This window comes from Pipra filicauda, unplaced genomic scaffold (assembly GCF_003945595.2).
Source record: "Pipra filicauda isolate LSUMZ 115617 unplaced genomic scaffold, ASM394559v2 scaffold98_size3848907_pilon, whole genome shotgun sequence".
In the NCBI taxonomy this organism is placed as follows: Eukaryota; Metazoa; Chordata; class Aves; order Passeriformes; family Pipridae; genus Pipra; species Pipra filicauda.
In genome coordinates, this window is record NW_024105186.1 from 181,616 (window position 1) to 325,794 (window position 144,179).

Genomic DNA, 144,179 nt, shown 5'->3' on the forward strand with positions numbered 1-144,179 from the left:
AAAGGAAGGAGATGGAGTTTGCACTGAGCACTGCTCATTCCTCCTGCTTAAACCTGGGCAGAGCCAAACCGAGCACTCACAGGCGGCGGAACATCTTCCCATTAAAAAACTGTCATTAAAAAAAAAAAAAGAGTTGTTTCCTCCTGTCCACACCCTTGCCCAGCCTGGGGGGAAAAAGAACAAAACAGCTGGCAGTGAGATAAAAATGGGCTAGTCCTGCTTTGGGGAAGAACTATATTAAAAAAGGAAAGAAGTATGTATGTCTTTTGTTTCCACAACTGCTCCTCTGCCCACACCCCGCTATAAGAGCCACCTTTTCCTGTGGGAAATGTTCCTGCTTGTCTATGCATTGGGGTATGGCTCTGGCCAGGTCCCACAACACTGTGCTCTTTGCCAGGTGTGGATGGGCACATATATGTGTGTGCTTCTCCTCCCATCACTCCATTTCCACAGCAGGCACTCAAGTCCTATGTATCAGATGCCTTGATGCCGGCAACAGCACCAGAACCAGTGGAGCGTAGCCATGCACAGGGCCAGATTCCATGTTGTTGTTCACCCCAAGCACAGCCCTGTCTTCACTTTGAGCCTCAGGATCCACATGGACGGGCGCAATAGACGCCATTGAGAGCAACAGGGCTTCCCAGTATCTTCCTGGAGCACAGTGTAGTGTGCGTGGGTCACCTGTCTGTTTTTCCCCAGTGGAAATTGCCATCTCCACAGGTCTAGTGGATACCATGGCCCGCCCAGGATTACTTTTATCTTGTTTTAAACACATGGTGAAAGCTGGCACCGAGTTTGTTTCCTTCTCCTTTAACGAAACTTTGTTATGCACAAAAAAAAAAAAAAAAAAAGTCATAAAGGTCAACATATTCCAACCTCCTGGCCACCATCCAACCCCACCAAAAATAAGTCCAGCACGCTACAGGAACTTGACAAAGCAAAACAGGGTGACTCGGAGAGCTGCCTGGCCACCCTCACCTTGTTTCTGGGTGAGAGCACTGGTGAACTTCAGGGGAAGGGGTTCGGCAGTGGTCAGGTGGGAGGGCGCAGGTGGCTGCAGTGCATACCTTGGCACGAGCAGGCACCGTGGGGGCCCTGTGGGCAAGACGGAGCCAGGATGGCGAGGGGACGCGCTTGGCAAAGGAGCAAGGCAGCTAATGATCGTTTCCAGGGATGGTTTGGATAACGAGACTGGCAATTCTAGTAGGTATTTCCTGAAGCTGAACAGGGCAGGGCACAGGGAATTAATATATGAGCTCAGTTTAGCTTTTACCCCTCCTTTATTTGTAATGAGATTAAGAGCAGAGATGGGCAGCGGCACCGTCAGTGTGCTGCCGCGATGGGCTGAGCCGATAAGCAGCTCCCGCACGGCCTCGCATGCGAGCCCAACAGCTGAGGCACACGGGGAAAAACACTGGGAAAAAAATACCCTTTTATCACACATGGCTTTTTTGAAATGGTCTTGGGGTGGTTTTGGTCCCAAGTTCAGGGGTATCACATTGCATCGGACCGGCCCGTCTGCTCCCAGCAGCGCCGGGAGTGCCGCTGACATCTCGGTGCAGCCCGGCGTCACCATCCCCTCCTTGCAGTGCTTCTGCGCCCCTTGTCGGCTGAAAGCACCAGGTTAAAGGCTGGTCCCTGTTTTTTTTTAGTGAGATATGAGGCCATCACTTTCCACCACTGTGCCTTGGGCGGCCCCAGTGCAAGCAATGAGTGGTTAATTTGACTGGATTGAGGCAGAAGCTGTGAAGAAGTTTGTGAATGCCCTGCAAAGCATCTCCCAATTGCTCACGGTGCTGTAACTGGACCACAGCAAAGGTGAAGAAGCAGCTGTGTTATGATCTTCCTCATAGAGGGGGGAACATGAACCCCCTCACAAATTTTGCAAAAATCTTTATTGCACCAGTGACAAGGTCTGTTCATGGCAAACCCAGAGCCACCTCTGAGTGCACGTAGCTCTAAGTAGGGGAGTTTTGACTGGAAAACCACTGAACAGTCCCTCCCCCCCCCCAATCCCCCCCATCCCATATTCTAAAGACTCATTAGTCACAGTAATCAAACATGCCTGGGCCAAGAGTGCCTATCCAGGGCAGAGGCTCCAGCTGCAGTGGGGCACCTTGGCACCAGGCTTATCCTTGCAAGGCTCTCTGAAACTGCTGGGCATATCTGAGGTGATAGCTGAGCCTGATGTCCCCTTCAGCATGTTGTTAGTCACTGGCTGCATTGTCCCATGCCAGGGTGCCCATAAAAATCTTCTGTGATGACATTCTTTTCTGCATGAAGACCTTCTCATGGAGCCAAATCAACATGTGCCCATGTCCCAGGGGTAGCCAAGTGCTATGGGGGCCACTTATCCGGTGATGGGGTGGTTGTGGGAGTCTGCTCCCACCACCACACAGGAAAAACAACCCACCAGCATCTTAAAACCAGTTTGCAGCCCCCAGGCACCTGGGGGTTGTTTGTTCATGTCCTTTTATTTCGACACCTCATGTGAGAGGCTGGGAGCTGGCATTCACTGCTCCTGTGGTGCCAGCTCCGAGATTGTTTTATTTGATTTACTGGCCAAAATTGGTGGAAGGGTGGAGACTGTATTTTCCCCTTTATTTTTGTTTTCAAAAAACCCTTCTGGCTCTGGGTGAGGCAGAAGGAACTGGGTAGTTTCACGTCTATCTACTCTGTGACAGTTACCTGCCTACAGCATCAGGGCACAGCCCAACTCCACCAAGCAGAAGAACTGGGTGTGGAGGGACAGACTCACTGTCTAAGTGGGGAAAGCCCTCAGCCACCTCACACAGCAGGCTTTTTCCCCCCTCAGTTACGCTGGAAAAACTCTAGTGTGAGCCCCTCCTTCCTTGCTCTGCCCAACAGGTTAAAGGGAAAATGAAGTCTTTTATATGGGCAGCCCGTGGCACTGGGAAAGGATGAGGCAGGCTGTGAACTCCTCATCAGCAGTGTGGTGATCACTGGACTCATTTTGCACAGCTGCAGGGAAGGGGTTTGTCACCAAAGGTCCCCGGGAAAGCCCTGAGCCATGTGTGTTTGACACTTTGAGGTGGTCTGAGCAAATACTTTCAGAATAACCATCCCCACACCAAAATGTGGCCCCGACAGTGACTCTTAGGGGTGGGATGAAGTACACAGGGACTTTCTCTGAACCTGGCTGTGCCCTCTGCTTCTCCAGGTGACTCACACAGCCCTCTCAGCATCTCTGCAGGCAGAGCAGCCGAGGGGGGTTTTGCTCATCTCACTCATAGCTATGAAGAGAATTATGTTCACATGCATCTTCCAAAAGTTCAGCCGTGAGCAAATGATGTGCCGGTCTCCTGTGCCCAGCAAACTGCCAAGTTCACCCTGCCAGCCACAAGCCCACAGTGCTGCCACTGGACTTCCCTGGCAGCCTGGGCTTGCCCACCCTTCTGGAGCCTCCTGAGAGGCTGCAGGGAAAGTAAACGTGCTTGCACCAAACCCAGGCACTGCAGGGAATGAGAAATCCTGGCTGATGAGCACACACCCCGCCCTGCTCAGCTGGCATCACGCATGTTCCTCCCTGTTTGCTTGAACATCTGCACCGGGAACTGTGGTACTGCCCCTGCAGCTATGACCTGCACTCTGCCAGGGCCCTGAACACAGCCTGGCTGCCTGGCCACCTGCCTACCCTCAGCTGGGAGGGCCAATGGCACCGGCTGGAGCTGCCAGCATTGCTGCTGTGGGGGAATCAGGGCAAATCTACTAATTGCGTTTGCTCCGGGAGCATAATGAATCTTCAGCTGTTCCCTTTGAGGTGGAAGATGCTACATCCTTTCTCCCCTTTCAGACCAATTACACTGAAACAAAAGGTGAGATATACCATACCAGGAATGCTACCAAGCCTGCAAGTCCCCCACGCAGTGGGATAAGTTGGGAGCTCTGAATGGCACGAATACAGAAGCCAGCAATCGGCCTCCCACTCCTCTTGCTCAACTGCTGGCGCCACCAGACAGAAGATAACAAACATCTCTCCTGTTCTTGTGCTGGGCCTAGCAGCAAAAGAAAACTTCCAGGTCAGAAGCTCCTGATGGGTAGCCCATGCTCCAGGCTATGGGGAAGAGCTGCTATCCCTCAGCACCAATTTGTTCTCACTGTGAACACTGCATAGTATCAGCATGTAGGGGAGACCAAAGTGCTGCACACCCCAGGCACTACCTTGGGTTCTCCCCTGCTGCCCTCAAACTGCATCTCACTTTCAGCACTTCCACCCTTTCCAAGGAAAGGCATGGCTGCTGCTAATTCCTCCTAAATATCTGACTTTTTGAGAAAACCCAGCAGGACTCTCTGTTTTCTCCTCCTTCAGCTGCTCTGCAAGCCATTCATCATCATGCTAGCAGGCCATGGTAGCCTTAAGGCAACTCCGCCTTGCAGACAAACTTGGTATAAAAAGGGATAAATGCACCAGGGATAAATGCACCAGAGAGAGATCATCCTGTTCTAACCTAGGAAGGGAAAAAGGGCAGAGTGCTGCCTGGAAACATTCCCTGTCATGCCTGCCCACTCCAGTTAGTATTGTTCTGTGTTCTCTCGCTTGCAGTGGGGATGGTCACAACCAGCTAATACAGCATGAATGGGAAGAAAATCAGATTTAGGATTGCCTGGATCAGTATAGATGTCTTTCTTAGGCATCCTTTTCTGCAGACTTGCTGGGTTTGACTTGCCTATCTCAGCTAGCTGAGAACATTGTCAAAGCTACTCCAGATGCCCTGGACTAACCAGGCATGCAAGGGTTAACTTTTGTGAACTTTGGGCCCAGCATGACCTTGAATGGAACAGAAGGAAGGCTCTACTCAATGCTGTTGAAGATGTGAAAGGGCCAAGAGCTACAGTTTGTGCTCCATGTCTTCCCAGCTAGACTCTCTTGCTGGGTTTCATCTCCTGTGAAACATCTCAGCATCTCTGTTCTGTTTCCTGGCCATGGGGACACCACTACAAAACCAACAGAAAAAAACTCAAAACAAAACAAAAAAACCAAACAAACAAACAAACAAACAAACAAACAAAACCAAAAAAGACCACCAAAAATTAAAATTTCAATCAGCTCTCACTCATTCTTGGGTCCTCTTCAGCAGCTGGCCACAGCCTATGTGGGATGCAGGGTGACTTCTTCTCACCTGCCCATCTTCATCTGGCTGCTGGCATCCCTGGCAGGGCTTTCAGTCCTGCTTGATTTCCTCACCTCCAAGGCAAGGCTGAAATAATCTGAGACAGCTGCTGCCTGTGGCCTGACTGCAATGTACTTGCCTTAATATTTTACCCTTGGGTGAAGGTTCTGGGCCAGGTGGAACATGTTCAGCCATCTCTTCTTTGGGGCAAGCTGAGTCACTGCTGTTAGAGTTGTGCAAAATCAAGTTTGTGTGTGGTTTTGGTGCATGTGTTTTTACTGTGAGCCCTTAACCTACAATGCACAGCACAGTCCTGCCTGCTGATAGCTCCTGAACACTGACTTCCTTCTGTTCAAGTCACTAATTAAGCAGCAAGAAAGGCTAGAATATAAACCATAATAGAAGTAAATGTATTGCTACCCAATCACTTAAAGCTGGAATTAAACTTTTCTCTGAGGAGAGCAAACAGTGAGTTCTCCAGCTCTCACCCTCAGTGACAGGCAGGAACCTCCACAGGCTGCTCTCCTAGCTGATGGAAGCCCTGCTCAGGATTTTCAGAGGATGTTGTGGCTTTGAGGATCAGGCCAGAGCCTAAATGCCAGAAGGGAGAAGACTCCCACACACCGATGCTCAGGGCTGGGTGTTTGCTCAGTGTGCAGGAGCTCTGCATCAGCCTTCAGAGGGCCAAACACTGCCCTGGGAGAAGGGTGCTGGGCACTGCTCTGGGGCCAGGCTTCCTGCACACAGCTATTGCAGCACCTTCTGGGCACAGCGCGGTGAGATGACCCATTACCTCCTGTTTCTGTGAAAAACATCTCCATGAAAATACTCTTGTTCACCTTCAGGCCAGCAACTCTCTGCGGGCTCAGCATGGGCTCCTCGACCATGTCCTTGGAATAAGAAATCGATGCCTTTATCTCGCATTTCGCCATGGCGCGTGGATAATTGGATGCAATTGTGTAGCCACCCACGCCTTTAATTAATCAAAGAGTTTTTCACGCGGCACTGTGCAATATTTTATTTCCTAACACCCCTGCTACAGAGTGCTAGGATCTGTTGTAACATTTCTTACCCAATTCCAGCACTGAGGGCTATACAACCAAGAAGAAGATGGATCACATGTGTAGAAATCTTGAGCGTTGTCTCCAGAGGCGATTGCCAAGGAATCAGAAGCTGAATTAATCAGAGGCTCATAAAGAGATCTGGGAGAACAAAACAAAAATAAAAAAGAACCAACCAAGAGACGAAAACATCAGGAAGAAAACAGGGAGAAGTCAGAAAATTTCCTGGGGTTTCATTTAGGAAGCTCAGGAAAATTTGGAGGACATCAGAGGTTCTCCTAGAAAACCAGGAAACACATTGCTAGAGTTTACAGTTCTAGGACAGAGATGAAAATACCTTCCAAAGGGCTACCCCAACGCCTTTCCCTTCAGACCTACTCTTGCCCTGATGGGGGAAGGAAAGTGCAGGTAAAGCCTGGAGATGGTTGAGCTGAATGTTAAATGACTGCACAAAAGTGCCTGACAAGTGCCTGTCCACACCGGAGAGCTCACACCTTTGAGTGCAAATGGGCACTTTGGGCTCTCCTCTCTGGGCTTCTTGCAGACTATGGCAACCCCAGCCAGGAAAACTGGGCTGGGACCTGGAGCCCAAGGCATGGGTGAGCACTGGGGACACCTTGCTGCCAAGCAGAGAGCCTGAGTGGGCAGAGCATGGCCCTGGAGCTCAAATCCCACACAAGCACTGCCTACGCCTGCCAGCACAGCACACCGTTCCCCACCTGCCAGCCAAGGTGGGTGCCATCCTCTCCAGCTCCCCAGCTTCTCCTTGGGAGCTGCAGACTGTTTGCACAGCACAGTTCAGAACTGCAGCGGGCGCCTGCCCAGTGCTGGGGGCTGTTCTCACATTTGGCCTCCCCGGGGCAGGACCCATGTGTGCCAGGGTGAGCTTTTAAAGCAAGCACCAGCAAACTGAGCCAGAGCCAGCACACAGCCTGTGAGCCAGCAGCCCCCAGGGAGCCCCAGGGGGAGCCCCCTCCGCACACAGCACCCTGTGGAGCTGCACAGGTGCACACGGGGTGCCGGGAGCCGCGGGCGGGTCGGCCCTGGCGGGGTGCCGGGCTCCCCACCCAGACTGGCTGAGCTGGCTGCCGTGGTGGCGTGGGAGCCTGTGCCGGCCGCCGGTGCTCCAGCCAGGTGCTGCCGTGGGAGTTTCTGGCTGTGGCGTGTGCTCTCTGCAAAATACCCGGTGGTATTTTCTCAGCTGGAAAAAGTGATGTGTATCGCTTTGGCAGGGAAGAGTTCTGCAGCCAAGGCTCTGTGTGTGTGCGTGAAGGGAAGGTGGAGCACCTCTCATGCCCTTGGGCAGGACACGCGTGGTGCTGGGAGCCTGGGGTGCTGGTGCACGCTGCTTTTGGCTGTGGGGTGTTGCAGCGTGGAGTACCCACTCAGGGCTGCTGCCTTCAGTGTGCCTCCAACCAATCTCCTGGAGTGGGTAGGCTCTGGCTCTGAAGGCATCTCTGGGCAGAGGTTCACCAATGGAAGGCCCAGGTTCAGGCTTTTTGCGCCCAAGAGCTGCCTGAGTTGAGAGCAGTCATTTCTCCTGGTTTGGCAGGTGATGGTGTTTGAATTTCTCATTTGCTCTGGTGTGGGTTGGCATGGGCACAACACTGGAGATCCCCTGGGTGCACAGCAAACGGCAGGACACCAGCAGCTTTCCTAAGAGGCAGCTGCAGTAAGAGTTGTTCTGTAACACCAACAGGTCACTTGGTTATTCCACCCATGCAAAATAAACAAACAAGAGTTGCCGCTGCTGCTCTTGCACGTGGGATGCGAGGGGTGAGAAAAAAGGCGTTTTATAAAACTCGTGCCCACTCTCAGGAGGCGGCTGAGGGGCCGAGGGGGACACGCGGGCTCCCCGGGGCTGCTGCAGAGCCGCACCCGCCGATCTCACGGTGCCGGTGCCGCGATCCCGGGCGGAGCCGCGAGGGGGCGGTGGGTGCCCGGCACCGCCCGGCCCGGAGCGCGGTTTGGGCACTCGGCTCTTTTTTGGGAACCCGGGTTTGCAAATCCCCCTTGACGAGGAACCAATGTGGGTGGGAGATGATGTACTTGGGAGAGTCCTGTTTTCTGTGCAGCCAGATCTCCCGTTGCCTCAATTGCTATTCTTTTTTTAATGCAAGCTTGGATTTGTACTCTTCTCTTCCTCTCTCTCTCTCTTTTTTTTTTTAAGATTGTTTGTAGACACTCATTTTGAGAGTGGTGGCAGTTAAACAGAAGAGGAAAACTACGGTCTCTTCCCCAGTTGTGCTGATTTATTTTGTTTCATTTTTTCCCTTTTTCTCCTCAGACCCTGCACAAGTTTCTTTGCTACAGATAGCTGTGCCAGGACAGTGTCTCTCTCACAGTGCAGCCACAAGCCTTAGGATCTCAGTAAAGCTGATTGTATGGACAGAGCCATCCTGCTTAATGTTAACAAATGAGCTTAGTCTTCCCTTGGCCTTGATGCAGGCAATAATGAGACCACATCTTCCAGGGCATGATTCAGAGTGGGAATCTAATATGCTCTGAATGGTTCCCCAGGGACTTCCTTGCCACTGAGGATGCAAGGAGCCTAATCTCCTACCCTAGGCTGTTGGGAGAGACAATATAAGCATCTCCCTTGCATGCTGTAATGGTTGGTATCAGCCCAGCTGCCTGTGAGTAATTGCTGAGCGTGCCAGAAGGCACCCACCTCCTGTTGGAACATGTATCCCCATCGTCCAGGGAAGTGGCACAGCCAAGAAGCCACTGGCTGCTGATCTTACATTACCACAAAGGCAAAGGGCAGTGCACTGCAATGGCAGTGAGGAAATCAGCTGAGTGGCACATGGAAACCCTCACCAAACAATCTTAGAGCTCTCAAACTGAGATCCAGTTTGAGTCCATGGGCCTGTGTTGGATATTGCTGTGGGAGCAGGGTGAGCCATGGTACTGCAGTGACTGCAGTCACCAAGACAGAAACACACTGGGTACAGTCAATGTCTTCAGGTGTAGCTGAGACTCTTCAGCCCTTGGCTTCAATGCTGCAGTCACTGTATACCACCCCCAGGGATGCCCATGTCCTGGGGCTGTACCTGCAGCCCCCTCATCCTGCCCCATATCTTGCATCTCCTGCCCCTAATCCCACAAAGCCTTTCCTTCACTCACCTGTGGCCCGAGGCACCTCGCTCATTTCAGGAAGGCAGAGCTAATGTTTCCTAAGAAAAAAAACATATGACACTAGGAGTGTTTGCAAGGAAGTCAAAGCATTTTAACAAAGCCAATAGATCCCTCCACCACCCTAAAAAGGACTTTGACCAGTTTGAGCCACGGAAGCCCATAGCCATGCTCACCCAGCAGCAGAGCATGGTTGCAATGGGCAGCCCTGCAACAACCACAGGCAGACAGACGGGGTACAGAGGGGCTCCAACTCCTCACTGAATGAAAGGCACCTACTAATAAAACTCCACACACATAAAAAACTAAAACTACCTGGTTCCACAGTGCTGATGTTAAGACCTTGTGGGAAGGAGTGGCATATACAATTGGTGAGGCCAGGCATATAAGGAAAAGATCAGTCCATGGGGCCCAGATCAGGAGAGCAAAGCTGTAGTAAATGGCAACTGCCATATACCTCTGAGTAAAATTTTGGCTCCTTAATCTTAGGGAAGCAAGCTGGGAGAAAAAGCCACAGCCGGTCCTTGCCAACAGAGCATAAAGATTAGCTTCCTTCCAGTTTATTTGACCTTCATGGCCAGTGTATCCCAATACCAATAAGGCTCCAAAACTCCAGCCTCCACCCTTTGCTACATACTCAAGAGAACAAATCCCTGCTGCCATGGGTCGCAGAGAGGCAAAACAACTCGGGACCCAGAAACCACCAGCTCGAGCCTGGCAGCCAGACGAGGCTGTTTGCCAAACCTTCCTGGCGAAGGCTCAGCACTGGCACAGCCCATAGGGGAGCTCTGCAGGGCCTGCCACAGCTCTTCACTAACCTCCACACAGCAAATGATGTTAGTTATGCATTTTATAGCTCAATAAATCAGAAGGCCAAATAGCCCGAGCTCTGACTTGATGCTAGGGCTGGGCTACCCACATGGTTTTCCCACAGAGAAACAACTTGCAAAGAGGCAGAGCAGGAGGCCAGGTCCCACAATCCTCCCCCACAGCACAGGCAGCCACTTTGCCATCAGAAAGGAAGGGGTTTCTGCTAAGGCATACAGGACAGGAAGAACATGATGAGCAAGACACTCTTCACAGGCTCCACCTGGATATTTGCCAGGTTTTGTTGTGTCCGGGTAAGTTTCATTCCAGAGGACTGCTAGCTTCAGCACACTTAGAACTAACAGCATAGAAGGGCATGCACGTCTTCAGAGGTCCACCCAGGCTTGCAAAACACAGCTGGAAGCTTGTAATGGATCCCTGCTCTAACAACTTCATGCCTGCATATGAAGCATCCCAATATCCAAAGACAAAATTCCAATGAGTATGGGTGGAGGGCAAAAGGGAGAGCACCAGCTTGGGATTCCTCAGCACTGAAACCTTTGCTGTAACCTCAGCAAAGTAGAGGTTCCCTACTTCAGCAGTGGATCACAGCAGACAGAAACTGCAACCATATTTCAAGCCTGCCTGCTTAATGGAAACAGAAATCTTACTTTATCTGGTCCAATTTGCTCATCTAGAGGCAAGGAGTCAATTAGCTGAAACAACAAGTTCTCACAGCTAGTTCTTGTAGCAGTTCTTTGAGAGCAACATACTAGTTAACACCACATACTTTTTAACACCACATTTGGGCAATTTCTACCTGCCAGTGCAACCAGGGTACTGATGCCTCTGGATACTGGTATCTGGAGACAACTACTTCTCTAAACATTTGGCAGAAGGGAAAAGAAACAGTGATCAGAACCAAAGAAATCAGGCAGGCATTCCCTACCCAATCAAAACCATCCCCCAAGGGAAGCTACGGACACCTCTTCTTCTAGGATCTTTGTGGGGTTTTCTTTTGACTCTCCCCATTCCTGAACATCCTCCCCCAACTATAACCCAGGAAACTGCAAGAGACAGACATGGGGTCCCAAACAGAAACCACTGATGAAGCTAGGCTGTTAATGTGGTGGTCCATGGATAGGATGATGCCCCTGGCTGATGGAGGCCACTCCATCACTTTGAGGACAGCCGCTCCACTGGCTCTGAGCTATTCTTATTTCAAATCCTTGGAAGAAGAATTGAGATGGAGAGGGAAATGGTTTTGCTAGGGGAGAGGATGCATAGAGTGATGCACAAAGCCTTTGGTGTAGTTAAATAAAGATGTTAACCCCCCAGCCAAGCTCCAAGGGAGATGATGGAGATGGCCGTGGAAGGCTATTTCCCAAGCACAGAGGAAGAACAGGACAGCACTGACCCTACTTGCTTAAAGCACGTGCTCTCTGCCCCCAGACAGGGCACACAGCAGTCACAGCTCCACTGACTTTGAGCAGGATGTGGAACACAGAGCACTACCTGGTGCATTGCTCAGAAACAGAATAAAGAAACCCGATGAAAGGGTAAAAAAGAGCCATGCAAAAGGCAGAACACAGTTCAGCAAGAGGCTTACAGGGCTGACCCGTTCCATCTGTGTGTGATGGCACCCTATAACACACCCTCATGACATGGATGCTGTGGGGATGAGAAAACTGCACCCATGGGCAAATGTGACACTAAGCCTCAGTTGCTCAGAGGAGGACACAGCAGCAAACGCTCCTGCTCATTTCCAAAAAGGTGCACAGGCAAAAAAAGAAGTCGTTTGGCAATTCAGTGTCATTTTCAGTTTGGCTTTTATTTTCAGTTACTTCAACAACAAGGCGTTCCAAAACACATAGTGATCTTGGTGCAGACAAGACTGTCATTGCTACAAGCATTGGCAGATTCTCAGCTCATAATGCTTCGAGGCATCAAAACAACAACAACAACAAAATCACAGCTCTACAGGGGAGGGTAAAAGCTACAGTAGTTCAAACTCACTTGTATGTTCCAGATATACCCAAGTGGGCTCCATAGTACTATCCCGTGGAAATAAGGTTTTCACAGCATATATTTTTACCGTTCATGATGCATCAGAAAAGCTCCATCTCACTGCTGAGTTGAAAAGCAGACACTGAAGTTCTTGTACCCAGACTCTGGGCACAGCACTAACTGCATTAACCTTTATAGTCAGAAGCTTCCTAGTTCCTAAAAATGATTTGGGTCTTTAGCGTCAATATTAGTACAATACTGTAACAGCTTAGAAAGATGCAAAACCTTGGATGTGAGAAGGGCACAGCCTAATTCACCTCCAAGAATTTGTGAAGTATCCGCACCAACACTTTCCCTGCACTGCCCCACTGAATTAATTATTGTATCAACAGCAGAATGACTTTCTCCCTTTGTACCATATAGAAAAAAAATTAATAGATACAGTAAGTTCTCACACTGAGCATGTTAAATACTTTGAAATCTAGGACACTGCTCTTTGAAGTGTTACAAAATAAAATGATAAAACAGACTTTCAGTACCTGCCCCCTCCCTCCTCAACTGCAAAGTAACAGGAATCTCAGTATGAAAAATACAAATATATTCTTCCAGTCACTAGTTATTTGTCACAAGGTATAGTGTAAGCATTCTGCATAAAAATAATAATTAAAAAAAAAACAAACAGAAAAACAAACAACATTTTATTGTGGTTCTGTGTGACCCAGTAGCCCAAGAAGAAATAAAAATTCCCGTCTTCTGCTGTAGGAAAACAAAAATTACACATACAAAAAACATTTATATACACATTTTACAGTAACCATCTGGCATTACCATTTATAGCTAACCCAGCTTGCACAGTTACCAAAAGGCAGTTTTTGAACGCAACACAGACCCGGCACAGCAGACAGATGGAGGGTGATAACCATACTGGACTTAAATGAAATACATGGCACACAGCAGGGCCCAGGAAACAGCCACTGCATTGAAACGAGATTGTTCGGTTGTAGCAAGGTAGGATGACAAGTCATTTAAGCTGCTTTTTTCATCTTTTCCCAACCAAAAAAGGTCAGACTTACTGTTAAAAAGAGCAAGCCAACTTCAAAGCAGCTGTGCTGAGCCTTGCTCCTCAGCTTAGGTATATTTTGTATTCATGACAGTTCCACGACCTTGGCCTATAAAAATGTGAAAACACACTGCTCAGTTACTTGTCCACAGGACCACTGGCAGTCAGAGGAAATGCCTCAGAGCACATCTGTTGTAGAGCACATAAAGAAAAAAACAGAGATAAATCAAGTTCTCATGTAAACATTACTTATTGTAGTAACAACACCCATATTACCAGGTTCTTGATTTAAGGCAGTTGGCAGTTATTTCTTTTTTTATTATCCACTTCTAGCTGCTTGTCACTTAGCCTATAGTTAATAGCAACAAAACACAACAGGCTCCAGCCTATCACAGACATATCTAAAGACAGTTCTACTTTACACGGGAGGAAACCAATCTAGCCTGGTCTAAATAAAAGATTGTCTGAGTTTAGGATAGCTGAAGCCCTACAGATCAGTGTGCAGCTCTTGGTCCTCCATTCAACTGGAGGTTAGGTGGGCAAATCCCTATGCTAAACTAGCCAGGCTGCATATTTGGCAAAGCCTAATTCTCTAACTTAAATGTCAGTAGTGGTACATCATGGATAAAGGCTGGTTAGGGGCAGAATTCAAGTGATGATAGCTTTATTTACACTCATAGCCTGAAAGAAGCAAACCAGGACATACATAAGAATGTAAATCCAAAACAAGAAGAGACAGCAGGTTTGGTTTTTCCCAGAGAAGGTGAGGGAAGAGGGAAAAGGGAGAAGTAGGATGCAGGTGCCGTAAGTGCTGGCCTGCCCAGCAAAGTGCATGTGCTGTCTCCGCTGGAGAATATCATACATGAACAGAGCACTCAGCTCCATGGGAAGAGGCTGTTTAAGAGCAATGTTTAAGAGCAAGATGGTCAGTTCAGGGTTGGGTTGCTTTAGGTTTTTTGCATTTGCTGTTAGCATGGGTTTGGTTGTTTGGTTTTGGTTTTTTGTTTTGTGGTTTTTTTTTTTTTGCCTTTAAAAAATTTTATTTTAACCTTTCTGCTTTTCAAAGTTGGGATCACTGGCTGACAGAAACAAGTTTGCGTGTCAGGACGCCCACAATGTGTGCGAAGATTCAAAAGTCAAGAAAAGAAGCCCTCTCCCCAAAGGAAAACACGAAACAAGAACAACACCTTCTCAAGAAGGTCAACGGTTTTCAAGGAAACACCACCCGCCTTCCCCCTTCGCTCAGCTCTTCCCCTTGCAAGAGCTGGGGTGGAGGTCGCAGTCCAGGAGTATGACCTAGACAGCATCAAGGGCATAACCGGGCACGAGTGAGCAAGAAGGTTCCCTCTGCCCTTCGTCCAGGGGCGCAGTACCAAGCAGAAGGAAGACAAATGAAGGGCTGAGCAGTTTGTGGCCGAGGCGGGGTGGGGGGAGTCCGGGGGTCTCACTCCCCTTCCTCCTTGATGCGTTGCTGTTTGTTGCGCCGGGCATCCATGTCGAAGTTGAAGTCGTTCCACTCGTCGCGGGGCGGGAAGGAGATGGTCTGCCGGAGCGTGAAGCGCACGGCGTCGATGACGCGCTCCCCCCGCGTCTCACTGGAGCCCACGCTGACGGTGGAGGCGCCGCTGGGGGTGCGCAGGAGGTGGGGAGGGGAGGAGAAGTCATGGAGCTGCCGGTGGTCCAGGATGCCCTTCCAGATGGCATGGCGGAACTGCTCCGGGATCTTGAGGCTCACCAGATCCTGCAAGGCAAGGCGCAGGGCTTAGCAGGGCAATTAATCCCTAGGCAAGATGGGCTCCAGGAGTAAAAGCAGCCACTGGGCCACCCTGCAAATGCCTATGAAGCACCAAAGCTGCTAAAATCCAGGTGGCCACAATACACTGCAGAAGACAAACCACTGATCATGAAAGTGGTTCTGAACTGATCACTTCTGAACAGGCATGTGGGGCCACGAGGCAGTAATGGTCTGGTTTTAAGGCATGAGGTCTGTTTTTAAGTTACACAAAACACATGTTCATGCATAAGACATGGTGATCTAAAGCTAGATGCTTAACTGGACTGTAAGGCCTCCAAGGCAACCTCAGGGATCTGTTGGTTGTCAGTGGTGGGGTATGCTGGGCTGCTGAAGGTCAATGGTTTTGAAAACTTCCATTATTTCAAAGGTTGCAAAAGGATTTTAGAATCCAAGTTAAGCTCCAGTATTCAAAGTTCTGGGTCTGACTCTATAGGAACTGTCTTATTTACTTGAACATAACTAAAACCTAATAACAGACACAAACAATCTTTGAAAACTTGTACTTTGAGGCCCCATCATTTCTGGTGCAAAACCTGAGGGTTGCATTACCTAAACTCTGGGATACGTGGTATCAGCTTCTGAAAATATTAGCAATCAATTTTGGTTAATTTGGGTCAGCTTTTCTAATTAGAGCAGCAACAGAAGGAAGGCAGCCTATGCTAGGGAGCAAAAGCACCACAGCCTTCCGAAGTCTCAGGGGAAAAAAAAATGGGACAGCCAGCTCAGAGGAGAGCAATGGCTCAGGAGAGGAAGCAGCAACCCTGCAGCAAAAGCCATGCAAGAGAAAAAAACAATCAACAGGGCTGAGATGCCAGTGGCAAGGGAAGATGATTAAGGTAAGGCCAGAAAACAGAAGCAGGGAGGGAAAAATGCAGACCACTTCTGGACAGCCTACTTGTCTGCAGGCAAGCGAGGTGTAAACTGAAACCAAGCCTTGCAGAATTAACAGGCGTGTGGGCTGGGGCCACTCTGGGGGCTAAAACAGAGAGTGGTGGGGAAGGGGAGACACACTTTCTCTGTGCCAGGCAAGGCAGTTACAATGCTGGCCCTGACTCCAGCCTCTCTTCACCTCACAACATGTCTTCTCTGTGTGCTACAGCCTTAAATCAAACTAATCATGTAAAAATAAAAGTATACTGAGTCTAGATTTCTGACCTCTTTCTAAAGCGGGGCCAAGAATGCAAACAAAGGAAATGGTGAGGAGTTACTTACATCCATGGAGTAATGCTCAATCTGATAGATGGTGGTCAGCCCCTGGGTCGTGAAATAATCCACACAGGATGAGCAGCCCAACCTCGCTAAGAAGCTGCAGAGGAGGAAGGAAGGAAGGAGAGAGAAAATAGGATCACCCTGGCTGCAACAGCCCAAACCACAGAAAAACCAAACACTCAGCCAATCTGCAGCAATAGGAAACAAAGCTTTCACCCTTGGCTTGACCTCCTCCAAGACATCCCAGGTCAGCAAGCCACATCACTGCCACATCAAACAAGGGAGTCCTTCAGCTCAGCGCCTACCAGACAGCCCTCATGGCAGCACCTTGCCTTAGTCAAGAGCTAGTGCTGCACAGTCTGGGTCTTGGGGCAGGAAGGCTCACACAGACCCTCCTGCCAGGTCCTGTCACCCAGAAGGTGGCTGAGCCCATGGCAGCCTGCTGCATGCACAGAGGGCTTCAGCAAGGCACGAGGTCTGAGGCTCAGACACACCATGCCCTTCTAATCAGCATATTCCTCTCTAAGTGTAAGGGATTCCTCCTTTATGGGCAGCATCTTTCAACTTTTCTGACCTCATGAAGGACAGAGGGGCTTCTGACCCCAGCCATAGCTTGTCAAGTGTCCAAAGGGGAAAAAAGAAAAATAAGAAACGTTTCCAAGACTGCCTGGCACCCTCAAGCTCCACCAGTCCAACAGATGCTGCATCCCTCAGCTTTCCTGCAGTCCTAACATCCCTGTTTCTCTCAGCTGCTCAGAGGTGGGAATTTGAGGCTCGGTACCCAGAGGGTGCCAGCCTCACGACTGCCAAGGGCCCAGGGGGATCCAGTGCTCCAGTAGAATGGGACAAGTAACCTGTCAGGACCCTTCAGGCTCCTGAGACAAGGCCTGTGCTCACTGCGGGTGGGAAACGTGCGCCGGGCAGCCTGCTCCCGCTCACCTGACGATGCTGCAGTCTGAGGGGTATGGAGGAGGGGGGGTGCAGTGGGACGTTGAAGGCATGGAGAGGGGAGGAGGCAGCGCCTGCGTGGGGCTGAGGCCATTCATGTCACCGGTCATGGCCATGTGGGTGCCCATCATGGGAACTGGAGGAGAGAAGAAGGAGGAGTACATTGTTACCCAGGCATCCCCAGACCCCTGCTTCGCCCCCAGCACGGCACAGAAGGACAGCACCCACAGCCCAAGCAGCCTTAATTCCCCTGCAATGCCCTGCACAGGGCGAGCTCACGAGAAGCTTCAGGCAGGGACAAGGACCAGATGACAGACAGTTCTTCAGGAGCCCTCTCCTCACAGGAGCAACTGTCAGCAGTGCCTCTGTCGTGTCACCTTCCCTCACAGACAGACTTGGTAGAAACCTAAGCAAGAAACCTCGTCTTGGCTTGCCCTGCCATGGGAGAGGAGCAGGACAGAGCCAGCAGAGTAACCCAATACAGAAGCCAAACAGCTTTGTTTTCAGAGACAGCAAGAGCACCCGAAGGGGATCAGCAACAGGTGTGGGCAAGAGTCCAGTGCTTTCGAAATAAATAAATAAATAAATAAATGAAAAACGACCAAAAAAAACCCCAACAAAACTCAGCCCCCAGAACCATGTCTGTCATCCTGGATTTACAGGCCTGCTGGGCACTCTTCAGCAGCCAGGAGGAACAGAGCTGTGAGATGCAGATATTTCCTTTGAAATTAAGAAGTGTCTTAATTGAACTGAGGGAAAAAAGTCTTGCTAACATTTGCATCTCCTGTGCTGGGAAAAGATGAAGAAACGAATCTTGAAAGCCAGAGGACAGTGCAGCCAGCTAGAACTGCAGCAAGAAGCAGCTCTGTTCACCCCTGTGAGTCTTTGAGCAGGATGCTGAAGCCTTGCCCCATGGCACATCAGTGAGCAATATTTATTTGGCTCTGCAGGTTCACAGCAAATGACTCCAGGCTCTCCAGCTTAACACTAGCCACTTGGAGATGCCAAGTCTCCTTGCCCAGACTAGCAGGGAGCGCACAGTGAACAAGAGAAGAAAGAATAAGTGTTTCTTACTGTTGGTTCCCATGCTGTCGGGGATGGTGGTTGGGGTCAGGGCATTGCGCTGCTGGGGGTTGATGAGCTGGCTGACTGAGGGCAGCTTGTTCATGCTGTTCATTTTGCTGAGTGGTGGAGAGTTAGAGCCGTAGGATGACTGCGACTGCATGGAGGTCCTGCAAACCAAGGAGAAGTTAGGACAGGAATCACAACCGTTGGTTGTTAAGAACGTGCATCCAAGGGGCTACGTGACCTACTATAGTGAAATCACTGACACCATGGGATCATCGCAGACAAAGATCACTGGAGAGTGAGTCAACAGGACAAAAAGTTTCCCAGGTATTCTTGTCACTTATTTAAAAAAGAAAAAAGTGAGTACCAAAAAGGTAAAGTTTTTACTTAAATAAAAAGTTTGAACTAAAAGTAGAGTGTCTATGAAAGTTTTTCAGTTGAAAAGAATATATGCAAAGCCAGCAACCAGCTACCAAAATTCAAAGTGTATTTTTAAGTTAAGCTCTCTTTGTGTTCAAAAACTTTTTTCATAAGAAAAAGAACCGAGGAAGCCCTCTCAAACCATTCGAACTACCCCTGACACCTGACTGCAGAAGTGATTCTCAGATCAGGTGGCACTTATCACCTTGGTTTCTCCAAAATTCATAGTTATTCATATGATCAGGTTGTTATCAGGTGCGTATTTAACAGCCAGAAGCTCTTTGCTCAAGACAGATTCCATACACCTTAGGGCCCACTGCTGAGATGGACAGAGCTGCCTGGGATGCCAACAAACAGCTTTTGCTGGTGTTAAGGAAAACTTGGTATCCAAACCCTGCAGGCTGCTTACAAAGAGTATCAGGTTCCTACTACCACTCAACAACAGCATTACCCTCCCTCAAGTCCATCCAGCCCCAAACTCCATCCACCATACTCGTGAACTGGGCCAGAGAGGCTTGCTGGCAAGCTCCCAGTGCCCAGCCCTGAGGGTCCCAGCTGCAATCCTGCTGTGTAAGTGATCCAGACTGTGAAGACCAGACTGCTTCTGAACAGCAGCCCAGTTCCCAGATCGAGTTACGGCTGTGGCATCCCATTTGGAGTGGGGTCTTATGTGGGATATGCAGAAAATTATCATTAAAGCTGGTCCAACAGCAGAATTGGCAGAACACTGCCATGCCACAAGGGAGCAGGTTTTTCTCTCTCTCACCAGGGGCATTTGCAGGACTGGGCAAACGCTCGGGAAATGTTCCTGCTTCCCAAGCACAAACACCCTCACGAGCTGTGGTGTTCCTGCAGAGCAGAGGTTGCCCAGCTCGCCACAGAGCCTGGCACTCATATCACAGTGACCCCATGGTGAATGGGGAAGGGCACATTCCCATCTTATTTCCCATTGGGAAACTTGTTCATCTGGATATAACTGGTTACACCAATTCTTGGGAACTGGCTTTTCTTCTATGCAAATAGAATAGTTATTACTTCAAATAAGCAAAGTGTAAAAGGAAAGAAAAGGCTTATTCCTAGATAATTTATTAAAACCTTCAGCACTCAAGGTCAAGTTCCATACAATTACATTGTCTCCAGCTTCTGTACTTTCAAGACTTGGAGTGCTGGGTGGAGAAAACATCTATGCTAACAGGCTAGAGTATCTAAGGCCCTGAAGAAATGTTACCTAATTACACAATTACAGGAGGTACAGAAGGGTGTGAACTGTCCTTTGGCAGTGAAGATGCAGGACAAGATCCAGCAAACTTCATAGACTCAAGGAAGTGGAAAGCACAAGAAGCTTCACAAATTAATATTAACAATGGCAGCAACTCCCAAGGGGAAGTGAAACTGAGCCATGAAGTTCAGACCCAACTTTTCAGAGTGAAGGGAATGATTCAGATCTGAGGTTTCAATTCCCTAATTATGAAGTTGAGACCAGCCATGAAATTCAAGTCAGGCTGACACCACCCTTAGCCTAAAAGGCTTCTGGATTTAGGACCAGTGAGTATTTCCACTTTACAGGTTCAGGCACCCATCTTAACTGAGCTTCAGCTGAAATTAATACACATCTGAAAAGTCTCCTACGGCAAAATCTGCATGATATGCAAGTGAGGAGGTCACCATGTACACAGTGAAATTCCAAAGCAAATCAACAAAGAATTTCACACAGAGATTGGGTTGCATTGTTTGAGGTCAGTAGTGGCCCTATATCTGCCCTCTCCACTACCAACATAGTAATCTCAGCAAAGCTAGTTAGGAGGCTACAAAATACTCTGGGGATAAAAGAAAAAAGAAAAGTAAACCAACCCAAAGCTTTAGTAAACAATTTAGAAAACAAATGCATACTTCAACATATAGCTTAGGGACTCCATTCTTATCTCATTCATACTCATAAGAGTCAAGTTGAAGACAATCAAGCTCAAGTGAATAAAATACAGGAAACAAAAGCATTTATCTTTGTACCCATACTAGTTTCAACTAAGCTATTCCATCACATAAGCAGATGTTTAAAAGGCCTAGAGAAAGCCATCTAGCCAAAGAAAAGTTGCAAGATAAACCAAGATGCAAAATTTTATTGAAAATTAATGTCACACATCAATATAGCAACAGCCTTAGAAACACAAGAAAATGTTTTTGGTATTAAGCACAAGGACTACATGGTGTTTGAGGATTCATTTAAAATATATTGCTTTTTTTCTCATTTTCTTTTTGAAACAGATATAAGAATGTCATGCACAGTGATTTTCATTAAAATTGTACTTACTACGTCTCAAGAAAGATTAGAAGTAGAAGCATTAACATATCTTTGATATCAATGCCAACGAAATGCATTTTAATATCAAGGTATAAAGACTTCAATTAAGAGGCTATTATACTTCTTGGAACAGTCTGATACAAAAGGCACTGAGTCACATTCTGCAACTGATTTTTCTCTCTTCAAGAGGCTATGTAATTATTTAGCAAATAACATCTGTAGTTATGCAAGCTCATATGAGGGCAATTGTCTCTCATGCTTCAAGGCATATACTGATCATCTCAAAAGGTCAGGAAGGAACTTCCTTCTTCTCCCATATATGAACTAAGTTCAGTTCACAGGTTACCTTGTATAACTCTACACTTTCCCAACTCACTGGATACCAGCCCTTCACCAGAGGTAGTTAACTGTTTGGGTAGACCAATTACCTGACTGAGTAGGTGAGTCCCAGAGTCCTTACTGACTAGAGAAGCACACTGCCCTGTAAGCAGCCTTAATGCAAATGACATCAAAGGTTCATTAGCTACAAGAATAGGGCAGTTCAGGCTTAGAGTTTAAGATTTCACCCAATCCCCTGTGCCTACAGTTTGCTGCCCCTGAAGACCCAGAGCCAGCCACGATGCAGAAACACACAAGTAGAATCAAATCTGTCCAGGTCTGTGTCTGCCTTCCCTTACAGGAGCCACTGCAAGGTCACATCCCAAGTTTACATAAGGTCAACGTGCCCATTGGCAATGTTCTTTAAAAGCAAGTTTTCCCACTGGGCTGCATAACACGGGGGTGTCACTGATGTAGTCTAGTAACAGCACACAAGTGACACAGAGGATGCTCAGTTGCACTCATCTGCTTTGAAAGCCCATGAAGCAGGACACTAAAAAGCAGAGAGATGCCCTTGCTCCCCACATCCCAAAGAGTAATGAACAGTGCATCTTTTTAACCACACCAGTGGTTTGTAGGCTTGGTAACTAACTGGAAGTATGGAAAGGAGGAGCTCCTGCAGGCAGACAGCACCTAAAGGGACAGGGGTGGTGATAATAACTCCCCTTGGATTTCAGGTATGGGAATTTCCCAAGGCAGGCAGTGGATGCAATCTGCTCTCCAGGGAACGGAGCTGTAATACAGGGAGTGGATATACATCAACTAGTTGACACAGACTGATATGACCTGACTGACTGATAAGGCCCATTTAGTCCATTTAGTTATTCCTTGAAAGGAAAAAGCTTACTTTCCTGAAGCCTCAGAGATGGTAAAGAAGCAATGAAAAGACAACTGGGAAAAAGTTTTCATTTTATCTGCAGAGGACAGACTACAAAGCAACTAAAATTGCTTTCAGTTCCAGGTATTTCATTAAAAAAAAAATAGCACCTTCTAAGCACCTTGTAGCTGGAGAGCAAATCAAGTCACCATTAAGATTAGTTTCACAATCATCATCCTCTTATAGCTAAAGTAGGACAAATTGGAAAGCCTTTACAGAGAACAACAGGATCGAAATAATTTATATTCTTGTTTACTGGAAGTCCAAGATGCTGTATTGCCCATCACGGTACAAGAGATTTCCTAGAGGTCAGATCAAATGATGAACTGGAGCCCAAACTGGAATTTCCCAGGGCAGGCTGTGGATGCCTTGTATCTTCTGGTGGGTTGCCTCCTCAAACTTGCTGGTAGACAGGCCCTGGAGCAGAGCTCTAGATACAGATTAGTGTTTCCCTGTCACAGTGTTTTCATATTGCCATCCACAAGCAGACAAGAGCAAGATCCAGGAATAAACCTTCATTGGAAGGACAGACAACAGTGCCAAGCGTGACTGTACAACTGGGCCGCATTTAGAGTTGAGATCCCATCTCTCATAGGGAAAGGAATTACTGCCCTTCTTCTCCCATATAAAAAGGCACAAAACAATAGTTACCTGCTTTGTGATCTTAAAGAATTTCCTGGAATTTACAGGCAAAGTAAAGAGGCACTTGATTTTGATTATCTTTACACAAGGAATGATGGTAGAGCTGCAATTATATGAAATAGTCACTGTTGGGGTTTAATTAGTTATTATTTATATATTAATCACAATTTTGGGGGCTTTTTTCCATCAGCCCTCCTCCACACTCCTATGGTAGAACAAGTCTTGCTAAGACAATGAAGGAGATATCCAGAGATAGGATATGGCTCTCAAAGGAGATGTTAGTACAAGTCATCACCTGCTCAGATCACAGCTCTGCTGCCTGGAAGCAGATGATATGATGTTCAGAGATAAGAGTCTTCTCCCAGTGTTATCAGGCTTTCTTTCGTTAGTGGGTGGGCCAGGAGGCCCGCTCTGCATTTGGGAGGCACCTTCTCTTCAGGCTGTGCTGACAAGTTTGTCAGTGCTGGGTATGCACCTGCCCCAAATAAATCCAGCACAGACAGCACTGCAGGGCACACAGGTCCCCACCAGTATTGATACAACCTCCTGTGTTTCTCAGGAGCTGTTCATCACTGGCATTTGCAACTGAGCTCTGCTCCCCAGCCACTGCTGATCTGGTGAGACAGCACCCTCAGGAACTTCTTCACATTTCTGTTTCTTGCTGCTGTGAACATTGGAGGGTTCCTCAGAAGCAATGCCACTGCCTGAAAGTGTGGTTTGATGGACACTTCCTTACCAGCATTAGGGGCTGTTCTTCATGTAAAGATATCTGAGCACCTCTCAGAGGGAAGAGCCATAGCAGGCAAAATGCTCACTCTCAACTAGCTCCTCCCTCATTGCCAGTATCCACACCTGGTGCCATGCTCAGCATTGACAGGTTAATTCCATGACACATTACTTGCCTGTTGATTGTTCCTCTATTGTGATAGTCGGGGCTTGATACTTAGAAAAGAAATTTCCAAATGACTCGAAACCCTCCTTGTCGAGCCCCGTACAACTGGCTTTCAGAGATAAGAGTTTGACAGAAGCAGTGAGAATTTACAAGTCCTTGCTGAGAAACAGTCCTCTGTGCAGGAATTGCTAAACCCAGATGCACTTCATGGACACAATTTGCAAAATCCTCTGGCTGCAGGATTAATGGACAAGGTGGGCATGACCTGAGGCCACTTGGCTGAGTCAAACTGCAACATATGCTGGCACTGCTTTCCTTTGAACTATGAGATTTGGAGAGAAAGGATAAAAGATAGCAGAGTTGATGAAAACACTATGGCGACATCTAATAACTGCTGAACATCTGTAAGGAAAGGGGCTAAACTCTGACCCCTTTTCACAGGTAGGGTAGTGAGCAGTTTTGGACACTGCCCTTTACACCCTCAGTTGCAAAGAGACAGGGGACATTGAGCATACATGGATGTCATTACACTTCAACCTCACATTCAACTTGTGCAGCTCAGTCCACCACTTGGACCGAGCCCACAGACTCGGAAGGGACCTTCCTAAGTTCAGTAAAGCTGGATCAATGCCAGCAGGGCTGGTGCAAAGTCAAAGTCACCCAGTCCTCCTTACAATTTCGATGTATTTTAGATCAGACCCTTCTTAAGGCTGAAAATAAGGGGAAAAATTCATGATGCTAAATCAGTGGAAAAAAAGTGATTTCTTAGCAGTGTCAATTCATATAATTATTACCTCTCCCTGTCCAGCAGTACAAATACGTCAGCTGCTTGCACCACTAGTGCATGACCAGCATTAAACAGGCCAAATTGACTATCACAGACCATTTAAACACACATCCCCCGCTTCTGTCCCCCCAGCCCATGAACACGTTTTTTAACTTAAACAAGACAAAAGGCGTTTTAAAATTGAGACCTGCTCAGAGAAACCCTGCTGAGTTTCACAAATACAGAAGTAAGAAGAAAGAGTATCGACACATTACAAAAACAGGAAAAAAGTTACACCAAGACAGACAACATGGTTCCTGACCTCCCAGTGCTATGGGCTACAGCTAAGAGGTCTGTAGATGTGTCTGTTGTTTTTGCAAAGTTTGAGTCCCTTCAGAAGATTACTCTCACTATTCACTCTGCTGCTATCAGGCTGTGTATTTGCCCCACTGTTCCTAGTCCCACCAGCTGGGCAAAGTGACTCTGCCAGCTTGGTTTATGGATATACTGATGGGTTTGGGGGGCTGGAATGTTTTAGGATGGCATCAGTCTGTTTGGGAGGGTCTCTCCTTGAGTCCGTGAGTTCATTCCTGAAGCAGGCCGAAAGGAGACTGTAAAGAAGGAATCAGAGAAAAGGAAAAGATGAATGTACAGGACCCTTCACCAGCCACCAAGAGAGAAACAGTCACTTTCCACCTTCATGATCACAGTATGGGCTTTGAAGGAGGGGAAAAGCAGATGTCTTAGCACCTACAGTGAGGGTATGTGATAGGGAGATTTAGGAAGCTGGAAAGCCACAGGCACAAGCGAGTGCTTGGCAAGGAAGGGAAAACAACTAGTTGATATGGAAATCCGATTCTGTGTCCTAGTCTCATGGATACAAATAATGCCCTGATAATGTTCCCACCGACAAAGAGGAACAAAAGCATTCAACCAAAGGGGAAAAGGAGCAGCAGCTTCCATTGAGTCCGCATCTAACTACAAATCACTTCAAAACCGGAGGCTGGTGCTAGGGAGAGAGGATGGTGCCTACTGCCCATACTTATTACAGCTCAACTACCCCCCTGGGGCCATGAGCTGATGCAGAGGGCGCTGTATCTTTGGAGCCCACAAAGCACTTTTACTTGGCTACTTTCATCTTGGCAATTCTCTAGTTAGAACACTATCCAAGTGCCTGGAGTTCACATGCAAGCACAGCACTACAAAACCAAAACAAAACATGCAAAAATCCATTATTAGGTTTCACTCCAAAAATGAGATTAACCAGGTGGAGGTATGAAGAACACCTTCCCCATCAGCCCCCTCCCCGAGACAGCAAGCACCGGGATCCTTGTAGCTCCCAGCTCAGCTGGAGCACTCCAGGCACTGGATAACTAAAGCTCTGTCCCACCTCACTTATGAGGTTAATTCCTCCTCATTTGCATAATGAGCTGTGCTGCTCACTAAGGCAGCCAGTGGGCTGGTAGCTGCAGCCCTGCTGATATGAAAGAAATGCTTGCTGGGACACAAGATCCCACTTGGACATAAGAGCCCTCTTCTCAGTAGCCATTGGAAGACTTTGTGAAAACCCTTCAATCACAGGAGTTGGACTCAGGGATCCTTATGGACCTTATGGGTCCCTTCCAACTTGAGACATTTTATGATTCTATGCTGCAGTAAATGGAAATACAGACTGTTCTGAAAACAGCACTCAGAGTGAAATCTAGCACAGGAAATTTTGCTGAATATGGAAAAGTGTTTTCCAGTGAAACTCTTAAAGACTGTGCAGATAACTCCCTGGGAATATTGATCGTAAATGTATTTCACATCAGGGTATCAAAGAAACGTTCTCTCTCCAACAAAGCACTCGCCACCTCTGATATCTCTTGCAGCAGTGATTATTTGGCAAATCTGTGTTTTACACAAATGGTGGTAGACCATGAAAAGGACATCTTCTAAACAAGTATGTGTGCTGTGGCTGAAACATGGGCCCCAGGATTAGACAGTGAAAAAGGAAGAATAGAAACTGCAGGAAAAAAAGCCCAACAACTTCCCACCGATGATCATGAAGGTATTTGGCATAACAGTAAATAAGAGAAAACCATGCACAAAGAAGCAAGCAGAGAGAGGAGATGAGACAGAGAAATATTGTAGCCCGGCACAACGCGGAACATCGCAGTATTTTGGTCATCTTGTGGGACACGAGATTTCTGATTGTCACCAGATTTGTCCTTTTTATTCCAGAACATTCCAGCTACATCTGCTAGCCTGTCAAATGCAATACTGGTCTGTATGTGTATGAGGGCAATTATACAATTGTTTTCCAAAATGACAGATTTATCATTTTAAAACTACCTTTCACCATTATAACCTCACCCTTGCTTTTCCTACTCGTCAAAAAAGATGACGTTTTCCACGTTGTAGGAATGAAAGGGACAACTCTTCCCACACACCTCGATAGCTTCTCTATGTTAATCATTGCCCTGAAAAATAAACTGAAAAAAAAATCAAGCAATTCCTCCATCAAGGCTTGACTGTAGAGCAGTCAAGGCAACTTGCAAACATTCCAGTCCCACAGAGCCCTGCTGGGACCTACAGCTTCCAAAACACTCAAACTTGGTCATGGCATATGCACTTTCCTAGCTTCCGCTTTTCACACAGGCATTGAACTAAGGTGAACCAAGCCTGAATTTTGGAAGTACATCCCTACTTACAAAATGAAAGGTCAGAACAGACTCACCAAGGAGTCTCTGTACTGCTGAGTTTGGCCAGCCTGACAAGGAAGCAGTGGCAAGACATCTCCCAGCAACCTGCTCACTTGCCAGGCTGCTCTTATCCAAACCATTCCCTACAAAGTGTCTGCTCTCCCCATTTTCACATCAGGACCTGAAGCTCCTTTATGATTCTTTTTTGGGGTGTAATTGCATCTAGGAGTCTTTTTAGCCTAAAAATCCCTTTGCCCTGAACAAATTCCTTCAGATATTAAGCCACACCCTGGATTATTGAGGAAAAAGCATCAAAACCCAACTGCACCTAAGAAACTATTGCCTGAATATGCATTTCAGCACAGAAGATTCTGCTTGATGGCAGGCTATTGGCAGAGACAACTGCAGCAGCTCTGGACAAGCACTGAAAAGTTATTTTTCTCCCCACTCCTGGCATCCTTAAAAGCTCTTAATCTTTCTCCCTTGTATTTGAGCACACTCAGCAACTGAGAAAAATGAGTTTATAACGGGACAAGTGCCAGGAGACACGCTGAAAGATATCTCATTAAATTAAATGACTGGACTTCTACATGCTGGTCTTAAAGGTAGCACAAATACCAACCTCCGTTGCCAGAAACCCATCCTCCTGATACAGGAAGAATGAAAACAGTAATTATGGCAAATTACTGTCAGCACCAAGCGAAAGCTGTCATCTGCTGCTGTCCATTTCTGCTTACAAAACCATTTCTCATTTGAAATGGCTGTGGTTCAGGTGGAGTTTTGAAAACGAGCAGCAGAACACACAAAGGCCGCAATGCCTAGAAGCTAGTAAATACAAGCTATAGTATATACAAACAGTGTAGATGACTGATAAAAGTAACTAATAATAATGAGATTTTTAAGTGCCCCCCCAAAAAAGAGTCCAGAGGCCCTGGATGTTCCAGCCATTTTGGCACAAGGCTTTTTTCACACCTCCACGAGACTCCAGCTGACACTAAAAACACACAGGCCGAAATGCGAACACACGCGGAGATCTGGCTGAAAGCTGCGGTATTGCAGAAGTCCTGAGACAAGGCCAAGGCACCGAAATAAATCCCTACAGGTTCAAGTGGGACTTATGTGGTGCCTTGGCCTCGTGCTAACCTCTGCAGGGGAATGAGTTATACCCACAGCCTCTTGACGCGAGAGCTCTCCAGCAGGAACGCGTGAGTTCCGAAGCACTACCGCTGGCAGCCACCTACAGTCTGGGCAGCTATTTTGTGTCACCCGAGACAGCAGGTGAAGCAATGCTCATGAACAACACTACTGGGAAGTCTGGGAAGTCATTCTCTGACCTGGACTCTGTAACTGCAAAGCTCTGGGAACTGAGAGGAATATGGAAACCAGACACTTATTTGGCCCTTCTTCTCCCCGACCTCCTGGCACTTACACCACCCAAAGCAATGCCAGTGCAGCCCCGTCAGCTGAGTTCAGAAAGGGCCTATACCTGCCCAGATGGGAAATTTCTCATGAGCAACATGGAGAGCCAGTTGGCAAAGTATAGTTTTTGACAACACTTTAAAAGTGCACGTGTAGAGTCTTTCTTTGAAGTGCCCACAGGTCACAAAGGAAATCTTACACATTTCAACCTCGTTCTCGACTTTCAGCTTCCTGTTTTATAGCTGAGCAACCTAAAGTATTGTTGTCCCACCGAGACATCAGCCCTCCAACACACCAGAGATGCACAGCAGTGGGGTCCAAGCACTCAGCTGAGCCAGTGCTCACAGTCCCAGCTCTACACACTGTGGCAAGATGCTCAGTGGAGATGCTGGAAGTGGATCAGTGGATGCTTCTCTGGAGAAAAAAGGGAGATGGTTCCATGTTTGTTGCCATTCCCCTGGAGCAGACGAGAGAGCAGTGCACCCAACCTGTGCTCCCCAGCTGGGGCAGGCACATGCAGCAGGTTTCTCACCCCAGGCTGTCAATGGCTCTGCCTTTCTGTGTTGCCCCTCGGGCTCTGGCTGGAAGTCAGAAACAAGGAACTAAGTCTGTCCTCTTTCACCCTGTGAGGCCAAAAGGTGAAATGTGTGGGACAAGAGATCAAAGAGGGACCTTTCAAGCAGTCAGGACATGTGCTTGGGGAAGGAGGACTGCTTTGCCCCATTGCTTGGCCCTCATTTGAGCACCAACTCCTTATGAACAGCTGTGCAGAAGCCTTCTGTGTCTCTCTCCTCTCTCCCCTTTCCTCACTGTCCCCACTGCACTGACCACTGCAAGCACTCTCATACTCACTGCTTCTGGAGCAAGTGCTGGTGCTGCTGTTGCTGCTGCTGCCGGTAGGTCTCAATCGTGTGCTGGGGAAGGTACTGCATCAGCTCCAGGGACTCTTTGATCTTTAGTAGCATTTCATATGTCTCCCGTCCCCTCACCTGCATCATGGGAAAAGGAAAGGTGGTGGGGGAAGAAAAGCTTTAAAGGACTGCATCTATATTCCTTAGTGACAGCCCTTGGGATATTCTCATATGTCTCACACAAGCCACTCTTAGTCATCAGCTAAAGAGATTTTTAATATTTTTTTATTTGCAATATGTACTTAAAATAGGTAGCTCTTGGGATTAAAAAAACCCAGAAACTATTCTTCCACATCCCAGCCCCATCATCAGTTCTCTCTGAAGTCTAGCTGAGCCTCAAGTCACCAAGAAAGATATTAAACATAAGGTAAATGCAAAGATAGAGAGAACTCACTGGCAAGTATAAGAGCTCATCATCTGGGGAACGTCTCTTTTTGATAGATGTCATCTGTATGCCGTGAGTTCCTTGTCGAAATGCTGGAAGAGAAACCCCAAAATCATCCCATTAAAAAAAAAAAAAAAAAGAGGAGGGGAAGGAGGGTATGACCAAGAAGGCAAAAAGAGATACAAAAGAGACATGGAGTGCATGGTCAGCTTAGATCTGTAGTGCTCTGAAAGGATCTCTGCCTGAGCCAGTCCAGAACTGTGCTTGCAAGCTCTCCTGGATCCATAAGGCAGATGTTGGTTGACCATACCATTTGGAGAAACACATCAGCCAAAGAGTGCTGGACATATGACAAAACCCCAGCAAGCCATGTTTAGAACTTTCCTTTAAAGGCTGTGAGTTTTGGTATTACAGTGCTCACGAGTTCTTGGTGAATCACTGATCCACAAAAGCAAGATAACAGACAGGGAACATTCAATATTCACTGAGAAAAGGAAGCCATACTCCAATATGCCTCCTATTAAAACATGCTGCCTTGCTGTTCAGCCTTGTGCCATCACCGAGTGTACATGGGAAACCAAAGCTGGATTTCCACATCCTGCATGTCCGATGAGTACTTTGCACTCTTTAGAGCACGGAGAGAGGCTGCTCGCCCGAGCACCTCTGATGCACAGCAAGGTTTATGTGCAGCCTTAATCTAGATCCCTGTGGCTGGAAGGCATGCCACAGCACAAGCCTCTGGCTGGATGAAGCAGAGAATAACAGCACAGCCTCAAACAAGAAGTAAAGGTTCAAAAAGCTGTTTGAGTTCCAGGCATGTAATTGGAAAGTGGCAAATAAACAGCCCCACAGCCACCACCGGCAGTGCTGTAAGAGAGCCCACAAACCCAGCTTGTCAAACACTGTATTGCGAACACCAGCTCCTATTTTAGGCTGATTCACCCCGAGAGAACAGACATTTGCCGTCCTCCTGCCCCCAAGCCCATGCACAGCACCACCCTGTCCCTGCAGCACAAGCACTGGGGACGCACCGCACCCAGTGACAGCACAATTTGCAATCTGCCCAGCTCTGCCAGCTACTTACGGCGCTTCGTACCATCACCATTCTTTGTGCTGTCAGAGACTTGCTGCTTGCGGATGCTGTCCTCGTCTGCTTTGCGGTCTCTGCCTGGGCAAGCGCAAATACGGGCTTCAAAACACCGGCGGCCCAAGACTTGCCCGCTGGGAAGAGAGGTAAGAAGAAACATCAGCTGGCATCTTGGATGCAGGCCAGCAGCACCCCTCAGCTTCATACCAGACTACGCAGACGGACCCAAACCTCCCATTTCCCAGTCAGGATTTCCGAGGAGTTGGGCAACTCCCACCTGCAAAAATCTAAAGAAAAAATCCCACAGCCCCTTGAATCAAACTGTTCCTAAGGATATGGAATGTTGCCCTGAGTGGAAGAGGAGCCAGAAGGCCACCTTTCCAGCAAAGGTTTATACACAGGATACACTACTTACTCTCTTGTTTCCAGAGTCACAATGATAAGGATCGGGCGACGGTTCATCCCTCCAACGCAGCTACTGTTACACATGAAGTTGTACAAGACTGTGGTGAACTCAGTACCAACCTGGATGAGACAAAGGGGATGAGCACAAGAGATGGTGGATGGAAAGCTCTGCTTTTTCCAAGCTGTCCTCTTTTATTTCCCAAGTTGCAATCGGACTAGCATGAAAAAGGCCCCCACTACCAGGTTTCCTTAAAGGAAATGAAGAACTCCTGCCCTCAAGGGATAAAGAGGGTGTTTAATAGCTCATTTCTGACAAAGAGGAAGAAGGGATTCATTGTAATGAGGATGGAGAAAGCACAAGATCCCAACTCCTCTGACTAGGGTTACAATCCCCACCCCTTCGTGTACCAGGACACCATCACCCTGAGCTCACAACATACCTGGGGCGGCTCGTAGGGGACCAGCACGCTCTGCCTGCCGGTGATGGGGTCTTCTACATACTGGGCATGGCTGTTCCCTTCCACCCTGATCAGGTGGCTGGGAGGTGCAATCTGCCCTGCAAGGGTAAGGAGGAAAAAAAACAAGAGACACTGTTCAGTGAAGCAAGGTCATGTGCCGGAAGTTCCATAAAGGGAACTCCTGGCCCCAGAGGTCTATCGGAGCATGCACGTGCCTCCCAGCCCTTAAAGCATCCCTTCCCAAGATCACTTATGCCAGACATCAGAGGCAACATGGACTTTCTCAAGCTTACTCTGGGCACCTGTGACTAAACTTGAACAAGTGCCTCCCAAGATCCCAGACTAAGTAAGCCCAAATGTCAACAGCAGCTCTTCCAGCACAGAATTTGTATGGATTTTCACATCAGCTGAAAGCCTTTCTCTTCCTCCCTCTAATGCATACACAAAGCAAAATCTTTCAAGTTTCAATTTCTACTCTTTTCCCCATCAATTGCTAGCCCTCTTCTGCTCCCTCTCATCAGTCATGATCCTAAGGAACTAAACAGGATTCAAGCAGCAAGAGAAATATGCATTTAATTAACAGTCAGCTTGAAAAATCTTGCTTGCCTACAGCAGCAGAAGGCAACATGATCTTCTTGGTTCCCAGGCCACTTTCCAATAATTAAAAGTTTCCTTTCTAGAAGTTTTCTTCAGTGTTTCTACAACAGACAACTAAATTCTGAGGAAAGAAGCCTACTATGGGTTCATCTCAAGAATTTGTTTTGTGTATTAACTATTTGTTTCTTACTCAAAATACAGTCTATTTCTAGACAATAACTATTTCAGAATAAGAATTTATAGTTTTAATATTTTCTTTCTTAAAACTCCATTATTGAAAGGTATCAACACTCAAAAAATCCAGTTCTGTTAGAAAAGCACTTTCTAATATGAAAAATTGTCTTGAAGAACTGTCTCATTGATTTTACACTCACAAGTCCTTGCTTATTTTTGGGGCTCGTCTAGCTGGCTGCTCTGTAACCAGCAACGGGATCCAGGCTCCTAAGACATCCTGATAACTGACACCAACTGGGTTTTTTTACAGTAGGAGATAAATTATGCACGTAGAATAAAACAGATGCTCATCTGAACTTATGTGAACTTAAGTGGCCAAGGCAAAATGGAACCCAGCCCATGAGTTTGCAGAAAACCCCAGGGCATTTTAAAAGCAGCTGCTACTTCACTAACATGAGGAGAAGCAACTAAAAGATTATAACATTAATACTGACCCAATAGTGGTGAGTGTACAGGAAGGTTACCTACAGTTGATGCTGGCACTTTGTGGTGTCCTGCTAGAGATAAACAGCCCCTCTGTCTTTGAGGCATGGATTAAGGACTGGAGATGATATTGCATCCTGTTACTAGATCCCTGTCCCAGCGACATGGAAGCTCATTCCTGAGCACAAGAACAGCTGCTTCTCATTGCAGGGGCAAAAGCAGAGCAGGGAAAGGCTGCCAGAGGGACACTGCCTGCCATGGGGACAGACATCCATCCAACCTGGGCAGGCGCGGGGTTTATTTCAGTACTTTCTTCCCAAGGACATGCTTGCACAGGGACAGCTAAAGTATTGTATGACGCTTCCTGCTAAGCATGGGAAATAAAAAGCTGCACAAGAGGGACAGAGGTCTGCTTCCAGAAGGTTTGCTCTGAAGCTGCTGTCAAATCCCTGCCCTGGCCAGTCAGCAGCCAGCAAAGCACTGCCCTCCTTACCCTCGTTGAACTCCCGGCTCAGCTCGTGGTTCGGGCAGCGTTTGACCACTTCAGTGACATGTTCAGCTTTCTTGTAGACTGGCATAGCCCTGATGACAGCTCCCTGAGGTGGTGGGGTCATCACTTTGATCTGGATGGGACATGTCTTGGCAATCTGGCAGTACAGCTTTTTCAGTTCGGTGGAGTACTGAAAGGTGAAAAGACCAAGAGAGTCAGGAAGGTCAGCTAGAGAAGGAGGCACACCAGAAGGATGGAGATGGGTTTGCACGTGTAACTGAAAGCACCAATGCATTGCATTGTACTTGTTTGCACAACAGCCACACTTCCAGACAAGTGACAAAACCCCTAAACCTTTACCTGTTTTAAAGCAGCAGAGCATAAATCTACATCCTAGTTTTCCCAAAGGCAAAAACTTCAGATAAAGAGCACTTCCTTTACACAAACACATACAGTCTTTATTTCTCTTGGGCACACCTCTTCTCTTCCAAGGGACATCCATTACCTACCTAACAAAACAGATGCTACTCTTTTCACAGGACCCTGTAATCCTGGAAGCACTGGAAACCACATATGTAAAGTGTTTCACCCTGCTTTCTAAGAAACGCTTCTACTTTTGCAGAGAGATGAAATAAAAACATGAACCTTGGGACTGAAGAGTACTTGAAAGCAAGACTGACCGATTTGAGAGTTGTATCAAATCTGACATTTCAGTTATCTTTTAAAAGCATTTCATACATCTACTGAGCACCTCTGTAGCAATCTCCTCACTTCTAAACTCAAAGCATTACACTCACAAAAGAGGTTAATTTTTTTTTTTTTTCAAATATTCAAAGACCAGAAGAGTTGAACAACCCAGAAACCAGGTCAATAGTGAGACCTAGAGCAAAACTCTGCATCTGGCTCCAAAACGGAGGCTGTGTCCATGCAATGAACACCTGAAACACTGTTCACTGTGCTCTTTTGGATCATATTAGGTTTCTCTTAAGATGTTCTCCACTAAAACAGTAACACCGATGCAGCATTTTCCTGAAGTGTGTTCACATCTGGAAACCTTTACTCAGCAACACATCAAGGCTGAGGTTGTTGGTTTCTTTTCAAAACCCCTCAATGAAATAAAGGCACATGCTTTACCAGGGAGGATTGCAAGGGAACTCTTAATTGGTTCAGTACTGCATAACCTGAACCTATTTTCCTGGATGTCTCCCATGAAGGAGACACTCCGGTCTTCCCTGCTGTACAAGGTTGTTCCAAAGTATGGCATTTTTTTTCAGTACCCCACTCCAGAGGTATTCCGTTTTCTCCTGGTGCTCAGACACTGAGGATTGCAGAGCTCTCCCAGTAACTCTAACAATGTAACTCACAGGAATTGCTGGCATTTCCCCATTTCCATGTCTTCAATTCTTGCAGAGAAAGAAAAGTGAAAGCCCCAGGGTGGTTTTGGGTTTTTTTTCCACAAAAAAACGTGTCTAGCAGCCATGGGCCAATACAGCCCCTTTCCCAACTGTCCAAACAGAGCAGCAACAGGTTCATACTGGTCAAGAGCACGACTGGGTCATCCACCCCACTGGGACGGGAAGAGCCAGCGTGTGCACGGGTGGGTGGCGGATGACGTGGCAGCAAAAGGATTAGTTAGCTATATTCAGGGATTATTTGCATTTCAAAGTGGTGTACACATGGCTAATACAGGAAAAACCAAACTTGGGAGAGACACTGGGTAGGAGAGGGGGATTAAATATAAGCCAGTCTCTTCCCTCCTCACTCAACACCATCCTGCCATGTGGCAGAGAAGATGCTACATGTATTTAAGCTACAAAAAAAGATTTCTTTAAAATGCAAAGGCCAAATTGTGCAATGTATTATATGTGCCTGCAGGCTAGAGATTAAACCCACAAAGGATTTACCCAGCCCGCGGAAACAGGGAACATGCCAAACAATTACAAAAAAAAGTTGCGAAACAGATCTAGATGGTGATTTATATCATACATCTTTTAAACCTGAAATTCCTTATTGTTTTTTAATTAAAAAGCAATTCCTTACTGAAGGTAAGAGTGAGCTCACCATCTTGTCTTTTCATCTCAAGAGGTAGAAGAAGAATCACTTATATGTGAAAGAGGAAGAAAATATGTAGAGAATTGTTTCCTTCAATACATCAGTTTGCTCATAGCATTGTGAAGGCTTCAAGGACAGAAAGCCTCAAAAATCTCAAAAAGGCAACTAATCACTTGGATGCCTTAACATCACTGAAGTGTAAAGAAATTGGGCACCCAAAGGTGATGGGCTGAAATGAAAGCACAAATATGGAACAGTAGTGGTGCACGGAGGGCACAGCACACGCCAGGAGCCAACGTGTCCAGTGTCTGCAGGCATCCAGAGAATTGAACAAATGGAAGGAGATACACACCCCTCAGTCACCGGGCAGGACTAGTGGTGTTGACTGTAATTTTATGTATAATATCTTCAAAGACAGAAAGCTGGGGTTACAAGAAAGAGGGGGGGGGGGGAAATCACTGCTTTCAGAAGGACAGTGAGATACCCCACACCAGCATGAATACTGAAGCTCCTGATCAAACAGCATGGCCCCTCTGTCAGCAGAGAAAGGGATCTGCTCCTCATCTACCCCTTGGCACCCCTACTTGTCAGGTCCCTTTGGCTACAAACACCAAGGGAGGCATTAGACTTGCAGTTTAATTTCACAGAAAGCAAACAGCCAAGAGCTAATGAAGAAGCCTGTCGAACAAAGAAATATATATACATATATATGTGCTCCCAAAACACAGGGTAAACTAAAGAGTTGCAGGTTCTGGCCAACACCTTGAATTTGGCATGTCAAAAAAGGAGGCTAAGCAGGAGCCTCACCTCTGCTTCAGGACACGGTCAGGGCATGGGGATGCAAGCAGCAGTGCCCAGCAGAGGCAAACAAGGCAGTAGGAGGGCTGAGCCACCTCTGTCACCCGACTGCAAGGAGTTCAAGCCTCACAGGCGCTGCACAGGGCTTGAAGACATGGCATAGAGCCATGATTTCACAACCACCCCAGGCACAGCCACCTGCAGGCGTGTAATCACTGAACGGACGGTCATTTAACACTGGTGTAAATCTGTCCACGAGGTACCTGCTGTCAGACAGTAAGGGGCTCGAGTTTCCCACCCTGCCAACTTTGCTGCAACCATGGGTAACCTGATGCACACAGCCACTTACTGGCACAAATAGATGCAAACAACTAGGTCATGATGACTTCGTACTGGATCAGTGATAATCGCTATATCCACAGAGCAAGACAGGATATTGTAGATAGATTTCAAAGCAAATGCGCTTCAGAAAAAAATCCCAAGGCAGAAGCTGTCTGTGCATTCAGATAGTGCCTGCAAGCAAGGATCAGCCCCTCTTGCTGCTCCTCAGTGGTCCCAAACCACCCCACCTTGCAGGAGGTGTCCCCCTGCCACTGTTTTCATGTGTGAGGGGTAAGATCATGAGACAAATAATTCCCAGAAATCCAAAGCATGATTATTAATCAACACACTTAAGTAGGAAAACTAAATTAATTCGGAGCGCAAATATAAAAAATGAGCTCGATCCAACAAACAAGCCTATCAGTTAACAAGACAACAATAGTCATTATCTAGCAGCAGGAACAGAAGTTGTGCCAACAGCCTGAGGAGTGCAAACACCACTTCCACCAGACAGAGACCTGAAAGTCCTTTAAAACAAAAGAGTTGACTCTGGCAACGTGTCCTCTGTTCAAGAGGGAGAGGAAAGAGCTTTTAGCTCAGACTTTTCTTTGGGGTTCAAGTGCTGCCTGTTGTGAATTTAGCTTTTTGCTTAATAATACGTTTTAAAAGGAAAGATGAAAACATTCCAGCGCCTGCAGCTCTGCTCTCCCCACCTGCCTGTGCAGACATACTGTATTACCCACTTTTGGCACCCTGGCTGGTAATTCAGTATCACAATATACACAAGCCAGCTACCATCAGGCAACACCTGTCTGATTTCTCAGTAAACCCCTTCTCCGGAAGGTGTGTCAACAGAGGGTTTAAAGGAGAAAACAAAACACTTTTCGACTCTCAAATGGAGAATATTTGCTAGAAAGGACTGAATGCTCAGTGCAATACAAGCAATGGCTTTTCACTGAGCATTCAACTCCCCTGCAAAACTCTGATGCAGTGAAATCCCCCAAACACTCATTTTAAAATCTACCTCTAATATCTGCTTTACCATCTGATCTAGCCGGGGGATTATGGCTCCTAAATCTTTAAAAGGAGCAGGGTTCAGTCAGCACTACAAATGCTGATGGATGTCAACTTGAAGGTGATCCCAGAGGTTGGCTTACGGCATTACAGCTCCCTGAGTCCCTTCTGCTCAGATCAACAGGTCTTTAAAATCTTTTTCAAACTTCTTTCAAGCAGTCAAGTTCAACTCAGTTAACTAGATTTGTTTTACTTGATGTTTGCAAAGCTATATCAGTCAGCTATGCTTTCTCCCCTATCAAACTAACTCCAAGAAGGGAAAAATAAATGAAAAGAACAGACTGGAAGAATGGGAAAGCAACAGTTACCTCCACCAAAGTATTCACCAGTGAAAACAAGAAGAGTCAGAAAAAATAGAAAATAATCTGCATATGTTTTAATCATTTAGGAGAAAAGAGGTAATGGAAAGAAAGGAAGCCATCTACTAAGAATAAAATTTGAGATTTACTCAAGCACCTTAAACATTTTTGTTTTGATAAATAATGATTTATCTTTTCATTTACAAAAAACTGTTCGGAGCATGTGTGGGCACATTAGAAATACATGTGTGCGCACATTAGAAATACATGTGTGCACACACAGACACACACACTTAAGAACCAACTTGTATCCAGAGAACACTCAGCAAAGAAGAGCTCTAACAGGAGCACTGCAGACATGGATGTCTCCTTCCAGATTTAACCTTCAACTCAGCATAACCTTAACCCCACCACTTGCTAGTTGACTTGTAGCTTCAGTTTAAAGTCGTCTATCTCACTAGGCTTCAGAGAAAAGTGGACAGCTTGTTGCTACTGGATGTAGCAGATATTCAAACCATGGGCACAGTTGACAGGTCCGGCAATCATCAGCCCCTCGGGTGCCTACTGATCCACCATGTGTGGCAACAACCCCCAGCCTCACGGTCCATTGTACCAGTGAGCATCCCCCATCTGCAAGGGAAGCCATCCTGCGATGACCGGGAGGATGGCAGCCGGAGAGGATGCTGATGCAGCCCTGCTAGTGCTTTGCAGACATTTACCAAATTTCTCCACCCCGGGGCAAAGGAAGAACTCTTGTCACACTCTCTTCCCTCTTGAGGAAGGGTAGTGAATCACCCAAGGGCGTCCGCCTTTGCAAAGACTTAAACTTCATTTCCCCCTCAGGCTCCTCTGCCCCCTCCCCGCCGCCTTTGCCAGGCGCGCACGAACGGTGCTGACGAGCTATTAAAATCCTCCCTCCGAGCGCTTTTCCCCGGGAGCCGCAGCCAAAGGCCGCCTGTTGCCACCTGTCAGTCGCGGGGATTAATTACCTGCGCCGGGCGGGGAGCGGCACATTCCTGCCGGCCTCGCCCGCCGGGATGTTGACATCAGGCAGGTGGGCCCCGCGTCCCCCCGGCCGCCCGCCCGCGCCCAGGGGGGACGCGACCCACGGGTGCGTGGGGACCGGCAGCGCCGCGGAAACCGCAAGAGGAGCGGGAGACGCGGGGAGGGAGGAGCGTGTCGGGGCTGCCCCGGGGCTGGCGGCACTCCCAGTGCCGGCAGCTGCTGCTGCGCCTTGGAAACCCTAGCGCAAAAAAATAAATATATATGTGCGTGTGTGTGTGTGTGTGTGTGTTGACCTGCTTAGGTAAACGGGGAAGGGGAGGGGTGGCAGGGAGGAGAGCGGAGAAACATAGCCTGCGGACAGGGATTCAGGGGCCGCTGCCCGCTGCGCCCCGCCCGCTCCCCTGGGGACCGCGGGCCACTGGGGCTCCACTGTGCCATCGCAGGGTGCAAAAAGGGGGAGAAAAGCAGCTCTTCCCCTCCGACACAGGCACTACCACCCCCTTGCCTTGGCAGACGGAGACAGCTCTGCGTTCCCCCTCCACGCACGATGCGATTCCCTCTGCGCCACGCTCCCGCCCAGTCCCCTTCCACCGCCCCGCAAACACCTCGACTCAGAAGGCAGGCTGAGATGGGGATATTCACAAGTGGTCATGCTACCCCCTGAAATTACCCAAAATATCAAATTCAGAGCATCTGCTAGTGTCTCCCATCTTTAGGATAATGAGATCACTCCTTCATATGACAATACTTAGCGTCTCGCTTGAGGCTTCCCAGGGGTTTTAATTCAAAACTACCTTGATCAGGATGTATCATCTGCTTTAGGAATATCTCTACAGAACACTGTCAGCAAAGCCACAATGATAGCAGAAATGATACTGATAATTTCCCATATTGCTTTTGCACAGTGCACAGTTGTAAATTTGAAAACTTCACATTTCAGTTTCATATCTACAGACTTGCTTCATCAACAATTGAAGACCTCTTCAAGTTCAGCTTGAAAACACTTTAAAAATTAACAACAACAAAAAATAATTAACTGAAAAGTATCCTGTTTCAAGAGGAAAAAGTCTCCGATGGAAAACTTCAGAGGCAAGCTTTACACATATTTTTGATACAAAGTGATGGGTGTAAAGGAAGGCTTTATGATTTGATTTTGTGAGTTTACTAGTCTATTATTTGAAACCTTTTTGAAATTAATTTCTTTAAAAACCAAAATCATACGACTCTTGCAGTCAAATGGCCTTAGCTTGTGTAGCCAGCTCACATGCTGCTTGTGTATTGTGTCCAGTTTCTCTGCTATTTTCTAAACTGAAACTGCAGCAGTACCGGACAAGTTTCAGATGCTAACAATGTCTAGTAATTTGCATTTCTGATAGATTACTTTGACCAGAAATGTCGTGAGGTCAAGGTATGAAATGAGAACGAACCTGCTGAAAGGCAAAGCTGACCCAATGCTGAACATCATCTTCCCTGATATCTCGGTCTCCCAGTGGCTTCTGTATTACAGTTGCACAACAAACAAGCAACCTGTTTGCCTGCCTGCCACAGGAGATATAACATTAAGAAACATATACTGTAGGAAGTCCACTCTCATGCTACCCAAACTCACCTAAAGGCTATGACGTGTTAAATTTCAGCAGAATAATGAGGAGTGATTAAAGTTAGGCTTAAAGTCACTTAAAATTGGATTTCAAAAACATCCACTTCAATAATTGAGCATTAATTAGTAAACCAGCAAAGTTCAAGGGCAAAATTTTTAACCATTAAAGTGAATGCAGAAGCAGCTCTGTGAATAACTCCACTGAATTTCTTCTCTCCATGATTCTCAATGACACGTGGCTACTTCACATCTTCCTAGCAAGAGTGTAACCCACTGCAAACAAAGGGCTATACTGAAGCTACAAGTATTTGCATCTATATATAAATACACACACCTGCTTGCAGGTAATGTGAGTGGACAGTACACATATGACTACATGTGTTTGCTTACATGAAACTAATTTGACTGTGCAACCTCAAGCATCACACCAACTAGACACTGCGACAATGACATAACCAGCAACAGTTCTTCCAGCCAATTCTACTCATTACACCAGACTGTGTACACCAAAGCTGCAGGTAAAAACCTCCGGGACTTGATTTAGCAAAAAAATCTTTAGCATAAGCTTTGGCAACACTGTTGGCAACAACTTTTGGCAGCACTGTAAATCACACCTGCTTAAGTCAGTATGCCTCTGCAGAAGGGCTTTTGTGAAGCCAACCCTGAACTTAAGAAAGATCTGATTCAACTTGTATTTTAAAGGGAATCAGATTTTTGTTACAAAGGACTCCAGAAATGAACTAAAAAGAACACATTCAGGCTCCCAACAGCAAACCCTCCCCACCACATACTGCTGCTGACTCACGTGCCTCGGCCTCTGATACTGAGCACCAGAACCTGTTCCGCTCATGGACTGCTTTAAGTAAAGCCCAGGCTGGCCATTTCAAACCTCCTCCTAGATTAGCATGGGGGATTAAACTTTCTTACAGTCATCTGTCTCAGGTTCAGCCTAAGAGGAAAGCTGCTGTGTGTTTCCTATTAGCTTCCTTTAGATCTCACTTGTTTCAAAGTCCACGTGTTATGGCATGCTCCATCCTACCAGCCAAACTCCAAACACTCTAATCAGCTAGAGGAAACATTGTCTGGAGTAATCACACACTAATTTTCAGTGCATCTCCCTGTCACTTTTGTCCCCTGCTGAAAGTCAAAGGGTGATGAACTCACCTGTAAGGAGGGAAGCAGCACAGCAGTACATGAAGGTTACTCTATTAAGATAAACTAAACAGTGAAGCAAAAATCCTAAAGCTCTCCAAAATATGTCTGCTCCCACCAAATCTAACATGGTTTCAAAAATGTGAGTCAGCTGTAAAAGTCCCAGAGAAGCAGGTCAAGATCTTGCAGCCCCCTCCCAGAGTAGACAGAGGCTTTGGGTCCTCAGAAATTTGGAATATAGCCACAGGTTCAGATAGCTCCACACCAGCTAACAATCAAGGGGAAAGAGCAGGGTACAAGAAAATCCCAATTAAAGGCTTAAGTCCAAAATTCTTTTTAGTTCCCGCATCTGCAAATAAGGGGATTTCATTAATAACTCAGAGGAAAGTGAATGAGTCACTAGTACAGTATCTGTTACAGCAGAGGGAAGCCAAGCTGGATGATAGAACGCATTAAAAAAAAAAAAAAAAAAAAAAAGAAATAGAACACAACAAGGTTGGTCTGGCAACATAGTCTTTTCAATCAGAAACATCCCAAGCCTGCAACTCAGAGGCAGAGTCAGACTCAGAGGTATCAGGCACTCTGCCACAGACTGGACAAGCCACTCAACACCCTGGAAAGAGGACACTTTGCTAGATGGTGACAGATTTCCACCCAAATTCTGGCTCATGCCAAAGGACTGTCCTACTTGGAAAATGCCACAGGGTCAGCACGTTGCAAGGGTAAGAGTATGTGTGTCAAATACTGGCCCATCTTCCTAGCTGGGTCACTGATAGGAGATGCAAACCAGTTGTCTTTGCATGCTCATTCTGATACAGAAGAGAAAATTAAAGCGATTCAAAACTAAAACCAGATTTAATGTCTTCTGACCTCTCATGCTAAATACCTTTGCCCAGATAAATTTTCTATCCCATTCGTTCTTTCTTGACTTAGGGTTTAGATCCAATGGACTCTACAAAAAGGCCAAATAATCCCTGAAGAAGTTCACATACAGATCATTTGTATTTTTTTCCTTGCCTTCCTACAGTGCTACATCTCTTATGTTGTCACCAAGTGCAGGGCTGCTTCCCTGACTGTTTCTGGAGTGGGGAACTGGTCAATGCACCCCATGGAGCAGGGCCAGCAGCTAACTGTGAGGCCAGTAGGCTCAGCTGTGAACTGGAATGCTCTGATAAAACGAGGGGCCACCGGCCAAGTCAGTCAGTGAGCGCTACTCTGTATGGGCGCTCTCGACAAAGACCAAATGGCTCAGATGGAAAAAGGTGATCCCCTTTCTCTCCTACTCACTTTGCTTTCCCCCATTTATTCCCCCTGAAGGAAAGTACAGATACCTCTCCACTTCATCCTTGTAATAAAATATTAATCACACCTATGGGAGGTGATGGAAGGAAAGACAGAAAGCATTAAATCTGACAGTCTCTCAAAGTGGCAGTGCCAGTGAAATGCATCATTAAGGTGAGTAATTTTCCTGTTTACTTCATGAGCTCCAAGCCCCCCCCTTCCTCCCTGCCTAGATGTGGGCAGGGCCCATCAAGGCAAAGCTTTGGAAGCAAGCAGCAGCGTCCCCAATTTCTACATAAATGCTGCAGGCCAAAGAGCAAAGGCAAGTTCCAACTGAGCCCTTGACAGTAATCAAGCACTGCGGCGCCTCTGGTCTTGTCTTGTGCATACCTTGCAAGTAGCATCATGTCTTCCCGGTGAGATTTCACTGGCAGCGCACACAAGCGCCTTGTTCCTTGGCTTCTGTCTCAGAAAAAGAAAGTCCTGAAAGCAGACACACACACACGCCCCTGCTTTTCTGCTCCAAGGGAGACCATTTCCCTCTAAATCTTAAGTGTACTGTTAGCAGCCCTTTCAGAACAGATTTATGAATTTGCCAGAAATCTCTTTTGTTCCTGTGCAGAAAAGTTTGCACCAGTCCCTTGCCAAAATGGCACTGAGTCTTCTCTGTTAACATCCAGGAAACTATAACTGAGTCAGATCTTATTACATTTGAAACAAGGTGCAGGTACCAGCAAGTCTCTTCCATGATAACAGCCAGGGCCTGTCCCATTTCCTGATCACATTACACTCAATTTCCAGAATTACATCTATGCAAATATTGTTCTCCTGCTTGCAGAGCATTTCATTGACAATTAAAGTGAAAAGCCAACAAAGCTTTTCTGGCCAGGATGGTGAGCGAGGCAACAAACTAACGTGCAGACACCAACCAGGGACAGATGTTCTTCCTCTGTATGAAGACCATCAGATAAGGGCTCTCTCCTCCTTCTAGAAGACAGAGGATCCGAACTGAACCAAATCATTTCTGCAAACATCCCTGTTTTCTGCAATTACTGACCCAACGAGGCCATACTCTAGTTCTGAGTCACAGAGAAAACTTAAGGATTAGTAAGGCAAGACAAAAATTACACCTAACTGAGCAAGTCATAGTTTTACTGAGAACATAAAGATGCAGTAACTCAGATCTAAGCTAGATCAATAAAGCATGACAGCAGCTCCAGCATACTTAGGATGAATGGTGACTAAGTCAAACCTTTAAACTTTTTATTCATACAATTAAGCTTTGGGGATGAATGTCGAGAAAGTCAAACGAGAGCACAGTCACTAGGTATTACCAGCATTTGCAGGGTTCTGGGATCTGTATTTTACCCAGATCCTCCCCCTTCTCAGCCCTCTCCTTCCATCCTCAATGACCTAGCTAAGCACAGTCCTCAAGTCAACTCATGTGGTTTCTCCTGAGCCTACTTTAAAAGTCAAGACATGATTCAGCAAGGTGTTTAAGCAGATGCCTACCTTCAAGGTTGGGAGCAGCCTTGCTGACTCCAACAGAACCCAAGAGATTTCACTGGGAATATTCACGTGCTAGAGGTTATGCACTCACTCGAGTGCCTTACTGAACTGAGACCTTGATTTTCCTACACACCGTGGGAAACAATTCATACAGTTCCATGCCGGGGAGCGTAGCAGTGTGGCTACTGCAGCCATCAGGCCATGGAGACATCCCCTCCAAAACACAGCACCTCATCCCCAGGCAGCTAGTGAGGTCAATGCTGTGGCATCTTCTTGCCTAGGAAGAGCAACAAGCCTATCCCAGGCTTGGGGTATTCTCCCCTTTTCTGATGCTCTCCAGCAGCCCTGAAGCTACGCAACTGCAACAGCTAAGGGAAGAAAGCTGTTCTGTAGAGCAGCATTGAGAAAGGGATTGCAATGAGTTTGGAAAATGTTAGCAGCAGTCCTTCCTATCCCTCATAGAAATAACAATCTTCAGCTTTGCATTTCCTGCCCTCTAAGACTAAAAGAAAAACCACACCCCAGTGGACATGCAAGTCAAAAGGAAATTGTGCAGTAAAATATCACATAAGAAATGGAAGGCTTGAACACAGCACAGTCCATATCTCTGATTTTTAGTTTGCTTTGAAAGTTCAGCAAGAAAGCACAAGTGCATAAAGCAAGCTTGCATGGACCTGGATGCACTTTACAGGCCTGATAGGTAAACTCATCAGGAATGATTGCCAAAATACTTCATGACATGCTAACAGATCTATAAATTATTGTAAATAGATTACATCAAGTCTCTCAATACTTAGTAATTGATTTATTTGACTTGGTAACAAAGATAATTAGGTCCTCTGGATGATCTAACTGGAAACATAACAGGAATGAATGTGGATTTAGATGCAAATCCTTGCAACCACAACCTGAAGACGGCTTTCCAAGGAAAACACCAAATAGCTCTTTGTCCCTGCAGACCTTACAACCTGTACACTGCTTCATTTGCAAACTGCAAGCTCTGAAGACCCCAAGCAACAGATGCTTTGTGAGAAGACCTAGCCCATTCAAAGTAAGACTGCTTTCCCAAACAAAAAGCAGTCTTTGTTACTGGATAACAATGAGAACAGGAATAGTTCCCTGGGAAACATAATTTTAAAGTCAGATTTCCCAACTAACCACACCCAATTAGTAAGTAATGCCATATTTTTGAGTGATTATGGAATCCCAGCAGATTTTTCACCAGTTTCAATTTTGTGATTTTCTCCATCTTCCCAACAACAAAAAAAAAGAAACAAAACTCCCTCGTGATCTTATATGGGTGGCAGGTAATGAAAGGCAAGCCCCTTCCTCCCTAAAAAAAAAAAATAAAACAAAGTGGAACAAAACAAGACAGTTGCAACATCAGAAGTTATTGGCCCACACTGTCTGGCACTCCCATTTTCCTTACAGCTCATACGTGATGCATTAGAGAAAGGTGCAAAGTCTCCATGGACAGAACATGCTGTTGCCTTGCATGATGCTGTACAGATGCCCTTGCAGAAAGCGAGGTTTGTTCTGAGACAGCTACCATGAAACTCATGAGACTCAGCACTGCAAGAGCTATCAAGGGTAACACTTAAAAACATCCCCTTAGCAGCTCTGAATTTAATGCTACCCAAATGAAAAGGCAGGAGAAGGGCTGGGACTAACACTGGCAAGCCATTGGCAAGTGTAGACCACTGAAGACAATCAATTGACATCAAAGAAAGCAAGGACTTTGAACCTACAGAAGCCAACTACATCTCCAGACTTTTAATCCGCCACCACTAAGAGGAAGACACCAGTAAACAACTGACATAACCCAAAAGACTCTTTCCATCCACCAGCTTCACAACCGAACAACAGAAAAGAGTCCACAGAGAAATATTTAGCTCTCCAGTTGCAGATAACAACGCACCAGGATGCAGAAAAACCCTAAATAGGATCAGAGATATTACAAAAAACACCACAAGGATGTGACCATGCTACTACTATGATGGGCAGCAGATCATTATTGTGTAAGGTAGAGTGCAAGGCTCCTCTGCACAAAGCACTGGGTTAGAAAAAAAAAAAAAAGCCCATTTTACAAAGCATGGAGGCAGCAGATTGAAGCAATCCAGGGGGAGACACCTGGGAAGAAGCAAGCTGGTAAGGGAAAAGAAGCCCTAGCCACAGCACACCAGCTACCTGACCCTGGAGGACAGCAAACAATAGAGGCCCAGCTAGACTGTAACTGTTGCCACATATTTCTTATTTAAATGCAATTTGTTTAATCTCAAGTCGGATTCAACCATCAAAGGCTCTCTTCTGTAGCACTCTGACAGTTCGCTCTAAATCTCTGCACCTTTAATCCTTTAATTAGCCAAGAAAAATGTGATCTCAACTCTTCCACCAACATAAGCTAATTTTCTGCATGGAGCTTCCAACTCCTGTAGGTTACAGGTTTTAGCTGCTTGTGTAGCCAAGGGGAAATAAACAAAACAAAACACACACACCCCCCACCCCATTCCCACACAGGCTGATGTGTGCTTCTTCATGTGCTGACTTTCCAAAGAGCAAGATCCTTGAAAAGTCCTTGCAAAAGCAAGAGGAACCCATTTTCACATGGCAGTAGTGGGCTGGGAGGCATAATTATATCACCCAACTCAGAGAAAGAGCAAAGAGAGGTTTTGGGGGACAAGACAATGTTTGCACAGATGAGGGACAAAACTGGAGCATTAAGCCAATGCTTGAGTAAGAAGGTATCATTAGTGGCTTCAGCCACCTTCCTCAGTGATTTTGGGATGGAAGCTCCTAAGCAAGGAAACAAAACCTCAGTCAGTCAACCATTCTGGAAACTCTCCCCGAAAGAAAAGTTCTCCAGAGATGAGCTCTGCTATTTCTCAGAAGTGTCACGGCAACCCTGATCTGAAGGAAGAAGACTGCATGAGACACCAGTGCATCAGGACCAAGACCCATTTCGGCAGCTTGAAATACACATTAGGCTCTTCATGCAGTCCAGCAAAACAAACTTAAGGAAGGACAAGAGAGCCACCTAAATTCCTTGTCTGAAGCCCTAAGCATGGGGGAGTGAGGTATAATCTGCACCTGAACACAGCCCTGACTGCCTCTCCGGGTCAGGATACTTCTTGCAGAGCAAGGCAAAAGCCAACAGTGCTCCTGCTCAAGGCATGGCCATAGTGCAGCTGCAGGGAGTGCTGGCTGGCCACATGCTAACCCAGTGTCTGACATGCAGGAAAAAGGAGTTCAGGCATGGCCAAGCCATTTCTGCACAGCTCCAAAACCATCACATTCCGGCCGCAATATGCCAGAGACAATGAACCCTGCCCATTGCTGCAGCACCACACAGACACAGCAGATCTCTTTCTAGGCACAGTCTGCAAGTCCACACAACATTGCACAGAGCCTAAGGCCATCCCTAGCATGTGTGTCTACCTGCCAAGTGTGGACAAGCCGTAGGAGGCCTTCCTGGTAGCCAGCCAGGGAACACAGGTGAACAGCAGCACCAGGAGTCACCAGGGACTTGACAAAGGCATGAAGACACAGCAGGAAGATGAACATCCCTCTGATGAGCAAATGTAGAGTGGAAGAGCCCTGTCTACATCAAAGGCAGAGGACAGGCATTTGTGCATCTTGCAGTTCTTTAATTTGCTTCCCTGTTGAGGACTTGATGAAGATCAGCACATGACCAGGACTGCCTCGCTTGCACAAGCACTTTTGGCGAAGTCACAGCAGGATTTGGTTTGAGAAAAGGGGAGGAACAAAAAAAGCAGTCTGCTGGTTTTAAGCACTACCCAGGTAGTATTACTACCCCATCTCTACACAGGACAGAGCATTTGGAATACATGCCCCTTTCCTCTGGTAGGATTTTAGAGCTACTGTGTTCACACTGTCCACCTTACTCAACCCAAATCAGTTCCCCTCAGCTCCCCAGGAAGGAATCCAGCCCACAAGACAATGAAAAAGATCCAAGTAACAGTTGCTACACTCCAATGACAACAGATCCCAGTCATACACAGTCTGCACCTTCAAAATTCACATTAGTTACACATGCAAACCAATATGTGCATCTCAGGGGTCGTCTTACAAAAAAACTAAAGCCACAGAGGTCAGTATAAGAAACATCAGTGGGATAATATGACAACCTCAGCAGGAGAACCTCTATTGCCAACCTCACCACTTCAGCTGCTCCTGAGTCATGTAACTGTTCTGTGCTGCCACAGGCCTTGAGAAAGAGGCATTTCAAGTGCGCAATTAAAGGCAGGCGAAGGAGCTCTGCAAGCTGCAGTTGCAAGATGTTCATGCTACCTTCAGTTCCTACAGAAAAACGAGGATGGGAGTAGCTGGCAAGGGGCATTTGACTGGGAAGCTGCATTCTGGGGTCCAGGTAGCCAGCCTGGTAACTGAGTCTCTGCACTGTCTTTGATCAATGAATTACAGAACATCCTTCTACCGGCAGTCCTCAGGGAGGGTACAAAGAAGTAGCAAACAGCAGATTTGCTCCAGGCCAGAAAGCAAGCTCATCTCACAGCACCAAGATGAGTAGAGTTTTTTCTGTTTTAAGAAAGAAAAAAAAAATGTAATAAAAAAAATAAATCTACAGTGCTCTGAAAGCAGCTAATCAAATTATTAAAGTGCTTAAAAGTTTAATGAAGAAATCAAAGCTATTAAGCAAACATTCAGCTTGATGTCTCTTTCCCTTCTTACCCACCCTTCCTCAATGCATTCAAAACCTCTTTTTTGCTGTGCTATAACATGTTTGAACAGGTACTGAGATACAAACAAGTCTTGGCCCCATCTCATACAGAATGGATTGGTTGCAGATGTTCTCCTGCAAGCTACATCTTGCCTCCTGCAAGAGCATTCATCTCCAAAACACATCATTTCACCTACTTTGCCTGAAGCCAAAACTCAAAGGTTATTTAATTTTTAATATTTTTTCTTTATTAACTCTAACATACCTACAGCTGTGCAAGCAAAACCCCGTCTGGTTTTTCAAGGCACAAAGAGGCAAGCGACTAAGTTTAGATAAAAGTAACCAAGCTAGGGCAGTCATCTTTCTGTTCACCTCTGCAGGAGCCAACAGCAATGTCAGGGATGCAATAAAACAAAAAACTGCTATATTTCAGAGAAGCCTGACATATTTCACTATCTTCCTAGGACAAGTCAGACATGAGCTCATACAGTGGCAGGTGAGTCAGTGACGAGTCAGACAAGAGTTCCTTAATTAAGCTTTAGGGGCAGATGATCCCTCGAAGGTGTAATCAGATTGGTATGGCCAGTGGAAAAAGGAAAAAAAAAAAAGCAACAAAACAACAAACCAACATTAAAAAAAGCCGAGTGAACTGCTACACTGTTGCTCGGCCATGCCAGGCAGGCTGGAGGCAGCAAGCTGCCCAGAGCCAGAGAGCCCCCAGCACACAGAAATGCCTGGCCATCCTGCACCATCTACTCTCTGGCAGTCAGCACCTGCCTGCATGCTCAGCTCTGCTCCTCCCGGGAGCGGAGAAATGCTGACTTCCCCAGCGAGCAGGTTACACTGGGGTCACACTGCAGACACAGTGCGACCCAGGGGGGTCCAGGGTAAGGTGCACCCCAGGAGATGGACTTTCAGAGGCAAGGGGGTGGTTGGCAACAGCTCAGACCTGTGTGGTGAAGAGGGAAGCGGTCGCAAGTGAGTCATTCCCAATCACTAACCAACAGAGTCGATCCTGGACAGGTGATTTATCAACAGTTAAAATGCTACCAAGCCATCTCACTTCAGAGGAAGACCTCATAAGTTTATGTTTCGGAAGCTTCCCCGAAATAAGCTGCAAAACACGCATCAGGATATCAGTGCATTGAAACAAAATAGCCTCATTAAACAGATTGGGATCAGCGGAGTGACTAACAGCATCAGAGAGGTTTTGTGCTCTCGACATCAAGACATGCAGCATGGAAATGGTTTTCTTCCAGCACGTGTCAAAATCATCCTGGAACTCGTCTTGCCCATGTAGCTGTTCTTCCTGTCGGCCAGGGACCATGCTGCAGTGCTCCCTCTGAACGCCAGCAGCAACAGAGAACCCAGTTCTCCCCATCTTTATCTCGCACAGATCAGTCTGTTGAAAAACAAGCCCAGAAAGACAGACTCCAACCTCTGCAGCCCTTTTGAGAGGCATGGTAAAGGAAATGGGCAAAAATGACTCATCAGAGAAGTCAGCACACAAAGGGAATGCCAAATAAAGGTCAAATTTATGAATTCCCTACAGAAACTGATTGCAAAGCAATCAGTCCACATGCTTTGTCTTTGTCAAACCTTACAGAACTAATGGTAACTCTTCTGAAGATTTTCCTAGGGGCCTCACCACTTCCTTTTGAGTGCCAATACTGTAAGAGGTTTTAGTACGATATTTAAAAATGCACGGGCTCTTTTCTGTTAAAGTCCACTTTGCTCATACATCTACAAGAACTCACCAAGGATGGGTCAAAAAAAAAAAAATGACTAAGAATGAGTTGTACGAGAGGTTTGCAGGAGAAGAGATGGGAGACAAGGAACTCATTGCAAAACCAGCCACCACCCTGCTGATTAATGAAGAGGGATCATTCAGTGCTCAGACACTGGACAAACATCTCATGGGAAGACTTTTTCTCTCCCACCCATGGCAGTGCTGATGCTCAAATGCAGACAGAGCGGGTGCTCTGCCTGCCCCGCTGCCGGCTCTGCAAACACCCTTCAGGCTGGGCACCAAGCCCAGTGGCACCGTTCCCATCCCTTCCCCATGGGAACCTCTTCTAGCCCTGCATTTTAAGGGGGGGTCCAAGGAGCTCTGGGTGCAGGTTTAATAGCAAGCCTGGGCTCACTCTGCTCCCATTGCAAGGTCAGGAGCCAGTCAGGTCCCTGCCACAGCTCACACACTTGAGCTAATAAGACCCGACAAGTGGCAGGGTGAGTTCATCAAGGCTTGGCACCACAGCTAATACAGCAGCTGGTACAGCACTGTGCTCTGTCTATGTAACAGGAAGAGGTTTTCCTTATTCCCATAGCCCCCAAATGGCTGCTGGGTCAGTAATTTTCACACCTGGTAGGACCAATGCTAGCAAAGCTCGAGATCTCCAACGGGGAAGCAGTAACCCACGAGGCACTTAGGCTTCAAGTTTTAGCCTGGAGATACATTTTGGTTGCTTCAAAAGTTAGTTTGTAGAAAGACTCTAATGTCCTGTAACTAAGTCAAAATAAGAGGCCTGAAAGCTAAGGCTACTGATAGGGTACACACAGCAAACAGCAGTGTCCAGCTGTCCCCCTCAGGCATTTCACATCAGGGGTCCAAGCATTTTACAACACAGGATCATCCTGACACAGTCCCAGATTTGAGGGTAAGTATGTAGAAAGGGGGAAGAGAGGGAGCAGAGGCAGAGGGAATAACTTGCACAATGTTACCCAGATTACATCTAAATCACAGTGCAGGAGCAGCTCCGAGGCTGGGCTGGGAGCCAAATCTGCTGCTCCCGAGCAGGGCATCTCCTTGCAGGGTGGCTTCTCTCCCCAGGAGGAGAGTGTGGTGCACCCCACGGCACAAGACATGCAGGGAGGAAAGCCCCAAGGCAGCATAGCCATCTTGGCTAATGGGGAAAACAATAGAGCCAGAAAATTTAGACCCAAGTCCTGTCTCATGCATTTAGGAAAGCCAGGTCAGCCTCTGAGTGCTGTTTTCCTGTGTTTCCTGTAGCACATTTTTCAACTTTTCATAAAGCTGAATTTAGATGAATTTCAGCAGCTAATGTGTATCAGCAGATCATAAAACACTCCTTATCAAACAAGTAATATTTTGCTCTCCTCAAAAAACCCTCACTCTCATAGAATACATCTAAAAAAACCCCCCAAAAATGAGGAAGAAGTAGTACTCTCCTTCGCGGCTCCACCAACTTTTGTTCCAATGTCTAAGTGTTATCTTTATCAACTGGAAACGGTAAAGTTTGTATCAATACTCAGGTCTATTTGCAAGAGGATCTAAGCTCTTACTAGGGTAGCTATCCTGCTGTGTTTACAATAACAAATCTGACACACCTGCACACAGCAAAACCTCATGAAAAGACTTCCATTGCATAATAAAGTTCATGCTCTTTCTATACAGAAGGCATCCCTACCCAGGACACTTCTTTTTAAAACAAAGTAGGAATTTCTTCACAGTACATGGTCTGCCAAGCACTGGAGCTAAGCCCTCAGCACACGGAGCACCACCAATGCAACACACAGAACTATGCTGCCTCAGCACACTGCCAAAGCACTGTGTGCTCTGTATCGAGTTGGCAGGGACATAATATCTATGACAAATGTGATATTTCAGCTGACCTAAAGAAAGGAACGATCATCTCCAAGGGCAGACTTTGTCTACAAAGTGAGCAATAGCTCTTGCACCAGCCCACCTGAAATACTTTACCCAAAAATAACATACTAAAACAGCCACTTGAATAGTTTTTGCACGACCTTTTTTTGTTGTAGGGTTGAAATAGCTTGTAACAGTGCTCAGTTGATGCATTTTAACTTAAACAGATCAATGCTACGGGGGAAATTGGCAGCTATTAGGAAACCCTTCTTGCCCTGGAGCCGCTGCCTCCCTTCTGGGATAGTGTGCCGTGACCTTTGGAAAGGTAAGGAGGCAACTCTGCTGATGCCTCTTTGAGCTCTGAGGGTTGCTTTACATGCTTTAGTACTTGTGAAATCCAGGAGAGCTCAGCAGCTTTTACAAGCCAGCCCAGAGGCAGTCCCCATGCTGAATGCTACAAAAATCCTGAAGCATCGAAAAAGAAAAAAAAAAAAAAAAAAAAAGAAATATAAAGGGGGGAAAAAAAATCCACTCCAAAAAACTACTGTTTCAGAAACTTTGGCACTTCGGGCGCCTTGGTTTCCCTTCTCTAAAATGGCGACTCCACTCCTGATTTGCCTACCAAGCAAAGGTGTTTGCTGATTAGGGAAGTAATGTTTGTGCAGCACTTTGAAGATTTAAAGTACTACATTAATCCTACATGCTGTTCTTAGTAGAAGCCAATTTTTAGCTAAGAGGAGGGGAAAAAAAAAAAGAAAAGCTGATTTAAATAGTGACCCTCCCCTACTTAAAGATGTTCACTCATCTCCCAGCATCAGCTATTCTTATCTGTAAATGTTTTTTTAACCCTTCCTTCTCATAGTTCTCAGAAACCACAAGTCTCATTCAGCTTTTATTTGAAAAATGGCTTCTTTCCAGGCTGTGGCTGTTTCTTGTAAAGTTAATTCCTTTGGTAATACTGCTGGAGGCACATTGGTATGTTTGGTGTGTGTATGTACACATATATATTTTCCCCCTTTTCACACGGTGTTGTTTTTATATATGTGTAGTGAAAGATACCTAATCCAGGATTATGATTCTCTTTATTCCTTTCTCATGAAAGTAGGTGGGGCTTTTTTTGTGCAAGTTGCATTGATGAAAATTATGTTTAATTAACACTTTTCCCTCTCCATATAGGCAAAAAAAAAAAAAATCTCTTTAAGACCCAAAAAAATTTTTTTGCACTTACTTTTTTCCCTCTGAATTTTCCTTTAAAATTAGCTGAAACCTTATAATAAATTTTCTGGGAAAAATATTGTGATGCCAATACACCTAGAAACTGCTTGTACAAATCAGCAGAGGGATTTTCTGCCCCTGTGGGGGACTCAACCCCTCCTCATCGTTTCTCCATTCTCCTATGTTCTAATGTCTCATGGTTTTTCGCTTCCAGATCCAGGGACACTTGTAATGAGCTCTAACTCATCTCCTGTTACAGTGGGAAAGAATCAGCCACAAATATTGCAACTAAGAGGCTAAATCCTAGCTGAGAGAAAAGGACATTCATGACATCTGATGCCTCCTTTCTCTCAGCAGGTCAGGCATGCTGGGTGCCCCACACTGACTGTGCTGTTTGAGAGAACATACTCAAAGTAGGAAACCCAAATTTTCAGTTCCCAGTGCTGCTCCCAGATACCAATTCATAGAGTAATTAAATAACTTCCCTTCTCATCCTTCCTGGGCATCACCAGATGTGTGGGGTACAGACTGCCCCTCACAGAGCAGTCTTGCACCACAGTGCAGCTCTGTCATCACGGAGGACACTGGTGTATTAGAGAGCATATTGCAAAACTCCAGTTCATACAGGGAGGCAATACTGCCTTGGTAGGACTTACAAAACAATCAGGGCCACAAAAATGAAAAAGAAGAAAAGCAAGACAGCTCACATCACAAGACATTTTCCAGAAACTACTACACAGATCTGTACAGCTGCTTGTAAGGAATAACAGAAGAAGGCAACTAGTAATAACACCAAAATATACATGACAAAGATATTATGGGGAAAAAGCACAATTACATTCTAAAGGGAACCTAATGCACTCAGATCTCATTTCACTCAAGCATAAAAACCCAAACAGAAGCCAGCAGGCCCCTCCTGGCTGGTTCTCACAGCTGAACTGGTTCTTCTCAGCTTTGTGAGCTTGAAAACACCTCCCTGCCGTGAGAAAGACACCTCCTTCAAAGACAACAAGCCCGGCTCCTCTCTTTCCAGGTAGATGACCTAGGACAAGTTACATATGCCTCAACAGCCTTGCTGTAAGGCCCTGTAATGTCACACTGAGGGAGACACACCTCAGAAGTTCTCCAAGGAGGAAAACAGGATCACCACCTCTTCCTGCACAAGAGTGACGGTGGCAATTGAGATCTGCCCTGCCTCCCCACCTGCCCTGTGCCAAGAGCCCACACACGCTGGAAACAGCCTCTTCAGACAGGCACAGCTGCTGAGAGCTAAAGGAAGCCAAATCTGAACCACTTCTCACCTGAGACAAATGCCCAAATACAGCAGTGCTCCTGCTCTTGATTCGCCAGGATGGGTGAGGAGCCAAGCCCTCAGCTCACACCATTGCATCAGTGCCTGTGTCTAAAGGCTGCAACCCCATCTCCTCCTCCACTGCCTTCTCCTTGAAGATTGCTTCTCTCCCTTTGGATTACAGCATCTTTTCCCTTCCTCACTCCTGCTGTAACAAGTGGGGGTTTATCACCAGTGAAATTAACTTTGCTGGACAACCAGCTGGGCTGAAGAGAAAGCCTACATTTCTTATCAGAGTGGCCAGCAGGTGACCAATATGAGGATCATGGAGGTCTCTAAACCCACTGCACAAATGAGTTTTTTACAAAGACCCTTCTCACCTGCCCTGTACAAACAGCCAAATCCTATATTTTTGCTGACTAAGAGCCTCTGAGGACAAGAAAATCCAAAAGCCTATATAATAAGGCCACTTCCACTCCCTTTCTCCTGACAGCTTTAAATGCAATGTTAAAGGGTGAAACTGAAAAGCTCAAATTGCACTGACCAACACACCACCGAGGAATCACAAGGCTAAGATTTCACAGGAACACTTGGCACAGCCCCACCTGTATGTTCATCAGGAGAGTCACCAGCCTTTAGAAGAAGTCTTCATGGTGAGATACTGAGAGATTATCAGTAGTCAGGACATATTGGACATTACCAGTGTTACTGAAATGATGCACTATTTGAACAGATTATTTAAGAGAACACTCAACACATAATTAGGAACTGCTGAGTCAAGGCAATGTACACATCTAATTGCCCCTTCACCGCTTCACTGTGCTTGTGCACAGTCCTCTAATTCATTTTATAGAGACTGGCAAAAAAATTTCCCAATTTTACTAGGTGGATAAGGACACAGAATGTATTTAAAGTAAAAATGGAATGAACCAACCTGAAATAAAAATACTGAGATAGACCAGCCAAGGAATCTGTTCTCTCAACCACAGAAACCTGTTATTGCTCGTGTGGACTAATTTAAGTGCATTCCTTTCAGCTTCCTTAAAATGCAGCTTTTCCAAATCCACCAAGCCCAATTGGCACAATCCATTTACTCGCTTTCATGCATGCTGCAGAGATTATTATCCAGCTTTGCTAGCAAAGAAGAGTCTGGAATCTGAGCATTTTCTGATGGTTGTAGGTACAGCTGAGTTTACAGAGAACAGGAAAACCAGTGAGCCTGCCTGGAACGCAGATTGCAGCTTTGGAGAGCTCCGTGTTTCATAATAAACCCTGCAAGGACCAACCCAGCTCAGCTCCAACCTACTGCAGGCCATGAGAATAAACTGCTAAACTCAGGTATTGCCAACACCTGAATTATGCAAGTCTTGCAGGGTTGGGTGTCTTTCTTCAGCTGAATCAAAAATTTGCAAATAAATTTCAGTTTTCATTTAAAAACTTAAAGCAATTTCTGCCTTCTCGTGACTACCAAGAAAAGTTTTAAAATATTTAGTAGATGCACCCTAAAGGCTCAGAAACCTGGGGAAGAGTAAGAAGAACCTGTTTGTCTTTTAAAAAGTCTCATGACTTATAAGGTGGTATCTTGCTTTTGGGGATGGGCGGATCAGATTCATTTTTTGATAGCTTGCATTTGGCAGTAATGTTAACTTTTACTTACCCTGACATACAATTTTAATTTTTACTTTCCTACTGCAATCATGTTTTTCCCTGTGTAGCAGGTTCTGCTAGTGACAGGTGATTGCCAAATATTTTTTTTAGAGGGAAAAGGGAGTGCGGTTGTTTATTTATTTATTTGTGCTCAGAGTGGGTGGGGAAGGTCTGCACACGACTTCCACAAACAAAAAAATATGAGGTGGCAAACTCTGAAATGCCTTGCTTTCTTCTGCTGCAGAAACAGGAGGAGACACTGCAATGCATGGGCATATGGGAATTCTCCCACAAAAAATGACATACTATTCTGCTTAAGTTCTTACTTAACCCAGTTCAGAGGGCTTCTCACTCAGTCTCAACAACCTACTCTTCATCTCAGCATTACAAACAATAACTGCTTTTTCCTTTGCAGCATGGTTTTCCAAAAGGTTTTATTGTATGAGTATGCACAAGAGAAACTTTGTCCAATTTAGACTATAAAGGCTTTTGTTTTTAAACACTTCAGTAGAGTTTCAATTGTTAAAGATTTTCCTTCTGAAAAGACTGATTAACTTGCTTATATTCTTACTTGCGTTCTGAGGTCATTAATTAAAAAAAATAATCAAGGATGCTTATAAAGTCCTCTGCAATCCAATCTCAATTTGTCATCATTAATTAGATCAACATTGCATACAAATGAAGAGCTAACCTGATTAGACAGCACGTTTTACTGGAATTCCTACTTAAGGTCATGAAGGGCTTCAGAGAGAAAATTTGTAATATTTTCAAAGTGAACTGCTCATACGTACGGAATCACCTTCTCACCTAGCATCAGCAAGTGCTTCTCTTTGTAATTTTGGTCTCTTTTTTTTTCCCCCTTTAATTAGGAACCCATCACAAACCTGAGCAGAGAAGCTGTTACACTCATCTCCCTTCCAGCCTACACTGTACAAATACTACTGATTTTGTAACCAGTGTCCACTGTCTAGGGACAATAAACCTCCCCCACAGAAAGAGTTCGCAGAATTTGGAGGGGAAAAAACAAAACAAAAAAGTTTTAGGAGAAAAAGTTATTCCAGGCCAGGGATATTTTAAGACACATGGCATTTAGGTACTCAGCAAGTACCCTCTCTCCTTTCCCCCACCTCCAACAAAAGTAACCTTGGGATCCACACGTGATTCCAGATATTGCATCCAAAGCACACAGACTGGGATCTAAATGCACCAAGTGGCTTAGAAATCTGAAGCATCTTCACAGGTCTCTAATCATTCCATGAAAGCAGCTCTTGCTTTTTGGAGAACTAACCCATTCCTCTTACTAAGCCTACAACCTTCGTTCCCATGACCTGATCTGACATGACTCAGCCCAGAAGCTCGGAGGAGCCCTGGTGAGGTGAAGTGAGCTGTCCCACAGGACAGCAGATCCCCTGCCAGTCACCACTGAGCCTTCCCAGCAGGGCAAGGTGGGTCAGTCTGGCTCATCCACTCCCAAACAGGGGAAAGTGTGGTACGATGGATTTCCTTACAATACTGTTACCCTGGGGAACTGCAAGAGGGGAGTAAAAAACAAAAAAGAACTCAGAAACGAGGCTTTCAAGTTTTGGACTCTTAGTAAGGGTGGGGCCATCAAGTAATTAAACTTTTAATAGGTCACTTCAGTGGAAGAAACTCTTCCAGTTGGGTAAGTTCCTAATCCATCATTAAAAAAAAAGATGACAGGCATTAATCAAAGTGTATGAAGTCACATAAGGGGGGGGATGAGCAACTCCAAGAACTTGCTCCTGCTGGGAGGATGGGGCAATCACTCCTCCTTTCATCAACATTTCATGCATGTTTCCACACTTCTCAGGACGACAGTGGGAAGGAGAGCCTTCACATCCTTCCCCACCCACCCCACTGATAAAGCTGTCGAACACATATTACCAACTGCTCAAGAGCTCATGTGAAACGAGTTGGTGGATTAATTAGCAGAAGGGCAGAGCTCTGAAGATGGAAAGATGCTCTGCTGTGAAAGGCATATTGATTGAAGGTCCCCAGCCACCACCACAGGACTGTCATAATTCACTGCCAACACACAGCACAGTGCCAGCTCCTGCACGAGCAGCTAAATCTGGGTCACTTGGCTCAGAGCAGGGACACCTGGACCACACTCACTCCTTCCTGATCAGAGAGCTGTTCAGGAGTCCATTCCTTTAGTAAAATACATAGATTTATACCCAGACAGACTGCAACATATATAGGAAACACACCTTCATCTGTTGGGAGTGTGGTCCACATCAAGGCAAAGGTAAAGGAGGGGAGGCTAAATGTGCCTTGCCTCAGGCTGCACACATTTGATGACTGTAGTCACCAAATACTAATTTTATTTATTTTTAAAGTCAGCATGTACTCTGATCTTTGACCACTACCCACATCCACACTAAAACTCAGCCTTCACTTCTATCCCAGAAATCCACTACCACTAAGGTGAAATATCTCAAGTGCTTGCTTTAACTTTAAGCTTCCTAGTAGCTCTCTCTCCTTCATCTCTGCTGGAACAGCCTACTACATACGTTCAAGTCTCATTTCAGAAGACTGCTTTTCGTAGTTGAAAGGGCAGCATCAAACACTCTGGTTCCTTGTAGCTGCATTAGATAATTCTTTGTACCATATGTATCAAAAGAGAATGTCTTTTCATAGCTCCTTCAAAGGACCCTCTCCAGAGCACCTTGCAAAAATCCAAGCCAGAACTTTTTTGCCCTGAGAAATGCAAAATAGAACTGACCCACAGTTTCCTCACCTAAAGGGAAGTGAAAATAAATATTGTGTGTAGTGCCATAGGAGAAACATGGATGCAGCAGGGTATCACTCCTCATGCAGATGAGTAAAAAATGCCACAACCTCAACCTTAAAAATACCTCACCATTTATACATAAACAAATGAAAAATTCATTTGTGACTAGACCTATCACATTTTAACCTAATTTAACACAATTTTCTGAACTAAGTTCTTAGTATCAGTTCTAGACAAATTTTACCAGAAAAGGCTTTTAAAACATATAGGATGCAAACTTAGTGATCTATTGTTATGTGGCATCTTTTTCCCAAGTGGAGTGCAAGGGCTCTGCAGCTTTGCTGGCAGCAGTGGCTGGGAGTTTCTTTTTTAGTTGCATTTGCAGCTAGACTGTATTTAAATCTGAGATCAAAGTAGTTCCTCCAATTAAAAAGGAAAATAGAAAAAAAAAAAAAGCACATGCTATTTTAACGCTCTTAGCTTTTGGTAAAAAGTTGATCTTTTTGCTTAAAAAAAAAATAAAATAAAATAAAGTCCTTGCTTTTATTTGGGTAGCATGGGGTAGGACATTATTTGCTGCACCTACTCCAAGTGCCTGCAGGAGACAAAGGCAAATATTGAACATCTTGAAGGCAGCGATACTCTCCACTGTAAACATCTCTGCTCTTAGAGCCCTAAACCACAACAGCTGGACTTACAGCTCCTGCAGTGCTGTGTCCTGGGCTATTAGGTCTCTACAACTTGAACAATAAGCAGCACCACCAAAAATCAAGAGCTGGGCTTCAGGTTTCAAGCTTCCACATTTTTTTTATAAGAAAGGTAGTATTCTGACAGCAAGAGTGAAGTGTTGAATAAAACAAACCAAAACAACAAACCAACAACAAAACCCCCACAATAAAACAACCCCTCCCTCTTAAACGAAACCCAACACAGGGCTGACCCAAACTGGTGACAGTGGGGTTCCCACACCAGCTGCAAGAGGAAGACACAGAAAAAGAGAAAGCCTCACACTGCATGGGTCTGAGCAAGGAGCACCACCTCCATCCTGCTGGCATGGCCCCACATGCTAAACCTCACACAAACCCATGGATGCTGAAGAAAGCCAAGGGAAGTACTGAAGCAATGCTAATGCCCATCCCAGGTTTTACTCCAGCATACCTGCTAGACCCAAAAGGTCTTTAGGTAACCAGGTTTTTTGCAAGGCATTTTATTCACCTGGGATTTAATGATATTATTGAGGGTTAAATTCCCACCACACCCTCCCAGAGCAACCAAGATAAATCTCTCCCTTTTGTGTGACACATCATACTCTGTAGGGGACTTGGGTCACTTTGTTCTTGCATAAGCCTTGATATGTATCATATGAATAGTGTCACTAAGGGCATGGGGACTGAAGTCAGTGAGGAGCAAAGTGCTGCTGTGTCCTTACCGTCCATGTTGCTGACTTTGCTGTGCTGGACTGTTGAAATGATACATCAAAGCTGTGAGGTCCTGGGTAGTCTGTGTTGGAAGGGATGGCTGGGGAGGGCGAGAGAGCGTCAAAAGTCGAGCTGGGCTGGGCATAAGGCGAGGGGGCCGTGACGCTGTTCTGTGCGTGCTCCGTGTTGTAAGGGCTGGTGGAGGAAGAGCCATTCTGGATCTGCTGGTCCATGCTGTTCAGGAGCCCCAGGTTCGTGTACTGCGGCTGGAGGCGAAGAGATGCACAGGAGTGTTAGAGAAGCAGCATTAGGACAGGCTGGCTAGGCAAGGCATTGCCTTCACAAGACAGGGTACACAGCATAATCTCAGCACCACCGTACATGTGTCACACTAGGAAAAGGACTTGCAAGGGATATCCCCCTCTTTACATCGGTGACTGAAACAGAAAGAAGTAAAGCTGCTCACAGTCACACAGTGGATCAACAGCAGAGCTGGGAAAAGAGCCTGCACACAACCAGAAGGTGATTCGCACGGCAGCAAGCCATCACAAGGAGACAGGCTTGCTATGTCTAGCAACACCCAGACAGACCTTTTCGGACGTACTGCTATAACCTGATAAAAATCAGCAGCTTCATTACAGAGTAACTGGCTCTAACTTGTACAAGGCTATATCGTCTCCAACAGTCTCGTGTTCTACATAAAGACTGTTCCTCTTCCTGTGGATCTGATTCCGCTACACACAGTGACAATGAGGAGAAAGGTAGAACTCGGTATGACAGATGGGGATAAATTCCTAGGCGACGTGGAAAAAAGCAAATGCAAAATTTTCACATTCATTTAGTAGAGGAGTTGGGAAACATGCAAACTGGAGCAAAACTTTGGTTTAAACACACAGAGAGTGATTCTTCACAAAGTCCACAAATAAACATGGAATTTTTTGCCACAAAATGTCACAATACTAAAAGACTACTGATATTCAAAAAAGCAGGAGACAAGTTCTGCTAGAGAAAAATCCATCAATACAAGTGTATCTACACTACAGAATTCTAAAATTCTGAACTACAAACAGTTGGAAGCTGGAAAAGTATCACGGAGAAAGTTACACAACTACCACGCATTTTTAAACCTCCAGAGGACATGGCACTGGCCACAGCGACAGGGCACCAGGCAAGCGGTACATGGGGTTCAGTCAGGTACACAATCTCATCCTTGTTGTGTCCAAAGGGCACTAACTGCACCCAGCTTAGGGCAAGCAGCATCCGAAAGGTTTGTGGTACCCATTCCCAACAGCTCTGGGCTCAACCAGGAACACACATCAATAAAAGGCACCTGGTTCTGTTAGCTGCTGACACAAGGGACTCAGGCTCCTCCACTTGTCCAGGGGTCCAAGCAGCTCATGTCCCTCAACATCTTATAGCTTCAATCCCACCCAGAACCATCAAGCTCACCTATTTTCGAGTATTTCAGCCAGTCTGCTCATAACTTCCCTATCTTTCCAACAGTTGCTCCTTTTCCAGACAACTTATCAGCCAAAAAGCAAAGGTTCGCTGAATCAGCACCAACCACAAGGCCCATAACGAAAAGCTTTCCCAATACTAGGAATCCCAGTAGCCCTACTGAAGCTTTGAGCAGCACACCACTCCTCTGAGGACCTGAAGGGGAATGGCACAAGCTATATGCCGAGCTCTCCTAGGACTTTAGACAAGCCATTTAACATCCAGATTTACCAGTCATTTCAGCCACAGAGGAAAACAGGGTGGTCCCTTTGCAGGGATGAAGGGTCCTCCCTGTGCCCAAAGACTCTACACTCTCAGCTGTTCTTCAGAAGGGGAGGAATTACAGAAATTTAAACCTCCTATTGCAGCTCTTCCTTAGGTTTCTGTTTCACTGGAAGAGGCTGGTATTTTCTGGGGTTTTCATTAAACACTGAAGGTGAGGCTAATGGTCTGGGATCTTCAGTGAGGCACTTGGGACCTTCCAGAGATGGATCAGCTTGCAACTAAGAGCTGGGCTGTGAAGGGGAAGGTCCGGTGGGGAACAGCACAGGGGACTTCATTTTGGAAGCTGGGATGGGCTGCAGAGGGAAGGGAGGGCTGGCTCCCTCCCTTGCTCTGTCAGCAACGCACTGTGTCCTTGGGCAAGGCACCTCACCTCCCCCTCCACCCTCAGCCTACTGCAGGCAGCAAGGTCTGCAGGGCAGGGATTGCTCCTCACCATGTAAAAGCACTGCACTTAATGGGCCTCTGCTTTGTCTGAGGCCTGTAGGCAGCAGAGTAATAAAAGCAATTACACATTGAGTCCTAATCCTGGGTGAACCAGTGACTCTCCATGTTGCCTCAGGTTACTCATTTGCCCTCCCTGCCTCAGTTTCTCCCTCTGTGTCAGTGTGGATGTTATAGATGCACAGCACCCCTGTCAGATAGGAAAGCTAATATCTGCAATTGGACTCATTGCATGCTAGAGAGCTGACAAGGGAACGAGTGATCCAGACTTGTTCTCCTCCTCCAAAAGGAGATTGCAGCTTTGGCAACGCAGATGACAGTTATGTCTCATCTCCTGCAGGCTATTCAGTCAACCAAGACCTATTTAACGGACTTTTGGTACATGTTTTCCCTTGAGGCTAGTTCTGTACAGAAAGAGCCAAAATGCTGATGTACTGTACCAGGAACAGTTTTTTTACCTGCTCAGTAATTCTGCATTTAATCAAAAAACAACCCTCTCTGCCCTCCTACCCCAGAATACCTTAGTAAGACCTGAAGACTTCTCAAAAATGTAGAAGCATCACTCAGTTGTTTCATTTCTCATGGAGATTACCATCAGACACACTCCCTAACCAGCAAATGATGAAAAGACAGCTGTGATGAAAACAGTCTCCTAAACCAGCTCAGACATACAGACAGCAAAACAATAGTGTTTCAGCTTTTGCTTAAAAACTATTCCCTCTAATCCGGGCAACTTAAGCTGATGGAGAAAGATGACCAAACAGGCAGTCAGCATTAACAAGACAGCACAGTCTGGAAATGCTGAAGGTGCTGCCTGGACATCAATTAAACAAAAATAATAAAATAAGTGCTCTATTAAAATGTAAGATATCCTTACGAGAATCAAAGATCCTTTTCATTCCTTTCAGTCCAGAGACCATCTGTCTAAATGTTATCAGCAGAGCAGCCATTCCACTGCATTTATACACTGACATACCACAGTCAAATGCCGTGTCCCCATTTGCTCTTTAAATAACTATTAATCTCCTTGCACTTATCCTCACGCTGACACAAGCAGCTGTTGGACTCCCCTTCTCTTGCTTCGTGTCCTACCAGCCTTTCACCTTCTCTAGCCCCTTGTTCCCCTCCCCAGGCAGGTGCTCCACCCCGGTGACAAAGCCAGCCGCTGGTCTGCACACACACAGCACTAAACCCCGTCTCGCAGCTATGCCCCAAGGCAGGTGGGAGAGTTGTTTGTGCTCAAGGGGTCAACATCTGAATTGCTTGCAAGGTTTTGCAGGAATCAGATAAGACTTTGGGAGGCACACGCCTTCTGACAACAGGACAATTAGAGGGGCAAAAGGCCCGGGAAAGGCACACGCAGGAATTCACCCACCAACACAAGGAGGCCCCATGGCCCCAGCGATGCTGGGGATGGCAAGAACAAAAAGAGGCTGAAAATTCAGTCTGAAAGGTATTGCCCCTCCAAGAGGGGTCTGCAGAGCGTGTGTTTGCACACACATAGCTTCCTTTCACCATTTACAGAAAGAAACACAACAGCATTTAATCCAGAAATTAATTCATGGCAAGTTTGTAGCCCAGAATTTAACACAAGTTCATGTTTTGCTGTGGGGTTGTTTTAAACAACTGCAGAATGTAGCCCCACCACCAAATCCCGATAGAAAGAGAAAGCTATTTGGTGGAAAGAATTGCACGCAAAGATGAAAGAACAGATTATCTAATTTTCAGTGCCTTTTTCACTATTTTGTTCCCTCCATTCAAGTTTCTGAAACTATTAATATCACTAAAGCATTACAAAAACCTTCAGGCAAGTTTAACTGCAAATAGACCATGCACTTCTGAACATCATTTCAATAATGTATCTTGAACTATCAGTTTCGCTTCCTATATCCCATCAGCTTCACTTTTAGGTTTTTGTGCTAACTCATGCTTCTAGATTAGGAGAAATGCGGTTGCACTGGAGAGGCTGCTGAATGAAAACCCAGACTGAAAACTGCAGAGCTGTTTAAGCACAGTTCTGCTGCTGGGAGGCTGGGTCTCCCCAGGGAACACGGTGGTCAAGGTAAAGCAGAGCCTCTCCTCTGACCCCAGCAGCTCCGGGGCACTTGCCACCAGAGGGCAATGCAAATGCTCCATCACACGGCAGAGCTGGTGTGTGCGAGGGAAGATGCCCCGACCCACCCAAACTGGGGCTCTTCTCATACTACCTTGCAGCAAGAATCCACCTCCAGCGGCCACAGCCCGCTTTAAGCCCATTGTGTTAATTAATAAGGTTATGAGACAGACGTGCAAAGAGACCTCCGTATGAAGGCATGAGGGAAGCAACTAATGCAAGTTAAGTTCTCAAGGGGACTTCCACAGCAAAAATCCCCTAAAATATACAGCACCAGCTATTAGCTACCCAGTTACCAACATTTCAGAGAGAGTTCTGAAATTTCCTTCGCTTGAGAAAATAAAGGAAAAGTTCTCATCTTCAGGTGTAGAACACCTGGATGCCTCCACCCCTACCAAAACCCTTCTCCCTAACACCAAAAGAACAAGCATCTATATCGTGCACACCTACCGATTGCATTTTAAATTTTCACCACTGGATCTGTGCAGCTCAAGAAAGATATGAGATGATGAAACTAATAAACTACCACGGTTATTAGCAACAAAAAGATTTGCACAGGACTTTGCAAATTTGGTGATTTGTCCTTAACTGCACCACAGTGACACACTAGGGCTAACAATTGCAGGACTTAGTAGGAAGCAACTTACAGCAACATTTCAGTGCTGGACCAGGGAAATATTCAGAATTCTGTTGAAGAACAGTTATCTTAAAAGCGGCAGAATAAATGTTTTCCACAGTGCTTGATGCCTATCCAAATCAGATGACACACACCTCAAATATACCCAGAAAGAGAAATCCTTTCAAACCTTCCTGGCAAAGTATTTTAGTAGGTGGAAATAAGTCACTTAAGCTAAACAGAAAGCTAAACAGAAGTGCTTCTGTCACAGTTATTAACCAAGGTACTGCTGACTCTCAGTTGCTCAGAAGGCAGCTGATACAATACCCAATGTAGGTGCTCTGCTTGTGCCACTATACAGCAGTGCCAAGAAATAAAGGGCTCCACCCATGGCCCTCAGCTAAGATCAGGGCTGAAGCCAAGACAGCTCACTCATCACAATGAAAGCTGTGATTTCGTTTTCCTTGCTACCCTGTTTTCTCAAAAAAAAAAAAAAAAAAAAAAAAAAAAAAAAAAAAAAAAAAAAGAGAGAGAGAGAGAGAGAGAAGGACTAAAATATTTCTTTATGAGGAACAAACTCAGTTTGGACGCTGCTCTGGTCCCCTACAAGCCACGAGGGGAAGATGTGTACAGTCATTTCAACACCAGCTTGGCAGCACTCCCTCCAGCTCCACTTCTAAAATGAACACAAATCCTGTGGGTCTATTTTGAAGAGGTTTTTCCCCAGAGCTACTGTTCATCTGAATACACTAAGGACATGGAAACCCTCAGATAAAATGATAATGTGCATCATATACTGAATGTGAAGAGCAAGGGAGCAGATAATTTTGGTTGAATCGAAGATATCAACAGTTACCAAGATAGGTTCCCAGGCACTATAACAGAACAGAATCTGATTTGAATAATCCTACTGTTGGGACACTACATTTTCCAGGAAGAGAGAAGGCTATTTCCCATCCTAGTGGTGTAACAGGTTCCCAGTGTTATGGAGTGCATGGAAAGCCCTGGAGTCAGTCACTCCCATCATGGCTATGAGACCTGCTGCAGCATAACCAAACAGCATCTCCTTAGCTCAGTCCCACCCTTAAGCAGGGAGAATAAATATTTCTGCATACTCCTGTATTATTTAGAAGGAAATCTATTTGAGATTTACAGAGCTGTGCAATATGTACAACCACAGTAACTTTAAGAAACTAAATTCAAGACTAATAAAGAAAAAAACATACTTCTTCCAAGAGGAATAAAAACCAAAACCCTATGAGTGACACACACAGTTTTCCTGCACAGGTATTTCATGTTAAGTAGTAAGATAACCCCAGCAGTTGCCTGGACAGCTTCCAACACCACCCAAACACATAAGGAAAGCCTAAGGAAAACAGTCCTTCATTTCAACCATCTGGGGAGGAGAAAAAAAACAAAACAAAACCAACCCAAACAACTACCCTCTCCCCACCAAAAAGCCCTCAACATTAAGTGACCAACTGAAATCACACCACTATGTTTAAAGTTCAGATACACGAGCTTAAACTTCACTGCTCTGCCCACTTAAAGAGCACCCCTTCCCTCCCAGCAGTCACCAAACAGCCCTATGGCCCTACGGACAACACTCTACATACATCAAACAGGAGAGATCAGTGCACATCAGTAATTTGCAAACACTGTGGCTTGTATACTGGGAGGAGGAAGGAAAGCCTGCGTGCTTTTCACTGGGATGAGCCATTCCAGTATGCACGTCATGCCGCATCTACACCCTTTAGGTTTACAAAAGCAGCACAGTTTTAGGAGTCATACCCAGTAAGGCTGTAGACCATGTGTCTCACTACGACACAGTTCTGCTGAACTCAGCTAAACTTCATGTTCAAGTTTAAGCCTACAAATACCTACCTGCATACGTGGAGTTTGAGAATGAGACAAATTAATGAAAAGCAATGCAAGGGGCAAGTTTCTGTCCACCCATAAGGGCTGTAAGCTTTGGAGTCATTTTGTTCCCCCCAGCTGTAATTTGTTTTCCTTTTTAGCTAAACTCTGAGTTTTGCCCCTTGGTTAATTCATTTAACTCAGTAAGAAGTGTTTTTCAGCCAGAAGCAGGGTGCCTTTTAAAACAAGCACAGCCCAAAGCAGGAATGCCTGTAATTCCTGACTTCTACCACCTGCCACAGGTTCAAGTAAAAGACCTTGTCTAATTCAAGGATTATCAGAATGACAGTGCATCCCACTTTACACAAATATTAAGGCTGGACATCCTACATTGTGTACATACTTCTAAATATTTTCCAATGTATGTGAAAACAATATCACTGACTTCCCTAGAGCAGCATTTTCGGCTCTTAAAAAAACCCCACCAGATTCTGAATTAGGCTTTCAAAAAAAGTTCTACTTGCATAGAAAACAACTTGGTTTCTGAAAGTCAGATCATTTTACGGTATTTAGACCATAAGGTCTTCCTAAAACATAAAAACCCCCTCTTTCACGAACATAAACCACTTTCATTAGAGTATCTAGGCTATGCTTAGTTATTTTGAAAATTCAGACAGTTTAGAACAGGAAAAGTCCAAGATCCACCCCCCCTGCAACAGTCATTTCTTGATCCTGAGCTTGTGCTCAGCAATTTAATATGAAAACATATAAACAAGAAAGAGAGGAGGAAAGAAAACCAAGGAAATCATATTATATCATCTCTACGAAATGTATGAAATCATGAGACATTAGAACTCCATGATCTTAAAGGAAATTGATAACCCAAACAACTCAGTTTCCTAAAAAAGTGAAAGAGAGGCCAAGAGTTTCCTACATTCTCCTATGACCAGCTGGACAACACAATGCCAACAAAGATCTGAAGAACCATAAACTACAGACGAACTGCAAAAGCACCCCATCATGCTCCCAAGAGATGCAAACATAATGAAGACAAAGACCAGCATCAGAAAAACCAGAAAAAGACTGCAAGATCTCAGCAAGGCTTTTTTTGCCTAATTTCAGTGGCTGAGAACAACTGTAGGGACACAGCTCGGCCAGGTGCCCAGAAATCCTGTGTTCTGAGTTTGTACAACAATGTTGAAAAGTTGGATTAAAAAAATAAAACTTTAAACATAAGAGGAACCAATTAAAATACAAATGGGGAAGTGGGGAGGAGAAGCAGGGGCTGGAGAGGAAAACTCCAGTAGTTGATTAAGGTTGCCTTGTTTCTTGAACTCTTTACTGGACGGTAACCATTGATGTTATCAGTCATTTCAGACATGCAGCATTTTATTGTGTTGAGAGGGCAGTGTTAGGCTGGACAGGATATCTGTGTGTCATCCACAGTGAAAGGCTGCAGACACGGTAACCACCAAAGTATGGCCAAAGGGCACAAGGACAATGAATAAGCAGGGTCAGAATAACACCAGGAGTTGAAGTTAGCTCCCAAATTCATCCCTATGCTCAATAAAATCAGAATGCATCATCTTTCAGACACCAAGTTAAAATACTCCAGCTAGGCAGCATTTTAGTCAGAACAAGAAATTAAGATCATCTGCAATTTAAATAAGTCAAGCAGTTAAACACATACCAAAAAGAAAAAAAAAAAAGAAAAGAAGAAGCCACACACATAAACCCCCCACGCCCACTCTTTGAAGCGTGGTGCAACTACGGAATATAAGAATTCATAAGAAGAGTTATAGGAGGGCAAAGGGCAAATTAAAACATGTTAGAGCAAGCAAAGGAAAAGGGTTACACAGCACCATCAGTCCTTATAGACTAAAAGAAAGATCTACTGGATTTTCTATTGTATTTGGCCATTTCAACGGTCCAAATCAGGCAAGAAAACTTCTGGATGATACTCTCAAAAGCCTGGGACACCAAATAGCAGACTGAAAAGCTTTCAAGATTGAGTGGGGGAGTCAAGAGGACTGGATGCCAAATTCTGATTATATCCCAATCGCAGAGAACAAAAGAAGGCAAGGCTTTGCCTTCCAACACTACTTTTTATATTAAAGCAGCTCCTGACCCGCACCAAGCTGGTATTGCCTGCACCCAAGGGATCTGCTGGGGTTCAGTACAGCAGCACACACACACACAGGCAGGAGACTCCCCTAACCACCCAGCCTCTGTGGTATATGTCAGAAAGAGCTTCATATCGCTGCTGCAACCCACTCAGAGGTGAGCAGGAGTTTTATATGGTGTTTTCCAAAGATGCCAGTCTGTGCATACAACAAACCCAAAAGCTGCTCTTTCAGAGGGGGGTTGTGTGAGAGTATACAGACACAACGTGCATGCAAAGGCAGGGCTTCTTCCACAGCAACTTTACTGCATCAGCTTTACAAACTTCAAGAATATTTTCCCCAATTTAAATATTGAGGAATATTTAATATTTATTTTTACATTTTTATTTAAATAGAAATGAAATATTTTTAATTTTAATATTTAATATCCAATATTTTCAACATTTAAATCACTTCACCACGTATTCTGCACACACAGGATTTCCAATAGGCTCTCTGGTATGGGACCTAACATCTTAACAGCACAACTAAACCCAGTTTTCAGTACTTCCCTCCTGTCCAATACTACTGATTTCAGCAAACACCAGGACACATGGTGCTACGGTCACTTATACAAGGCACAGCTTCAGAGATTAACATCTGAGGTACTCAGCTGGACAGACCTTCCCCTATGCAAAGTGAGAAGTTGACAGGTTCATTGTTCATTATGGAATCACTCACATTAACAGAAAGACGGAAACATACTCTGCTAAAACAGACCTGCCATAATTTTATTGGTTGCCTCTTGCAATAAGCAAGTTAGCTAAGCTAACTGCAAGGAATTTCTCATTATTCCCCTCCCCCAGTTACCCTGATTCATGCGATTTCAGTGGCCAAAAGACAGAAAGGGGTTCTTCCAGATTTTTTGAGTAGCAACATACCTACTCATTTCCATTCAATACCACATTAAACTCCCTACCCCTCCAACTTGAACATTCACGGTTCCTTTCAGACACACAACACAGCAGACTGACCAAGGCTCCTCTCAACAGCTTTCCCACCCTACTATTCAAGTAGTAGTTTCCTGTTTGCGAAGTATTAGATCACACCTAGCCAATGTATGTTCTAGTTTCCTTTTTAAGAACTTCTTGCACACTTTTCTGCTGCTAAAAGAGGGTGGAGGGAAATTTACTCATCTATTTCTCCTTAGAGTCACCACTAGTGCTCCTGATGTAACCGATTCCTAGGATATGGATGAAATGCACAGTAAAACTGCAGCAGTGAGAAATTACAGTAGAGGCTTGCAGAGGTTACTGAGTCTCCAAGACAAACCTGCAGAACCCAAGTTATACAGAGTAACCAGTCAGAATTTTATTATGTTCTTTGAGTAATCACACCCCAAAAAGAGACTTTTGTGACGCCCGAACACATCATGACATTACCTAAAACATCCAAAACAACTAAGCAAAACGATTAAACACTTTGAAGCCATTTCCCATACAGCAAAGACCCACTTGCTGACTCAACACTTTTTTTGGCATCCACCTATTCCTATTGTTCTGTTCACCTCCGCTCCTGAGGCACTGTGCTCCAGCTCTGTGCATCATCCCCTTATGCAGCTGGACTGCAGCTCTGCAGCACAGGGATTTCTGCCTCAGCAGCACAGCTGAAAAGCCCAGCACTGCACCTCCTCCCTCTCCCCATTCCCAGAAGTCAGCAAGATTCTTTGTATTTACTTCCTAGATGTGGATTAAAACTGAAAGATTCATATCTGCCGAGACACAATCCATCTCTTTCATTCCCAGACACTACCCCACCATAAAATATTTCCCCTTCCCTCCCTAAACTGGGCGTTTCCTCCCACTCTCTTGCCCTTGGTAAAAACACTCATCTTCTTGCCATCTTGAGGAAGTTGGACTCATCTCAAATTTCACCTGGTCCCCTCGTATACCACTTCCCAAAGTCCTTGGGGGGAAGTTTAATCCGGATCCAAACTCTGGAATCGATCCCAAGAGGCTGCTGGGCTCCAATCAATGCATTAATTTTCAAACATGCTCAGCCTTGCCACTTGGGTCCACTTCCAAACAGAGCGGACAACTGAGCACAAGCCCAGAAATATATCACACCTCGAGCCATCTATTCTAGATACCGACGCGCACATCCTGGCTAAAACACTACTCCTTTAGCTGTACCATTAAGACTCCAGGTGAAACAGCAGTGACAGGGGATTTGCAGAAATACAAGATATCATTGCGCGTTCTTGGATCAACTCCACAATCGCTCAAACCTAGTACAAATCAAAAAATAAAATTCAAAAGGAACAACAACAAAAAAGAAACCACCAAACCCCCTCCCATCTCCCACATTTTGCTGATAACAATGGTCAGTAATGCTAAATACAATCAAGTTTAGATTAAAGTTCCCAAAGAGGATACAAGTTTACTTTGCCAAGGCCAAGGAACTGAAGCTTTCATGTGTCTTATGTACAACTTCCTGAAAAGTAATTTCTCACTGAGTTTGCTCCTTATATTAGAAGCCTTACAGAAGTAAAAGCTCAATCACCTTAAATGTCATCCTGCTCTATTTGCTCCTTGCTCAAGGTAGCTGCAAGCAGCTAAGTTAACCCTGGAAAGCCTCTGATAGGCTCTTCTTCAGAAGAGACCTGGGATTCGCCCCTAGGAGCCAGTGTGTTTATAACAAATAGTGCAGAGAAATGTAGGGGTGAGCCTTTCTTCTCAGCAGCTCACAGCTAAATCATCACTTGCAAAGTCTTGTTCTGGGCTGCTCTGCCGAGGCTTTATGCCATGGTCTGCTCCTACTGGGAAGCAGCTCTTTAATCCATGTGAAAGTTACAGGTTCTCCTCCCAGCACAGCAAAGCTCTGATGGGAAGCTCTGTTTGGGAGACTAAAGACTGGAGTATTTTCCTCAGAAATCATTTACTACTATAAGTGAAGAAATCAAAACAAAACAGGAAGTTTTTGAAGAACAGCAAGTTTATTCACCTGGAGAGACCCACCCACGTGCCTAACCATGGCTGGGCTCACGTAACACTCTAAAGATCAGGGCCTTGGACAGTTGACAAGGGACTGCAAGGCGATCGTGGCACTGAGATACAAAGAATCTAGAAAACGCATCCAGGGGAAAAAAAGTTGAACCTTAACACCCTTGGAGAGAAATTGTTTTCCTCTTAATTCCACTTGATACCAAAAGTGACTTAACACTAATCCAGGCCAAGTGGCACAAAGAGCTTGAGCTCATTTCCCTGCTGGAGAGGATGGAGTGAGTGTTGCTGTTAGTGTATGAGAAGCTCTTTTCCTTTCTGATGATTTATGCAACCTTGCTTTAAAAGAGTTGCATTCATTTTATTGCCTACTCTGCACATTCTCAAGACGCGTTGGAGGCAGTGCCAGAAAAATAACAGGGTTTAACAATGTCTAGCACAAATCCATCGGTGCAAGAGCTCCTTTCTGAAGCGTTTCCAGATTTTTTTTTCAGTGGGAACATTTTGTAAATAGAATTTAAAATTTGCCTTGAGCCAGGCAACACCCACTTTTATCCAGCCCTTCACGATAATGAAATAAGTAGTTTCTCCACTAGTTATAACCGTCTTTCAGAGGAAAGAAAGTGCAAAGCAAATGGTTTACACCCTCTCACAGCCCACATCCACAGCTTTCCTGTTGCAGAAGCCATGTCTTCTTCATAGAACTAGTGATGCTTCTGTCTCACAGTAAAGAGAGCCACAACCCTTCCACTAAGCATAACTGGACAAACACAAGTCAAAAGGCTGCCACCAGATGGGCTGAAACACACAAGGCAGAAAAAGTTCCTTTCTGTTGTTTCTCTGTGCCCGGGGGGGGGGGGGAAAGGCAAAATTTCACTCCACTTTAGCCCATTAGTCCATTATTAAAAAAGACATGGAAAAAGAAAAGAAAAACAGCTCCTGAAAAGGTAGGCAATGACATAACTCGGCTCATGTTGGAAGAAATCAGAAATTCAGTGTTGGCGACATTGTCAAAGAGTCAAACCATCAGACTGATAAAAATAATCAGTCAAAACAACAGTTCTATTCCCCAAGGAAAAATCATGAACAAAATATGGGGAGATATATATGGGTACTTTCATCCTGTCTCAACCAAGGCCAACTTACAGAAAACAAGTTGGATCATCAGTTGCAACCAGTTCAAGATGTAAAACGTCCTGACCGTGCTACAATGGCAGCTCTTTTTCATCTCTCACACTGAAAAACTTTTCATTCTAGAAAATACCTAGTATTAGTTTCTTGCCAAATGAAGCAAGTAACTGAGATCAGCTGTTCCTAATTTCATACTGCTTACTAATGCTTCTTTTGAGCATGGAAAATTGTAAAACGGAGATGCAATTTCCAATCTGATGTCTAGCATAATTGCACGACGGTGCAAATCCCAAAGCATGACTGTTACTGAGCAGTACCAACACTTGACACACAGCAAAACTATCCTGATTTCTGCATAGGTACTCCATGTCATACACAGTTAAAGCTGTGCAGATGGTCGAATGTCATCAGGTTTCATTTTTGTGTAATAAAGCACACATTTCATTCTTTCCACCCACATGCAGGTTACAATCACTTACTTCTGGGCAACACCCACAGCCTTAGACTGCTGAGGTCCCATCCCTCCACCTTAAAAGCAAGGAGAGGATTTCTCCAGGTAAAATCCTCAATTCACTGCTCAATATGGAGGTCACATTATCTCTACTATCACAAAAAATTTTTGGTACCCTGTGATAAAACAAAAAGCCATCTATTGCATGACAAACCTGCTCCAATGAGGAGTCGGACCTTTATTGGAAACACACCCAACTCTTACCCTTCCCTGTGCTTCTCCCCCAGTGTGATCCCCTTGTTCCAGCTGAGAGGGAGATGGGAGCACATGGGAAGAGGCAGGTCAGGTCTTGGCTTCCTATTACCCATCTCTCTAGACTACTTCACCTTCTTCATTGGCAAACACGGCATTAGCATCCACTTACTCTCTCCAAACAAAAGATACATGCATATCTGACCTTAGCCTTTTCTACCTCAGGTCAAACCTTTGCAACGGGAATAAAGTTTTAAAACCTCTCAAAGGAAAAGGAACCTGGTTATACAGTTCCTGGCCTGTACATCCTTGCAGAAGATCCTTTGTAGCCCAAGGATAAGACACATGCCTCACAAGCCTGCACAGATGTCATCACATGACAAAAACTTGAATCCCATAAGCGCAATTACAGCAAAACCAAAGGATGAACACAAAAGAAGCGTAGCTGGAATTCCAGCTGGACACCATCAGGGAACACAATCTCCAATACATCTCCCTATTCCTTGCTCCTAATGAAAGACTGCGCCCAAACATGTGGGGTATTGATAATATTTAAATAATGAGAGGCCACTGGAAGTCACGGCACTCGTACCTGAATCCTGCACAGCTGAGGGAGAGGTTTTCTCTCACAGGAACCGAGAGTTGTCTGCCTGCTCAGAGCCAGCAGAACTCAGAGGCATCATCACAAATAGGAGGAGGAAGGACCAAGAGAGAAGGTCGGGTTTAGCCAAGACCTTCTTCCTTGAGAAACACATTAGGTTTTATATAGCATCTATCCAAGCGCTTTCACCAAGATGTGGGGTACAGAGGGTACTGCACAGATAAGCCTTTCCTTCTGGTATCTCCAGACTGCAGGAAGGGAGCAGGTGGGCTGCTCTCCTGGGCAGTGACCAGGCAACATCCCTCAGAGATTGCTTCCTTTACCCAGGTCTGGCTGAGGGCCAAGAGAAGGGGCAGTGGGAGAGGAAGAGCCTTTGCCAAATGCAGTTGGGGTGACTAGTGCCATGTGGCAAAAAACAGCCAAGGAAAGCCATAGCTTTATCCTCTGGTAGTTCTGAGCCAAATCCAGGCTGACAGCAAGGATAAGCCCCAGTCATACTTCTACTGCGCACCAATGAAGCTGATGCTCAAAAAACCCCCCCTACATCTCAATTCCCAGATTCCTTAACCTTAAGTTAACGTTTGCTAAACCAATATCCCAGGACAGGTGCAAGAAACATTTTTCTCACTGAGGAGGTCCAGTTCCCTCTGGACATCCGTCCAGGCTACCAAGGAGTCCCACATGCCTGCTTCTGCTAAAAGAAAGGACTCACACCCAGGGCACTACAGCCCAAACACAGGCATCTGAATTAGTATTTTAAAAGCTAAGATGGAAAGGAAGAACAAAACCAAAAATGCACCCTTCTGAACACGCCATCCTAACCCTTAAACTTACTTGCAGCCATCTATATTTAGTTTTTCTTAATTTCCACTGTGAAGGAATGCTGCCAAAAAGCCATAAAGCAGTGCACAAGTTCTCTTAGTATAAAAGTAGTTTCCTCCCTCGTCTCCCAAAACTACGATAAAAATCTTAACGGAAAGAGATTCTTTAATTTGTCTCCCACAAAGAGCAGGAAGATCTTTGGGAAGGATGACGAATATAATCAAAAGTCATGGCACATATTTCTTATCAGTGTTTGAACAAGATGTGTTTATTCTTTTGGCAGTGATTTAATTTGATTTTAGCAAACACTCCAAACTCTGCGTCATCATCTCAGTCAAACTGCAGAAGAATCCAGAATTCCTAAAGGGAATCTCTCTTGCTCTCATCCTCCCCTCCCAGCACCCAGGAAACCTGGACAAGACCGGACAAACTTGCAGACACTCTCCTTCACACCCAATTCTGTGCATGCTTCCCCACAAACGTTTGAATACAACACAAAATTCCAGATGTGGAGATGAGGCAGGAAGACACAATGAGATTCAAAGGGTTCCTGTTCATCAGCACCTCATCACCCTATTATAAACACCCCAGTGTCTCTCTTCTTTTCACATCTACTCATAAACACACAAGAAGAGATCTCCAGGGTCATCGAGTCCAGTGCTCTGCCAGCAAAGAGCTTCATCGTTCTTATAGCTGACCCAGATCAAATGCTGAGTTAGATTAAGCTGGAAAAGTGGTTGAGGCAGGTTCCACCTCCAGCCTCTCAGGGCTGTGATTCACTTCAGCACCCTTGTTCCCTCTCTCAGCTTTTCTCAGGGAGATTTTACCCATTTGGGAGGAACACCTCATCTCACCATGGCATTCAGCACCACGCTTGCGGGCACGGGCGCCGAAGGGCTGTGGGCGATGGTGTGAGCTCACCACCCTGACCACGCAGCCCGACCTGGGGCTTGTGCAAGGGTCGGTTCCCAGGCTGCAGGGCGGAATGCACCGCACAGCCCGCGGGTGAGGAGGGCACAGCTCAGCATCTGCAAGCAAGCAGCGAGCAACCTGGGGCAGCTGGGCAGAGCACCCCAAAAAAAGGGGGTTTTGGGTGAGAAGAGACTCCCTGCTCTCCATTTTAAAACTTATTTTTAGTAGGGGAAAAAAGAAAAAAAATTAGATAAGTTTTTGTCCGTTTTTAAACCCAAAATATAGTCTATACTAAGTTTTTCATAAGTTGGTATGGCTGCCTTGTGACCAACCCAGCAACAGCTCTGAAATCTGAACTACAGCAAGCACCAACGACAACAAAGTGCTGCTTCTATTTGCACAGTGAGAGCTTTTTATTTTTACTTTTTTAAGGAAACCATGCCAAAGCCTACTTCTTGTTTGCAAGCTTAGGATGGGCGAGGTTCATCATCACCAATATATTTTTAATTGAGCATTAACAAGTCTCCCTCTCTTTTGAGACGAGTCATTAGCAAGGTTGCTCTTCTTCAGAAATGAAGCCAAGTCAATGCTAATCGAGTTTTCCCTCCCCAGCGTACAACGCTTCGCTGGATGAGCAAAGTCGGTGCACCTTGCTCAAATACAAGGAGGGAAAAGCGAGGGTGGGAGGAAAAAAAGAAAAAAAAAAATCCAGAGCTAAAGCCTTTTAAAAACTTCCCCTGACAGCAACAGTGATGAGCGGCATTTAAGCGGAGCGAGAACGCTCCTGAGCGCATCGCTTCTGACAGATGAGCCCAGCAAGTCAACCATAGGGACTCCACAGCCCCACCGCTGCTATTCAGCGAAAGTTGATCAGATAGCAGCAGACAAATAACACCAAGCAAACACTCCAAGAAGTGCTCTCTCCACATTTAAGAGTTTATAATTAACCTAGGAAGAGAGAAAAAAAAAGAGTCGCCCGTTTGGGTCTCCTGCACGACGGCAGCAGCAGCACCCACACGCACTCCCTGCGGAGGGGGACAGGGAGAGCACACTGGTTTTAGTTTACCCCTTGCTCTCCCCGAGTCGCAAACCCGCCACCCCAGGCGTGCAAGCCCCAAGTGTGTACTTTTAACACGCTTTCCCTCGCTAGCTATCGCATCTCCTAGCCATGCTCTTGGCCTTTCAATTTCTATTTTGTTTCCTCTTCCAAGAGGCTGAGCTCCTGTCTGCTTCGGGGCTCGTACCCCACGCCCTGCACTTGAAGCCTTTTCACCAGGAATACGCGGGCGCACACTCGCGCACACACAGAGGAGCTGTGGCTGCTTTGCCATTCTGGCAAGTGTCAACACAGCTGCTGTCTCCGCTGGAATGTAAACCAATATTGTCGTTAGATCTCCCTCAACCCCTGGTAACTTCCTGAAAGATTTGCACAGCGTGTGGCAGTTCTCCCCACTGCCACCTTTACAAAGCATCGACCCAGCTGGTTAAAAGCCATTAAATAAATAATTAAAAAAAAATTAAATCAAAGCTGCATCTGAAGTTTGCGTTCCACTCACACCCATGAGGTGGAAAGGGCTGTAGAAAGCAAAATGCATCCACTCTACACACATTCACCCTCATATAATATGCTTATACAAACACCCTGTAGAAAATACCTTGCTGCTGCAAGTTACAAGGCAAGGTATTAACAGCACTCAGTAAAAGAGTTACTGGTGTGGACGCTAACGCAGCATTTGCAGCACAAAACCTTTCTCTGCATATTATTTTACTTAAAAAGTAATCTAAGAAGGGATTTATAACACATTTTTGTTATTTCCTAGATACCATCCACTTTTAACCACAAGCAGCAATTTTGGCAATAAAAGACTCGTAAAAGAGTTATAATGCAGTCAACATAGATAGTGTTCAGACTGCTACAGGAATGCAACCTGTGTGCATTACCCACCATAAACGACTGCCTTGCCTTGCTTCTCCAACAAAAGAAAATTATGTTTGGTTCATCAAGGTTCCCAAAACAAATTTGCTGTCCCAAATATAAAGACTTGAAGTTCACTCTCATTCAAATATTTAGCCCAAACTCTTCCCATTGTAAAATGCAAAAGTTTCAAAAAACAAGTGTATATTCTACACCTAACTTCAGGGGTGAAGAAATTGCACACATTCACTAAAAATAAAAATAATTAGTGATATCATAGCTCAAACCTAGAATCCTTACCTCGCTATACTGGGACTGGGCATTGTTTTCCAGGTACAACATGTTAGCAGTCAAATTGATCAGTGCTGCTGTTCTTTCTTCTGGCTCCAGGATTTTGACAAACACCTCCCACCCCCTAGAAGACCCTAAAAATATGTGATGCTACTTGGAAGATAACAGGACTCAGAGTGTGCCTCTCTGCATAATTGAAGTTTCCCTTATATACCTAACCATAGGCAAGGAGGAGGAGGTGGGGCTCTCCTGCCTTACCTGTCCAATCTGTCAAAGTGCCACCTGGAGTCCTCCACTCCAATGGAGAGAGGCCTCTCCCAGCTCATTAAGTAGTTAGAATTCCTTATCACCAATCTCTAAAAAGCAAAGGGAAGGGAAGGGGGGGAAATGGACAAAAAAAAAGAGAAAAAGAAAAAAAGATAAAGACAGACAAGGAAAAGAAAGGAAACAATAACTTTCCCCTGTCACTTTTCTACAAGTTTGGGAACTCAAAAAATAGCCATGAAGTTGCTCCAAAGGAGCCCCTCTGAGAAACTTCCCCTATTTATTTATTTTCTGAGAAGACTCCAAGATTGTTTTTTTCAGGTGCAGGCTTTGCTGCTACCAAAGCCCAAAACGTTAGGGAAGGGATTGAGATGCAATGCTCGACACCGGCGGTGCAGTAACGCAGCCAAGTACCTGGCTGCTGCAGTGTGTAGGTTTGGGATAAAAATCCCAAGGAGCTGAGAATCAATCACTGGCTTCATGCACCATAATCCAGCTACATTCTCCATCATCTGTGTGCTCTCATACACGCTTACAGCCAACAGGTCCTGTGTTCACAGGGCATCACTCCAGCTACGTTTTTTCCCCTCCTTTGCAGTTGCTTCTAACTCACGCCAAGGAAATGTTAAAAAAAAGTAAAAAAAGCAATTCATCCAAAGGGACTCACGATTTTGAATTAATATATGGGAAAAGTTTTTAGGTACTGCTCAGTAAAAACCAGCTGGATACTGTGCCCACAGCAAACTTTTCAAAAGTAAGAGCACTTAGCTGAGACTCAATCTGTGCGAGAGCAGAGCGCGCAGACGGGCAGATCGCAACGGCCCCGTTGTGATTTTACTCTGAACAAGCAGACAAAATCCCCCCATCCTGTCCTAGTGTCCCAAGCGGAGACATCCGGAGCGTGCCGGCAGCTCCGGCCGCCCACCCGGAGCGGGGCTGGATCACCCCGATCCACTCCAAAACACCCCCGTGCGAGGGTTCGCCGAGCGAGCGGGATGCACGGCGAGAACAAAAGGCAGCTGCTCCCAAAGAGCAGGGTAAGCAAGGAGAAACAAAACACCTTTTTAAAGAGGTGGGGAGGGGGGGAAGAGAGGAAACCAAACATCCAGATCAGAGCGCGGCCGCCTGCCCGCCCAGCCTAATGACAGCGCTCCCTGGTTTTATTTGAGGACCTGTCGTCAAGCAGACCCGTGCCGGACTGCCGAGCACGGACTGCGAGCGCTCGCAGAAAACACCAAACCTCCCACCGCGAGTGCTGAGCGACCGACCCACAGATGCTTTGTAGGGAGGGAGAGGGGACCCTGGCAGGGCTGAAACCCACACACGGCCTCAACACCTCCCTGAAGCTCAGCTTCTGCCCAGGAGCTGCTGCTGCTCCCAGCCACGCCTCGCCTCTGGGCATCACTTAACCCCAGCTCTCTGAGCACACAGGGAGGGGACTCGGGCTCACAGGGAGATGGAAGCAAGCGGGCTGTGCTTCTCACAGGACCAACAGCTTTATGGGCTGCCTTCTTCACCACACGGCAGCCTCTGTGAATTAAAGGACATTGCAAGCTCACACGAGCCTTTCTCCAGGCTAGAGACAGGCAGCACAATCGTAAGACTGCCACTAATAAAATGGAGCAAAACCATCTTCAGGCAGGAAGCAAAACAAGAACAAACACAGGGCAGAGGATCGCAGTACCCTCCTTCCCCCATAGCAGCTTCTTACCAACAAGAAGCACGACAGGGGTCCGATTTAGCTCCCACCCTGTGAGCACAGTTCAACAGGGGGCTACTGGGCACAAGAGCAAAAAGTTTCAAGTGTTTCCAGTGCACTTTACCAATTCCTCCTCACCAAGCACAACGCAAGGAGGCACTTCCAAGAACAGGCTGCAGAGAGGAGCACTGAGCCCTCTCCAGAGAAGGCAGAGCCCTGCCTATCACCACCAGCAACATCCCAGCTCAGGCTGGGGCCATGCACAGCATCAGTGTTCCTGAGCTACCAGGCAGCAAGAGCCTGCTGAGCACACAGATTTTCTACATCACAGGAAGAACTCAACAGAGCACTGCCATAGCCCCTTCCCCTCCTCTCCACCTTCCCCAGCACCATTTAACACCAGGGGCTATGCTTGATGTACTTACCTGACCTCATCCGAGATGGGCACAAGCCAAAAAGCCACACAAGTGCTAATCTGGAGATATAGGCAAGGTTTCCAGGGAGCAGCCACAGCACCCTTACCAACTAGATCTTTGTAGCAGCACTGCAAAGCTTACACAGAGCTGGACATCAAACCAGAAGTCACCTCTGGATATCTGTTGTCCAATAGTGAGGAAAAGTTATGCTGTGCTCAGAGGACTATGATCTCTAAATACTGTCAAGTTTTTGATATTGCCCCACGAGTTCAAAATCTATGAACAGGATGGAGTGAGGATGAGAAGATACACAGATAAATCTCCCAACCTCAGCAAGTCATTGCAAAAACCTCTTTCATAGCTATGCTATCAGAAGATCCTCCTTTTCCAGGTCATTAATGCAGCATTGTTGTGCTATGTATCTGCCATCTTCTGTCCCACAGGTGGCTGGAGGTGGCTGTGGGTGAAGCAACACCCAGATAGAAAGAGATATGTGGAAGTTTATCCAAAGAGATCTGCATGTCAAACACGAGGAGAAGTGTATATAGCATGAATAAATTGACATGTCAGCACAAATCCCTTCCCTCTGTACACACTGCCCTGACCTGGCTCAGTATTTCAGAGGCATTAGCCTGTGTGGTCACCTTGAAGTGGATGCTGGACAAGTGGCTTTTTGCAAATCAGTCATCCACAAGGGACACCAGGACACCAGGAAGGCCACCACCACTCCAACAGGGGTGGCAGGAAGTAACAGAGCATACAGCAGACACTGCACCCACCAGCGCTGCTGCAGCCCAGGCACAAGCATACTTCTCTCATCAGTCCAGGGATCCAAACTTTGTTTCACTGGCTCCAGACCTAAAGATGTTCATAAGATGCTTTCCCTTGTCCCATGGGCTGGTGTCATGCCTTGAATATTCGTACCGGCACTAATGGACAAGGGAAAAGCAAAGGCTTGAGCTTTTCTACCTTACCACCAGAAAGAAAAGTTTCCAGGCTCTCATTCTCTCCTTTTGTAGATGCAAAAAATTTCACATAGATGAGCCTCCAACAACCTAACAGCAGCCAGGTAGCCTATCTTAGAGGTTCTCAGAGGAAAACTTGACTCCCTGAAATACCGTATGTTTAAGTGGCTGAGTCATAAAAGCAGAATGACATCCCCCACCTCCTCAGACTGAACACTCACTTTTCAGCCATGGGGCAGTGATAGTTACAATTTGTTTGAGCCTTCTGGACAGGTCTCCAAGGGAAACACCAACTGTAATGGTCTGAAGTCATGGCAAGACAGTCTTTGTAAATAGGTATGTATGCCTCATCACACCAATCAGAAAAAGCAAACAGATTCAGGCAAAGGCCCTCCTTTCACATGTTAAAAAGAATTACTTCATATTGAGGCCAGATGAACAAGGTTTAACTCTATTTTTCTAGTCCAATAAACTCTCTTCCACCCTGAACAGAAAAAGAACAAAGTAGAAAACAAAGAAATCAAGCCAAAGCAGCAAGAGAAAAGCCTGGCACTTCATGCTTTGGATACTTAGTTGGATTGAATTTTTTAAAAAAAAAAGTAGCTTAGCCTCAGGAAAGGAAGTCTCCTTAAAGCAATTTACCTCCAATACTGTAGGAAACTAAAAATAATAATTGCTAGTTAGATTTGAAAGTTTCAGCTGCAACTCTCCCAGGTCTGACTCAGATATTCTAGAAAGCTTCTGGCAATGCTTTGTGGCTCCTGCTGGTATGTTGAAGAACAAAGTAATACGCAAACAAGACCCCTAAGTTTCCAAAATGAGCTGTCGGCCAAGCCAAATTGCTGATTCAGGTTCTTTGTTTGAATGCTCTTTCTCTGTGCTGTTATATGGTTCATCCCAGTCTCTCGCACCAGTACCAAGTTCTCAAGTTCTCAACCTTCCTGGTCGCAAGGTAAGTGCGCAAAATCGTGACGATTAAAAATGTCATGACCACAACTGCAGTGTTAATTGGAGATTGCGTAATTTCTCGTAGAAGGGGGAGTGCGTGCACGCACACCTGCCTGCATGTTAGATGGTTCATGCAGAATTTTCTGCAGATCAAAGAAAAAAAAAAATCTGCTCAGACCTCTCTGCTCCTACAAAAATAGCATCTGGATCAACCGCGTCACCACGGACTGTGACATTCACTGAACTCAGAAATGTTTACAAATTAGGACTGAGATAACAGAAGGAGGAGGGGAAAAATAGAACAGTTTTTTGGTGCTGTTTTGTTGTGGGTTTTTTTTGTTACATCTGAATAACTGCTGAATCCTCAAAAAGCAAGCCTCCACCAATTGGCTTTGAGAGTCTTTCCAGTGAAGACTTCACAGGGACAGACATGATACTCTGCGACAGCAGACAGCCAGGTTAAAGAGCTAAAGGAAAATACTTTCAAGAAAATGTAAAAGTCAACCTGCCCTCTCAAAAAATCATGCAGAGTAAACTTCACTGCTAAAACCACAGGGAAGGGAGGGAAAAACATCCCTGAAACAGGGACTTTCCTTTTTGTGTGTGTGTTTTTAATCCAACCATCTATGGCAAGATAGAACAAATAAAAAAAGAGAGATGATGCATAAAAGGCATCATCCTGCTGACTGGCTGCTGCTGACTGGCTACAGCCCTGTGTGCATCCTGGGCAGGCTGCTCAGGAGCATTGCGTGGAGCTGCAGCTCATCCCTGTGCAAGAGAGAGACCAGGCAGCCCCTGCTCTCAGAGCTAACCTGTCTGCTGCACCCGGGAGTACAAATTCAATTCCCTCCTGGCTTCCTTACCACTGACCCAGGGACAGGTCGGAAGCCCAGAAATTCCTTTGGAACGCGCTCAAATGTATGAGCCTTCAACCTACAAACATGCCCAGTCTGCAAGTGTTTAGTACTGAGGATCAATCCTTTCTTCCAAGGACTCCAATTTGCATTTTCCCCCCCCATTTTGAAAGTGTAGGGTAAATAGGTGGACTCGCCAAAGACAGGAGTAGAGCCCAGCTCCAGCTTTGCCCACGGTGCAGGACCCTTTCTCCTTCCCCAAGGAACAGGCCCTCCCTCAGGCAATCGCCTGTCACAACAGCCCTGCCCTCCGACCCTGGGTAAACATCTGCGCACGCTGCTTATTTGAGCTCCTACAGTCTCGTTATCTCCCCCAGAACACCCCTAGGGCTAATTAGAGAGTTAATGGCATCATGTCAGGAGATAACACTACATGGAGGGGAGCAGGGAGAGGGAAGGTGGAAAGGAATTGTGAAACAAAACCAGTTCCCTTCACAACCACTGTGCAATATTGGTTTAGGAAGGGCGCACACAGCCCTCGGGCACTCTGCCCTCTGGCTGCTGAGCTCCATTTAATGAGAGAGCAAAACAACTTCTCCAGAGAGATTCAGCTCTCCAGCCAAGGTGATGCAAGGCCCCCACACCTGCCCTACGTCTGCACAACCAAAAACCCTCCAATACCATCAAGGGTCATTCCCATCAAAGTGCCAGCAAGGACTCACAGTTGGTGTATGACATAGGTTGGTCACAGAGCATACAGATGATTTATTAAAAAGTGTTTCTGCTTATTCCTGGTGCTCCTTTTATCTAATTTTCTAACTTTTTCTGTACCCTACTGATTCTCTTTAAAGAACAGTTGCTTTCACTAAAAAAGCTGAGAGATAACACTGTATGAACACAGAGCTCTTGACAAGGCAACACATAAGCCCACAAAACCACTGGCCAGCAGACACTTGAGCAGACACTTTTGCACTGATGAACACAAAATGCGGGTCAGCAGACACTCACACATGGAAATATGACCGGGGATTTCAGGGGTTCAAGCCTCTGCAGCTCTTTTGTTGGAGTAACAAGCCTCAACACTCAAACAGCATTTTTGCCTCATGAGGATCTCTGGATGCTCAAAACAGCATGATTGACCCTCTCCTTCCCCGCCCCCTCCCATATCTGTGAAATATTTTTTGAAATTTAATAGAGGGTTACGCAAGAAAATTCATGAAAATTGCTCCTGATTGGCATAAACAGTCCCATCCCTCCAGCTGGAGGTGGGACAGGGTCATGGCACAAACCTGCATCCCAGAGACCAAGCGCTCTGGCCAGGGAAAGGGAAAAGGAGATAGCGACAGATTACAGAGCCTTTGTTTTCAATTAGAGAGAGGAGCAAGTGTTGATAGACCAGGGTTGCTCTTGCACAAGCAGCAGAGGGGAAAGCGTTGTTCTTCCCTTATCTTGTATAAACTACAGATTGCTCTCATGAAGTGCACAACTGTTTATAAACGCACAATCATAGCAGCTCTTTCCAACTAGACTCCGCTACACTGCCAACTCCCTCCCACCCAAACCCTTTCAAAATAATCCAGTATTGAAAAGAAAGTTACCACTTTGCAATAATTCGAGAACAGTCTTCCAAACCTCTGGTTAAACCCTGACCCTTCAACCAATGGCCATTCCCGCTTCTCATGTTAACACGTCACTGTTATCCTACCTTGTGCCAGAGTGCTGGGGTGCCACACACCTCCTGAGGCAGCCAGGAAGCTGGGTTATGCCTTGTTTCCTATGCAGAAATGTTGTACTTTGCAGTGCTGATCTGTGGGTGACCCTTGCCTGTTCTCACATGCCATGTCCAACACCAGTATGGCAGTGGCCATGGGGTTCAGTTGTTGGGTTAGAGATCTTTCCCAGAAGACTGATCACTTTTGTTTCAAACTTGTTTAATTTTAACCCAGTCTGGACATCCCCATGAGGTTCACCACACCCATCCATGTTCTCAAAGAGAAATAAGAGTACTTCAGGGTACCTTTTCCTTCTGTTTAAGCAAGCTGGAGATAAAAATCCATTCTTTTAGAGTGGCAGTTACATTCATTACTGAAAATTCCTTTGATCTTTTATTAATCTCTGCAAATTCAGATGCTGATTAGTGAAGAGTTCAGTTACCAGTGAGTAAACGAACTCAGGCCACAAACCACTCCTTAATCTATGCTTCACAGAGACTGATTTAATTTTTGACTGCCTGACAATTCACTCCCTCATTAATTTTAATGCTATCAAATCAATGACAGTGAGGTGGAAAGCAGATGGTACAGACATTCAGAAGAAAATATTATCTAGTCCAAAAGTCTCCCCATGAAATACTGGAGGAAAAAATAATAGTCATTAACAGGACTGTGGGCAGGATGTACAGAACCACAAAGCAACATATACAGTGAGACTTTGGATGCATAAGACTCTCTTCAAAGCAAGAATCCCAATTAATGCAAGAAATGACTTTTAAAACAAAAGCTACACCCCACAGCTCTCTGCAGCACAGACACTTTGGCTGTGTTGGACCAGGAAGGCGAGCAGGACACTCCCAGGGCTGTGCTCCAGGTCTGTCTTAGCCTGAAAGGAGCAACCTCTCCCTGGCACGGTCAGCTCTGCAGCTTGCAACAGCACTGAGAGGTGCTCTCCATCTTCCATCCATCTCAGCCTACAAAGAGGGACACCACAAAGCTCCATGAAGTTTTCACTTGGCTGGATATAGACAGCTCAATTCATCACCCTACTTCCAGCTAACAAGAGAAAAGGATCTTACATTCCTTCTTCCAGCAGTTTGGTTTAAAAACAACCAAAAATAACAATGCAAAACAAACACAAAAAGTCTAAAGGAAGGCAAACTCTGGGGATGGCCACTCCACTTCTACTGGTGTTCATGCTGCACTTCATGGCTTGCTGAAACGCCAGCCACCCAAGGGGTTTACCACTTACAGGCTCTAACCCAATCAAAGTGCTCCCAACAAATATGGAAATTATGTCTATAATTGGGGGGGGGGGGGGGGGGGAGGAAAGAGGATCCTAAGAGGATCCTATCAACTAGGTAGAAACAGAGCAAAGTTCCCATCAAGACAGCATAAACCTTAAAACTTGCTCCAGAGGCAAAAGTTCCTACAATCTATTGCTTCAAGATTAATTCAGTGTTTGTGCAGACCTTTTAAAGATGTAAAATAAGCACTATGCATTATTGCTCCATACTTGCTCAAGGAGCACGTGCAGCACCATGGAAACCTTTGGAGGCAGGCCTAGCTGCTTGGGGAAGATGTTTTCTGAAGTGACTGCTTCGCTTGTTCTGAGGTATTTGTATGTGGGCAGATGACAGGACTCCAATTGCTACACTCTTCCACTTCAGGTGCTCATAGCAATACGAATCGTGGAGTTAAAGCCACCCCTCCAGAGGGGAACAAACACCTCATCTCACATGTGACTACCTTCCAGTAGTTTTGTGCTTTTCAGTTTAAAATTAGTTTATTCCTTCCCAAGATGGATGCAAAGCAAGATGCTCAAAGGGAAGAAATATTTAAAGGAATCTTAAATATGCTTCCAAAATGATCTATAGCACAGCAGACATATCACCCATTAGTTTTCTTCAATACCTTTGAGAATCCTGGGAATTTACATCAAAATAAAACACTTGGTGTAAGGATATTCATCAACTGGCTGCATTCCTACAGGAAGAAATGAAGCCAGCCCTGGTCTGCAGCCAGAACCAGGGCCAAGTAGCAGAGGAAAGGGAGCTAGGGAAAAATTATTTTAAAGAAACATAAATACGTCTTTAGACTCCTGATACACACAAGATGAGAGAAGTCTTCAAGCTGACCAAACTGAATGTACAAATGCATTCTTTACATTCATTCTTATCTGAAAGAACTGACCATTTCTAGATTTGGATCTGCAGCTCTAAATGTGATGATTAGATCATTTGGAGGGACCTACACTGCAGAAGATTAAACATTGAGCAAGATTACATAGCCAAGCCTAAATTAGGAGAGCTTCTGAGTTTAACTGCAAACAAGAGAGGTGCTGGAGGGAAGCTTCCAACAGAGTAATGGATTTGTTCATTATGGAAATGCCTTTGCATAATCTCAACTTTCTTTGCACAGCTATGGAACGAATAAATACCCACAAAGAAGAGAAACTTGGCAAGCCTCAAACTCTCTCAAGCACAAACCAGACAGTAATAAAAGCTTTGATCACATCCCTGTGCTGTACAAAGTCCTTCCTTCCTTTCTATGGTCAATCCAGGAATACTTATGCGTGGAAACAGATGGCCACACAACCCACTTTGCTGCATCTATTTATCAAATCAGCCTTATCCTCCAGGTGCAAAACCATTTCCCAACAAAATGCAGGGCTGCAACACCTGCTAGAGCCCGTGGAAATACACACCATGTGTTAGTCAGTCCCTGCACCAAGGCACTCTCCCTGCCCTGCTGTGGATACACAGGGATGTCCAGCCTGTCCCACAGTCTCGCCGCCCCTTAACCAGCATTCATCTGCTTCTTCAGCCATTACCTTGCAGCAAGTGGAGTCCTCCTGAACCACACAAACACTTTTAAGGAAGCAATTAAAAGCTAACACAGTTTAGAGCCTGTTCTTTAATATTAAAGTCTTGGATAGGACACCACAGACATCCTTCTGGACAGTAAGTTGGATTTTTTTGTGTCTGCCTGTCGTAGTGTTGCACATCTGATCCTGACCACAGCTCCCAGGTGATGGGGACCCAGGAATTCAGTGCATAGCTGCCAAGTATGAATTACTGAACTGATTTACACAGTACCAAGGCTGAGAGCATGTAGAAGAGAGCCAGCAGCTACCTTGGGCCAGAGTAGCTCCTCTACAGCCCACTGGGCTGCAGCAGGGGAGGGTGTCTTGTACAAAGTGGCTTGGGTGGCTCCTTCACGCGCCTACAGCAAGCTAAATATGGGAAAGGCTTCTTGTTTCCATTGGGAATCATCAAACACCAGCTCTGAGATGTGTCATTGGTAAGAGGGCTGAGGCTGAGAGCCTCGACACCTCCATGTCCTCTATGGGATGCATCCTGTCTATCCTAGAGCCAGCAGTTATCTTCACCTCTATGTATAGAGGAGAACAGCAGTCACAGAGCTTCAGCTCTCACTTATAAAACTGTGAAATGCATGTTGCACCTCAAAAATTTCTGTAGCTACCAGGCTTGGGACACCCACAGTCCATGAAGCTGAGTACCCAAACTCAAAAGGACAACCTCCTGTACTACACCACCATCTCCAAGGCAAAAACTCACCCCACAGGGAGCTCAGCGGTGCCTAATCAAGCCACACACAGCAAATCCCCACAGTTATTTGCAGAAGACGAGGAAGAACAAATAAATATCGAAAAGTAAAAAAAAAAAAGGACAAGGAATTCTCTCTGCCTTTTACGGGGAGGGATGGATCCAGGTTAAGAAAACTCTGACCACGGCGACTGTCTGGGCAAAAGGCATTCCACTGAACTGGTTAGGCAAGGGGCTGCGGGAGGACGGCTCGCTCAGGGGCATGAAAGGAAGGTATGTACAGGGGGAGGGGGACAAGCTGCTCCATCACTGGGGACAGCACTGCAGCTCCTGCCAGCAAGCTCCCTGGAACCCTGGACATACTGCTGGGATGGTGGTGGCAGACGACTTACAGACTCTGCAAACCCCACTAATAACACTTTTATCAGGATGCTGCTCGTTGAAGTCCTTAGCCCAAAGCAGCTTTGTTTGGGTCCAGACTAGCATCTCTAAGCATTGCTGAACAGTTTACAGGACTTCTGAGGGATTGTGAAGGAAAGCAATTCTGCACCCGGTAGGTCAGACTGACAGCACTAAGAGGGCTCCAGGGCAATGCAGGGTTATTGCACTGCCACACACTCATTCCTAGAGAGAGGTCTCCAGACCTCTCCTCCCTGTTGCTCCAGGGCATTTAGTCAGTCAGACAAAAATATAAAATTGCTATAACATTGCCTAATTTCTAGCACTGCAGGTTATAGGTTTTGTAAGCAGTGTTCCTCCTGAACGCAGGGAGCTAGACACCACCCCACCACAGACCCTATGGTTGCTGGCTGCATCCTTGATCAGAGTAGAGGCTGGGGACCCCCTCTTTGGTGGGTTTAATGAATGGCAGGAGGCCCACAAGGACATTCAACTTACCTCCCTGGACATCCGCAGCTCCTTCCCACACTAGGGCCATGGCAGAAGCTAAACGTTCTCCACACCCACAGGGACCACCAGCCTTTCACTCCGGTCACGCAAAAAGGCAGATCTTTGCTGGGATTTTCCAGTCTGCCCGTGGTTCACACCAGAGGAAAGGAAGGGGCACAGCCGACAGCCTCACGGAGGGGCCACCCAGGACATTGTGAAAGAGCTGGTCACAAGGCACAGAGCCAGGGAAGGCTGCTGACTGTCTGGTGTTACACCAGACCCACAAACCCTCTTCCTGGCCCCTCCAGCTCTTTTCATCCCAAGACAGTGCAGACCACCAGTTTCTCTTACCCCTTTCTTATATGGACACAGGAAGAATGTTTCTTCCTTAAAAAGAAGTGTGTGAGAACTGCAAGGGCTCAGATGAGAGGGATCTCTGTGTCACACAACCCTCTTCTCCAGCTCTCTCTCCAAACAGTTGGATTTTCAAGGCAATGAACACAACTAATGGGTGTTCAGGAGGGCAGAACTTATGCTCAGTTTCCAGCCCACTGGTAAGACAGTTTCTTCAGGCACTGTTCTGAACACTATAGCTCCTTCCCCACTGCCAACTCTATTGTGAACAAACAACTGTACCCCAAAAGTTAAATAATAAAAATAAAATTCAAAAAAAAAAAATCACAGGTCTTACCAGTACAACTGTTGGGATCAAAGGTGGACATCTTTTAAGACTGAAAGTTTCATTTTTCAGAAGTAAATTGAAAGAAGGTGCAGAACTTATTTTAAAGGCTGATTGGGATTGCCTCAAAGTCTACACAAGGACAACTGCTTCAAAAACACCAGTCTTAATTGCTTTGCACCCATTTAAATCTCACACGGTGATACATTTTGGAGAAAAGCTGGCCTTGCTCTTTTCTTAAGACAAATGTAATACTATAAAGCCCTGTGCCTTGATCTCAGTGCTCATCTCCCAGGGCCCCTCTGTTTCTGCTGCATTCCTTTGTGTTTATCTGCCCTCTTCAACCCTTTGCTGCAATCAGCTGCGTGCAGCACCTCGTGTCTAGAAGTGACATGGCTGAGGTTACAGGAGAGACAGGTGCAAGGAAAGCTCGTGCCCTGAAGCTATCCAAAGGAAAAGAGAAGCTGGAGGGGAAGAGGGTTGTAAGGTATTTCAGATTAAAGCAAACACCTTGCCTCGGGCTACACATTCTCTGCTAACGCAAGCTGCAGCCGCTTTGAGCCCCAGAAACAGCAAAGCAAACACAGACTTCTCTGCAAGGGGAGTTGTCACCTGTCAGGGATGTTTGCAAATTTATAGGGAGGTGGTGGTGGTGGTAAGGGGAGTAAAAAGAGCTTTCCTCATTTTAAAAGACAGGCTGTTTGCACAGGTTTGCGATGCATATTTTGCTTTGTGAAGGCTTTTGTCCAGCATTCAACTGAGCAAAGGTGCTGTCTTCCACTGGAGACAAACTGGAACATTTGTTAATGTACATACATTAATGTACTCTAAGCTGGTGCCTTACAGTAAGGGTGAGGATAGGATGGAATTTCCCTGCTCCCCCTTCAGCTTGTCACGTCAGTGAAAAACACTTCTTAAAAAGAAGTCACCGTACAGCTTGGCCTCTCCAGAAATGCCTCCTACAAGGCTGGGATCAAGCCCATCATAAGCAAGAGGTTATTGCATAGAGAAAGCTGCTTGTGCCCTTCCCTAGCACCAGTGCTCACTTCAGCAAGGCTCAGAGAGGACAGGGGAAAGGGTCTTTCCATTCATGTTTCTCTGCTCCACAGACGGGAGAGGGAGACTCTGAACAGGCCTTCTGTGAGCCCGTCAGCCACCACTGTGCTCTGCAGACAGCTCAGAGGAGCTGGAGATGGGGAGGCTTTACTAGTGCTCAGTGCCACAAGTCCAGATTTGAGCGTGGAAGGCGCAAAGTTTCTGCTGATGACCTTTAAACTGGTGGGGATTGTTTTTTAAGAGGACATAGTTCAAGCAGACTATTACTATGCACTTTGAAAATCAGAAGTCCCTGTAAATGTGGAGAATCTTTGGCCCATTGAAGAGATAACATTTAACTGGAGCTTTGCTATAGTGGTGGAAAAAGCTGAGATCCACATGCTGATGGAAGGCTTGTACCCCACCCCTCTGTGCCCCCAAAAATGCAGAATCAAAAGATAACCAGACTTAATTTCAGTCACCTCTCCTTGTGCACTTGGATTAGCTTCACCACATTAGCTGAGCACATACCCAACCTCAAATTGTCCTTTTAACCCTTTGTAACCTCCATGGAAAAAGAAGAGCACTGCAGTCTCCCCAGAAGTCACACCAAAGTAGCACTAACAGATCAAACTGTCTGTCATTGGGGACTGCAATCAGCATGACCAGGAGTTCTTTGCTTGCAGACACAATCCACCAGGTTACAAACACTGCTAGGATTCAAATTGCCAACATACCATTTTTGGGCACATTAAAAATTGTGGTTGATTAGCCAGGAAATCAAATGGCACCACTTTCTCAGGATGGAAACAGCGGAACAAGAAAATTTACAGACACCAAAACAAATTTCAAACTACACATTATTTTTATCCTAAAGTATACAAAACCCAGGAAGAACAGAAACAGGACATGAACAACTCAGACTTCAAAATAGCTCCTGCTCCAGCCTGCAAGAACAGCACCTGGCTTCTTCAGTAGGGCTATTGCTAAGAAAGAGCCAGTCTGTTTGTGCCAAAGGCAATGAACCAACAACCACCAGTGCCTCATCTGCATTCCAGTCTTGAGCCATACTGATGAGACACCCATGGCCAAGACTCAATATAAACACTCTCTAGTCTGGAGAAACAGGAGGAAAAAAAACCCAACTGTGCTCTGAAAAAAAGTTTTCACTCCTATATGACCCTCAAGAGAACAAAAACCAGTGAAGAACCTCTGGCCTTGGTCAGCAAAATTGCGACTGTGCCCAGAACCCAAACAAGGTCACATAAAACTACCTCTAAGCAGGGAGAGCGCAGGGATGGTTGAGTAGTGTGTGAAAGAGACTCCCCAGCTCTCCTGCCAAGTTTAGCTGCCTCATCCCTCTCTCCTGCCATTGCTGTGGCAGGAGAAGGAGAGCAGGTCAGGAGTCAGCCAAGGGAGGAAGATGGACCTGGGGCAACACAGTTGGAATAGCTCCTGCAAAGACTCTCCATGTTTCCCCAAAGGTCAAGGAAGCTCTCACTACTCACCCACATTGGGTCATTGAGCTCCGTGTCCTGCACCCGGACGCAGTCCATGCTAATCTCAATTTTGTTTGTAGAGCCATTTTCAGATGGGCCATCGATGAAGTTTAAATCAATTGGCTGAACTGAGCATATTGGCCTGGAAAGAACACAGTACTAAACTTAAAACTGGCCAAATTCCATTTTCCACCACCCCACCTTCCCTTCCCATGCCTCCTGCTAGGGTGTCATCCAGAACTTCGGCATAACCACGAACCAGTCTCATGACAAAGTAAGTTATTACTAACGAACAACTATCTCCTCACCCGCTGTACTACAGCGGCCCCAAACCAGGACAGGGCCTGGAGGGACATTTCACTTGCCTGACCAGAAAGATGAGATAAGAATGCAAGAGTTAAATCACTGAAAGACAGAACTCATGGAGGATTTATAGCAGTAACTGTTTTAGCATTAGTCATGGCAAGTCAGGAATGGGAACAGAGTCAGTTTTATTTCCTTCATTGGACCTGGGAGGGTGAACTCTGCACCATCTTCACCTCCTTCCATTTCCTTAGGGGAAAATGTCAACCATGTGCCTTAGGTGATCACTTCCTAGAAAGCAGTCAGCTCAGCCAGAGGTCTTGAAGACAGTCAGTGTCACTGCTGATCACTGCATTTGGTCCCCATAGCCTGGATGTGGAACCTCGAGAGCTCAAGAGCTGTAAGTCACCAGAGACTGACACATCTAATCATCACATCCATATCTAATCAACAGGTACATAAGGCTCCAAAACCCCCAGCATCAATCCCTGGAGCATCCTGTCCTAAAACACCTTTCACAAATTCCACATAAGGGCTACTTACTGTTCCAGGAAGTCCCAGAGATGCTGGATTACCTCTGGGCTGAGGAATTCCCTCGGCTGTGAGCCCTGGGACATGGCTGATCGGTAGTAACTCTCCTTCCACGAGAAGGGGCTCGGAGTTTCTACAAACCTTAAAAAACAAAAGCAAAAAAAAAAAAAAAAAAAAAGGAGAAAGAAAAAAAAAGAAAAACACACACACAAAGACATGTTGAATGCATGAGTACAACTTGATGAAAACCCATAAATAGAAGCTATTGTGTGAAAAAGGAGACATGCTGAATGCCTGGAACATTCACAGCTGTACAACACACATTCCACACTGCTGCAGATGCTGTATTTAGATGGGAGAGAATTTGGCCAACCTTCCCAATAAGTTAAATATCCCTCAGAATCCACTGGGATGCTGCATCATAAGAATCCCAGAGAGAAAAAAAAAAAAATCCACTTTCCATTTTACCCCAAAATAATCAACTTCCCATATAAAGCAGGTAGTCTTTGCAGCAGGTGAAGCAACTAAGCAGGGTGTGATTTCACTGTCCCTGGCTGGTTACCTCTCTAAATGGCATGCCCTTGGATGATTAGGCAACTTCTCCTACACCCAGCCACTGCAGCTGAGGTCTCAAACCAAGTATTTTTTTTAATTTAAATAATAATAAATAATAGTTTTGTTCTATTTTCTATGGAAATAAGTTCCATCACATAAAAAATTTTCTACTTGTCTACTGCCTTCTCCCCTCCAACGATTTCAGAGCCTGACCCACTGATTTTCATCAGATCTGCTAATTACCTTGGCCATTTTTATCCCCTTAACCTCCCACAAGCCTCACAGAAATAGGTGGACCCAAGAGAAGCAGTGACAGAGCTGGAGCACTCATGCCTTCCACAGCTGCACATTCTCATCCCACTGGCCAATTTCTAAATTCAAACACAGCAGCTTTTACACCCATGTCAAAATACTTGACGGCTGCAGGAATATAAGGGGAGCGGGAGGAATTTCTCGAGTATATTTGCAGTTGACAAAAACTCTCAGTTCAACTTTAATTAGAGTATGAGGCAGGTGACCACCTTTCCTGCTACAGAGTTGGGGGCATCCTGCAAAATTTTCATATTAAAGAGTTATTTCAGCACAATGCAAGCAAATGGCCATGTTCCTTGCCAGGGAAACAGCAGTGGCAAGAGCCACGGTTATAACTGGATTCCAAAGACAACTGGACTGATATTTTATTTGGCACATATTTGTCCTGTTTAACACAATGGTCTAAACAAATTGCCTGGAAGACCCTAATTTATTAAACTGCCAAAATTAAGAAAGAGTGTTTCAGAGGGAAGATCACACTACAGTTCTTTTCCTGAAGTATCTACTTCTGGCTGCTGTTAGAGAGGGATCTAGCTCTCTTTACTTAATTTGTGTGACCTCTTATGTTTTGAGGATGACTCCGGTCTGCAAAAAGTGGGGCTTTCCTCACCTCTGCTGTCCACAGAACTTCCTGCTCTTAGAAAAGAGAAGACCATTGTTCTAAGCTAATGGAAATAAAAGTGTCTTAAGCTCCCAGAGCCAAAGCTGGGCATGCCTTGAAATAGGTGAAAGTATCATTTCAGTTGCTTATCCTTTTTGTAATAAAAAAAACCAAAACCAACATAATTTAAAATCTCATGAACAGCTAGAGACAAATAAAATGCAGAAGTGTCACAGCTAATAGCTCTGCCTCACAGATGTGAGCACAAATCCACACTACATGTGAATAATCACAAATCCTCTGAGAACAGCAGTTATCCCACAAAGTACCAGAAATTACTCCTTTCAGGCTTTCAGTCTGGTAAGACACTTTCAAGAATGCCACACTGAAACCCAGAAGAACACATCTAGCCTAAAACCTTCCACAAAAGCTGCAACTCAATGCCACCACAAGCTTTGAAGGATCACAGCGGGGGAGCATGTGCTCTGCAACCTGCTCTGCCGCTAAACCCACAGACCTCAGGCATTGCTCAATACCCTGCACTCAGTCCTGACCTCGTAGGAATGGGCAGAGAAACCCCACAGTAGGTTCTCCCAAGCCACCAAAGTGGTCACTTTTAACAATTATTTGCCACTTATCATAACTGCTCATGACTTGTACACTTCTTGTTACTGCATAAACAGGAACTAACTTCAACAGATAAAGAGTTATAGCAAAACAGACCTTCCTCAGAGACCTTTCCTTTGAAAAGTCTCAGTGCAACTAGAATCCTGCATGCCATAGCATGCCCCAGCTTTGGTTCACTCCTGGACAAAGTTCTTGGTCTCAAAAAGGCAAAGCAACCCAGTTCACCCTGCCTGCTCTGGCCCTGGTGGTCCCATTCAGCAGCGATACCATAAACCTCCCCCAAAACAAGCAGTGCCCACAGCCTGCAGTGCAGGAGAGGCAGGAGGTATTAGCTGCACACACTGATAACACCAGTTAAGGACACAGCTGGTACTTCCCTCTACCAAACACAACTCCAAATTTCTCCAGAGAAATATTTTCCAGCTGTTTCACTTTTATCCCTGCACTCAGCCAAGCTCCTAGCTTACTGTTTCTAAGAAAAGCATTATCAGATTCTACCTGATAGCCAAAAAGGCATGCTTCCCTATACCATGCACAAGAAGTCTCCTGGTTAATGCTTTCACAGAAGCAAAATTTGAGAGACTCCTTCAACACTCTCTGCAACCTTTACTACCTGTACAAGTCTATTTCCAAAGGAGGCAGCAGGATTAGGCAGCCAGCTTTGGCAAGGCAGCTGTGATAATACTGTGGGCATTAGACAGGTAGGGAGCATTGCTTTTTACTCAGTTTGGAGCATCCTGCTCTCAGGTGGGAAAGGGCTGTCAAGCTGCATGAAAACCAACTTCTACACAAAGCTGCATACAAGATAAACTGTCTTCTTTCCTGTGATTTTAATAAAACCTAAACCTAGTGCCATTTTCCTTCTATCAGCCTTCAACACAAAGGAGCAGCCTCTGTCTACTAAACATATACCTAAGGGCCTGAATTTCCACAGGAAAATAACAGCTAAAGCCTAAGCAAAATCTATCCGTAAATGTCACTACTCTAGTTAATTGTCCTTTCCCACATCAGCAAATGCTCTACTTACAGTAAAATAATCAGTGTGCCTAAAGTTAAACACAAGATTTCAAGCATTTGCATTGCTCAAATTGGTTCTACCAACCAGCTACTTTTTTATCAACAGACATTTAAGCAACATCCCTTTTAGCCACATCCACTCGTCCCAAAGGGCATCACAGGAAATGGCACTACTGAACACTGGCTCTTACACCAAACTGCTGATTACAATAGAACAATGCATAGTAGTAAGTCTTGTCTAGTGTGTCTCTGTTTAAGGTAAGGCCCTGCATCAACTAGCTAGCAGGCTGCTTTTCACAAGCAGAGAACACTGGCTACACCAGACTGGAACTACAGGGGGATTTACAGCCCCCATCAAACTGCAAGCTGAATAGGACATTGCATCCACAAGTCCCTCCTTCAAAAACCACTAGGAGATTATTAATAGCAAGTTAAATCTTTTCCGAGAAGCAGGACCTCACCAAGAGCACAGTGTTTCCTCATGCAGGGCTGGGACACTGCTCCTGAGCCACCGAATCCCAGGTCTAAGGCAGCAAGGCACTCCCACTAAGATCTAGCTCAGCTCTGTCCTATTTATTTTGATGGAGCAAGAGCAGCCCAGACTCCAGGTGAAAGCAGTTTTCCAGATTAACTCGGTGGGCTGAAGCCTCAAGACACACTGATTATTCTGCTGCCTCCTGACCACTCCCCCAGAAGAGCTGCGTTACAGCCCCCTCACTGGGGATGTGTCCCAGCTGATCCCCTTTGCCATCTCACTGATGAGCGAGATCTCTGCAAAATACAGCAATGAGAGACACATGCCCCTGTAGCCGTGTCCACACAGCACTCACTTTCAGAGTCTTCCAGAAGGCTGTGAATATTAAACTGAACCAAAAAAAAAAACTCCAAACCAACAAAAAACCAATCAACCAAACAAAAGAAAGCAACCCACCCTTCCAAAAACCAACAGCCAAACCAAATAATCCTGGCAAGCACAGAATTTGATTCTCATAAGCTTTAACCTATCTGCACTACAATTGACTTTCTCTGGAAGTGAAGGTCCCAACACTGGAGGAAATGAAGCCCCGACTGCTTGGCCCAGCATGACCACAAACTGGTGGCAAACTAGAGAGAAAACAAGACATTTCTGCTCCCACTACTCAGTCTAAGCACATGCTTCCAGTCTTCACCACATGTACCCCCTTTCCACCTTCACATCAAAGACATTAAAGGAAAAAAACAAAACAAAACACTTTCCACAGCAGGAAAAAAATGACAGAAAACTATTAAACTCAACTATTGCATTACAGCAACACTTCTCACCCAAAATGCCACCTTTTAGTGCAAATAATCTTTCTTAGAAAGGGCTAAAGCCAAAACACCCAGGTTTGACTTACCACTGGGGAAAAAACGGGAGCTCCTGAGGAAAACAAGACCTAGGTTTGATACTGAGCATGCACAGCCCCTCCCCTATAGCTTTAACCTTAAAGGCGGATGCCACCTGCTTTTGCTGATAGAGGGTCAAATCTGACACAGGGTGCAGCTCAAGCACCACTGGGGCGCATGTGTGAGTCCAGCAGCCTCCTTCCAAAAATAAAGACTGTCGCAACCAAGAGATAGCTGGTTTCCTTTGTTTTTTCATCCAAAATGGGCTTGGTGCTTCAACACTCTGAGCCACTCCTGGGTTAATAGTACAGTTTATGAGGAAACCAGAAATGAATATGGTATCTCAGTGAAGCTGCTGTGTTGGGTTTCAAGAGATCCAAGCACTTTCTGTTCTCCTTAGCTTCCCTTGAAAGCTGGAGCTCTGGGGTCGTTTGCGTTCCTCCTGCATTGGGCAAATTCTCAGAAATTATCATATAGTTTGAAGATGCAGAACTTCATGGCTTGATATTGGTGTATAACCACAGTGTAAAATTTTGTGACATGAAAACTTTCACAATAGGGACGAGCAAAATGATCTGGAGATTTTTTTTCTTCTTCTTGCCAAAATTACAGAATGTTGTTTTCTGCTTGTCCCCACGAGATGTCTTATCAATGGTGTACAGTTTTCTATCACTGAGTCTGTAGTTCTCAGCCAGTGGACATGCAGATGGGGCCAGAGAAGTCTTTCTCTGTAGGCTACAGATTTTGCTCTTTTTTCACAAGATATATTCCCCTAAAGGACCTGCTAGTGGAGTACTCAGGAAACCCTGATTCAGAGAGAAGAACATCTGGTCTTATGAAGAAAGCACTTCCACATTATGCAAATGTACCAAAAAATAATTAATAATGTCTAAATAATGATATCTAATATGGCTCATTTTATTCATAATTCTCAAAGTGCTCTACAAAGGAAGACAGGGTAATTACTCCCATTTTACCTGTGGGAAAACTAAGACACTGGGAGGTCATAGGATTACTCACTGTTACTCAGCAAGCCAGAAATACAACCTCGGTCACCCGAGTCCCAGTCTGGTGCTTGCTTTAAAAGGAACTAATGATTTTGGGTGTTTAGATAGCGAAATTAAAAAGGCCTTAATTTCCCAAATTTCACTTATCTATCTTCAGGCACCAAAATGCTGATGCCCAGGAATGAAAATCAAAGCTGCAGAAATGCTGTGACTAGATTTAAACCATACTCACATTTCAGAGTGGAAGTGTAATTCCAATTTATATGCCCAGACTAAACCCTAATCTTTCTTCCTGAATGCTTAAAGCAGTTAACCCCTTAAAAACCCTTAATTCATGCACAGATTAATAGATTAGTGCTCAACCATCACAGGGCGTGAGCTGGGTAGAGAATTAAGTCACAGAGAAGTCGGCAATCAGCAATCCAAATCCACATGCTCATCCCTGTCTTCTGCAGTTACACCTTGAAGTGTATCAAAAGCAATGGTAAACAAACAATTTAAAGTTCACAAGCATTACGCCTAAATGCCTAAATCTTGGTGTCAGTTGTATTTTTAGGTTTTGAGTGGGGAGGGGGCTCCTTTTCAGATCACACCATTAAAACTCGAGGAACTTGGCAGCCCTCGTCCTGCTGGAATTCCCCCTGCTCTGCGTTGTAACACTGCAGTGATTTGTAGACATCGGTACCTAATGAGGCTCACAGCTGTGCAAGAGGAGAAGGATGCGGGGTCTGGCAGCACGGGACAAGCGTGCGCCTGGCAGGCAGTGTCATCTGGAATTCCCCGAAGTGCAGAGCGCTCTTGTCCCCCATGACCGCAGTGGCCACCCTCGACCAGCAGAGCATACCCTGGAAGCACCCCTTAGAGACCTTTGGAAATCAGCCTAGCTCATTGCTGCAAACAGGGGTGCCAAAATGAAAGCCAAATGGTAGACGGGCAGGCTCTCAACTGCCTCGGAGAAGATTGTGGCTGAATTTCATTGAACTCTAATGCACTTTTTCTGTGTCTACTTCATCAACAAGCAACCTCCCTTCCCAGCATGAATTGCACTGTAAAATGCATTTTCTTCTTTTTTTTCTCTGCCTGATGCCATATTCCAAGGTCTTGGCTCACATGATTCCAAAAGAGGCTGACTCCCATCGTGGCAGAGGCAGATCCTGCTGAACTGTGCTCACAGGTATTTATTCTCCTTTCAATTTTGAGCCCAGCTTTCAGATTTAGCATTTTAAAATCTAGACTTCCAGCAACTTCTTTAAACCCTTCAGATTGTCTTTCCATATAACACTGCTTCTACATGTCAGTCCAAAAGAAAACTGATGGTTGCATGGATTAGAAAGGACAAATGTAAGGAATAACAAACACCAACTCAGGATTCCTTTGAGACAGAATAGAACTTTCACCTATGGTTCAATTGTCTGTTCTTTTTTCCCCCTTCTCACTTTTTTCAGATGTTTCCCAGATCTGATATCTCATTAAAAAATCATGTGGACAGCAGCATGGGTTATGGGGAGGGGCAGCTGAGAGAAAAGTGGTCAAGTGGCACAGAGATGTGCATTAGAAAATGTGAAAGAAGCTGACTGCCAAAAGGGTGAACCCTGATCTCAGAAGTAGCCGACAGGCAAGGAGATACGGGGAACACAAGAAGGAACTGGGAGTGACAGTGGCGAAGGGCTCTGTGACACTGACAATGTCCTACAGCATCCAAGGACAGACTAGGGAGGGAAAGCTGAATATGAGCCAGCAGTGCCCTGGCTGCCAGGAGGGCCAACCATGTCCCGGGAGGCATCAGGCAAACCATCACCAGCTGGTCGAGGGAGGTGATTGTCCCACTCTGCTCTGCACTGATATGGCCTCATCTGTAATACTGGGGCAGTTTTAGACTCCACAATATAAGAAAGACCACTAGGCTATTAAAAAGTGTCCTAAGGAGGGCTGTGAAGATGGTGAGGGGCCTTGAGGGGAAGCCGTATGAGGAGAGCCTGAGGTCACTTGGTCTGTGCAACCTGGAGAAGAGAAAACTGAGGGGAGACTTCATTGCAGTTACAACTTCCTTGTGAAGAGATGAGGAGGGGCAGACACTGATCTCCTCTCTGTGGTGACCAGTGACAGGACCCGAGGGAATGGCCTGAAGTTGTGTCAGGGGAGGTTTAGGTGGGATATTAGAAAAAGGTTCTTCACCCACAGGGTGGTTGAGCACTGGAACAGGCTCCCCAGGGAATTGGTCACAGCACCAAGGCTGCCAGAGCTCAAGGAGCGTTTGGATGATACTCTCAGGCACATGGTGTGAGTCAGCCTGTGCAAGGCTAAGAGTTGGATTCAATGATCCTTGTGGGTCGCTTCCAGCTCAGCATTTTCTGTGATTCTGTGACTGTTACCTTTCACAGTCACTAGGCAAATGGCACTTGTATTGCACACAACCTGTTTCAACTGTGAACTATATATTTAGAGGAAATAAAGCAATTCTGTCTCAGAGGAATGCTCAGTGTTCTGCTAGGGTCTACTGTAATAGTGCATCCTGATCTCCCTGTGACTTAGATTTGTCTTTTGGAAGCATATGTGTGAGAGCTGAATGGAAAGGGGTAGGAAGGGATTGTTCTGCTTCCTAATTGCTCTTTGCTTCAGTCTTCAGTGCGCAGAAAAGACTGACCTATATCAGAGAAAGTGAAACTGGCTGCACAGTGATCCTCCTAATTCACCATGCTGCAAAACACAAGGGGGATTTTTTTCCATTCATCATCTCCTTTCAGTTAGAGTCATTTTGAGTAAGACTGCCTGCAGTGAATGCTACATTTGCAGCTTTGTGGCCACCCCTCAAAGCACATTATATCACTGCAGCCATGTGCCCCATGCCAGCACCCTGCTCCAGCACAGACTGCAGAGCTCCTCTGGGAGAAAAAGACTCCCTCTGCATTCCCATTACTACCATGACGAGGGTTTCCAGCATGAGCACTGCATGGCCTGCTCCCTGCAAACTGCTGGGAATGGCTTCTGGAAACAGAACGATTTCAGTGTGCTATCAGTAACCCCTGCAGCCTAGGAACCCACTGCATCTCCTATCAATGTCTCATCACATCAGCTATCTACATGTCATCATTATCAGCCTGACAACAGTCACCACTTCCATATAATAGAGGTATTTCTTTGTCCTCAGGGCTTCAGGCAGCCCATCGCTCCACCAGCACTACTGTCCCATAATTGTTAGAGAAAGCCCTAATTTTTTTTTCCTTCAAGATTTCCTTCAGCATCTTGTGAACTTTCCGAGACCTCTCATATCTCCCACTCAATTTTGGACACCCCCTTCTCACCCATCCTTGGAAACTCAGCCATGGACATCCCCTCCCCTTCAGCTCAGCCCTGACACCCACTCCCTTTCTCAGCAGGGGCTGAAGGGTGGAGCTCTGGCCAAGGTGAAGCACTGCCACAGCAATTCCACTGCAATTGGTGCATGTTAGTCTGGAGTACAGAGTCCTCATAATGTCCAGAAGACCACCTAGGAACCTGAGCAATCTCTGTGGAAAAGCTCAGAATTAGAGTGCAAGCCTGGAGCTCGGGACACCCAGCCCAACCCCCAGCCCATGGGTGTCCTGTCCATCTTTGTCCTTCCATTCCTGAGGTATAGGAGTATCCCCAGATTTGTAAAGCACATAGTGACCTGTTGACAATCAGTACCTCTGCAGCATAAGGTGGTCTCAAGACTTTTCAATTTAAATAATAAAAGGAAATGTAAATAATCAATTTTAAGGAAGCACTGAACCCAAAACCAATTAAAAAGCAGTTGCATTATTTTGTAACTCATTTTTCCAGTCAATCCCTTCCCCAAACCTATTGCAGTGGTCGTTAAAAGCAGTCCCCACCTGCAGAGGGAAGAGTCAGAGCGGCTGGGCAGAGGTGAAAGCTTTTACACAGTGAGATAGTCTTCTTAAAGCAGCACAAGCAGAAAAATCCAGGTCCAGTCCTTAAAATTCTGAGGTATTTTTGAGCCAAGTCCAAAAATAAGTGCTAGAGAAACTTTTCAGGCAAACTGTTCAAAACCCACAAAACATTTTCAAATCCATAAAAAAAAATCCCTTTGGTCTAAGTAAAAGACATAATTTGCTCAGTTTCACATACACAGCTGAGAACACATATTTGGGTCTACCTTTCGGAGTTTGCTCAACACGATTTGCAGCCAGCCAGCCCCTGATGGTTTTACAGCAGGACAAAGAGAGTGATGCTTTCTCTGCTCGGTGAAGGAGAGGACAAGCACAGGTTTCTGCTGAGGTCTCCTGCTGGGTCAGTGCCGCCTCCAGCCCTGCTGTCACATGCCAACCTCTGCTGCCCAGCTGCAGCTACAATTAAAGACAACAGAGACCATCTTTTGTCTCTCTGGGGGCAATGCCTAACCCAAAATCACTCCATGTTCCCCTCATCCACCATCAGTAGTGGTTTGCAGCCTGGGAGCATCTAGGGAAGTAGGAGACTCAGACACCTCTGCTGTTGCATTCTGCTGCGCAGTATGGGGAGACTCCTCATTTTTCTGGAGGAGGAGTGGGAGAAAGGCAGTTGTTAAATGCCCAAAGCAGCCTAAACCAGTTAACCACATCCTTTCCAGTTACCCAGGTCTCCACAGCATTAGGGAATATTAAAAGAAAAGAAAGCAACAGCTCCAGGAATGAAATTGGGCAAGGTTATTTTCAAGAGATGGCAGTCATGAGAAAAATACAGATATTACAGGCCTTCATCAGTACTCTTCTGTAGTGATTTTAGGTATTTAATAGGAAAATTGAAGTTCTGTAGAGGCAATGGTCAGAAATCTGACCTTCCTGAGGCTTGCCCGATCAATTTCCCCTCTTTTGAGATTTGGTCATCAGTATTTTTCCTGCATTTACCCAAAACCAGTGTCTACCTCAACTTGTTGCTGTCTCTTTTTTACAAGGAGCTTGCTTTCAGTATTTCCCACAGGAAATGTGACTCTTAACTATTGTCTATTGAATTTTTGCAGTGTTGAGTGCAACCAACATCTCTCAAATTTCACTGGTCTATCTTCATCACACCAATACAGAGACCACAACACAGAATGAAAAATTACTTTATTTATTACAGATAGTAAAATAATTCATCCAAGCACATCAGAGCTTCAGAAAGGCAATCAGGGTGTGAGGAACTGGTTCTTATTAGATACTGCAAGGCTCTGAAAGAAGCCAGAGCCAAGGGAAAAAATACCCAAACTAACAGAAAAGTTTAACTTGAAGCCAGGGTAGAGCAGCAAGGAAAGGCCTCAGCTACATCCACACTGCTGATCTGGCCGGAATTCAAGGTCTGATTTGTGTATTATTCCTTATCTGCATGCAAGCACGTTTTTGAGACATGGCCCTAACCTGAGCACAGGGCTATCTGGAAAGGAAATGACCGTGAGCACTGTTGAGCCCAACCTCTCATTTTATATAGCAGGGAAAAGTTAGGTCTGGTCTCAGATGAGCTTTCTCTGGGCCAGTATACCACCAAATGTCCTGAGCTCATCCCTTCCTAAGAACTGTTCACTATCAGAGCAAGTGCCAGCTGCAGGCAGTGTATCACCAAGAGAATCTGAGAGAAACCCTCAGATCAAGGGTTCATCATGGGGGCCATCCCCCAAAACAGGGACCTACACTGTGCTGGGTAGCTCTGTGCCAGGGAGATCTCTTTGGGTTCCTGACTGTTTTTTTGTTAACACAATAAATGGAGATTATGTGGTGCAAAGAGTAACAGCTTAGGGACTACAACTAGGGCAGTAATTCTCCCGAAGTGCAACAGGGTTAAACCAGAAAAACAAACAAACCCACATCAATTTGACATCTTAAGGAGCCAGATTCTCTCTCTGCCAGGATTGCCCCAACAGCTCCTAGGATTTGTTTGCCCAGGTGCTTGGTGTGCTGCAGCTACACCCTCAAGGAAGGCACCGGACATCCCTGCCCACCCAACAGCAGGTGCGGAGCTGCTGTTGTCCCGGTCCATATAGGACAGGCGTTCCTCAAATTTGGCCACTGTGAGGAGGTGGCAGTGAGAGGCTGGGGAGAAGACATCCCACATAGGCCTCAACATGGCCCCCCCACCAAGAAGAAGCAAAGCAAGAGAAATCATGCAGCCTACGCTGATTTTCAGCCTTGTAAAACTATGCATAGCAGGGCATTTAGTCATATAAATATAGTCATAGAGCAGAGGGACAGCTATGCCAGACAGGGAACATGAAATACATGATTCCTTTTTAGAACAGGAGGGTTCTGAGACTGTCTTCTGCAAAAGACTCATGACATTTTGTAAGCCAGGTAAGACACTTGGCTGCCTAAATTACCTACTCTTACAAAAGTCGCTTCTGTCTTTAGTTACACAAACTCTTTACTCTATGAACTGCTCAGAGGACTTACAAAGTCCCTCTCTCAAACTTTCTCTCAAAGGCCGAATTCTACAAAAATATAAAAACGATAATACAGAAAGTCCCCAGAACTCTTTAGAAGCAGGAAACTGTAAACAGCAACATCCTGTGTTTCAGTAAATAATTAAAATGCAAAACAGAAACGCCAGCAAAGCAGATGTTAGGTGCAGATTCTTGTAATATGAATTCGGTTGAAGCTCTCACTTTTTACCCCCACAGCCAACTTGTGAAATCTGATGTGTTTTGGATATTAAACAATAACTCCCATTCCTCACCCCTGCCACCAGTGATAGTCTTCTGCTAAATACCGTGCAAGCTGCATTTTTCAGTACGTAGCAACTCTGTGGCAGGGCAGCTATTGCTAAGCCCAAGGGCAGAGAATCCTTCTCTCAAAAGTTAGAGCACTTGCAGAAACCTTTCTCTGTGTCACAAAATAGCTCCAAGACAGGGCAGATGAAGAACAAAGAATTAAGAGCAGATTATAGTCCTGGAAGACAAGAACAAATGAACTGTTTATCTGGAACACTGCTGGTGTGTAAGGGAACGCTACCTGGAGCACTCACAGGATCTTTGCTTTTGTAACTACGATGGGTGCTAAGAAATTACAGGGTTGGCTCCCTATAATTTTATCAATACATTGCCACACCTAATGTGATTTATGATTTTTGCTTGTAATCATTTTAAAGCTGTAGCTCCTGGAGTGCTATGAAGACATAGAGTCTCCCATCAAAACCAGTAATGACATTTCCAATCTGTTTATTTTAAGAGGAAAATTCACAAATATGAACAACAAAACTTGGAAGACAGTGTAAAGAAATTTTGTTGTCTAATATTGAGATTTTTAATCCTGTTATATTTGATCATCTAATGCCCACGTTAACTCTCAGAGCCAACTGAACTTCTATTTCACACCTGCCACAGCCACCTCACAGACCCCACTGACAGCGAGCACAGCAATCCCACTGTTGTGCCTCACCAGCTCCTGCTCCAAGGTGTAGAGGCAGACACTGCTGGTGATACACAGCTGAGCCACTGCTGTTTGCAGCATCCAGCTCACCAGCACACTTCAAGCTTCTTTCCATGCATTTGTTCAGCATACAGTGACTTTGGTGCATATCAGCATCGCTAAACCAGACAGGCATTGAACCTCCCAGGGCAAGGTTTTGTAAGCAGACTTATTTTTATGTTGCAAAGAACCTACTGAACCCCCGATCACTTACTGCAGGGTTTCCCCCTTCTCAGTCTTGGAGGTGGCTGTTCTCTTTATAGCTCCGTGCACTAACCGAATTCCCCTGGCTTATGTGCATCGGTATTTGTCACATCAGGCCACCTGTGGCATTCAAACACCTGACTGGAAATGACTCAGCAGCAAAATCCTGTGGGGAGATGATCTGCTACACAGTAGTAAGTGATTGTAAACAGGCACCAAAAACTCCCAAGTAAGCCCTATGAACAGATACAGATATTTCCATGAAGCTATCTAAGCAGATGTTATCTATTATCAGCAGAGCTAGACAAACAAACCCCAGAAATCTACTACAGCAAAACATTTTCCTTCTGGTTATTTCAGTGTTGATCATGGCTACAAAATTTTGAGGTAAACAGAAGTCAAAATTTGTATGGCATTGTAAGCATTGGCTCCCACCACAATGTCCATGTTCCCATGAAGGTTTTCACATAAGTGTAAAACTAACACAGAGCCAGGCACCAAATTGAAAGCTAAGTTTCCTTGATTTCTTCCTCATCCAAGACCCTCCTTCCTCCCCCATACCTTATGACCCCTATTGACATTTTTTTGTAAAGGTTCATTACTCATTTGGACTCTTGTTGAATGTCAGAAGGTTTTATTTTTCCCAAAATCAAAGCTGAACCCTTTTGCTTTTTATCAGACCAGAAGTCCTTGTGTTTGTTGACGGGAGCTACTGCAAATTAGTATGTAGCAGGAGGTGCAATGTAAATCAGCATAGAATTATAACTTTTAACATGTACCATGAACACCCTAAACACCTCTGAACAGATGAACTATTAAGAACTTGCTTCTTTAATTCCTTCAGAATTTTTGGAAGTTGAGCAAGGCACTATGAACTAGGTGTTCTCTCCTTGCAGTAAAAAGGACCACATGAAAGACTTCACATATTCTCCTTACAGTCCTTTGAGATCTGAGAAAACACAGAAAATGGTTGATTTGGTTCCACTTTAATCCTTTAAGCAGCTTTAAAAGCATCTCCAAGCAGATTTTTTTTTTTTTTTTGAGAAGCCTATACTGTTTTGAAGAGGAAAAAGTGCTGTCCTTGACACTGACTGTGGAGGGGTTGCAACATCCTCAGCTCAATGAAGTCTCTGTGACATAGAGCAGGGACAGACTGGAGGAGGGCAGCAGGGATCAGCAGACTGCAGAAGCTCTGCCAGGAAGAACGAACTGAAGAGGGTTTAATGTGCATCTCTTGAGCACCGTTTTGCAATGATTCTATCTTCTAGACCAATCTTCTGATGAGATTGCAGGGCAAGAACAGGACAGTGACCTAAGAACAGATCTCAAGGAAGAAATAACTACCCTCCCCTCCTCACCACCAACAGTGCACCTCCCTGGCAAGGTGCTGAAGGCAGCTATGCCCATGTTGGCAGCATGTCCACTGCAGAGGAGTCTGCTAAGCTCTCCTGCCAAGGAGGCCACCCTATGAGAGTTGTTTTGGCACATGGCATGCTGTCCCCTCGTGTGCATCTGGCTCCAGCTGGTGTCCTTCCCCCATGGAATTTCTACCAGGGGTGGCAGCACAGCCATGAAGGTGACCACCACCTCAGAGGAGAGCTCACCAAGGCCGATAGCAAAAGGAGCTCCCCAGCTCCCCTCCACCTTTCCTTCCCGCACGGAGCCAATTCTGCTCCTCCAGAAGGCACCAGCTGCTCTGAGCACACCACAAGCTGCTCAGAAAAATTTCTGGCCCCTCTCTGAGTCTTCGGAAAGTACCTGCTCTATCACTGGCTGTTTCTGCAAATAGATCTATGCCAAGTCATGTGTCTTTTCTTACTTGACTTCAAGTCCTTCTGCCAACACAGCAAATTTGGGCTCCCATCTCAAAGGTGAAGGCAGCAGAGATTTGTCCACCCTGTCAGAGCAGCAGTTCAGTTATCCCTCAGCAAAGCATAGCATGAGGAAAGAGAAAAAGCATGCAAGCTGCCCAAATGCAAGGATTCTGCAGAGCCTGCAGGTGGGATGAGATGCTCCTGTAGAATATGACCCTATGACAATTTAAGCAAATCTTTGTCACAATACTAACACCCAAGAGAAAGGAGAGCTGCTGGATTCACAACCATGAAGGGACACAGCACACTGCTGCCTGTAGCCAGGAGGGGTAGCCAGCCCCAAAGAGGAGAAGCCTGATGTTTCATTAGTGCTTATTAGCAAAGATGAGCATTGAGTACAGTGAGCTTTCACCTTTGTGCTGCATTGCAAGCATTAACCTTGGAGAGACTCCTATCTGATAAACGCAGTCCGTTTACCAGCCCTGTTTGATACGTGTGGGAACCAATGAAGGAAGGTGAAGTGACACATGCAATGCTCCTGATGAAAGATCTCTTTGAATCCAGGAGCTCTGGCTGGCTGGAACTAGACCCTGCTCACCAAAATCTATCTGGATACAGCACCCAATATGTGATGCTTCCGTGGCCCATACCCTCCCCTCCTTTCCATGCCCCAACTAATTTCTGACAGTTTCCCTCATTCTCTTCTAAAAATAGATTTTTTTTCTACATACTTGGTTGGAGGGGAGGCAGGGAGAGGTTGTGTGATTTTTTGGTTTTGGCAACCCACCCGAAACCCAGGACCATGTCTGAAAAATCAGCTTTTGAGCATAGATGCTGCAGAGACCAGAGGATTTCAGAGTTTTCCTCTGTTATTAGTGAGAATTGGGAGGCTGGACCATATCATATTGTGCTGAGAAAACAAAGCCAGAAATGAAAGAAGAAGGAGCAGCTTGTGTAAGAGGCCTTTCATCCAAAAGGGAGGAGTGAGCCACAGTGAACACCTTCAACACACCAAGGATGCCAGATCCCGAGGCCACCAATTAGCCTGGTCATAGGGAGAGGGGGGAAGCAGAGCAGGCAGGACCATAGTCCAGTGCACCAGCAGGTGCATTCCCAACAGCCCCAAAAGAAGAGACCTCCTGGTTTAAACACAGCCTAATGACCACTATTTCCAAGAACACAAGTAACTTATCTGTAAACATCACTCCCCCAACCAGGTATTAGCTGGAAGAAAAAGAGCTTTGGAGAGAGATACTAATTACATAGCTCTCAACAGCTGGACTTTGATCATAATTACAGTGCCTTCTTCATCTTACATTAGTGGCTTTCAGCTGCAGCTAGGTGGGCACTTCTTGGAAGGTGGAAATCCCGCCTGTTTCAGATAGTCAGCTCTTTTTATGACTCAGAGCTGACCTGGGTTTTCTGCAGCACAGGATGAGCTCCCACGGTACCATCCAAGCAAGTAACTCAGAGGGGTCAGTGACTTAGCACTTCAATGCAGGTGCTTCTTTCATTACAGCAGCACCTTCCAAGTCCCAGGAGCCAGAGCACTGAGTGGGCTATATTCCTGATTTCAAGCATTTCCTTTTATAAGGGAAGCAGACAGAGAAAGATTTTGAGGTTTTTGCTGAATTTTAGCATCTCTTAGCTCATTCCATTTAAGAAGATGAGCACACTCAGGATATACCTTTCCAACCTACCTCACTTCAGACAGTCACATGCTACATTTGCATCCTTCACTTCTGTCCCAGAATGTACATCCCCATCAGCACCCAGTGTCCCTCTGCCCCTCTCTCAGCTGGGCTGCAGCTCCAGCACTGAACTCCAGCACCCACAGCAAGAGTGGGGTTGTAAAGGAGGAGGCTTCTGCTCTGTGGCCCAGCTGAGTTCTCTATGCTTTTTTTGTGATGCTTTGCTTTGATACCCACATTTACAAAGAAATTAATAGCCTAAGTGAGGGAGCTGGGCTGTTGAGACAGAAGCTGGAGTGGCCTAAACGATCACAGACAGCACAGATTCGGGCCACCCAGCTATTTTTCCTCATCTGTGGCACTGAATTATTCTGTTGTTTAGATATACCATTTTTCAGTGGCCTGTGAAATGATAGGCATTAAGCATATGAGCATCATAATGGCACATTAGCTAACGCTGCTCGGTGTGATCTGCGTTCACCTCTTGAGAGAGGAAATCTTTTATCTGTGTCTCACATTGCCTGCCTGCCAGACACCCCCAAACTGAAGAGATTAATAGATGAAGCAACAGCAGAGGGTAAATTCGAAGCCGGAAATCTTTGAGCTAACTGGGATTTATAACTGCTTCCCCCTCCACACCGAACTACAGGGAAATATGTGTGACACCCTCCCCGCAATTTGACAGGTTCCACACACTTTTCACTATTGGGTGTTTTTTGCCAGCATGCCTCAGCTCAACGTTATCTGTTTGCTGGTTAGATAATTACTAGATGTAATTTTGAAGTTGCAGAGAAGCACACTGGTATTAGCTAAATAAAGTACTTTGACCACATCAAAGCAGAAGTGTTTCAAACTCCGTAAAATAAATGCAATTATGAAACTACTGAATTTTGTTAAAGCAGTCAGAGAAATGTCACCCAGCACATCATGAATAAGCAAGCAATGGAGCTTAAAGCTGAAGACTGTTTATGTCTTCAAACTGAGAAAAGTATCTCTGGGACCAGCTTTCAGCTGATTTTGACCTGTGGCAGAGCACAGTCACTTATAATTGGACAAATGCCACTCTTGGCTCATGTAAACAGACATGCATAACAGCTGAGACATGTTGTTACTCTAAGCTATATCTTGAACAGGTTTTATGACTGAGGGGTGTCACAAACTCTATCTGTCCCGAGGCTTCCCACTCTGCACTGTTCACTTAAAAACTCATCATGCTGCTAAGGCATGTGGCGAGGAGCAGTATTTCTGCTGAAAGGCCTGACTTGCTGAACGAGGCAGATTTGAAGGGGTGAAAGGCCCATTAAAAAAATTCTACAGAATACAGCCAAGGGATTTTTTTTTTCCCCCTTTAATTCCTGTTCCACCTGAATGTTTTTGCCTGAGCTGCAGCACCAATTTTCTGAACCTGTTAGATGGGATGTGACTGTCAGGAGGGGCTGGTACTTTGCATTGCATCTTCATGCTTTCTAATTTAATTTTTTCCCCCTTTTTTCTTTTTCTTCATTTTCTGTTTTGGAATTTGCCTGGCTGTGGTTTCCAGCCGAGGAAATTTATTAATCTGCTAAAGACTCTGCTGCTGCCAGCCTGAATCCACCTTCCCGGATGGGCACCGCTTTTGTACTGCTCTTCTCCTGTCTGCAGGCACATCCCATCGGGATCAGCAGGGCTGAGTGGATTTGCAGGAGATCAGAGCGTGGCTGCATGTGCCTGGCCAGCCCTGGGGCTCATGTTGTGGAAGGTCTCGCCAGGGAATCCAATACCCCGCCGGCTTCGTTCCATCTTCCTCTGCCACGGCAGCACGGCCAAGGACCGTGCGCTATTTCCCAGCTCCGCTCCTTCCCCTCTGCTGGCCCCCAAACGCGGCCCCTCCTCGCTGCCAGGTCTCCACACTCCTCCCCGGGACCTTCGCACAGCGGTGGCACCAGGCACCCAGCGGATTAAGCAGGGGATAAAAGCCCCCACAAACCTTGTAACAAGTCACAATAGCGGGGGAAAAAAATAAAGATCACAAAGCTGCCTGCAATGCCAAGGGCTGGGTGATGGTGGCCAAGCCCTTTCTTCAACAGAGAGCTATGCATCGTGAGTAGCCTTCCCCAGCACCCTGCAGAGGATGCAGAGTTAATAGTTAACTCTTCCAGGGATTGAATGTCTTCGTGAGACACCAGCCAGGGCTTTTACAAAACACAGACAGAAACTGGTCTTAAAACAGCTCAACAAGTGACTGCGCTCAGAGGATTTCACCTCTCCGAACTTTATGACTGGAAAAATACCATCTACATGTCATTTACATGCTTAAATATAGTATCTTCTGCTGGGGGAAACAAACAAACCGACAATGTGATACTGTGACACCTCGTGCGGACATGCTCTTTTATCTGCTGGAAAGTTATAAAACTCCGCGTAACAACAAAGCTAAAATAAGAGTGGTTGGCAGGCTCTGAGGCTGGCTGTTAGACAGAAGGAAAAAATATTCCTGGAAAATTACTTGCTCTTAGAAGGCAGTTTTTTATTTCTCTGAATATTTTAGGTTTTTTATTTATCCTTTAAATACCAAAATCTCAGAGCTTGATAGTTAAGCTCATATTATCTCCAGGAGCTTTTTCATTTAAAGAAACAAATAAACACACTATAGAAAGCTAAAGCAATTCCTGTACTACCCAGAGCACAGAGTAACCTTCTGCTCCAAAACACAAGGGAAGATACTATCAGCCTTCATGTTATTTATCATATTTTTTTCCCCTCTAATGCCAAAGAGGAAAAGGGGATATCTTAAACGGATGCCTATAATTAAACAGTAACCTGTTAGAAAGCCAAAAATAATAATAAGCTCCATTGAGCATGAAGAGAGCGGCACATTTTTTCCGCATGCAGCCCAGCTGCCACCGGACGATAGCAGAAAAGTTAACAATTACACAAGACACTCAGATCAAACCTGCGATAGGAGAGAGTTACGTCACGCTCAGAGACTCACCGCTGGATGCAGGGATCAGGGTAGTACTGCAAGGTGGTGAAAGGTGCTGGTTCAAAATTCATTTCCTTTTGAGCCCCTCTTTGGGGACAAGCCAAAATAAAATAAATAAATAGTTATAAAGCCAGCAGGCTAAAAGCAATAAGGTCAAGTGGTACACGAGGTACAACTTTAGAGATTTATTTTACACTTGCGGATGGGTGGGATCTCCTGGGGACTTGGCCAATGGGATTCATCAAGTGACATGAGCATCACCACCACTCCCTCCTCGCCAGCTGGGCATCTTCTGCACGGATATTTTCCCCTCCTCTCAACATCCTTAATAAACTTTGGTGTGCGCTGGCCACACTTGTTGTTGGGAGCTCATCTGGGGCTTCTCTGAACTTCTGATCTCACCGGTCATTGGTTGCCTTCCCGCCTGACTTCACAGTTTAATTTTGGCAGCCCTTGCAATTTTTCAAACTGCTGTGGCTGCTGGTCATCCTCGTCTCCAGATGGCCGGAGTTTCCTCTGCTGGGTGCAGCGCCCGTGCTGAATTTCATCGTGCTTTAAAAGCTCTCCTTGTCAACTCTGTGGCTAGTACCTGCATATAGTTGCTTGGGGGATTTTTCAGACTCTCTCACACCACAGTTCAAACAGCCTGTTGTGGTCACAGTTTCAAAAGCTGAATGACAAAATATGGGGAAATTCCTCAATTAAAATTAACTCTGAACTTTTGCTCTTCTCCCTCCCCTTCCTGCTCTCCTCCCCGCAAGAAAACTATCAGACATAATTGTTAATGTTTCCCTCTATAGATTTCTACCATTTTTTTCTGAAAAAGTTGAGATGACATAGAAATCTTTCATTGCTCTGGTGTTCTGTAAATAGTATATACATTTCCATAATTAAAATAACCCCAATATTTTCTTGAGGAGAAAATAAAAGAAAGTAGAAATCACATCTTTTTCAGCCACTAAAGCCTAAAGAAATGAGAGCAAAGTGAAGTCCACCAAAACAAAGTACCAAAGAGGAAAAGCAGATCTGATTTTCCTGAAGGAACATGAAAGCAAGAAGGGATAGCTTTAATTCTCTCCCCACTACCTCCTTTTCTTTTTTTTCTCTGTCTTTTGAGTCATACAGAAAATCATTCAGAAAAGCAACCTGTTTTGTCCCCTGTTTTTTGCCCCACCGTGATTTATCCAAATAGTACAGGCTGTAAACCTATCCTGGTTTTGTGGGTTTGGAGAATGAATGAAATATGAATCAGGAGCTAAATTAAAATGGATTCCAGTAGGAAAAAAATAGCATCCACATATCTGTGCACCAGTGGGATTGCATCTTGAAGCAGACCTATATGTTTGTGTTCATGAAGAGAAGTGTAAGGGGCTGCCCTATAACTCACCTATATTTTGTGCCAATGTCAGCACAAATGCCAGCCTCCCAAGCAAAAACCAGGAACCCTCTGAGACAGCAGCGATGGCCTCTTATTTTTTTTCCCTCTGTGTTTTCCTTGTAGGAAATTTTTGTTCGAAGAATGTCACGTGGAAACATTTTCTTTGCTGCCTGTGCCAGGATGGCAGGGGAGCTATTTCAGTCTTGACATTCTCCACCCACACTCAGCCTGATAGTTCCTAACATCTGTGAATTGTGAATCCTGTAAACTTGCAGGGCTGATCCCCGGCCAAGCCTAAGCAGCTTTCGCTAAGTGGCATTCGCCAAGGAAGAGAGGCTGGAAGTGAAGGATGTGTTTATTAACTGAAGTTAATAAACCCTCACTGCTGGACACTGATTCCTCTGCCTTGCCTGTGGAAGATCAGTAATATGAAACACCTTCCCTCTCTTAGGCTGAACCCCAGAATAAACACCAAACCTTGTAGCCTGTGTCATTGGGGAAGAAGTGTGGGAATCTCCAAACCAGAACCTACAAGGAAGGGGAGAGGAGGAATCACACCAGGGCTTGCACACACACAAAACAGCCCAGGGAGCATGGCTACAGAGGGCTGCATCCCCTTCCACTGCTGAAACCAGTGCTGTGCTGACCCCTGAGCAGCTGCCTCTCCTGATGCAGCAAATACTCCAGGGAATGGGCAAGGAGGGCCAGACAAACTCATGGTCTACACTCCTAGCCTGGCTTTGGTCTAGGCTTTGAGCATGCACCCTTAACCAAAGATATGGCAGGCAAATCCTCTCCATGCACAAACCATTTTATCAAGAGCTGGAGTTCATGTTCTCTTGCTTCAGGACTTGGTTTCAATAGGCACCCGTGGATACGGATAACCAACCTGTTGGGAGGAGCATCAATCAGCAGGCTGGGCTCTGGATACACTGCTGAGACCCCATGCTTGTTCCTGGAGAAACACCAGAACCTTGTTGGATTTCTTCTACCATGCCTGTGGTGGGATTAGCTGTTACATCTCCAAGCTTGGCTTCATGGAAAGGTGGTCATGCATTGTGTGCTCTTCCAACAGCCTGGAAAAGTTTGTCTTTTCTGACAGATTTCAGCCTAAAAGACAAAAGAAGTGCTATGAGATAGATGCTGTTCTTGTGAAATCCTGCTCTACCTACTTCTCCACAAGAGCTGGAGAAGAGTCTTCTCCAGCATGGCCTGAGTGCCAGGGCCAACACACTGGGAGCAGGGAAAGGCTCAACCATTCCCACCTGGAGACAGACCCACTTCTGGTTTTGGCCAGTCTTCTCACCTGGCACATGCCCAGATCACACATACCAAGGGCTTTGTGAAGTACAACTGGCAGCTCCTGAAACTGATGCTGCTGGGCTGGCCTCTGTCTCCAAGGGTGAATTTGGCCTCTGGTTTTTCACTACCTTGGCTCTGCACAGCAGAGTAATGGTACCCCAGACAGTAAATATAGGTCTGTTACAGCCCAAACTATCAATCCTGTGATTCTTGGTTTTAATGCTGAACGCATCTAGCAGCACCACAGTCAAAAAAAGGTAGTTAGTCTCCATCTAGCAATTCACACCAAAAGAATAGCTTTTCAAAAAAAAAACCAAACACTTAATTTTAAAAAGCAGCACCACATAATTTTGATGAGAAATAGTTGCTTGGAGCAGGGCTCTCTTCTCAGTGAGAGAGGGGCACTGACGAGAGGGGTTTACAGCAAGGACATTTCCATAAAAACTTCTAAAGGGGCCACCAACTGCCCAAGACCTGTACCAGTCCTCGTGCCTGGGACTGGGCATGTGCAAATTCCTCATGGATTGGTTTGTTTTGGCAGTGCACACAGCACCTGGCTGCTTTTCCCAGAGAAATGGACATTTTCAGCCTCCCACAGAGATCTGGATGCGTTCTGAGGTAGCTCAGAAGGTCTGTCTTTGGCTTTTTCCAACTAGAAAATGGAACCATGGAAACCCACTGGCAGGAGCGCACAAAAGCCCCCTGCAAAAGCCAGCAAATCTTCTGATTTCTCTTTTCCAATCCAAACTTCCTTCCTCCCTCCTGCTTACAGCCAACATTTAGCTGTGGGTTGATTGACCATGAATTTAGGCAGAGATATTCACCCTTGCAGTTAGGTTGCACCCAGCTCCTCTCAGCTGCAAGGCGCTCCTTTGCATAGCACAGTCCACAGTGGGAACACAAGCCACAGGGTGTGTGTGTGTTTGTGTGTGAGCTGACAATACCCCATGCATAGCTGGAAGGCTCTCAGGGCTCAGTGGTATTTGGCCAACTTCATTTGCGTTGCCTTAAAGAAAATCTACAGGAAGACGGAGGCCAAAATGTTCAAGAGCTGGAGATTTCAGAGGGGGTCTGAGTGGGTACATGAGGACTAGAAAACTTCTTAATTTAGGAAGAAATTCTTTAAGAAGAAATTCTTTACTGTGAGGGTGATGAGGCACTGGAACAGGGTGCCCAGAGAAGCTGTGGACACCCCAACCCTGGAAGTGTTCAAGGCCAGGCTGGATGGAGCTCTGAGCAACCTGGTCTAGTGGAAGGTACCCCTGCCCACAGCAGAGTGGTTGGAACTAGATGATCTTTAAGGTCACTTCCACCCAAACCTTTCTATGATCAAAGCAGCCTGGGAGTGCAGGCAAGGGGGAGCTTCTTGCAGTAGCAGACCTCAAAGGTAGTCAGCTGGCGAGGGGGCTCCTTGTGATATCCTCAGTGTTCACTGCCCTTCCATGGAGGCTTCCGTGCTGGTAACGAGTGTGATGCTGATCTCACAGCTACAGGCACGTGTCCTGCAGAAGCAGGGCGGAAGCCAGGATGTCAGGGATCTGTCTGGACAGCGGATTTACAGCCAAGCCCCTAGTGCTTGTGGTGAGCAGGCAGCACGGGGCTATGCGGAGGAAGCATGTGTGTAGGTGGGCAGGAATGCGGGGCATCGCTCCGCCGCTGCTGCTTCCACGTCTGGGAGAGAAAAACAGACAGGGAAACAGCTGTGGACTACTCTCCCATTACCCCTCCATGCACCCTCTCTCTGGCTTCGATTTGAGCTGTCACTGAAATGACCACGAGATTATCTTTTAGCAGAGGCAAACATTTATATCCTTGGGAGGAGACTGCTGGGGATTTATAATGGTCTCCCCACCACCACCCAGGTCAGTGCCAGGATGCCTTTGTGCAGCTCCCCTCCTGAAAAGGGTGAAAGGGAGGGGCGTAGTTTCTTGACATCTCTGTGGCTCCAGTACTGGTCTGTGGGTCCAAGGACCTTTGAACAACTTGGAGCCAAGGAAGACAGAGAGATGCCAGCTTTCCTCTGAGCCACCTTTTCAACTGCTGGCTTCAGGATTTGCCTGAAATCAGCCCCACCCTTTACATCAGGGGATGAAACATTTCATTCACAGCTCGGGGTTTCCAGGGGAGTGGTTGTGGTTGTTTTAATTTTTTTTTTAAGTTAAAATGAATTTCTTTTAAGAGCAAGAAGTCTGTGGGATATTTGGGGATTTTTTTGTTAGAAAAAGTTGAAGAGAAGGAAATAATTCCCTCCTACCAGCAATAAAATGTTTTTAGCTTCGCTATCCAAGGGAACAGAAACACACGTCAGTGTACCTTTTGAGCACACTTTCCAATTTCAACTAAATATTATGGATGTTTAAAGGTCTCAAGGGAATTAAGGTTTTAGGAGTTTCATAAACAGAAGCAAGCAGAGGAAAGACAATTCTTCAGTAACTCCAGTGAAGAGAAAGAGGTAACAGGAGTATGACCCTCACAGGCTTTGGAGAATCTACACGAATGCTCGATGGTGGGAAAAGCTTCCTTAAGAATTCATATTTTGCCTCCAGCCAATCTCTGATCTTACTGCTCCAGAAGTGTCAGATTTCTGGCTTTTGGCTCATACAAGCCTTCCCCCTGCCTTCCATACTGAGAGACAAGGGACAGGGAGAACAACAAACTTAAAAAATAAATTAATATATAAAAATACCACAATTTTACACACAATCCTGCCCATCCACCCAGCATCTTTTGTCCCTAGTGCAAACAAAAAGCAGTAAAAAAGGGTACTCATTCCCCAGCCCCTCCATGCTGGCACTGACCTGCTTGTGGAGCATAGACCTGCTGGTGGGGGCCTGAGGGGCTGAGCCCAGGCAGCAGCTCCAGGACAACACTGTGCAACATCTGTGATCAAGGTCATGCTTGGTCACTGATGGCCAAGTCTGGGCCCAGGACTGGTGACAACTCAGTGAACAAGCAGTCCAGCAAAACCCTATAGGCACATCTAAAGAGAAGATGACAAAGGTGTGTTAATGTACTGCTCTCCATATCCTTCTCCTCAAGCTAATTCTGAACATCTCAGTGCTAACAACTGTGGACTTTAAAATACACACCGGCTTCAAACTGCCATCTGCATCTGAGTACCACACACCTGGGGCTCTGCACAACCCTCATGCTGGCCATCAACTTTTTATGTGGAGTTAGGAAGAAACAAAGGAGGTGGCACTGTTCCAGCCCTGCCCAACAGCACAAGGTAAACTGCTGTCAGAGCTGTCTGGTTGCCTTTGGTGTCTCCTCTGTCAGACATAATCTACTCACAGTAAAGGACAGTATAGTTTGGGGATTTCCTTTGCAGGGATAAGGAATGGTTTCATGAGACACAAACCACTTCTTGAGTATTTGTCCCCAGAATCTTGTCTCAGCAGGAACTCAGATGACGGGGATTGTAGGACTGACTACCTCACAACAGACAAGCTGAAGTCTTCCATGTTCTCACCCCTCACCATCACCTACTTTGTAGTCTTTGTCAGGACATGCTGTAGTTCTGTGCTTGAGAAACCCTGAAACTATTAATACTTTCAAGTCACCCAGAACAGCCACAACAGGAGTTTCCCACTGCTTCCCTCTCTACTCCAACCTCACAGCTTACAACAAAACACTTTTTACTCTTCTCCAGTTCTCCCACATGTTTATGGAGACTTCCAGCTCCCACAGGACACTTAGTGGCATCCCCTGTTTTCTCCAGGTTTTCCCATCTTCCAGGTCCCAGGGCATAGACTGGTGCTAGGAGGAAGCCCAGAGCACTCATCTCAGCAGGTTAATTGGGTTGTGCTCTGGGCTTCCCACTAGTGCCAACTCTGTGAGTTTCCGTGGGATCACTCCAAGCCAAAAAGCTTGCCTGAGGTTGCCTTCCCTTCTAATTCTCCAGCCTCTTTATCTCACTGGCCCCCCACCAAGATCCTCAGAGTTATAGTTTTCTACATCACAGTCTGATGGTAAAGCCTCAGTACAGCTATGGATGTCCTCTCTTCTGGAGACATTCCCACCACTGAGGGCCACGCTGGTTCTTTTTTCTCCAGAAATGGGGAGCAGTGGGAGGTTTTGCCCCTTGTTTTCACCTGGTGGGAAGGAGATGATAAAAGAGCAGACTTGAAGCTGAACATGCATTTTAGAAGCTGCAGTCTCCTTTTCCTCGTGATTGAGAAGTCATAAAAAAAAAATTAACTGTAAGGGTAATACCATCATCAAAGAGCAGATATGAACACTGGAGAGGTTTCTTTTCACTGTTACTAAAAAACAGGGCTCTTCTGTGCATGAAGAGGGAGCAAAAGGAACCAGGTCTGAGAGGCCAAAACTGGAATTTTGCTCCATCTCCCTGGACAAGCCTGATGGTTATTCATGCACATGTGAAGAAGGTAAAACACAGAGAGCAGCGATTACAGTGATAAACCAGAAACAAAGCCAAAAGGAGACTCTCTCCCAGCAATGCCCTGACCCCAAGAGAGCCTGCCCTATCCTCAAGAGCTGGCAGGACACTGTGCAACTCCCACAGGAAACTCCCGCCACCTGAGGTGGGGAGGGAGTGACAGACCTGTGGGGCAGAGGGAAATTCCCTCCCTGATGCCAGTGCAGCTGCATCACCGTCTCCAGGCGTTCCCGAGACATAGCGGGGCCACAGCCTGGGCTAAAGTGGGGCTGGAAGCCTGAGCACTCCAGGACAGGTGGCAACACCCTGCTGTGGGGTCAGGATTGCATATCAAAGGGTTGTCAGGAGCTGTGTAGGTGGAAGGCTTGGCCTTCTCCTACAGCTGCCACACAACATGTCTGGCATTCTGGTGAGAACCTTGTCGCAAATACACACAGTATCATCACACCCGGTGGGGTCAAGCCCAGGTTGGGGACAGAAACCTCAGTGACCACATCCCTGTGGGTGAAAGCCTGCCCCAGCTCTGCTGTGCAGTGTGGTGGGTCACAGAGGAGGGCAGGAGCAGGAGCTCTCTGCAATTTCTCTTCAGTTTTTAGCACAGGCTCTCGCTCATCGTCTCATCCCAGAGTTTTCCCACGCTCTGCTCTTATCTCCAGGTGTTCACATCAGAAGCCATAGAGATTGGTGCATGGACTTCAAGCATATCAGCTTCTGAAGTGCTGGTGACAGGCAGCAGCACCAGCCCAGCAGCAAATGAAAGAAGAGGTTTGCTCTACGTGAAGCAAGGCAAAAGCTTTTCTGAGTCAAGTTGTCTGTAGAGAGATTCACTCAGAGACAAAGTTCCTTGCAAGGATGGCATATCCTGTCAGCCTCAATGGAAGACGCAGAAAACGCAGTAGACTGAGATTATTGCTGTGTCACTCATCTTTCACTGCCTCTAACTTTTCCTTGTGAGTCAGAGCTAAGTTGCATGTCATGTTGCTGCTATCAACCCTGCTGTTCCTGCTGTTTCCCATCTGTGTATTCCACACAAGCAGAAACCTCTCTGTCCTTTTGGCAGCTTCAGAAAATAAATCATCAATGCAAAAGCATCGGTCTCAAAAGAATTTATTCTTTCCAAACAGGATACAACAAAAACTCACTGCTTGGCTGGCAGAGCTCTAGTTCCCAGCATTAAGGCTATGTCTCTCCTGCAATCCAAGGTGCAAGCACAGCTCCTGCAGGCATACCTGAACTAATGGGATTAAATCCAGTTCAAGAACAGTAGCAATTAAAACAAAAATCCCTAAAGCATTAACCACTAGCAATGGAAGCCCTGGTTGCAAACCTGCACATCCTCTGCTAAAGCCTTCACTTCCACACCTCCCCAGCCAGCAGTACCCAGCTCACCATTAACATGGGTGTGTTCACATAGCTAATAATTTCCCTTCTGACTATGCTGGAGATACAGCCCAAGAATGCCTGCATTTAGGGGCACAGAGGTTCTTATCCCACCTTACAGCTTGAAAAACAGTAAGGACAAGACATTCTCAGCTCTGCTAGTCAGTCCATCCTCCTCAGGATGGAGCACAAAATCCACTTAATCAGTGACCTTACAGTACATGGGCATGAAATAAGGGTTTGGTGTCACTTAAGTTAATAAAAGCTCTTTTCCCCTCAGAGCAAAGCTCAGGAAAGCTGAAGAGTCAGTGTTTCATGTCTTTGTGGAGAAGATAATGACTTAAGAAGAGTCTCTTGCATTACCCCCATCCTTGTGCTTTGATGTTAATAGCTCATGTATGTATCCTTGAAAAAAAACAAAGCTTCACATCTGATACGATCAAATCTTTGCACCTCACTTTTTCCAAAGTGAAACAATTTCTGCTGTGACTCAGACTAAGCACGTCATACATTGCACCCTTGAAGTAGGCAAAAGACTAACCCTCTGTCCCAAGCTCTCAGCTCAGACTTCAGCTTTTCAAATGAGGGTAATTTTCCCACGGCCACGGGATGGCAGAAGCCAGTATTGCTCTTTGTTAGGAAGTGAAGCTGCCAGAAGTGACACGCCATCGGGGTTACACCAGCTAAACGAGAGCTAAACACAGGTGATCCTACATTTTTAGAAACCTAGTCCCTCCTGAGGGGATCAAACCTCCCCCGGGCAACAACACTGGTTCGAGGACAGCACACAGGGGGCAGACTGAGAACCAAAGGCTGATTTTCAAGAATCAGCCTCTTAAAAACCTCAGCAACACAACGTGTTCTGAGGCAGCGCACATCTGCCGTGCAGGAAAGGGAGTTATTGCGAGTGCGCGTAACAGTGCCATCTGGTGATCCCTGCCATCTGGTGATCCCTGCCATCTGGTGATCCCTGCCACCGGGGATCCCGGCCACCGGGGAACCCGGCCATGGCATTATTGGCGGCCGGGCAGTGGCGGCAGCCACCCAAAACTCCCAGTACTTGTGGGACTGGCTCCGAGGTGCTCCACAGACCCTTGCTGAGCACTGCTGCTGTTGTCTCATGGGGTGACAGGTCAGAAACACTCGATTTTGGAGTAGGGATAAGGGTGAAGGAGGATGCTTTTTATTCTCTCTGCATATTGGCTTCCCTGAAGGCATGAGTTTTAGTGAAGCTGAGCTGCCCTCCATTCCCCCTTCTATTTTCATCCATCCAAAGGCCCAATCCTGCCTTTCTTGGGTGGCCACTGACTTTCCATACCTTTTCCCAGGAGCTTTTCCAGATTCACTTAGAGACTAGGGTCTGTGTGGGTGTGAAAGCAGAGGTCAGCTCTATCTTGCAGGGGTGCGCTAGCCTTGAAGAGCAAGGGTATTTTAGCCCTTAGGCCCACATTTCAGACAAATTTAGAGATGAGAAGCATTCCTACCTTTTTTGTTGGTGATTTTGTTTGAGTTTTTTTTCCAAGTCACCCTTCTTAAGAGCAGGGCTCCAAAGCATGGTGCAAGCTGCTCAAACAGCATCACTTCGGAACCCTTAACACTACCTGCCTCCTGCTCAAGGATTCCCAGGCAGCATCCACAGTCTGCATTAGCTCTGCTAAATGTAGTAGCTTTTCAAGTCCCGTGGAGCCCATATAGCATACATACAACTCCTGCACCCAAATCCACTGCAGCTTAAGACAGCACTAGAGGGACAACCAAAATGTATGGGATGCTGACTGGGCACCGAGCAGTTATGGGCTGTCTGCATGCCCATAATCCACAATAAACACCAGGTAACTGGCTTTCCCTTCATGCTCACTACAAAAGAGGTGCCCCTCAAGTCCTCCAGGGACAGGTCCAGGAAGAGCAGTGGCCATTCAAGGCTGATCACAGCTTTGAGAAAAACCTGTCACTTAACAGCTCCTTCCAACCTGCTGAAAGGGGAGGAGGGGACACCTTTAAAACCTCTCAGGCAGCTGTAGCCCCAGCAAGTGCATCACTAGTGTACCAATGATTGCCCCAATATCCCAGGTAGATACAGGTAAATCTTTTCAATAAGTCATCTGAGAAGATGAGAAAGGAGAACGTTCATAATAACATTTCCTCTGGTGTTTTCTCAGTCTCCAGGAATGGTCCAGAACTGTTCATGTTCTCCTTTTGGGAGAGCTGGCATTACATACATTTGGCAGGATGTATTACCTACCTCCCTCTGCTTTAAATAAGAGTATGGGAAAAAAACCCAACTTCAAACATAAAAACCATTTCCACAGTCTGCAAAGCTCACAGTAACGCCTCTTCATGTTTCTTTGCCTGATGCTAACTCCTTATCTGGTCTCCTGCCTCCCAGGAAATGAGAAGCTTATTCAATTGCTTCCAGTTCTCATGGTATGAGGTCTCTAACGATCCATACTTGAAAGTGGTGTTAAATGTGCATTAAATGATGTTTCTGAAAGCTCCATTTAAAACAGATTTATAATGAAAATGTGTTCCTAAGAGCACCTAGTTAATGCCTCTTTCCAAATACCTTATCCTGAAGCATTAGCAATCAATTACTAGGCAGACAGGTTTTAAGAAAGTCTCTTCTAAAACGGATTGCAACATGCAGATTCCGTGCTGTTAAAACAATTCACATGCCTTTTTCACACATGATTTCAAGCTACTAAGGTAAGCAAGACCACACAATATAACTTAATACATAGCAATCAAAAATTTCCACACAATCCTTTAATATAGAGCCATGTCCCTATGTAATAAGTGATGCAACAGATTTTCCCTGAAGTCCCAATTCCTACAATTGAAGCTTAAGCCCAGCAAAGAAGGAATTAAAATTCTTTGGTTGCTGCTGAATCACTGGCTGCATTGGGTTATTTTACCGTGCATTAGACTTTAATTATAACTAAGCTTTAGCCATCTGTTCTACTCCCTAATTATAGATGCAACAAATATTTCACAATTCCAACCGTTAAAGAGATCTGAGAGAGCTCTGTCTACAGTGTGCAAGGTTGGCTTCACTAGGACCCTCTGCAGTCCTGTTTAAAGCAGTGGGGAAGAGGGAAGAATCCTCTGCACACAAAGCCCTATCCTGTTATTAATCTCAGGAGGCCTTTGCTGTGTCAGCTTTCACACCTCTTGGAAGGACTGCAGACTTCCCTCTGACAGGGCACAGAGGGCCACACCACTGTTACCTGCTGATGGCCTCTAACCCAGATATTCCTGGCGTCATAAGAATTTGAGGGAAGGAGAAACAATTCGGAACACTAAATGCATTAGCACTTAAAGCATTTGGAAAGGACTCTGAGAGATTAATTCTGGGCTTTTTTCATGGGGAGGCTAAAGATGTTTCCACCCCTCCTGTCCGCCTGGCAGTGGTTGTCACCACACCACACACATCCTACTAGGATGAGTCCCTGCAAGTGCTTCAACTGTATCACTTTGTGGACCAGCATCTCATCAACATGAGGAGAGGTGAGACTCTTTAGACATCATATTGTGGTCAGCAGCATCTGCAAACAAAGCCTCCATTGTGTTCCATTCGTGCCTAATGCAACAATAATCATCTTGGCATGATGGCCAGGCAGAGAGAAGGGTTGCATGAAGACATGGTAGTGCCCCAACCAGCCAGAGCAGCACATCTGGCTTAGTTGTGAGCACTGTTAGCAAATCCCTGCATTAGCCATAGAGTAGTGAATAGCCTAGGAGGAGAAACTTGCTACCCACTTTGGAGCCTCTTAGTCACCTTCCCAACAGCTCTGCTCACTGTCATGAGACACAGCTACAGTTGCCTGAGCTGCCACCACCACACTCCCCTGTCCTCAACACTGCCCAGTCCAGAGCCTCAAATGCACTCATAGCTACAGGGTGTGCTTGTGCCTTCACCAACCACCTGGACAACTGCCCAGTGTTTTGTAATTGCACATGCTGCCACTGACCTCAGCAATCCCTTGACCAGTAATAGTCAGATGCCTGGTGAGCTCCAGAGCAGTTATTCATCACAAAAAGATTTTATTTCACGGCAGCTGTCTGCAACTGCATTCATACCCAGGTGTGGAGAGGAGGGCATATCATTTTCGGGTACATGCCATGGGCTACTTTTTGTTTGTGTGTGTGTCTGGGGAAAGCATGGACAAAGGGGACAAGGACAAAGGAGAAGAAAATGTTAAATTCACAGAGCTGAAGTTTGAATATTTTTATTTGTTAGTATATTAGGAAAAATAGAGCTTTTGAAATGAAATAGAAAGCTAAGAAAGGGCAGAGTAACTCAGAAGCACATACAGTTTTCATGGTGGGATTTCACAAAGTTATATTTGAATTATGTAATGTCCTGCATCCACACTAAGTTTTCAAATTATATCAGTGGTTTCTCACCACAATCATACGTAAGACCCTCTTTACATTTCTAATATTTAGGTATACGCCCAGACTTTCACTCTGAATGTAAAAATGAATTTTAAAAAAGTAATCAACCAACGCTCTTCTGCTGTGCTTTGACAAGGACCCAAAACCACCACGTTTCTTGTGGTTTTCTTCTAAAATCATTATGACAGGGTTGAGTGGAATCACGAGGCAGGTTTGCTGAGTGGTTTGGTTCTGAGAATATTTATAATAGAGTCCAGAGTCAAAGCATTTATCTCTGGCATCAGGGCAAGGGATCACAGTGTTTCTGTGGGTATTCACAACCATGTGCTTGCATGTCCTAGCCTCTGGGTGATTATGTATCACACAAGGTGATAACATGCACACTGAGAATAACCCTGCAGGAGACACCATGCATGAAAAGAAACGACTCTCTATGATTTGCTTTAAGTTAGTCCCAGACCTCAAGCCAGAAAATCCTGCCCTGTCATTCTAGTTCAACTGTAAGCCATAAGGAAAGCAACAACAGAATAATATCAGTTACCTGAACCTCAAGGAAAAAGCAGACCCAAGTCCAGCATTTTCAGAAGACCTCCTATAGATAACAATGTTGCATTCAGTAACCATGTGAGAAGTGACCAGAGCCAAGGGCAGCCCATGAATGAGATTGCAGTATGAAGTTCAAACCCCAAATATAAGCAGCACAGGTTTAAATGGCCCAAAAGTCACATAAACAGGACTCGTGGATCCAGATCTGGGCTGCAACTGTCCTTATTCAAGTCACAAAAGAATTCTCGCTGACTTCAGTAAGTTTTTTTGCCACCGGGATCTTGTCTTCAGTTTAATTAACAGGCTACAGCTGTATCTTTGCCTTTTTGGTATTTTCCCATTTTTCATGCCCTGAGGAGTGCTCAGCAAGCAAGCAGCTTGGGGAACAGGTATGCAGAAATCCCTCTTAGCACAGAAGTCAGAATGGGGAGCAACTTTCCCTGTGCTAAGAGGCTGACATAGATACTGTGAGCAAATGCCTGTGAGGAAGCTGGATTGGGGGATCTGTTTAAGGAGATTAAATAATTCACGGTGGCGTTCTCCAAGAGCTAAGTTAAAAGGGAAATGATGTCTTCATTTGAACGATCCCCCCTTCCCCTTACATAAAAGGATAAAAACCTGCTAGCTTTTCTTCTCACAAATAAATTTTATTTAATACAGTTTCTGTTCTTGATCTCCCTTCTTGCCACCCAGAACCAGCCAAAGAAAGGAGGAAAGCAGCACAGTGAAAGACTGCAGCCCAAATGGAAGCTGTTTGCTTTGAGTCAGATGTGTGTTTTTACTCACAGATATAGCACAAATTCTTAATCAAACCCCAGGATTTTCCCCACCCATCACTCTATATTCACTGAACATCGCCAAGCAATAAATTCAACACGTCGCGCTGCGAGATTAGGTTATGCTCCCTGCATAGCAAGGACAGCTGCACTGCACTGAGGATACACTAACAATGCAGAATTTTGTTGATTTTGGCTGATCTCAACACTGCTGGCCTCAAGAGGTGTGACTCTAGATGAAGATTAATGGTGACAAATCTGGACGGGATTGACTACTCATTTCTGTAGACACATTTGGCACGTCTGTGGGATAAGCGTGTTGAGTTGTTCTGATGAGCTCTTCTGAGCAGACCCATAGCGAGCTCTGCCCTAACCAGTAAAGATTTAGCTCAGGACCCAAAGCTATGCAGTTATGTGAGCCTGGCTGAGAGCCCAGACCAGTATACCCAGCACCAACATAACCACAGCCACATGCCTCAATCCGGAGCTGGCTTTTGTCCAGACTAGACAGGAACTCACATCTGTCTGCAAACTCTGCATTGCCATTCTCTCCTTCCAGCAAGGTCTGATCCTGCAATGCTCTGTGCTCAGAGAATGCCTCATCCCTCGTGATGCATCCAACATCATCTCAGGTCAGGACATCTGTAAACTGTAGGAGAACCTCTTGCATTTCACAGTGGTCAAGAACTGTGCAAACCAGGCTGGGGAAGCCATTCAGCAGATTCAGGCTGTCCTTAGATGATGCAGCTGACCAAAAGCAAGTTATTTGCAGGTGACTGGATAGCAGAAAACAAGTCATCCTGCCTGCAGCGGCAGAAAGCATCAGAAATATGCAACTTACAGTAACTTTCCAGAAAAAGAGAGGGAGGAATAGGTGGAGACCTGCTCCAAGATGATTAACTGGGTAGAGTCATATGCCCTAACCACAGTGCACCTGCTCTCAGGCTCTCTTGCTCCAGCCCTCAGCACCCTCACCTCTCCTTCCCCACGCTGCCACATGAATGCAAGCATGACACACCTCTCGTGCCCGAGGCAGCTCGAGAGTTCCCAGCAGGGCAGGAACATGAGCAGGGAGAGGGACAGAGCTGGAACTGGGAGCTGGGAAGGGTAAGAGAAAGGGCAAAGAACCCCGTGCTTGCTGCTTCTGTTTGCCACATGGAAAGGATCAAAGGGAACAGCAGCCTCTTTCTGGAAACATCCCCTGTCCAGCAAGGGCCATGTGGGCCAAGGCTTCCCACAGCAAGCACACAAATGGTGCAGCCATCAGCATGGCTTTCTCGGGCTCCAGTCTCAATGAAATGGAGAACAGACCTTACCAGGACTGCCTTGCCATTTTGGCAAACAGCTGACATAGCACACGGCCTGTGGTTAGAGAGTGCCCTACAGGCGAGAGAGAGCACCAAATACCTCTTGCTAGGAGTTTCTGAAGGAAATACAAGGGGTTTGGAGCATCTAAAAGTGTAGAAAGAGGTGCATAAGACTATGAAAAAATTAATTATTCTGTCAGGGAATAGGAAAGCAGTCCTTAAGCAATGAAAGATAGGAAAGGATGATTATAGCAGATTGCATTCAGCACAGACAGACCCTAGGAGAGAGAATAAGCTGGAGTTCCACAGTTAAGATGTAGGGATTCTCTGAAGACATGTTTCAGCATCGGTCTCCTCCAAAGTTGAATAAGTAGGTGTAAAAGCTGGAGTTGGCAGAAATGGATCGACAGTGCATTCCCTGTTTGGGCAACAGGTCCGAAATATGCACCGTTCTGTAGCAGTCCTCTGAAAGAGGTTTTGCTATTCTCCTAGAGAGACACTGAAACATGAGAATGGATCTCCAAAGACATGGATGGGAGGAAAAAATGAGAAATCAATCTAGGGATGTGGCAAGGAAGTATCCTGACAGGGACACACTATCATTGCCCTATTTTCTATCTATTGTCAGTATAAACTATCCCTTTTCTTTCCAATAAGGTTGGGTCACCAAGAAGTTACAAGTTTCATTCTTTTGGATCAATGGGCCAAGCTGAGGTAGGGCAAGTGCTGTTGTGTCAGAAGTACATGTGCTATTTCAATGGCTTTAAACTGGTCATGATCTTGTACCAACCCACAGCCTTCAAAGAATGGGCTTTTGCAACAGAAAGCATGTGCACATGGATGAAAGTCTTGTGAATGTCACCTGGTTTCCTTACAGACTCATACAGATGCACCCCCCAGGTCCATGTGATGTACGTAAGTGTGCAGTGAGGTAGCAAAGAGAGCCCACAAAACAGTCAAGACAGGGATGGTCCTCAGACAAATCAAAGCTGTTCTCAGCTGTGTGCTAACTCAGCTGCCAGAAACCATGAAGCTGTCCTTATTAAGCAGCACAAATGAAAAAGATTCATCAAGACCATCCTAAGAAATGCTGGGCTCAAACACCGTTTGCTTTCTAATGGAAATGACCTGCTACATGTTGAACATTGTGGGTTAATTGCTGTTGCCAATGGGGAACGAGTCACAGAAGACTACTCCATAGACACTGGAAATCAAAATATTAATCCTCGGCTTGCCAATAAATGTCACTTCAATTAGTGAGATGCTGCCTTCTGTTTCCAAACATTAGAGCCCCTGCAGCTTTTATGGGAGAGAGGAACAAAACAGCCAAGCTGTTCTGATCCAGTGCAGTCGTGCACACAGGGCCACTACAAATGAAAAAAAAAGGACCAAAAAAAATCTCCTTCTGCTGAAGCCAGGCAGTTTAGCATTGTGGTGACACCATACTGCTCTGGCAGAACCAGGGGAGGATAAGCCACGTGAAAGACAACTTGTCTACACTGGAAAGACAACTGGAGCTGGGATTAGGAAATGCTGTCACCTGCCACTCTGCAGTGGCTCCCACTTGGACAGTCTGTTCCTGAGCAGTAGTTTTAGCTCAGAGCAGTTCAAAGACAACTCATCATCCTGGGCAGCTTGTCATCTGTTCTGTAGCCATGACCATGGCAGAGCAATTCTGGTCTGGTCAGTGTCCTCTGGAAGACAAAGCCCTGCTACTTGCACAAAGTCTGCCATTCTAAAGCAAGATAATTATACCCAACATCATCAGCAACAAAACAATTAATTCCTAATTCCAAAGTGCTTATACAAATAAGATGAAGATAAGAAAGAGAACAAATCCTTTGCAAATGCAGCAGAGCATAGACTGTCTGCGTACGCCTCACTTAATTACTTATTCAAAAGGAACAAAGCGTCTTTAGTACTGTGACTCCAAAAATTAATTAGTCTCAGTTCTCATTAAATAAAGATCCAGTTCAGCTCTAATTAATTAGGCTGTCTTTGACAATCAGCTGCAGTCTAGCTATTGAAGGTAGCGAGCTCCTTTTCTCTGCATCTCTCCTAGGTGTCTGCAGAGGCAAGGATGCTGGCAGCTTCCTCCTGCCCTGACCCTGCCACCAAGCATGAAGCATGACCAGGATGCCCACAGGCCTTGGGAATAGCTGGCACCCAGGAAACCTCTTGGACGTCAGGTCTTCTGTTGCAAGAATTAATGCCTGAGGGAGAACCAACCTCCCTGCAGCAAGATGACATGCATTCAGTGTTGTGTTTCAGCATGTTCTGCTTTTTGTCACTGCTGTGTTCAGCCCCAGGTGTTCCAAATACCCCTGCAAACCCCCTTTCCCTGACTGCTGGAGGAGCCCTCAGCCTGGCTCAGCATTTGTTCTCTTCAAGGTTTCCCAAGGACAAACACAAGCTCATGCTCTGGGCTTCAGCTAGAGGATGAAGAACAAGGAGGTTCTGCCAAGTGAGATAGTTTCTTAAAAAAATGAAGGAGGAATGAAGTTTATTACATCACACTATCACCATTAATGCTGGCCCAGAAAATCTGCCCTATGAGGGCTCAACCCAGCTTTCAACACAGTCTCCCTTCTGCATGGCCACTTGAGGATAGTGGGATCTCAATCACAGCAATCTCTCTTGCTGAGCTGGTGCCTTACAAGTCTCATTATCCTGTAGCTGAAACAAGACAATTCACCTCTCCCATTTTCTGCTGCTCTGTCTGACTCTGAAGAGAAGCTTAAGGGAGAGGGACCAAGTACACCCTTGGGTTAAGGGGATGGGTTACAGAACACCAGACTCACCAGGTCTCCATGACCAAGTCTCACCAGACTCACCTGCAGCACTTCATCAGGCTTTAATGTTTTCCACCTTTGGGAGACCCCAAGCCAGAGATGTCACTGTTGCGTTTAGTAAGCCAATCACATATCTCTCATTAGTTACCAGTTTAAACTGAAAGAAGCTTTTTGTACCCACAGCTTCCTCTGGTATCAAAGTGCACTGTGTAATAGTTTAGTGTGACAAGAAGAGCAACTCCCCTGAGGGAGAATAAGAATATGCACGTCTGCAAGTTTCAGTCACTCTCCTTTGGGTTGTTCTACACTTGGCAGCCACCAGTCTAGTTCTGTGCTTCAGCTCCTGGGAGTGAGTATAAAACATCTAGATAATCTCTTCATGCCACTCACTAATTAGTTGACTCCTAACATGCTCCCCCCTCCCTCACTTTTTTTGCTTAGCTGTGTCTTTTATGGAAACTGCTTCATGTCTTTGCTTATAAATTGATTCTTTTGAAGTTTGACCAGAATACCAGAGACCTAAATGTTTCCCCAAAAAAACACTGGGAAATATAATAAGCAAGAAACTCAGGGTGAGGAACTACCACACCAAAAGAGCTTTTACTTCTGTAACATTTTATCCCAAGAGAAGGAAAAGATATAGGGACAGGGAGATTATAACTGTGAATAGATCAACAGTGTCAAACTACAGATAAGTATTTCTGAGAATTTGCATAATAATCTGTGTGTCAATGTGCTGCCAATAAAACATGACTGAATAGTAACCTTGTAAAATGGAGTCCAACTGTTTGGCAAATAACTACATCAGCTTTCACAGACAGCATCACTATCCACTTCAAGCTAAAATGTCACCTCTGCAAATGAGCACATGCAGATTTCCTCGCACCTTAGTTACTCCAAGGTGGATTTTAGGTGCCAACCTGTGTCCTTATTCATTCAGTAAATGCCTGCTCTAACAGAAAGGCAAATGGACCTCCACCACTCATTTCCCAGGCAAGTACTGCAGCTCCTAACCCCACCAAACCTCCATGCTCAGATCTGTGGAAACTTGTAGTGTTCCAACAAGTTAAAATTACCCTGAACTCTCTGCAATCCGAGAGCTCCCAAAGTGCCCCCACATTAAGGAGATTACACAAAAATGTGAAATGCTCAAGTCATTTGAAATCGCCATGTGATCAGCACAGAGTAGAGGGACATTATTAGACTGCTTTGGATGGTTCTGTAAAGCCTTGTAGCTTGGGATTCAAGCAGCACTAGAAGATGTACACACACCCCTTAAGAGGTATCAGACAGAGACGGAAAGGGGCAAAGAACAGCTCTTAGTAGGGGGAGAATGCCCTGGCTCAGGTAAGGTCTGTATGCCAATCACATCCAGATGCTGCAACTGTTTTTACTTGTAAAGAGTCAGTTTGGGAATCAGTGAATGAAAAGCATCCTGTGTAGGAGAGATAGGGGGTAGTGCTGGGGAACAGGATGGGAAATGTAGGCCACTAAAGAGAGACAGACCTGCAGTAACTGAGCCATTTTCTCAAACATAGGTAAAAAGAAGTATGTGTTCCCACTTGCATCCCTATAGCACATGTACAGAAACCCCCAGAGAGCTCTTAAGATGTCTTTCTTCAGGGTCTGGTGTACTGTAACAGTGTCTGAATGCTTTCTTTCCATTTCTCCTTACAAAGGTTTCAGCAGAAGGTAGTACTGTCTTTGCAAGAAAGCTTTTAAAAGGACTGCAATAGCATGCTTTTCCTTCTCTCCCTCTACGACATTCCTACTTTCATTTTGGAGCTGGCCAGTTCCCACCACTGCTAACAGATGCTCAGGAAAATACTTAGTTCTTACAAATTTTATGCTGTCTGATGACCAGATAGATAGAAATCACGAGTGTCCTGTGCTCTCTGAAAGGAAGGATGCAAGAAATGGTCCGGCCTTTACCAGATTAAAAGAATCTTAATGAGACCATTTATAAAACTAGGATCTAGGAGAAGTACCCACAGGGGAGACTATTTTACTAAACAGCAGAGAATCCCTTCATCCATCAGGGGATCTCTCTGCTGTGCATATATAATGCTTATTATTACATTGCAGTCTTAATATGATGCAGTAGGGGAAAGAAAGTTCTGGGGAAAAAAAACCCCAAACAAATCTAAACAAACCCAACAAATCAGCCCTTCATTAACCACCAGACAAAGCCCTAGGAAATCTGACTTCATTGTCTGCCAATCACAGAACCCACTTGCCTGTTGTTAAAATTGAAACAGTTCATGGTCTGTCTCAGCAGGGAAGGAAGAGAGCCTGGAAATGCACGATTTTACAAGCTTTGCTTTCCCACTTGCATTAGAGGGAACTGATGCTGGTGGGTTTGCTGCTGAACAAAGCAACTCTGGGCTCATGTCCCGGGGCCCTTGCTGCAGGGACAGAACTGGTGACACACAAAGCAGATGGAGGAAAGGAAAGCCTTCCAAAACCCAAGTGACACGAGGTGGATTTTAGTTGGTCTGCAGCTCTGATTGTGCATCACTGTGATGAAACTATCTACCAGAGCTGGGCTTTTGGAGGGACACACATCTGAATAGGAGCCAAACATGGCACTGTGCCCCAGGGAATGGCCACAAAGATGTACACACAGACACCCACCCTGCCACTGAAAAAAGTCATCAGTGGGCGTAGGATTAGTTGCTTTGGAGATGTAAATTTGGACAAGCTACAGTATGGGTGTGTTACTTTGGATGCCAAATATCCTTTAAAGTTGATATAATTTTTAGTGTTGCATTAAGGGAAGAGGAAGCAGGGAAAAGAGGAGACCAAGTTCCCTGGCTGAAGCAAAAATACATCTCAAGCTGCAAAATGACAGAGTGTGCAAGCAGATCTGCAAGCAGATCCCAAATTCAGAGTGGGCTGGGGGGAGCATTGCTCCACACTGAATACTCCTATTTGAGTGGAGTGGGAGATGCACAATGTATTTCTGTCTTGGACCATGAGAGAAAGACCACGTTGCCAAGTAAACTGGCACACAGCAAAAGCCTTTTTCCCCAAGAGCAGCTCTTGGATCCAAAGCGTTTTCAAAGCCAGTGAAGGAGGTACCAAGAGCTCCCATTTACACAGCAATGACAAGTTACAAGAGAAGGATTCTACTTCTTGCACTGTACATATGAGGATTTCAAGGGCTTTAGACTTTGTCTTATCAAAACCCATTTTCACTACAACACTCATAGACGTTGAACGAAATCAAGATAGTTCCCTTGCCAAATTTTCTCTGAGTAAACTATTGCTCCTCACGTGCCAAGTTGAATAAAAAGGAAGAGTAACAAGTTTTAACATTTTTCTCTGCTATTAGTCAGAGAGGAGAGTTAAACTACTGAGCCTTAAGCTTTCCACCAAAAAAAAAAAAATTGCTCTAATTAAACAGAAAAAAATGCATAGGAAATTTTACCAAGACTCCTGAAAGCAGGAACAGAGGATAGAAAAGCTAAGACAACTGAAGCCAAATCAGGGTCCTCTCATCTCCTAGAATAAGTTATGTCTCCACAACTGAGGTCTGGATTTTGCAGTTCAGTCTGAGCTGCAGACTTCACAGAGTTCCCACAAAGTAGAAACAAAAGCAAGAATCTCTCACACTTCTTGTGAACATTTCTGCAAGGCAAGGCCTCACCCAGTTCTTAACAGGAAGCTTCCCATTAACAATAAGAGAAGAATGACGAATGAATGCTTACACACTCTCCAAACCCATTCGCTTCTAATTGTTTTATGATATAAACCATGCTAGTCACACAAGTGTTGCAGGGAACTTGTATTCTCTATGTTCAAAATGAACTAAAATGGTTCTGTGGCACATCTGGTCATGCTGCACAAACTTATTTGCAGGCAATCTTGAGAGGATGCTCTGGCTCCCTATTGCAAACAGCCTACACATGCACTGGAAAACTCAAGGGCAGATCTGCATCCCGTAGCCCCCCTTTTCACATAGTTTGTGTCAAGTATTGATAGAAAGGGGGGGGATGTAATCAGTCTTCTGTTTTGTAGAGATGCATGCTAAGTCATATCTGATACACTGTGACTACCCCCCAAGAGCAGCCCTACACAGAGGAGCTTGTAGGAATTTCCCACTGACCACCTGCTCTTGAAACTGCAGGGGGAAATCCCACATGCTCTGGGATGAAGGGAGTTCAGTTAAAAACAGCCCTCAACAATTACAGCTGCAGGTTATTTTTAATTGAATTCAGATGATGAATGTGAAATAGATGATTTCAAGTGAGATAAGCAGGGAGATACTTGCTTTTGTCAAGAAGGTAAGGAGCAAACAGTTTCCCCAACCAGCCTAGAGAGGAACTTTTTAATCACTGAATGAGAAATTATGGGGCCAAACTATCAAGATTTGTTTTAATTCAAATTAGGGATTTTATTTAAAGTGGCTCAAAATCCAGTTCTATTGGATTATTTTGCAACTGCAGGTGAATCTGTAAATTCAAGGATTTCAGTGTTCAAAATAGCTGTAAGGTGAGTCAGAAGGTGCAGGTTCATGTGTCTGTGCAGACCTAGAGGGCCCTGAGAAGCTTCACTCTTCAAGGGATGAGCACAGAACTGATGCACAGTCACATCACCACCATGGCTGTCCCAGCTATGGAGAGAGGAGAGGCGTGACTTTCTCACACTTATTCCACTGCAGTTCAGAGCTTCCTACAGACTCCTTGCACCACCTCAGATGCTTTGCTGAAATTGGCCAGGCAATAGTTTCTCCACCAGAAAAACAGGACCAATATTTCCTTTCTCCCATTCTTTGTCTTGTCCATCTATATGATAAGTCCTTTTACGTGTGAAAGATGCTGTGAAACAGCAAGGCAGCCAGAATTTTTCATAATGTACAGGTACCTGTAACTAAACTATGGCTTTGGTCCTGCACTACTGCCAGCTGCTTTTCGTGTGACACTGTGCATTTGGATGGGTAATTGGATGCTGAAATGGAAGCTTTGTAGGCACAATGGATGCCTCCTCAGCACTGACAGTGACAGTTTGATAAGTTTGGGATATTTTCCACAGAAGCCGACAAAAACATTCAGTAAAACTAGAGACACTGTTTGGCAGACTGAATATCAACAGAGCAATGTTGGACATGTGCACAAACTGCTGAGATGGACATCTCCCACCACCACAACATCTTTAGATTCTGAGCTCATTTTATCCACACACATGGTAGTACTGTAAATAAAGACAGAAAGTCTTTTTCTAGGCTATTGTTACATGGAAATACAAGTAAATTTACTCCAGTGGAACTTGATCAACACTCGTTTCTAATGTAATGAAAAGAGCACACAGGCAGCTCCTCTCTTTCCCTCAACCTCAGACCTTTGTGGGACATTATTTCCATTAGAAAAAATGAACTGTAAAAACTGTAAACGCATGTGTGCAAAAGAAAGGGATGAGCAGAGCTGGGGAAAAAAAAATCATGCCTGAAAGCATACACGGTGTTTCACAAGATAATTGCAGAACAAATAGAAAGCAGAGCAGAGCCAGATAAACACAGCCAGCCTGCACTACGTTCTCATGGCCACTTCAATAGCATTTTAAGACAATGGGAAATGGAATAGAAGCCATTTCATGGTATCTCAGAGATGACTAAAAATAAAAATTAGAGTAGAAGCACTGCTGAGTAGGCACAGGTTTTGCATGTTCAGTGTCAGTGCCTGTGCACTTGGAGGAAGGTATAGCTCAGCACAAGATGGAACCAACCTATTTCTAAAATGTGCTCCACAGCTGCCACATGGCAAAAAGTACCCTGTTATGACCCGGGTAGGTGGGATTTGGGCTGGCAAGCTCCGTGCAAACTTTTCACCAACCTTTACTACAGCCTGCCATTCCATTCTCTCTGTGAAAGATCCAGGCTAGATGGAGAAATTTTATAAAATTTCACTAGGAGGAGGAAAGAAAATCCAGCATTTACCTACCACAATTTAAATGCAAAGTAAATTTCTGGAAGCTACCATCCAAAGAACTGGAGGAAGAGACATCCTGAAACAGCGCATCCCATGGAGCACCATACCTGCCCCACCCAGGTTATTTCTTGGCCAGGTGAACCACCTCCCAAAGGGAACATCATCACACTCCACCCTGGCTTAGCCCTGGGCTCCAAGCAACTGATCACTCTTAGCTTCCCAGGGCTCTTTCAGAAGTGGCAGGAATTTACCTTCTACCTGGAGTGTGGGCTGATTTGTTAACTAGCTATTGAAATTAGTAATCCTCAGTTGAGTCAACAGTTAGGCAGTTGCTCATATCACCTTACAAGGGAAAAAATATTGACACTCTTATACTGTCAACAGATCAGAAGTAGGCAAATACAGACAGAGATAGAGTATTCAGATAACCTGCCAACCTCTGCCAATTGCAAGCAAAAATATAAACAGAAGGTTCTCCACTTTATGAAGATTCGCAACAGGGAAGCAGCTACACGAGGAGCTCAGGAAGCACTTCTGAGCTGAGTCTCAGGCCAGAGGAGCATTATTTTGCTAACTCAAGAACTTTTTTTCTGCTCAGAAGAGCTGCTGGTGTTATAGGCTTGAGGAACTGGAAATCTGTCCCTCTATCCCCTTCGGCAGAGGCATCAAGATTTACAGATTCAGCTGCAGTTGCAAAATAATACAATAGAACTGGAGCAGTCTGGATCTTGAGCCACTTTAAACCAAAATCCCTAATTTAATCTAAAACAAATCTTGGTGTTGTCCTGCTCATTATGGCTTACTGACAAAATGGACACAGGCATCCTCAGCCTAAAGCCCATCCCAGATTTCAGGGATACAGTACATATCCCTGCTATTCATCACTCACCATTTTCACCCAAGGCTGACAAATGTCAGAAGGTGCTGAGCCAGCAAATGTCTCTGAGTACCCTGTCGGAAGCTTCTTCCCTTTTCTGTGGCTTCTTCCATTGCTCTGTCTCCTGCAGCCCTTTCTTCCATCTTTGTTGTGCAAGACCTACTCTTTATGGAGGTATAATCGCCAAGATTGCCTTAAGGGCAAAAAGAAACCTCTCCATTTCTACTCCTAGCCCCTTGCTCTGTGTTTTCTGAGTCACTCAGAGGAAGACTATTCAATCCCTTTCCTCCCAAAAGCCACACTGACTCTTCAGCAATGACAAGTGGCTGCTTAGGCTAACCACATGCATCCCCACAGCCCCTGCTTTCTAACACACTCTTGGCAAAGCCAAAGGGACACATTGGTTTGTGGTCCTGTGGTGAGTAAATCTCTACTAAGGGCCTGAAGCCCACACCAGTCTGGGATTAGCATATATGGAGTAAACGCTGGTTGATGTTCAAATAATTAACCTCAAGGTAGGGCAGAGGGGCAGACATGCAGGAGAAAAATTTTAAAATACCAGCCATACTTCTCTCAATGTCTATGAAGGTCCAGCTCTGAGAACAGACATGCTCCGGGTTTAGGTTTCTGAGTTGGAGGAAGACAAAATTTAGGTTCAGCCCATCAAGAAATGGGCAAAGGTTCAGTCTGAGATGCAATTTCTTCTACCTGAACCAGTTTGCCCAACCCTGGAGATGCTACTCAAGATATTAGCTTTGCTAAGGTTCCCACCTGACATCTTTCAAGGAGGGCAGAAGGGCTCAGAGAACTCCAGCTCCACCTTGGCTTATAAACTTGACAAACATGTTTCCTGGCAAGGTAGAAGAGTCATTTCCCCAAAGGCATGGCGGTTTTGCTTTGTCTTTTACCAGGTTCTAGCCCTGTGGTGCTAGCAGTTGTCATTGGGTGACAATCATAAACCAAGAAAGCAAAGCAGGAGAAAAGTAAATAAATAAAAAACAACAAAAAAAATTCAAGACCACAACTACATACAGAAATGACACGTTGTTGAGCAGACAAAAGCCAAGATGGATGAAGAAAAATGACTCATTTCTTTTCGTAAGCTTTTTGCTTGCTCCAAAGTAAAAACAAATGGTGGAATAAGTAATTTCCATTGTGTTTAGCTATTCTCTGTGGTTTCTACCAGTAGCCACAATTGTCTACTTTGACTTAAGTATTATTTATAAGGTACAAGGAACGAGCTGTGGAAAAGTCAACCAGGGATTTGACAAACTGCAAGAAAGAGCTTGGAAGTTTTCCTGGTCTTCACTGTGCCTGGCACTCACCAGGAGTGGCCTCTTTCTGTCTCTTTCCCTTTTCTGCCCCTGATAAGGGAGTTTTGCCATTTCATCCTCTTATGTATTACAGGCTGAGAATACCTCAACATCAGCAGTGACATACACTCTTTCAGCAACAAAAAGGAAAATGCTGGCATCTCATTTGAGAAAACATTGGAAATGGAAAAAAAGATTCATTGATTCTCTAGGAGGAGATCCACAACCGGGATGGGACTATCACCCCTCCCAAAACAAAATAGATACAGATGTGCCAGTGCAATAGGTGCAGAGATGCCCAGGCAGGCTCTATACCTGACATCCTTGGACTGACAAAATCAATGAAGGCAGTGCACACAAATAACTTTAGTCTGGAAATGACCTGGTCACATTTCCAAGAATGTAAAAACCCAGTCGCTTTGTTTCTGGACAGGAGTGACATGCTGAAATGGCACTTTTCTAGCCTGCACATTCTGTCTCATGTGTCCAGTTGACCATTTTATGCTCTATTATGGCAAAACCACCCGGTCCCCATCTCCTCTCTTTTTCTTGCCTGTCTTGGCTCAAGTGTAATTTGAGTTGAAATTTCTAAGCAAGAAATAATTTCCATTTTAAACCAAGTTTTGAGAACTGCTCAATGTTGAATCCTCAATACTTGCAGATCCAAAAAAAAAAGTTTCATTTAAATCAAATATATTACAGAAGTTTTGTTCCATATATACAAATCAATGTACTGTGTTTAGTTGCAAGAATCCCTTCTTTATTTCCTGAAAGTGTTGACACTATTTCACTCTTAGGATGAATGCAAACACATCTTTGGGTTTCCCACGAGGCAAAAAGCTCCTTTTCTCTCCAGTTCTGATCAGTTAGCCACCTGAATATGTTGGCTTCGTATTGGGACCTGAAGTTGACTACGGGAAGAGTAGACACCTTTGTGAAAAGGTGCTTCTCATTTAAAATAGAAAAAAGGCAATCTGAGATGAGAACAGAGAAATCCAGTCAATGCACTATATTATCAAATCCTCTGAACCTGTCTATTAGAACATTTCAGGCTTGCAGAGTTTATACAAACCTTTTCTGGTTCTGATCAGCACCAGGTGCCCCATCTGCTTCTCTTGACTCACCTCCTAACCTATCGATTTTAGTCTCAAATTGGGGCAGAAGCCAAATTACAGGCAGCATGATTCATGTGCCTCTCACTTAAATCCTACTTCTTCTTCTTGGAAAATTAATTACTATTTATTTTGAAGTAATATTTCCCTTAACTTTTATAGGATTTACAGCCTGCTTGCTGATTTGGTTTGGCATCGTATGTTCTATTTACTTTGGTGATCTCACTGCAGAATGCAGCGGGGTTGTGACAAGAGCTTTCCTGCAGCAGGGCCATGTGATCCTTGTGCATTTGCCCTAGATTTGTTTTATACACACCACAGCAGCTCTACTGGAACATCACAGAATCAGGTCACAATTAGGTTGGAAAAAACCTCTGAGATTGAATCCAACCTATGACCAGACACCAGCATGACAACTAGACCACGGCACTAAGTGCCATGTCCAGGCTTTCCTCAAACACCTCCAGGGATGGTGATTCCACCACCTCCCTGGGCAGTCCATTCCAATGTATAATCACCCTTTCTGTGAAGGAATTCTACCTAATGTCCAACCTGAACCTCCCCTGGCACAGCTTAAGACTATGTCCTCTCGTCCTGTCACTAGTTGCCTGAGATAAGAGCCTGACCCCCACCTGGCTACAACTTTCTCTCAGAGAGTTGTAGAGAGCAGTAAGGTCACCTCTGAGCTTCCTGTTCTCCAGGATAAACACCACCAGCTGTCTCAACTGCTCCTTATAGGATCTGTGCTCCAAACCCTTCACCAGCTTTGTTGCCCTTCTCTGGACTTGCTTCAGCACCTCAATTTCCTTCCTAAATTAAGGGGTCCAGAACCAGAATGGGACCCCAAACTGTGGTGAGCTTTTGACCTGTACAGCCTTATCTCCTGCAGAAAGATTGACTCTGCATGTATTAAGACAAGACTAAAGGCTCTGCAAACTTGAATAACCTCAGAGTGATCCTTACTGCATATAAAAACTATGGTTAATCTTGTCTATTGTCGATTAAAACAAATAAGAGAAAAAGAGGTCCAAGACCAAAGCCAAGGAAATCTGGAGAAGTTAAACAAGCAACTTAATTTTCTTTCAATCTTTCTTTTTCCATACTGATCCTCTCCACAGTTGTCTTGACAAGACTTCTCCTGGGCCAATTTTAAGTATGTCCTTCATTATTCTCTCTTTCTAAAGGAAGGTACCCTGCTCCAGGCTACCAGCCTCTTTGATTTGCACTGGTCCCTCATCAGAATGCAGTGAACTGTCATCAAATTCCCTGGCTTTCTCAAGCCAGCCTTGGTAATATAGATCTTGGACTTTTTGAAATTGCATTTAAAATCTTCACTGGCTCAGCCATTCTTAAGCCATGATTAATAATCAAAATAATAAAATGTAAAAAGAAAAGTTAATTACACCCATGCTGGTAACTAAAGTGAATAGATCTCTTGCATACAAAACAAATCCCTGTACATTGACTTCCTCTGAGTCACGCCCCAATACACCCACGCCTCGCCTCACTAAGGTATTTCTCATGTCATCGTAGCCTAAAGCAAACACCTACACTCTCTCAGAGCCTGCAGAAGAGAGAACCCAACCTTGCAGCACTGGGATCAAAGGTGTAAACGCCACCATCTTCCCCAGGATGTCCTGCAATTAGCAGGAGATAACCTGGAGATGGTGGCTTGGCCTGAGGTCATTTTTCTCAAGGGAGAGAGATGGTGGTGGTTTCTGATGCAGCAATAAGCTCCAGACATTGGGCCAGGTGCAACAAAGGAACACCCAGGTCCTCTAGCCTCATTCAGTGTGGCCCTGCTGAGGACCATAGTGTGGATGGAGAGAAATGAGGCTCTTACAGTCCAGTTTCAGACTGGGGCTTGCAGAGATGCTTGGACAAATGGGCACAACTCTGCACTCAAAAAGCAGGGAGAGAGAGAGATTGAGAAATGGAAGAGAGGAAAGATTCAGTGATAAGTGAGGAACAACGGGGGGAAAAAATGAACAAAAACCATGAAGACTGAAGTGTTGCAAATGCTTTCAAGAACACTCAGGTTCTTGCTCCTCTCTCATTTCTTTTCTTAGGTTTGCATCTGTGAACACAGCCCCACATGACAGCTCCAGTTTCTGCTACAAAGCAACCCTGGGCTAACAGTTTTGCAGGGCCCCACTGCATGGGG

The 144,179-nt window shown here is 45.5% G+C and overlaps 1 protein-coding gene across 1 annotated transcript; it reads right to left on the reverse strand.

Annotated features, from left to right (window-relative positions):
- Positions 1–11,947: 11,947 nt before the first annotated feature.
- TP63 (tumor protein p63) lies at positions 11,948–114,667 on the reverse strand. The gene is made up of 14 exons (XM_027720798.2): positions 114,518–114,667; positions 94,972–95,100; positions 94,135–94,267; positions 61,321–61,575; positions 33,593–33,779; positions 31,828–31,943; positions 31,398–31,507; positions 30,980–31,116; positions 29,905–29,987; positions 29,452–29,588; positions 18,229–18,386; positions 17,146–17,290; positions 16,210–16,303; positions 11,948–14,943 (listed from the first exon to the last, which is right to left on the reverse strand). Exons 1-14 carry the CDS (start codon positions 114,577–114,579, stop codon positions 14,647–14,649), a joined length of 2,043 nt encoding a protein of 680 aa, XP_027576599.1. The 5' UTR covers positions 114,580–114,667; the 3' UTR covers positions 11,948–14,646.
- Positions 114,668–144,179: the final 29,512 nt, after the last annotated feature.

Bases quoted from the DNA above. Each gene is read 5' to 3' on its own strand.
- TP63 (XM_027720798.2), bottom strand. From the start codon at position 114,579: ATGAATTTTGAACCAGCACCTTTCACCACCTTGCAGTACTACCCTGAT. The intron at 95,101-114,517 runs GTGAGTCTCTGA...TTGTTTTTTAAG, and splicing joins CCTGATCCCTGCATCCAGCG to GTTTGTAGAAACTCCGAGCC. The intron at 61,576-94,134 runs GTGAGTAGTGAG...CTTCGCCTCCAG, and splicing joins AGCTCAATGACCCAATGTGG to CCGCAGTACACGAACCTGGG.